We start from the raw sequence: 110413 nt of genomic DNA, 5'->3' as shown, positions 1-110413 counted from the left end.
AACTGGCAGCGGGGGTTAACCCTTGCTGGCCACGGCTCGGGGTCGCTGGGTGGTCCCATCAGGGTCAAGCCATAGCGGGACACCCCCGGCCCGAGCCCTGCTCGCCCAGCAGGGGTGGGTTTGGGGGGCCGCGGCGCCCGGGTGCTGCTGGCTGCACCCAGTGGGTGCCAGGGAACAGGGAGGGGACCCAGACAGGGCTCGGGGCGAGGGAGAGCCCGCGCCTGCCTGCGATGAGAAGGTGCTGAAAGACAAAACTCTTCCCTCCCTCCCTCCCTCCCTCCGTTCCTCAGGAATGATGGATCCGGAAGGGCTGGGACGGAGCTGGCAGCAGGGAGGGAGCCCAGGGAAGGGTCTGCAGCGTCCTGGCGTGCCCGGGTGGCTCTGGGGGTGCCCGGGGATGTCGGGAGTGTCACGAGGGAGGGGACAGGTGGGGACAGGGATGGACCACCGCGCTGGAAGCGCCAAGGGAGGTCCGTGGCAGCCGTTGTTGGGGCAAAAGGAGCAGGGGGATGATGGAGGGACAACAGGGAATTTCCCACCATGCACTGGGGCAGCATCCCTGGGCGCTGTCCCCTCCCCACGCCACGCTGCCCTCGGAGTTCCAGGGAGCCTGAGAGACTGGTGAAGCCTTCCCAGGGCCAGTGCAGTCCCCACGGGGTAGCCACGCTGTGAGACGCTCTGTTGGGGCTCAGCCACTGCCCCCTCCATCCCAGGAGCAGGATCCGTGAGTGTTCCCACAGCTCCAAAATCTGTCTGGGGTGCCTCCACTCCCTGCCTGTCCCCGCATGACCCACAGATGATCCCCAGGATGAACCGGGGGGGGGGGGGGGGAGGGTGGTCCAGGCTGGGATTGAACCCTGAGGGGTGTTCTGCCTCGGTGGTTTGGCACAGAAATCCAAAATCCCTGTTTTTCCCCCAAACCAGAGGGAGAGCAGAGGGACGGGAACACCCAGGAGCCAAGTGTTGGCCAGAACTCGGCAGCGGGAAGCCGGAAACCCCCGAATTAGAACCTTTGGCATCCCTGCCCTGCTCAAAGCAGGGGGGACGCTGTGAGGACGTGGGGCAGAGGGACACACTGTCCCCATGGTGTCCCCTGGGATCCTGGGGGACGTGTGCGGGACAGGGGATTCCCAGAATGATCCAGCACTGGGGGAGGGGATGGATGAGGGTCCTGACATCCCAGAACATCTCTGCTGATGTCCCAGGATCCTGCCAGCCCTATCCCGGTGTCCACATCACCTGCCTGGACCAGGGCACCTCCAGCCCTGCCAGGAGCGAGCTCTGCACCCCCAGACCCACCAGGAGAAAGAACCCAAAATCCGGCTTTTTCCTCATGCAAAATGGATCCCAACTCCAGCTTGCCCGGAGTGCATACACAGAACCCCAGCCCTTCCTCTTCCTCCTCCTCCTCCTTCCTCCTCCTCCCAGCCCCGGCACAGAGCCCGGCACGCACCTACCTGCCTTCACCGCGGCGCAGGTGAGGAAGCTGAGGGTGCAGGCAGAGGAAGAAACCCCGATCCACCCCCCCACACACACACCGTGCCCAGCACAGAGCGCGATGGCCGCGGGAGCGTTTGTTAATCTGCACCCGGCGCTTAAATAAAAAAAAAAAAGAAAAAGAAAAAAGAAAAAAAAGGGGAAAAAAAAACCCACGTCAAACCTTCAGGAGTCTGGAGGCTGCGGCGGAGCGGAGGGCACGGGAGGACACTCACTCCCACACGAGCAGCTTTCTGGGAATTAGGGCCACAGCCCAACTGCTCTGGCAGCCTGAGCTCCCCTCCAGCCCTGGCTGCCGGTACGGCGGGGCCTGGGCAACCTCCCCGGTGCCGGTCCCGATCCCGGACAGCCTCAGCGGTCCCGTCCGGCCCCGCCGCCGCAGGGTCGGACACTTCTCCCGACCCTAATCTCCCGCTTTTCCCCAGGGAGGTGAGTAAGCATCGCTAATCCCGCTCGCTTCTCTGCTGGGGACAGACGAGCAGCGCTCCCCCCGGACTGGGGCTGCTCCCCGACACCCCCAGCTCGCCCTGGCCAGTCCAGGTCGCCCCCTCCGCGGGTGACGCACGCCCTCAAGGCGAAGCTTGGGATGAACGGAGCGAGGAGAAGGAGCGAGGAGAAGGAGCGAGAAGGAGCCGCTGGTTCCCGTCAGAGGCCACCGCGGGATGTCGCAGCCAACCCACCTTTGCCTTTGGTGCCCCCCATGCCCCTGTGCCAGCCCCGCGCGAGGCCGGGGGATGCCGGGGAGGGGACGCAGGAGGATCCGGAGGTGATGGATGCTGCCGTCCCCGCATCCCTCCTTCCCTCCCCGGGGGGAGGACGAGCCGTCCCGGCAAGCCGCGGTGCGGGGGCACGGTGCCCGTCCTGTGCCACCCCCCTGACCCCCCCACCTCCACGTGCCCGGGACTCCTGTTTACCCAGAGCCAGGAACCGGCTTCAAATACCTTGATGTAATTAAAAGCTCACCCCGGGGGCAAGGGCTTAGGACGGCAGCCAGGGACACGGGCAGCCCGCTGCCACCTGCGTGCCGCGCAGGCAGGGCTGGCAGCTGTCCGTGCTCTTGGCAGCACCTACCTGGCAGCAGCCGGGGGCTCCTGCCCTCAGCCCGGACCCCTCCGGTGTCCCCGCCGCGCTCCCGGGGTGTCCCGGAGCCGGGAAGCCGCTGCCGGGGCGGGTGATGCGGTGACACGGATCCTGGTGCGGGGGGACACGGGACAGGAGGGATGGACAGCTCCTGCTCGCTGCCTCAGTTTCCCTTGGCGGCTGGAAATGTTCTGCCTCAGTTTCCCCTAGAGAGAGGTCCCCAGCACCCCCTGAAGGTGATGCCCAGCTCCCCGCGAGCTCGGGGGTTGCGGTCCCCAAAAATCCTCAGCCCAGAGCTCGTGGTGTCACGGCAGGGACACGGAGCCGGAACCTTCTCGGTGCCAGCGCGGGCTGGCTGGGGACAGACGGGTCCCCGGGGGGACAGGCGGCTGCGGGGAGGAGGGGGGGGGATGCAGCAGCGTTCCTTCAGCTGTGTCCTCCCACACTCCCGTCACCTCGAACGCCCTTTTCCCGACCCCTCCCGCTACCGCCGCGCTTCCCACCCATCATCCTCTTCCTCGCCATCCTCCTCCTCCTCATCATCATCATCCTCGCCAGCCGCTCACCGGCATGTCCGCGCTTCAGGACACGCTGTGGGGGCGCAGCAGGAGCCTCCCCAGAATGAAGAGGGGAGGTCTTACCTGCACGGCAGTGTCGGGGAGGGAAAGTGGGGGGGATCCCGTCCCAATCCCATTCCCCACCCGCCCGAGCCCCCCGCCCGCGGCTCCTCACGCCGCCCTCCCTGCCCTCTGCGGCGGGAGGCAGCTGAGAGCTCCCGGGGCTGCCAGAAAAGAGGCTGCGTTTAAACAACAGACATAATTATGCTTTTGATACCGTCTGCTAAAAATACAGCGCGGTGCCGCGCGGGGAGCCATGTGTGCACGGCCTCACATGGCTCCAGCCCGGAACAGCTGACTCAGGAAGGGGACAGCCATGGGGGGAGCCCCGTGGGGATCGGAGGGGGTGGTCACACCGCCCTGGTCACCTGGGACCCCCAAATAGTCGTTTTGAGGGTGATGAGGGCAGCCCAGGGATGGCCACAGCATCCCAAAGACGGCCAGAGCATCCCACCGCAAAAAGGCAGCGGACTGAAATGAGCTGGGAATGGGGCCGGGAAGAAGGAGGGGAGTGTGCTAGCGTGGATGTCATTCGGTGTCACCAGGGTGGGTTTTTTGGGGGGGCTCAGTCTGCTCCCAGCCCCGACAGCAGCACGGGAGAGTGGAGGAGAAGGGGAGGGAAGGATGAAGGGGGGCTCTGGGGGTGGCACCGGGAGCACCCAGCAGCTCCCTGGGGAGATAAATCCCTTTCAGGAGTAATGACTCCCTTCCCCTGACCCTGGGGACAGACAGAGTTGGGTGACACCCCCACAGTGCCCGGCCCTGGCACCCCCAGACACCGGCTGCTGCCCTCCAGGAATGGGCAGTGCCCGACCCGGGGGCACCGTGATCCGGGCTTGGCATCGCAGCATCAGCCAAGTCGTGCTCAGCTGCGACAGGGAGCAGCCCTGCGTCACCTGCTCCCCTGGCAGCTCCCAAGGATGCAGGCAGGGAGCCATTCCCTGTGTCCTGTCCCTCCATCCCTTGTCCCCAGTCCCTCTCCAGTTCTCCTGGAGCCCCTTTCGGCCCTGGCAGGGGCTCTGAGCTCTCCCTGCAGCCTTCCCGTTTCCAGGTGAGCACCCCCAGCTCTTCCAGCCTGGCTCCAGAAGTGCTCCAGTTTTGGCCTCCTCTGGACTTGTTTCAGCAGCTCCACGTCCCTCTGATCTTGGGGACCCCCGAGCTGCAAGTGAGGTCTCACCTGAGCAGAGCAGAGGGGGAGAATCCCCTCCCTGCTGAGGATGCAACCCTTGATTCCCGCCCCCACCCCCCCAATTATTCCACCTCCTACAATCCCCCAGCCCCACTGTCCCCCCCATTCCCACGACCCAAACCCTGCCCCGAGCTGGGACAGGAGGTCCCCACAGCGGTGCCAGCCGGGGCTCAGCCTGGCACCCCCTCCCCGGAGGGGAACCATGGCAGCGGGCGAGCTCAGGTCAGGCGCTTAAACTGCTGTGCTGGGGCGGTGCCAGGCGGGCCGGGGGGGATTAGGGCTTTGCTGATGCAGCCTGGCACTGGCCCGTGCGCTGACACAGCTGAGATCAGCGCTGGCACCGCCACAGCTGCCTCAGCCCCCAGGGGGGACGGGCTGTGCCACCCCGCCCGGCTCCTGTCCCCTCCTTGTGTTTCAGCCCCCGGGGGACCCACGGATTTACTTAAGCTAGACGTGGAAACTCCTTGTTCCTTCCCAAGACCCCACTTTGCCCCGCTTGGGAAGTCGCTGGTGTCGTGCCTCAGTTTCCCCAAGCTGGCAATCCCTGACCCCGCACTCCTGGGGATGTAACACTGAGGCTCCAACCCTCTCTTAGCACACCTGGGAGTACCCCAACACCAAAGAACCCCCCTTTGACCCCCAGCTCGCCTCAGCAGCAGTATCCTTGGAGGAACTGCGCTCCCTAAGCGGCTTTAGGGGGATTACAGGCAGCCCCCTGGCCCTCGCTGTCCCCACCCAGCTTTCCTTCTCCGCTGCTTTAAGTAATCGTCTCCCAGGCAGTTTTACAGGGCTAATCCAGCCACCTCCACCTAATCTGCTCCAACACCCCTGCCTGCCCCGGGCCGCCCCGCAGAGCCCGGCCTGGGCTGGGGCCGGACGCTCTCGCTGCCCTGGGAAGACCCCCGAAATCAGGCGGTAGCCAAGGGCTAAAAATACAGGGAGGATTGGGAGCGAGGGGATTGATGCCAGGGAACAGGGGCACGGCGGGACAGGGGAGGTGACAGACTCACCTTGTGCCACCCCCCTTTGCCCCCGTGTCGCCCAGACAGGGACGAGCCCCTCGGGAAGGAGAGGGGATTCCCGACGGGATGGGATGATCCAGGGATGTCCAGCTGCATCCCAGGTGTCCCAGCAAGGCCACGGCTGCTGCTGCCATGCCATGGGGGACACGGCTGCTGCAGGGACCCTCCAGCTTCCCAGGAAGTTTGGGAATGCCACTGACGGCCTCAGGGATATAAAGTGGGTGGTAAAAGACCCTTGGGAAATGCCCGTGAGGAGCGTGGGGTGGATTCCCAAGGATGGAGTTCTGTCCACATGAGAAAATCATCTCAGGAAGCTTCCCTGGAGGAGGCTGGGGGTGCTCTCCGGGATTCCGGAACATGGGTGAAGAGTCTGGGAGAGGCCCTCTGGAGGAGTCTCAGGTGGAGTCCAGAGCTTCCTCCAAGAGAAAAAACAAATCTCAGGAAGCTTCCTATGGAAGGGGACAGCACTGAGGACAACTCCTGCTTCCCAAAGTCTGAAATATTTATTTTTTCAAGCACAAAACCCTCTTTTTGGGAGAGGGGAATGTTAAAAGCCATGTGCTGCCTGGCACTCCGAGTTCAAGTATGGGGGTGTCAGTCTGTGTCTGGGACGGCCCTGGGCAGGGGCCATGGCTTTGGCTTCAGAGGGACGAGGCTCTTTGTCCACTCCTGGCTCCCAGGGGAACGGGAATGTTGGGAATAAGGCACCATGGCAGCAGGAGAGGAGGGGGAACGTGTAGTGTTCACAGGATGGGGGAAAAGGAGGGGACAGACCTCACACCAGAGGTGCCAGCACCGAGCTGGGGAGGTCTGGGAGGGGAGGATGAGCTGCTCCCCCCTCCTCGAGGCACCACATGGGTCATAGAAGGGATTTACAGTGTGAGGATCCCCAGGGGTGCAGGAGCCACCCCGGGAACGCAGGAGTCACTGCTCCCTCCTGACGCCACAGCAGCAAATTCCTCTCCAGCCTCCTGGCAGAGGTTTCCAAGGATTTTTTAGCTGTCCTGCTCCGTCAGAGCCATTTTCCTCCTGGTCCGGCTGCGCAGGAGCCGGGAAGAGCCCTGGGTAGGGAAAGCAACAGGGACAGGTCACAGGGACAAGTCAGGACCCCCTCAGGCAGCCCCACACCCCCACCGTGTGTCCCCTTCCCACAGCACCTCTTTTCCAGGGTTCTTCCTCAGGGATCTCAAGCTCTGGCTGCGGGACAGGGATTTGGGATCCCGGCGTGGGGACCGTGGTGGGGACACCTGCGAGTCCGACCACATCTCCTCATCATCCGAATCGCTCTCGTAGCGGCGGCCGGCGCCGTAGCCTGGGGACAGGGGGGACACGCCAGCTTCCAGCATGGCCACCGTGGGCTTTGCTGGGAGCCCCCTTCACCGTGACCACCCCAAGCTCCTCACCCAGAGGCTGCCGGAGGCTCTCCTGCTCCTCCAGGTACAGCGGGTCCTGGAAGTGCACGGGAGCCTGCTCGGGCAGCGAGCGCAGGTCCTGCATGCTGAAACTGCGGAGCCGCCCGGCCAGCGCGCCCTGGCCCTGAATTGGGGGACACAGAACGGACAGGGGTGGTCACACCCCAATCCAGGGGACATCACCGTCTCCTGTCAGCTCCCGGGGTACCTTGGTGGCCGCCTGGACGGCGGCGGTGGCCGCCAGGTTGAGGCCCCTCTTGCCGAAGCGCAGCATGGTCTCGTAGCCGCGCTCGCGGGCCCGGACCAGGAACGCGTCGATGTCCTGAGAGACAAGGAGGGTGGTGCTGGGAGTGCAGGGTGGTGGCCTGGGGCACTGTCACCTCTCAGGGCATCGCCACGTCCCGAGGCATCACCATATCCCTGAGCATTGTCACCTCCCAGGGCATTGCTATGTGCTGGGGAATTCCCTGAGCATTGTCACCTCCCAGGGAATCACCAGGTCCCTGGGCATTATTGTCACCTCCCAGGGCAACACCAGGACCTGGGGCAATGCCAGGTACCCAACTCAGGTGGGCTGAACCCCCCCAGGCTGGGCAAGGAGGAACCCCCAGAACCCGAGGAATTTGAATTTGTACCTTCTCCTTGCGGGCCAGCATGGGGTGCACGAAGCGGCGGTAGAGCAGGCTGGCACCCCGCGTGTACGGGGACAGCAGCCAGATGACAAATGCCATCTTCACCTCGTAGTAGAAGGGGAACCTGTGTGAGAGGGGCAGGAGATGAGTTGGGGTCCAAAGACACCTCCTGTACCCCCCCACACATCAGCTCTGGGGGGCTTCTGGGGACACCCAGAGTTCCTCCCCAGCCTCACCAGGAGATGAGGAGGTCGGTGAAGGTCTCTGTGGCCATGAAAAGAGCAAAGACAATCCAGTACATCATCCATCGCACCTGGGGGAACCGTGAGGAGCACATCAGAGGGGGCTGGAACCTGGGAAAAGGGGGGGGCTGAACCCCAGAAAGGGGGACTGGAGCCCCGGGAAAGGAGGAGGACTAGAGCCTCAGAACAGTAGGACTTGAGCCCCGGGAAAGGAGGGGGAACTGGAGCCCCGGGAAAGGGCTCCCCAGGTACTTGACTCACGTATTCCCGGATGTTTTTCGTCTTCACAGCCTTGTAGGAGGCGTAGGCCGGGTAGAGCATCCCGAAGAGCAGCCTGTAACACAGAGGGGGGGTGAGGCAGCGCGGCCACCCCGCGTAGAGCAGCAGGAACAGGGACCAGCAGAGCTGCCGGCCCCAGCGCCGGACCCTGCCCTTGACCCCCTCCAGCACCATCCCGAGCCAGGAGAGGCCGGGAGAACGGCCCGGGAGCGGGCGGGGAGGCTCAGCCATGATGAGCACAGTGTCACTCCCACCTCCACGGGACCGGCCCGACCTGTCGGGGCAGGGCAGGGGATGGGACAGGGGGAGGTGGCAGGGCATGGGCTCGGTCCCCGCAGGCTCCGTCCCGGGCGCAGCGTCGGTGCCAAGCTCCGTGCCGGGGCACTGGGTGAGGTGCCACCACTCCTAAACACCTACCTGGTGTCCCGGTGACCTCCTGTGAGCAGGGACCCCCGGGATGGGGCAGGGACCCCCTCCTGGGGGATGGGGCAGGGACCCCCGGGATGGGACAGGGACCCCCCCCGGGGGATGGGACAGGGACCCCCCCCCGGGAGATGGGACAGGGACCCCTCCTGGGGGATGGGACAGGGACCCCCCCCGGGGGATGATGCAGGAACAGGGGAACCCCCACCCATGGGTGATGCAGGGGGGACCCCCAGGCCGTGCTCAACCTCTCCAGGGAGGGCCAGCAGCAGCTCAGGGACGCATTTTCTTGGGGTGACATGTTTGGGGGAGGGGGGCTGCTGGTTACCCCCATAGAAGAAATTTGGGGTCGCCCCCGCCCAAATGCCGTCTGGGGCCTCTCCGAGGAGTCCCCGCTGCGGGCCCAGCACGGGGACCCCAATCAATGGAACAGCCAGAGGGGGGACAGGGAATCGGGGACCCTTGCGACTGCACCCCACCCTGCAGCCCCTCCCCCGTTACACCGCGCGGACCCCACTCACTCAATCACCCGGCTAAGGATCCAGGACACCATGGCGCGGCCGGGGCTGAAGGCCGGGGCAGTGCCGGGTGGGAGGGTGGGTGCTGTGCCCCCCTGGAATTCCCAAATCCCCCCAAATTTCGCCCCAAACCCCGAGGGAGCGAATCCAAGAACTTGAAAGTTGCAGCAATCGAGCCGCGCATGCGCGGTCCGCGCCCCACCGGCCGTTCTTAAAAGGGCAATGCTCTTAAAAGGGCAACGGAGTTTCTTAAAAGGGCAATGCCCTTAAAAGGGCAATAGCGTTCGACCCACATGCGGAGGGTTTATAAAATAAAAACATTATATAAATCACCTAAATATATTAAATATCAATATAGAATATCCTAAGCATATCTAAAGGCGTCGTGGTTAAAATTGCCCTAATATATTGAATATTACTGTATTCATAGATTGAATATTACTATATTGATACATAATATATTAATACAGAACATATATTAAATATTCCCTAATACATAAACATTCGTCCCATAATATACATCTTTTTATACATTAAAACATACAATTTTTAGAGCAATAAACTTGTAGGTGGAGGTCCACTCTGACTGACATTTAAAGCATTAGTTTTGGGTCTGGAAGGGATTTGATGCTTTTTTGGTGCTCTGATGGACGATTCAAATCACTCCACTGTACGAGTGGAGTCCTGAAAGATCCTCCTGAGAAAATAAACTCAGTTTGAATCATCTCTCTGGGCCACCTCCGCCATGGCCCCACAGCCCCAGGAGTGATCCAGGGTTTCCCAAATTCCCCATCCCAGTCACGGTACCAGAACCTTCGTGCATTGCTCCTTGTGCTTTCAAACCTGCTTTTTCCTGCCAGGGAAACTGAGGCAGGGACACGTGGCTATGCTCTGGGAGAAACCATCCTGCTCCCCAAACCCATCTGTGCCCCGGAGGTGCCGTTACCTGCGAGAGGATCTTCATTTGTGCGTTTAATTGGTGGTTTTCTATCTGCATATTTATACACCTGGGAGCCAGGGAAAGGCTCCCCTGGAAAACCAGTCCAGCAGGGACTCCCCTCCCTGAGGAAACACCTCCTGCTCCCCACCCGCACCGTGGGCCAAGGTTTCTGCTGGAAAAAAAACAACCTAAAAGGAGGAATTCCTGCTCCTTGGTGCCACGGAATGCTGGATAGAGCTGGCACCCCGTGGCTGCAAGGACACACGGGCAGGGCTGGGGGTCACAGTGTGTTTATTGGGGGGTTTTGGTGGGCATGAACACCTTGCTGGCACGCTGGGTCCTGCCTGCCAGCGGGGCAATGGGAGCAGGGAGTGCTGGAAGTGCATGGAGAGGGACAGGAGCTGCTGGCATCGAGTCCTCAGGGCATCGCATCTGTATCCACCTCAGAGCATCCTGAGCATCCCATGGTCCTCAGGGCATCCCACATCCCATTTGCATCCTCCTCAGAGAATCCTGCTGGCCTTGGAACATCCCATCATTACCCTCACCATCTCATCTGCATCCACCTCGGAGCATCCCATCCTCCTCAGGGCACGCCACCCCATCCCCTCCCCTCCACTTTGGAGCATCCAAAAATCCCTCAGCATCCTTAGAAGCCCCCACCCCTCCTGCCACATCCCCACCTGCTATCCCCCTTCCTTTCCTTTCCCACCAGCTCCCAGCCCATGGCCCGAGCCAGACAAAGACCCCTCCCCAAACCCTCTCCACCCCCCTAGGGACACAGCTCAGCAGGGCAAGGCGAGTCCCACCCTCCCTCGCTGCATCCCACAGGGTAAAACCAGGAGCACCATGGGGAAACCGAGGCACCGTGGGGCTGTGTGAAGGTGGAGGGCTGGGACAGGAGGTGTGCCCAGGGGGTGGTGGGCAAGGGGTGGTGGGCACATGCACGTCCGGTGGCTCTCCGGGTGCCAGCTACAGGCTGAGGTCCACCACCACGTGCCGGTACACCAGCGTGTTGGCCTTGAAGCTCGGCGCCAGCAGCAGCTGCACGTCGGCCGCCGGCACCGCCCGGAACGCCCGCGGCGCCTGCACCGACAGCTCCTGGAACTTGGCGAACTTCTGCTTCTCCTCTTCCCACAGGTACACGTGGGTGAAGGAGAAGTCGCTGCCCAGCGCCAGGTACTGCCGCTGCCCCACGGCAAAGGGCTGCATCACCATGGAGCCGCGCGACGGCAGCGTCTGCACCTCCACGAAGCGCTGCCCTTCCCAGCGCACCACCTTGGAGTCGCCGATGTAGCGGCTGAGGCACAGGAACTGGTCCCGCTTGGCCCTGAAGTGCTTGACCATCTGCACGTCCAGCATCTCGCCCACCTCGCCCTGCGGCACGAATTGCTTCTGTGCCCGGCTCCACTGGTAGATGACGGGGGCCTGGGAGCTGCTGGAGATGATCAGCCGGGGTTTCCCGTCGTTCTCCACGTATTCCACGTCGGTGTCGCGGTGCCAGGCGTGGAGGGCTTGGTGGGAGTAAAACCCGTTCTGGTTGAGGCGGTAGAGGCTGGTGGAGCCCGCCTTGGAGCTGTCGGCGATGACGAAGTACCAGTCGCCCTCGATCTGGAAGGCCTCGATGTCGTTGGGCTTGCGGATCTTCTGGCTGTCGATGTCCTGGATCTTGATGAACTTGTCCACGGCCGTGTCCCAGCGGTAAATGTAGGAGCCGCCAAAGAGCTGAGCCACCACCACGTAGAGCTGGTCCTGCGCCACGATGGGCTTGCAGTGCACCGCCGAGTGAGCTGACAACAAACCACGTCACGCCGGGGCTCTGCCCGTCCTGGGTCACCCCAAATAGGGTCCCAACCCAGGAGAGGACCCCCCCCAGCCCAAATCCTCACCGGGGATGCGGTCGAAGTCACGGAGTTTGCGCTCCACGTAGTCCCACTTGAGGATGGAGCAGCTGCTGGCACTGGGCTGTGCCAGGGCCACGTAGAGGTCACTGGCGTAGGTGAAGGGCTCAGCCGAAACTGCCTGGAAGGGCAGAACTTGGTGCATCACGAAATCTGGAGCAGGGAGAGGTGGCAGTGAGGGTCTGAACACCCAGGAGTGAGGTGACAGGTGACAGGTGACAGCGGTGCCTTACCCGTGGTGATGCACTGGAAGTCACCGAGAGCCAGGTCCCGGATCCGCTGTCCCTCAAACTGCCCGGGGCTGCTGCAGAACACGGCGGGGACCGTGGTGTTGGTGCTCTCCAGCCACTCCACCAGCCACTTGATCTTGCAGTCACAGGCCAGCGTGTTGCCACGGAGGTCCCTGCCAGGGATGGCACCGAGTCACTCCCAGCACCCACTGGGATGTCACCCTCTCCCCAGCTCAGTGTCCCAGAGTCCCTCACAGGGATGGCACCGAGTCACCCCCAGCACACAGCTCCCTGTGCAAACCCCACTCCTCGGGATGTCACCCTCTCCCCAGCCCGATGTCCCCAGCGGTCCCCAGTGCTGTGGCAGCCTCACAAGTCACTCAGGATGTCCAGCGGCTTGAAGAGATCCCGTGGTAGCGTCTGCAAGTTGTTGTTGGCCAAGGACCTGGGGATGAGAAGGTTTGTGGAGGTGACACCTCCCTGACAGTGATGAAGGGACAAGGCCACCCCCGCAGGGTCCCCCAGGTGCTCACAGGTGCGTCAGGGACTTGAGCCCACGGAAAGTGGCCTTGGAAAGCGCCTGGATGTCGTTGTTCTCAATGAACCTGGAATGGGAACAGACAGTGATGGGGCCATCCCAAGGATCCCCCTGCCATCCCTGTGCCCACCGTGTCCCCGTGTCCCCATCCCCATGTCACACACAGGTACTGCAGGTGCGAGAGCCCGGCGAAGGCGTTGTCCCCGATCAGCGTGAACTTGTTGGAGTTGAGGAGGCTGCAAAGAGACAGAGGGAGGCATCAGCACCTGGGCAGGGTGGGCACCGAGGGGGCACCGAGGCGAGCACCAGGATGCCCGGCCAGGGACACGGGACACCTACAGGAACTGCAGGGAGGGGATGTGGGCAAAAGCCGCCTCCCGGATCTCCGTGAAGGCCGCGTTCACCATGGTCCTGCGGGAGAGATGGAGCTTCAGCAGAGGAGGTGCCACCCCCGTGCTCCCCAGCACCAGCTCGGTGTCACCTGCCAGGGTGGCCCGTGAGAGGCGCTGGGATGTGGCAGAGGGACCCCAGCAGCCACCCTGCCCGGTGTGGGGACATGGAGGGGACGAGGTGCAGGGGGCTGGCACCCACCCCAGACTGCCCACACCCTGCGGCAAGCTCTGGCCCGAGGCCATGTGCACGCACACGTGTGTGAACACACACGAATGGGTGTGCAAACACATGCACACAGGTGTAACACATAGAAACAGGTGTGCAAACACACACAGGCAGGTGTAACACACACAAACGGGTGTAACACACACACTCACAGGTGTAAACACCCACATCTGCCACACATCCCCGTGCCAGGCTCGGGGCAACAGCCGTGCCCCCATCAAGACCCCACCCCAGTCGTGTCCCCTTGAGGCTACAGTCCCCAAGGTCACAGCCGTGTCCCCTCAGGGTTCTGGTCGCCAAGGTCACGGCAGGGACAGGCTGCAGCCCCGCTCTGTCTGGCTCTGATGGATGGCTGCCTGTGCCAGCACCGCAGCACACAGGGACAGGTCCCGGGCTGTCCCCAGCCTCCTCCTCCCCCCAGAGACCCTCGCACTGACCGTACCTCGCCCTGCTCCCCCATACAGCACAGCAGGAATGTCCCTGTCCCTCCAGGACAGCCAACAGCCCCTGCCAGCCCTGCACTCCTGAGCTGTGACGCTGTCCCCATCCCTGTCCCCACCCCAGGTACTCACAGCGAGATGACCTCGGGGGGCAGGTTCTTGGGCACAGCCTTGGAGTCCACGCAAAAAGCCGTGTCCCGGGTGCAAGAGCAGCTCGGGGGACAAGGGGGAGGCCGGGGGGACCGCCGCCCCTCCACCGGCAGCCAGAGCCAGGCCACGGCGAGGAGGAGGAGGAGGCGAGCGGGGAGCTGGTCCCTCGGCATCCTCCTCCCGCGCCGCAGCTCCATCACGCCCTGGCCTTATCCCTGTTTGATCCCTGGAGCTGCTCCCAGCGCCGCAATGCCCGGGAGTTGTGGAAAAGCCTGAAGAGCCTTTTTCCCTCTCTTTTTTTTTTTTTTTAATTTTTCCCCGGGGGTCTCAGCGTGGAGGAGAAGCGGCGGAGGCTGCGGGCGCCTGACCCGCGGCTCTGCAGCACACCATGCCCGGTGCTGCGGGAGGGAGGGAGGGAAGGAAGGAGGGAGGGAAGAAGGAAGGAGGGAGGGATGCCGCTGAGTGACAGCTCCAGCATCTCCGTGCACGCGTGTCCGTGCGCGCGTGTCCCCGGCAGCCACCAAACTCGGGGTTCCACGCCGGGCTGGCGGCCACCGGGTGCTCCTGGGGTCCGCAGAACTGCAGGGGGGGAAGGGGACAGGACAGGGGTGACACCCCCGCAGTGGCTCCCCCCACCTCGGTGCTGCAGCGCTGCCCTCACCAGCTCCCTGCCCGCGGTGGCCGCAGGACACTGGGCACCCATCCACGCCACCCCGTCCGTCCCAGGCACCCATCTCTCCCATGCCAGGCGTCCATCTGCGCCGTCCCTGGCACGGAGCCCGCGGGAACAATGAGTCCAGCCAGCTCCTTCCCCGCCCGGGGGGGGGGGGGGCACACGCAGCTGCCCGTGCAGAACCGGGGGTGCAGCCCCCCCCGGGTACGTGCTGGAGGTGCTGGGCCCCCTCCTGCCACAGCCCTGGGTTGGGTGTGGAAGGTGGGCACTGCCCGCTGTTTGCCTTGGCACACCCACAGCTGCCGGATAAATGCCAGGCAAAGGTCCTCGGAGGTTTTGTGGCCCCTCCCTGGCTCTTCTCCGGGCTCAGCAAACAGCACGAGTGGCACTCGGCAGCTGGAGTGACCCCAGCCTTCCCCGGCCAGCCGGGATCCCATAAATGCCCCCGAGGACCGGGCTGGCAAAGGGACAGGAGCACACGGAGAGATGGACGACAGCTCCAAAGAGGCGCTGATGGAGGAGGCACCTCCGGTAAGGAGCACCCACCACCCACCCTGGAAGAGGGGGCTGAGCCCCCTCTGCCACCCCCGGCGCTGGCGGCTCAGCCGGGCACTGCCCCGTGTCCCCAACAGAGGTACACGGAGTCCCCTCGCCTGCCCTGCATCCCCCATGAGCTCAAGAGCCTCCTGCTGATGGTGACGCTGGTGGTGGTGGCCCTCGTGGTGGTCAACATCACCTTCCTCCTGCTGGGGCTGCACCTCAGCGAGTCACACGCCGAGACGGTGAGGGCAGGGAGAGACCGAGGTGCCCCGGGCTCCGGGAGAGGGGCTGGGATGGCACCGCAGCTTTGTAGGGATGGAGTTGAGACCCCGCAGGGCTCCCTGACCCCTCTGCCCACCCGCGGCAGGTGTTGAGAATGACCATCCACGGGCTGGATGGCGAGGGGACCCCCCAGCAGCTCGCCATGAGCAAGAAGGAGAGGACCGGGACGTTCGCGGTGCGGGATGGGCTCAACGCCTCGGCCACGGTGGTGTACGACTACAGCAAGGTGCGTGGGGACCTGGGGACCCCCGCTACGGCCACAGGACGGTGCTGAGCTGAGCCGGCTCTGTCTGCAAACAGCTGATGGTCGGCTACAGGTCCTGGCGTCAGCGCGCCTGCTACATCACCCGAGTGGACAAGGACAACCTCCCGGGGCTGGACGCTGTCACCGAGACCTTCCAGAGCCGGCAGGTGAGCGGTGACCACCCTGCTGGGATGGGGAGGGAGCAGCACTGGGCTCAGCACAGCCCAACTCCTGCAGCGCTGGGAAATGTGGGGCTGGGGGTTTGTCACCTCTGGAGGGGACACTGTGGCTGCCGTGGGTGGCAGCTCCGTTCTCTGTCCTGCAGGATGAGAATGTTGGGGACAAGGCCGTGCCCTTGGCTGATCGCTCCATCCTGGGCACCACCATCAACATCCTCTGCAGCGCCGTCCCCGTGTTCTGGGTGTAGGAGCAGCTCCCGGTGGGATGGGACGGGACAGCGAGATGGGGATGGCACTGTCCCCCACGCTGCCCTTTGGAATGCCGGGGAATCTCTCATCTTCCTCCTCCTCCTCCTCCTCCCCATCCCGGGGACAGCCACCTCGCCACGGGGGTGCTCCATCCGCCGTCGCTTGGCACCGCGGATTTCTCACTGCTCTCGCCAAAAAAAAAAAAAAAAAAAAAGTGGGATTTGCTTCTGTCTACAAAGTAAAGCCTGTACGTGTCCCCAGCCTCCAAGTGTGTTCTTGCCCTTCCTGGGTACTGGGGACAGGGATGTCTCCTTGTGGGGTGAGGGGTGGGGAGGGGAATCCCTGGTGTTGGGGTGAGCAGAGCTCGGGAGGGATCAAACACGGGGGCAGCAGCACAACTGCACACCATGTCCTCTTCTGTGCCCTCCCAGTGTCCCCACCGGTGCTCCCCTCCAGTTTGGAGGGTGGAGGGTGAGGCTGAAGGAGCAAACTTTGCACTTCCAGACCTTCAGGAAGCGCTCCCAATCCTCGTGCAGGTGGGGACAGAGGGACTGTGCCACATCCCCAGCGGGAGCCAAGCCCTGGGTTATCCACAGACACCACAGTCCAATTGCTCCAGCTCCCCCCATCCCCATCCTGTCCCTTTTCCCATCCATTCCAGCTCCTCCTGCCCCACATCAGCTGGGAGCAACCCTTGGGACCACTTCCAAGTGCTACACAAAAAAAACAGGGGAGCACCGTGGCTGGGAGAGGGAAAAAGAGACCCCTGGAAGATGGTTTGATCTTTCCAGACCTGCAAACTCAGTGTTGTCCTCAAAATCACTGCCACAGGCAAAGAGGTGGGGGTCACAGCTCCAGTGGGGTGACACTTCGGGACACTGCATGGGCTGACTCGGAGCCAGCAGCTCTGCTTCCCAAAAATCCCTGACTGTGATAAGGAGCTGGGTCAAGAGGGTGCCATGGGCCAGGAAAGGTGATAAGGGCTCCCACGGCGACTGAACAAACAGCCAGGAGCCACTCCAGGGACTCTTGTGGCCCTTGACACCCTGGGAAAAGAGGCAGCATTCACCCCCCAATACCTGGCTGTGGGTGTTGGGGGTCCCAGGGGTGGCTGGAGGGGTCCCAATTGCAGGAGGGGATCGTGGATGGGCAAAACCAAGGCCCAGCCACCAGAGCGGCACATGCCAGAGCTGGGACCCCCTCACCCCCAAAAAATCCACACCGTGGGCACCTCTGCCAGCCCCAAAAGCCACCAGCAGTGGTGCCTGAGCAGCCTCAGGACCAAAAATGAGGGTCAGGGACATTTCCCTGTGCCACGGGGACCCTGTTCCCACCCCATCCCTGCAGATTACAGGAAATCTTTAATGTCCCCTTTGTTCCTTGCCACATCAAGCAGCTCCAGGTGCCGGAGCTGGCCAAGGGACATGAGCCAGCTCCCACCTCAGCTGTGACCACAGCCGGATGCTCCACCCTGAAGGGTTTGCTTTGGCCCTGCCACCTCGCCCCTGGGCAGCAGAGAAGTCCCCGTGCCTGAGGACAAGGATTCTTGACCCAGAGCCCTCGGAGACTTTGGAGCAGCAGGTTCCCAGGGGGATCCAGTTGGGAGTGGGTGCTCAGCAAACACGAGTGGAGTGGGTCACATTCCAGGGCCTGACTGCACCCTGGGGCCACCAAACCCTTCACAGGTGCCGCTTCGGTCCACACCCCAGTGGCCCAGTATAAAATTCCCAGTCCCGACGGCCAGACTGGGCTGGGAATGGGAGGAGGAGGAGGAGGCAGCAGCCATGGAGAGCAGCATGAAGCAGGTGGTGTTTGAAGAGGAGGTGAGTCCCTGCAGGGTGGCACTGCCACACCGCGGTGTCCCTGCAGCCAGCTCGGTGCCCAGTTTATCCCAGCAAGGCACCAGTGCCCGGGATGGGGGTTTGGACCACGGGATATTGATTTTCCAGTGCCCAGGAGCAGCGGGATGCTGGGGGACAGTGGGATGAGAGCTGCTCCCACCCCCAGCTTCCTGCATCCCCCAGCTCCCACCTCCACACCCCTGACCACATCTCCCCCCATTTCCCCGGACCCCCAGGACTCAGGGAACGGCTGCTGCTGCCCAGGCTGCTGCCTGCCCTGCGCCACGTGCTGCGCCAAATGCTGCACCAAATGCAGCTTGTGCTGTGCCAAATGCTGCTGCCTGCCCAAGTGCTGCGCGTGTCCCAAGTGTCCCGGCTGTGCCAGCTGCTCCGGCTGCCTCAAGAACTGCCTGTGCTTCGTCCCTCGGCTGCTCTGTTACCTGCCCCGCAAGCTCCTGAGCTGCTGCCACCTCCGCTGCCTGCTCATCGTGGTGGTCGTGGTGGTGCTGCTGGTGATCATCATCGCCGGCGCCCTGCTGATGTGGCTGAGCGCTGACCAGCGCCACGCCGACACCGTGAGTGGGGAGCCCCCCGGTGCCATCAGTAGGGACCCCCCGATGCCCAGGGGAAGAGGCTGTTGCAGCCTCTGAGATCCCCCCTCGCCCCCCTCCAGGCCCTGCGGAGCGGGTTGTGGACCGGACCGGCCTGGGAAGAGGACGTGGCCACTTTCTACCTGGACAGCGGGGACGGGAAGGCGGCCACGGTCATCTATGATTACAAGAATGTGAGTTGGGGGGCTCGGGGGGACAAGGGGAGGGGGAGATGGGACGGAGCTGACCCGGGTTTGGTTTCCAACAGCTGCTGGTGAGCTACAGACCCCGGCTGCACCGCGCCTGCTACGTGACCCGAGTGGACAAGGACAACATCCCCGGGCTGGACATTGTGGTCGGGACCTTCCAGCGTCGGCAGGTGAGGACCTGGCTGGGGCAGGGGGGGCGTGGGGGGGGCTCAGTGCTTCGTGCAGCCCCCCTCCCTCGATGAGGAATGATGAAGATGGTGATGAAGAATGTGCCTTGTCCCCCCCCCTCCAGGCTGAGGAAAAGATCTCCGAGCCCCTGTCTGACCGTTCCCTCCTGGGCACCACGGCGAGCATCCTCTGCAGCCTCCTCCCTGTTTACTGGGCTTAGAGCCCGCAGGGTGGGCAGGGGGGGCTGCGGGACCCCTGCGGCTTTGGGGGACCCCAGCCCACCCGGCAGCATCCTCACAGTGCCAGCTTTGCCTTGCAGCATCCCCGACAGCCCCAGCCCCGCTGGGAACACGGGCGACTCCTCCGTGCCGCCTACCCCAAATTTGGGGTTCGGGTGGTGAGGAGGGGTCGGGGGGTCGGCGCTGGAGGGGCCGCAGGTGCGGGACCGGGGGCGGGGCGGGGGTGTCAGCGCTGTGCCGGGGGACAGCTGGTTTGTCACTTAAGTCTTCTCAGCTTCGCCAAACCCAAGTGCAAAAATGAGCTTAAAAAAACATGACATTTAAAGAAAACACAATTCTCCGTTCCAGTTCTTCACTCCCGGCTCCCGCCAGCTCCCGCCTTCCCCCTGCCTTAAAAATGCCTTGAGGGGCTCCGAGCTTGGATTTTGGGGGAATTTCTGTCGCAGCCACGGGCTGGGGGCTCAAGGGAGGGACACCCCCTGTGACCTGAGCTGCCCTGTCCTGCTGCCAGAGCCAGGCTGGCCTGAGAAATGGGTCTGTCCTCTGCCAGGCTGGAATAAAGGAGCAGGGCAGGAATCAGGTCTGGGAGCTATTCCTGGACACAGCCTGTGCCGAAAGCAGCCGCGGCCACCAGACGCTGCCCGAGGACAGGGATCATTAGCACTGGGATGATTTAGGACAGGGATGCTGGTGCTGTTGGGATCAGGAGTTATCAGGATCAGACATGATATGAATTGGGAATTATTAAGATTTTTAGGAGCTGGTGTTGAGATCAAGCATTATTAAGCTCAGGAGTTATTAGGATGGGAATTCCAGTGCTATTAGGATCAGGAATTATTAGGATTGTGATGTTGGTGTTATTAGGATCAGGAGTTGTTGCAACTTGGATATTTGTGTTATTGGAATTAGACATCAACAGGACTGAGATGCTGGTACTATAAAGATCAGGATTTTGTTAGGATCAGGCTTTATTAGGATGGGATTCTGACATTATTAGGACCAGGAGTTATTGGGACCAGGACACTGGCCTGGGCCTGAGAGGAGGAACAGGGAGTAGCCCATCCAATCCCCCTGGGAATGGGAGCCCACCAGCCCCACAGCTGCCTCGTGCCAGCCCCAAAGTGGGGACCACCAGCCCCCCACTGCCCCCACACCTGGATCCAGCTCCCGTTCCAACTCCTGGCACCAGGGAAGCTGCTCCTGCCAGAAAAGCGCAGCTGCAACTGCCTGGGATGTGGGGCATCCATCCAGGACCTCCTGCAGCTCTGGGGTGACCCCTCTCAAACCCTCCTTGACCCTCAAAACCCCCTCAGCCTCCCCGCCAAGGCTGGAGCAGATGGAGGAGGTGACAGAAAGTTGGCAGAACCACCAGGTCCTTGTGCAATAATTCCAGTATCCCGATTTCCGGAGGTTTGCGGCACAGCGGGGACCTCAGAGGTCCTGGCAGGGGTAAGCAGAATAAAAGCCCCGAGTAGGTGCTGGGAGCGGGGGAACCCATCCCCGGGAAGAGGAGGTGCCACCCTCCAGCCCCTCTGGGTTGTGTCACTGTGGCCACAGGGAAAAATCCAGTGCTGGTCATTCACTGCACAGGGGTCTCCAAGGGGGTCGCTGGTCCTGGTTCCATGGGGGAAAAGGTCCTGGGAGCACCCCATGTTGCCTTTTGCTGTAGAGGTTTTGGGGATGGAATCCACAGAGAGCTGAGGATGGAATGCTCCTGGCAGCTCCTGGTGCCCCCACCCTCACGGCTGTGCCGGTGCCAGGCCTTGGCATCACCCACCTGCCATTCCAGGATGCCAAGGAAGCCCTGCAGGGTGGGCAGGCTGAGGTAGGAGCGCTGGAATCCGTGTGTCCGTGCCAGGTGACATCCACCCAGGCCTCCTGCCACGAGGACATTCCCATCCTGATGCTCAGGCCGGGTGTGATGCTCAGCTCATCTTCCAGGTAGGGCTCCAGGTTGGAATGCTGGCCCCTCTAGGGCCACCAGCACAGCTGCAAGGGCGCCAGATCCCAGGAGCCGAGCCCAGCGTGGGAAAGCCAGGCAGGGAAAAGCCTCCTTGGAGAGCCTCGGCTCCCCGGAGCGCTCCGTGAGAAAGGGGCGATCTCAGGGTGGAAACCAACGGCTGGATCCTGACATCATGGATTTACATCATCCAGGGACTCGGCCTGCAAACATCCTCCCCAGCCCCGGTGCAGGATGAAAACAAAAAGTATTCCAAAGCCTGGTTTGTTTGTTTTCTTGGGAGACCGGCTCGAGGCTGGAGTTGAGACCAGCAGTTGCTCCCCGAATTCCCGTCCCTGGGATGCGCTGCGTGACGTGAGGGCCGGGGGCAGAGCAGGGACATGGAGTCAGCTCGGTTTTCCAGGATTTATTTATCTGCTTTGAAGAGGAACGTTTTGCTGGATCTGGGTTTTGCAATAAGGGAGAATGAGGAAAACATCCTGGGATGATCCTGATGGGGGAGGAAAACAACAGCAGAGATAAGGGGTGAAGGAGACGTAGTCATTCCTGGTGGGAACGAGCCAGGCCCTGCATGCAGGGGAACCCCAAAAGAGGATTTGGGGGCTTGGTGGGCAGGGGAGGGAGCGGAGCTGGTGTCACCCAGAATGTCCCCGTGGAGATCATTGGACACAGGAAACATTAAAATCTTAAACAATGAAGTTAATGCAAGTTCTGGGAGCACTGTGAGAGGATGGGGATGGATTTATAGGAGCAGCAGAAACAGCATGGGATGAACCAGATCCACTCAGCCCCCCATTCCTCCTGCAGCATTCTCAGGCTGGAATGTCCCTGGCAGGGGACAGGGTTGTGCCCCTGTGCCTTGGTATCCAGACACCCTCGGATTGCCCTGGGGGGCTCATCCTGCTGCCCGAGTGCTCGCTGGGGGGCTCACCCAGCTCCTGGGGTGCTCATCCCTATCTCGGGGTGCTCACACACCCTCTCCAGGTGGCTCGCCCATCCTCCCCAAGGTGGTCATCCCACTTTTGGGATGTTTGGCCACCGTTCCTGGTGTGCTTGCTCAGCTTTTGGGGTGCTCACCCAACCTTCCTGGGCTGTTCATCCTGCTCCTGGGCTCCTTGTCCACCATTCCCGGGGAGTTTTCCAGTTCCTGGGGTGTGTATTCAGCCTTTGGGGTGCTAGCCAGGATGTGGGGTGCAGGATAAGGGGTAAAGGACCAGGGATGCAGGATTGGGAGCCCAGGAGATAGAGGACTGGAAAATGTGGGGAATTCAGGAGCTGGGATGTGGGGTACCAGACCAGGACATGGGGTGTGGGACTGGGTAATTGGGGGTGCAGGGTTGGTGCTGGGGGGACAGGGGATGGCACCAAAGGGGACAGATTGGTGTTGGGAGATGTGGAATTTTGTTTCCTGGGAATATCGGGGGGCCAGGATTGATCCAGGGCATGCGGGGGCAGGGAGGAGGACGGGGGTCCTGGATCGGTACTGAGGAATGGGACGGAGGGGTGGCACGAGCGGGGCTGGGGGGACACCGGATGGGAGCAGAGGGGGAACGAGGGTCGGACTGGGAGTACCGGACAGGACCGGAGTGTGGCAGGAGAAACATCGGGGGAGCAGAGGGTGAGGGATCGGTTCTGGGGATGGGGAGTGGGATTGGGACCTGGGAAAATGGGACAGGACTGGGGGAGACCAGGACCGGTACCGGGGAGCACGAGATGGGACCGGGCAAAATGGAACAGGACCAGAGTGAGCCAAGATCGGTACCGGGGATATGGGATAGAACAGGATCGGTACCCGGGGTATGGGACGGTACCAGAGTGAGCCAGGATCGGTACCGGGGATATGGGATAGAACAGGATCGGTACCGGGGATATGGGATGGTACCGGAGAGAGCAGGATCGGTACCGGGGATATGGGATAGAACAGGATCGGTACCGGGGATATGGGATGGTACCGGAGAGAGCAGGATCGGTACCGGGGATATGGGATAGAACAGGATCGGTACCGGGGATATGGGATGGTACCGGAGAGAACAGGATCGGTACCGGGGATATGGGACGGTGGCAGAGCGAGCCAGGATCGGTACCGGGGATATGGGATAGAACAGGATCGGTACCGGGGGATACCAGACGGGACTCGGAGGGTGCAGAACGGGACGGGGACGGGACAGCGCCGGCCCGGTGGGTGCAGGAGCGGGCCCGGGGGCGGCGGAGGGGCAGGAGCGGAGGCTGCGGACCGGGTCCCCGCAACAGCCCGTCCCCGCCGCCCCCCCCCCGGCGCTGGCCCCGCTCCCAGCCCTGCGCCCGGGGCTGCAGGGGCCGAGCTCCGCGCTTGAACCCGCCCCCGCCAGATCTCATTTCCCTAAAAAAAAAAAAAAAAAGAAAAAAAAAAAAGGGAAAAAAAAGAAAAAAAAAAAGAGGGAGAGAGAGCGAGGGAAAGAAAAAAAAAAAAAAAGCGAAGAAGGGAAGGAAAGAGGGAAGAGAGGAAGAAAAAAAGCCCGGCCGGAGCCATGGCCGGGCTGCGGAGCTGTGGACTGCTCCTCTGCCTGCTCCTGGCCCGGGCCCTGCGCTTCCCGGACTATTCCTACGTGCTGGAGGAAGAGGAGGAGGACGAGGAGCCCCTGGACTACAAGGACCCCTGCAAAGCCGGTAGGAGCGGGGGGATGCGCGGCGGGGCGGACAAAGGGGAGCGCGGGGGGGCCGCGGGACCGCGAGTGCGGGAGTGAATGCGGGAGTGAGTGTGAGTGTGCCCCGCACACATTTCGGGGCTCTGAACGGCAGAACTTGGCTCCACCGGCCCGGGGCCGGCGAGTCCCGGTGGCCCGGGATGGGGGGGACGGGAGGAGCAGCGGCCGGTCCCGCTCCGGGATGCATCTGGTTGTACTTAGGGTGAGGAGCAGGGGGGGCTGGCCCGGCGCCCCGATTTCTCTCCCCGATCTTGGCTGCACCGGCAGCTGTCAAAGGCGGTGGGGAGCCCCTAGCCCCCCCATCCCAGTCCCCCTGTCCATGCCATCCCAGCAGAGAGACGGACCCATCCTGCACCCCCATCCCTGAAGCCACACTCTGTACCCCTTGGCTTTCTCCCTGTCCCCCAGCCCGCAGCCAAAGCTCGTCCCACCCTGGGACAACCAGGACGTGCTACCACGGGCTGGGGTCCCTCTGTGCCGGGACAGGGGGCTCGGAGCTGCTCCCCAGGTTTTGGAAGAGCTGGAAACAAACTGGGAACAAATCCCTGTGTCCCAGTGTGAGCTAAAGCGGATGGAAGGGTTTGGGGAGGGGGGAAACTGAGGCACGGGAGGGCCGTGCTGGGCTGAGCCCGGTGCGAGGGCCGGGGTCTGGCGGGGGATCACGTTTCTCTGTACTGGCATTGTCTGCGCTGCGAGGCGGCTGTTGATATAACTCTGTCTACACGAGGGCTTTTTTCTGGCCAAAAATCCTTCCCTTCCTGCCCTCCCGGGCTGAAACAGCAAGGCTTGCAAAACCGTCCGGGCAGAGCCGGCTGGAGCCTTCCCTCCTCTCCCGCTTCCTCCAGCTGAGCGGCACAGACAAGGCTTCACCCGGATTAATTTTGGCTTTATCGCTGTCCCCTGCTCGCCCTGCTCCTGGGCACCCCAAAACCACCCTCACCTCCCGGGGCTGGCTACTTCCCCCTTCCCAATCCCGTCCTGCCTTTATGAGATCCTGATGAGATTAATTTAATTATGGGAGCTCTTCCTCGGAAGCCGGGGTTGGGGGTGGGGGGGGGATCAGGCCCTGCCACGCATCGAGCGAGCCGGGAATTCACACTCCACAGGACCGAGAGGATGAAATTCAGTTTTCCAGGGATCCGTTACCCCCTGGCATCCTCCTGACCCCCCATGGCTTCCCCTTGACCCCCCTCGGGCATCCAGTGCCAAGGTTTGATTCATTTTTTGGGGTGTTGAGACCCTCCCCGAGCTCCGGGCAGTCATAGAAACAACTGAGCACTGAAATTTTGCCACCACCGCGGCTCCGGGGAGGGAAAACACCAGGAGAGGGATTTGCGTTCCTCATGCCAGAGGTATCCTGAGGCCACCGGCTGCCCGCGGCTCGCCGGCCACCCCGGTGATGCCACCCGTCTGCAGCGGTGCCAGCAGAAGGGGAAGAGCCTCTCGTGCCTCTGCGTCGCTTCCAAGGATGCCAAAACAGGAGACTGAGCCCTTGGGGCAGCCAGCCCCCGGGTAGCCAGGCAGGAAGGAATCGGCCGTGGCCCCGGTTTCCCTTCACCCGGTCAGCACAGCCGGGTCTCGGTGCCCGGGAGCAGCCGCCGGGTCAGATCCGGGTCGGATCTCCGGTTGGGAAAGGAGCTGGAATCGCTCCCAGCGCCCCCAGCTGCGCTGGGACAGCGGCCCCAGGGTTTGCTCAGACTCATCCCGGGAGAGCTGGAGGGTTGCTGAGGAGTTTGGTGATGGGAGCTGGGACCCCTTGGCTGCCCCCGTCATGGTGGGACAGAGCTGATCTTGCACCCTGGCTCAGCTCCACATCCACACTTTGGGATGTTTGGCTAAACTGGGGGACTGAACCCTGCCCTGTGTGGCATTCCATCACCCTGGCCCACGGGGAGAGGGACATGGGGGTGCATCTGGGGGCTCACACAGCCCCCCAAAGTGGGTGTTTGAGGGGAATCTTCTCTCCCAAACTCCCATGGGGAGCTCAGCATCATCTGCATGGCAGAACCGCGGGACACACGGATGGGGCTGGGGGCTCTGAGCCCCCTTTCCCGACCGTAGGAGCTTCCCAGCCATGCCTGGAGTTCTCCAGCCGCCGGGACTTCACCTAGATTACACTTTCCAGGCGTAGCCAGCCCAGGCTACTGGTTGCAGTCACACTTGTCAAACTGCCCAAAAATATTTTTCCAGCCGTTATATGTCACTTATTCATGCAGGGTAAAAATCCACCCGCGGTGCCGGGGCCGGCGGGAGGCCTGCGGTTCAGGGCTCGGCAAACCTTGGAAATCTCAGGCCGATCCCGGGATCGGCTTTATCTTTGTGTAATCACCCGTTCGGCGCGGCGGCATCCTCCGGCGGGGGCCTGGGGTGCCACGGCGAGGCCGGGGGGCTCGCAGCTCGCTGTCCTCCCTTCCCTGGCTCCTGGGAAACGCCTCGGCTGCTGATTCACGCCGGCGGGTCGTGCCCAGGGGGGTGACGGCGCTTCCTGAGGCTTTATCCGCTGCCGGGACTGGGCTGGGAAACACATGGTCGGGAGGGACGGGGCGGCCCCGGGGAGACCCGGGGAGAACAAAGCAGCCGGGAGGGGATGCGGGGAGAGGAGGGAGAATGGCTCGCGGTGGGGTTTTCCCAATTTTTTTAATTTTTTTTTTTCGGGGGGAAGGGTGTTTTCCGGGCAGCTACGTGTCCTCATGATTGCCTGCGGCTTTTGCTGAGGATTATTGGAGGTCTCTGGGGACAAAATGGTTTCACACCGCATCCCTGCCCAGCCGTGGGAAGCGGAGATCCCGCTCATCACCTGGCCAAGGGCTGTGGGAGGTCACTCCTGGCAAAATCTGCGTGGCAAACCACGCTCCACACACGTGGGGAAGGCAGCGGGAACATCCCGAGCCGCAGGAGGGAACATCAAGGAGCCGGGAGCAGCCTCTGGAAGGGGTTAAGGTGTGCAGGGAGGGAGGACTGTGGGGACAGGAAGCACAACAGGGGGGATGTTGGCAGTCAGAGCCCTGGGGAGGATGCCCAGAAGTCTGGGAGCCCTTGGGTGTCTTTTTGGCAGAGCCAGAGGCAGGGACAGCAGAGCCCGGGATGCCCCACGTGTGTGAAGTTGGGTGTCAGGGCCCCGTCTCCATTCCCTGCTCCTGCTGCCACCAGGCTCCTCTCCAAAGTGACAACAACCCCCCCGCGACATCCCCTTGGCAGTGCAATTTCCAAATATTTTCCTTTCCAGCAGCTCTCCCTTTCACAGGGACTGGTGCTGTTGGCCCGGGGTGTGTTTTCCTCGGTGACCTGGCTTTGGAGAGGGATGTGGGGAGACCTCTCTCCCTGCACACGGATCCTTCCACCCCAGAGCTCCTGCATGCCTCAGGTCTGGCACCCTCCACCACGCCGAGCCCTGGAGGAGGCTTTTTCCTCCGTTTGCTGTCAAGGAAGAGGAGCAGAAGGAAAAACGCTCCCCTGGAGTGATCCAACCATCCCTCCCACTCCCAACCTGCCCCCGATGGACGTTTCCTGCCCTTGGAATTTGTTTGTTGTCCGGGATGTTTATTAGAGGATCCACGGTGCTTATTTCATTGCCTGGGGCAGGCAAAGATCTTTGGAGCCTGAATGGTGATGCCCAGGGCTGGGGAGGGAATTTGGCCATGGGTGCTCAGGAAGGGTTGGCAGAGAGAGGATGTGCCTTGCACCAGGGGGAATTTGGGATAGGGATCATCCCTCCACCTTGGATATCGTGCTCTCTGCCTTCCCCAGCTGCTGGATGCCCCTTGCCGGGTGCTGGCACAGCCCTGGGCCTCCCAAAACCACAAGCTGGGATAAGGATGCTCCAGCCAGGAAGCAGGAGGTGGGGGATGGCAGTGACCGATATCTGAGCTCAGGGTTGGCTCTTGGGGGGTGCCCCGTGCTCCTGACCGGATCTATCCCCCCCGTGCCTCAGTTTCCCCACTGGCTGCACAGGGGCCATGATCTGGCCTGGCTCCCAGCCTGGCCTCCGAGGTTTGAATTCCTGCTTTGTGCCTGCCGTGCTGCTCGGAAGGTGCTCTGGGAAAGCAAATATTCCTCTCCCCGGCGTTTACAGGCTGGCTGCTCCCTCTCTCCCACCGCCGGCGAGGGGCACCGGGAGAGGGGCTGCACCGGTGCCGGGGTACGGGAGAGGGGTTGCTTCCCCTCCGTCCTGTCCCCGCTGTCCTGGGGCTCTCCCAGGGCCACGGCGGCTGCTCCCCCCACCCCAAAACCGCGGGATGCTCCGCATCCTTCCACCTTCACACCCCGCCCCCGGCCCGAGCTCTGTGGGCAGGGCAGACCCCCGGGCTCGGGGGGACCCCCCCAGTGCAGAGGGGTCCCCTCTCGTCCCGCCGCGGCCCCGGCGTGTTTTGCCGCGCAGCTGGGCTGGCGTGCGGGGGCGAGGGGCGGTGCGAAGAGCATTCCTCGCATATTTAAGGGCTCTGAGAGCCAGTGGGATGCTGCTCCGGTGGCTCCGTGGCTTTTCACGACACTGAGGCCAGGGTGCACCTATTTAAAATCTCGTTTCCGTCCCGTTCCAGGCTGGGCAGAGCAGTTCAATCCCTGCTTCCTTCTACATCCCAAATCCTGCCTGAGACAGGAGGGATGCTCGGGACTCGCAGGAGGATTTGGGATGATCGGGATGGAGCTGCTGAGCCACGGAGGGGATGCTGGGCTGGGCGGATGATTCCAATCCTGTACAGTGACCTTTGAGGGTTCCTGGGAGCCACTCAGGGATGATAATCCCGCCTGCTCAGGACCCTCCAAGCATTTTTGGGACCTGCACAAGGGTGAGGGTCTTTCCCACCTGGTGCCCTTTGGTGGGACCTTCACAGGGATGAGGGCTCCCCTTCTGCCCAAAATCCTTCAAGGGCTGGTGAGACCCATGTGAGGATGAGGATCTTTCCCATCCTTTGGTGGGATCTTTGCAGGGATGAGAATCCCTCCTGCCCTGCACCACACAAGGGGAGCCTCCTGTGCCCCAGACTGACCTGGAATCTGATCCCGTCCTGTTTATCTGCCCTGCCAAGGCTTCCCCGCGGCTCTGTTTGCTTTTCCCGGCTCACCAGAACATCGAGTCTGCACCCTGGCCTCTTCCCACCGCTCATTTTATCGCATTTTTCCTGTAACATGGTTCCCAGCCTTGGTGGGGCTTGAGGTCAGGCTCATCCCAAAATCCCAGCGAGGCCTGAGAGGTCAGGCCCATGGGTACCCCCTGCACTGCTCACCTCACCCAGGGGTGAGGGATGCTGAGCTCCTGCATCCCAGGAAGGGAGGACAGGAACGCTACAGGGGGATCCACAGAGCTGTGAGCGGGCAGGAGGTGCCTGTAGGATGAGGATGGGGTGCTGAGGGGTTTGGCCCGGGTCCGAATGAAAAACCTTGTTTGTCTAAAACTTCAGCCCCGGGGTTACGTCACCGTTCCAAGAACCCGAAAGAAAACACAGCACAAAAAGTCAAACAACAGAGGAGGGCTGAGCTATCTCCCGGCTGCGGAGGGGGAAGAGCTCCATGGGAGCAGCTCCTGAAGGGCTGGCTGTGTTCTGGGGGGTGGGAGGGGTGTGCAGGGATGGAGCTGGGATCATCACCCTCTCCACTTCTTCACTCCTGACTGCTCCATACCCCACGCCTGGCCTTGGAGCTGGTGTCCCGCTGGCATCGCATCCTCCCCGCTGGCCCGGACCTTGCCCCCAGGGCCTCTGCGACCGAGCAGAGAGCAGCCCTGGGGCACAGCCCATGGTATCCCGGGCTGGGAACAGCTCAGGGACACCAGGACACCTGTCTGGAGACCTGTGTCTCGTGGTTTGGGGTCTCTTGGGTGGGGTGAGGGGATGTGCTGCAGGGGATGGGTGCTGGAGGTGTGAGACCCCCTTGCAGGGGGGTTTCACCCTGTTCCAACTTGTGCTGTGCCCAGCAAAGGGCTGGGACCTCTCCACCTTGTTTGCAGAGGGTACCCCTCACTTGCAGGGTGTCTCCTTTTCTTGCAGGGGGTCCCCTCCACCTCTCTCACAAGAACAGGGAAGGGACAAGTGGCAGCAGCGTGGCAATGTTCCCAGGGAATCCCCTCAGGGAGTTTAACAGTGTCTGGGGGCTTCTGGTGAGCAGAGACCCACCCCAAAACTACCCCCACGTGTCACCTCATTCCACGGGTTCACAGGGAGCGAGTGGGAGGAGGACGTGACCGGAGCCCAAACCAACCTGGAAGTTTCTCAATCTGACACTCTGGGCTTGGCCCCGACGTGTCCGTACAGGGATCTCTGCTGGGACACCCCCATGGCCCCACTGGCCCCTCTGGTAGCCACCAGCCACCATCCCCCGTGGGCTGGGGGGTTCTGGGGGAGCCCAGCTGTCTCAAACCCAGAGGCAAGGCAGCCCCCCCATCCCCGGGCTGGCCTGCCCGGCTCTCTCACATGTCCCAAATCCCTCACATATGGTTTCTATATCACTTGGCTCCGCCGGCGCTTGCTCGGCTGTAAGCGAGCTTACTTTCCCTTGTCTTTCCATGCAGCTCTTGGCACGGGATGCTCGTCCTTCTTCCCGGCCCTGGTCCTCCCCCGCGCTGCCCGTTCGGACACGTCTCTGCCGGCCCCGGGGAGGGTGTGGGGAAAGGCCAGAGCCGGCTGCTGCCTCTACTCTGCCCTCAAATTGCAGCCTGGCCGTGCCAGCCGCAGGTCGCTGCCAGGGGAGGTGCCGGCCCCGGCTTGTTTGCTCTTCCCTCGGCGCTGCCATAGGTCTGCTCTCCACCCTGGAGATTCCCCCTATGGGATTCACCCATGGTCAGGGCTGGGGGCAGCCCCAAAATGTGGCTCTTTCACCCCAAAGCGCTCCACACCGCCGCTGCAGCGAGGTTTGGGCTCGGTGCCATGGGAAGGGATGGGATCCAGTCTGCTCCTCTGGTCCCATGGCTGTTCCTCTCAGCCCGTGCCGGCTTCCTGGACCTCTCAGGGTTATCCTAATTGTCCCGCCTTGCATTCATAATTAGTGGCTCTTTTGGGATCCATTTGCTGAGTGCTTGGAGCGTGACCTTGGCTCCGCTCACCTTCATCCCCTGAGCTGCTCCGGGCACCCCATTCCCAACTGCTGCCCTTCTAAGGGATGGCGAGGCCAGGGGCTTCCTCTGCTCTCCCCAGGTACCCCTAAAACTGGTGAGGAACCCCAACCCCACTGCGGCCACCTCCAGAGCCATGGCCTGACCTCAGCCAACCCTGGCGTTTCCACAGGAGCAGCCGCGTCCCCGGGGCTCGGGGCCGGCCAAGCGCCGGGAGCCGCGCGTGTCCCGCGGCCCTGAGTCACGGAGGGGCTGTGGAACGGAGGACAGCGAGGAGGAGGAAGGGTTATGTGCAGGGTTATGTCCTCCAGCCCCGTGATGCTGAAGCGTCTCTGCCCCCGCTGTGCTGGAAGGGGGGTCCCGGCCCTGGCCAGCTCCGTTCCTGCGGGCACAGCGGGAGCTTCCCGGCCCATATGGCCCCACTCTGAGCTGGCAGATGACTCAGAGGTCGCTGCTTGGAGCATCCTGGGGCTGTCGGAGCTCGCACAGAGCTGGGGGGCAGTAAGAGGGTCCTAAAGCCAGCAAAAGTGGGGATAAAAAAAATGGCAGTTTTGTAACACAAATAATAATAGAAATCCTAAAAAGTGATGGATGGGGTTTATGCGATCCAGATGTGAGAGCAGGGCTGTTTCCAGCTGCTGGGGAGTGGGGGGAGCCCAGCCAGCACCACGCTCAGCTGAAGGAGAGAGACAGGAGGAGGAGGAGGAGGAGACAGGAGGAGGAGGAGGAGGAGGGGAGGAAGGGTTTGGCTTCATCTTCGGGGCTTGCCAGGTGTGGGGGACCTGGAGATTTGGGACCCACAAAGGAGCGTTCACACCTCCTCTTCCCCTCCCAGCCGCCTTCCTGGGCGACATCGCCCTGGACCAGGAGGACCTGCAGCTCTTCCAGGTGGACCGGGTGGTGGACCTGGCACGTCACACCATCACCCTCCTGCCCTCCAACTCCTCAGGTACCGCCGTGCCCCCAATGTCCCCTGTCTGCCTCCATCCCTGGGGGCTTCCCCTGCTGATCCCCCAAATCCCCACAGCCAGCAACGCCACCAACCCCCGGCCGGGTCACCCTGGGCGCAGCCGGGGCCGGCAGAGGGCACGGAGCCGCCGCGCCGCCACGTCCCGGCCGGAGCGAGTGTGGCCGGACGGGGTCATCCCTTATGTCATCAGTGGCAACTTCAGCGGTGAGTGACAGCCAGCCCGGGGGTGTCCTGCCCCACCGTGCCTCAGTTTCCCCGCCGGGCTGACCGCCCCCCGCCCCTCCGCAGGCAGCCAGCGAGCCATCTTCCGGCAGGCCATGCGGCACTGGGAAAAGCACACCTGCGTCACCTTCCTGGAGCGCAACGACGAGGACAGCTACATCGTGTTCACCTACCGCCCCTGTGGGTACGTCCAGGGCTGCTCCAGGGGTTTGGGGTTTGGTTTTTGGGGGGGGGGAATCTGTCTGTTTGGTGTCCAGGAGGTGCCAGAGCTCGGCGCTCGCCGCCGGGGGCTGAGGTCGGTGGCGCGGCACCAGCCCGGGCTTGCAGCAGGGCTGATGCCAAAGGAAACAGGGGTTTGGACGAGCTCAGCGTCTTCACGCGTCAGGGCACTGCCCTGGCCAAGCAGATGGTGGTTAGGAGAAGGATTTCCCCTGGAATGGGAGCCCCTGCGTGGGTGCAAACCCCGAGCCTGGGTGCAGAGCACAAGGCTGGGGCAGCTCAGCTGCAGGGCAGAGGGAAGGATGGATCCAGGGAGCTGGATGGGCACCCATGGGAGCAGAACCATGGGATTTGGGGCCTGTGCAGTGTGGCATGCTGTGCTGTGCCATCCCATGCCAGCAGCTGAGCTCTCCCAGCTTCCAGGCAGAGCTGAAGCTCAAGTTCTACACCTGAAGTTTGTGTACCAGGGATGATTCCCACATTTTGTGGGACCTTCACCCTGATACTCCTGGCTGGGGAACACCGGGATGTCCACAGAGAGCTGGGAATCACCTGGTTCCTCCCCTCCAGGTGCTGTTCCTACGTGGGCCGCCGAGGAGGGGGACCCCAGGCCATCTCCATCGGCAAAAACTGCGACAAATTTGGCATCGTGGTGCATGAGCTGGGCCACGTCATCGGCTTCTGGCACGAGCACACACGCCCCGACCGGGATGACCACGTCTCCATCATCCGGGAGAACATCCAGCCAGGTGGGGATGAGCTTCCCTCTTCCTCCTCCTCCTCCTCCTCTTCATCCCTATGGTGCTGTGCTGCCAAAGTTGGGGTCCCCCTGACAATGTCCCCACCCTGCTCTCCACAGGGCAGGAATACAACTTCCTGAAGATGGAGCCGGAGGAGGTGGAGTCGCTGGGTGAGACCTACGACTTCGACAGCATCATGCACTACGCCAGGAACACCTTCTCCAGGTATGGCCCTGGGGGTTCCCTTGTGTCCCCTCACATCCTGGGGACAATGGCACGATGTCCCCCAACCCCTGAGGACGGTTACCAGCTGTGGACAGAATTAATTCCCTCAAATAAAAGTTTCCACTGATATTCTGGGTGGGATGAAACCCCTCAGCGTCCCTTCCCAGAGCAGGGAATTGCTGTCCCCGCGGTCACCTCCACTGGGGACACATCCCCGCTGACTCACCAGCCCGCAGGCTTTAATTAGCCGGGCTGCTTTTAATTAGCCACGCTGTTTTTAGCATCTTTCCCCTGGTGGCAGCCGTGGGGAGAGGCTGCAGGGCCGGTGATTCCCACCCAGCTCATCCCTTTCCTGTCCCAGGGGCATCTTCCTCGACACCATCCTGCCCAAATACGACGTGAACGGCGTCCGTCCTGCCATCGGCCAGAGGACACGGCTCAGCAAAGGGGACATCGCCCAGGCCCGCAAGCTCTACCGCTGCCCAGGTCAGTGCCACCACCCTGAGGACACCGACAGAGCACCCCCGGGGTTGTATTTCCCAGGAAATGCTCGGTTTCACTCAAATTTTGGTGTGAAAGTGGAGCTGTCAGGGATGGATTTGCTGTTTCCTGTGGTTTTGGGGTCCTCACTGCTGTGGAGTTCCCTAAAGGTGCCTTTCTCCATCCATGACTCTTTGGGGAGATGTGAGCAGAATCTGCCCCTGTGTCCGTGTTCTTGGCTGACCTCTCTTCCCAATCCTCTGAGAAAAGAGCATCCCCCAGACCGCTGTCCCAAAATATCCTCTCTAGAGCATCCTCTAGGAGCAGCCCTCAAAAGAGAATCCTCCAAAAGCACCCCCAAAAATAATCCCCCAAAATAATCCCTCAAAGAGCATCCACCAAAGAGCATCTCCCAATCAACATCCCAAAAAGAGCATCATCCAAGAACATGCCCCAAGAGCATTCCCAAAAAAAATCCCCCAAAAACATCCTCCAAAGAGCATCTTCTAAAGAGCATCTCCCAGAAAAATCTCCCATAAAAATCCTTCAAAGAGCATGTCCCCCCAGAGCCTCCTGCAATAGCATCCCTTAAAAAAATCTTACAAAGAGCATCTCCCCAGAGGATTGCTACAAAAGAATCCTTCAAGAGAAGAGCATCCCCCCAAGAGGATCTTCCAAGATCATCCCCCTGAAAAATCCTCCAAAGAAAATTCCCCCAAGAGCATCCTCTGAGAGCAGAGCATCCCCTGAGAGCATCCTCTGACCCCACAAGCACACTTGGAGAGCGAAGCCTCCTCGGAGCATCCTCCAAGAGCCTCCTCCATCCCACCCCTGTACCCAGAAGGGGTTTGGATGAAGTGGGACGGGACCTCCCGATCCCATCAGAGCCCACAGATCCCTCCTTGGGGTTGGAGCAGATCATGTCCAGCTGGCTGCTGTCACCTTGAAGGGCTCTTGGGACGGTGACCATGAGTGGTGGCATCGTCCCAGGGCACGGGGAGGGGGTGGCTGGCACGGGTCCCCCCTCCCCGGCAGCAGGCACGTGCTCCGGGGCTGTGCTGGCAACATCTGCAAGGAGTTTGGCTCCCGCACGCTCCCGCTTAATTCCAGCAACTAATTAGCAGCCTGGAAGAGGGACTCCTTTGTGAGGGGCCCCACGGCCGTGTGGCCTTCAGGGGAGCAGGAAAAGTGATTAGTTTGGAGCAAAGAAAAGAAAAAAAAAAAAAAAAGAAGCCACCCCCCCCCCACCCAATTGAAAAATCCTCTCTGGATCACAATTTTCCCTTTCTTTTGTTTCCACTCCGAAGCAAAGAGGGAAAAAAGGCAGCGAGCCCAGGTTTCAAAGAGCCTTTTTTTTTGCACCGTTTCACCTTTCCTTTCGTCTCGGTCTGAGTGGGACGGTGGGGAGGGGAGGGGGGCGGCCGCCTTGGCCCCCCCCGACAGCCGCAGAGGAGCTCCGTGTGCCGTGGCCACAGCGTCATGTGGCTTCCAGATGGCAGCGCTGGGCCAGCTCCAGGCGCGGCTGCGGAAACCTGCCCGGAGCGCGGGCGGCGTGGCACGGCACGGGGGGGGCCAGCAGCGCTCCTGCCCCCCGGCCCGGCTCTTGGAGGGGTGCCACGGAGCCGGGAGATGCTCCAGGGAGGATTTGGGATGGTGGTGATGTGCTTTTCTATTTTGTCCTCAGAGTTGGGGATTTGGGTGGGAAAAGGTTACTGGGGATGGGGGTGAAGGTGGTGGGGGTTTTGTTGAGGGGTCTGTACACCAATTTTCTCCCTTCGCAGCCTGTGGGGAGACACTCCAGGATAGCCAGGGGAACTTTTCCTCCCCGGAATTCCCCAATGGATACTCTGCCCACATGCACTGCGTCTGGAGGATCTCCGTCACTCCTGGAGAGAAGGTACTGCCTGCTGGGACCAAGGCTCCCACCCTCTCCCAAACCTCCTCTCTCTCTTCCCACCCTTGTTTTGGGGTGTCCCGAATCCAAACATCCCGTTCTGGGGTGGGATGCTCCTGAGTTCCTCCAGGTTCCCCCTGGCTCCCTGTAGATGGGGTGTAGGGGGAGCTCACCCCACACTCTCCCTGCTCCTTCCCAACTTTAGATCATCCTGAATTTCACCACCCTGGACCTGTACCGAAGCCGGCTGTGCTGGTACGACTACGTGGAGGTGAGAGACGGGTTCTGGAGAAAGGCCACGCTGCGAGGTAACAACCCCGGGCCTCCTGCCCGCTCCTCCTGCCCGCTGGGACTGCCCTGGGGCCAGCGGCGGGGCTGGGGGATTCCCTCTGCCTCTCTCCCTGCCTGCCCGGTATTCCAAAGTCTTGGGGAGTGGGGAATTACCTTCCAGAGGGATTATTGGGGTGAACGGAGCTTCCAGTTTGTCCCCCACCAGTCTGGGTGATCCAGCTGGCTGGCACATCTCTCCACAGGGAGTGCCAGTGTCCCGGTCCCACCCCAAGGAGCTGGATATTCCCCAGGGGGATTCCGGGATCCCAGTCCCTTTCCCATGAACTGGATGCTCCCCAAATCCCAGCTGGCCCTGAAATCACCAGTTTGAGTGAAAAAGCCAGAGGGCAGTGGGGGGAGAAGTGGAGGGAGAAGCAGCCTTTGGGCACTGGGGGAACCAGAAAGAAGTGGTGGTGAGGAAGAGGAGGCGGCAGTGAGGAAGAGGAGGCAGTGAGGAGGAGGAGGAGGAGGTGATGGTGAGGAAGAGGAGGGTTCCGGCACGGCAGCCCAGCACGCCTTCCTCCCCAGGCAGGTTCTGCGGGAACAAGCTGCCCGAGCCCATCATCTCCACCGACAGCCGCCTCTGGGTGGAGTTCCGGAGCAGCAGCAACTGGGTGGGCAAAGGTTTCTTTGCCGTCTACGAAGGTACGGGGGAAGCAGTGGGGTCCGAGGGTCAGTGTGGGGCCTGGGGAGGGGGCTCGGGGCTCAGGGCTCAGGCTGCTGCTTCTCCCTTCCAGCCATCTGCGGGGGGGACGTGAAGAAGGACAACGGCCACATCCAGTCCCCCAACTACCCCGATGACTATCGGCCCAGCAAGGTGTGCGTCTGGAAAATCACCGTGTCCGAGGGCTACCACGTGGGATTGACCTTCCAGTCCTTCGAGGTGGGCAGGGCTCATCTCCTCATCCCAGCGCTCCCTCGGGATGGCCTTGGGGCTGCTGGATCCCTCGGCACAGCCTCCGGGCCTCGGTTTCCCCACACAACAAGGGCAAGGAAGGGTTAAGGAGTTCTGGGATTAAAACACCCCCGTTCTACCATCCCCCCCACACCAGATCGAGCGTCACGACAGCTGTGCCTACGACTACCTGGAGATCCGGGATGGGAGCAGCGACTCGAGCAGCCTCATCGGCCGCTACTGCGGCTACGACAAACCCGACGACATCAAGAGCACTTCCAACAAGCTCTGGATGAAATTTGTCTCCGACGGCTCCATCAACAAGGCCGGGTTCGCCGTCAACTTCTTCAAAGGTTTGGGGGGGTGCTCCAGGGGGTGCTGGGGGTGGTCACGGCCCCCCCCGGCCGCTCACCCCCCCTGCCCTGCCCAGAGATGGACGAGTGCTCCCGCCCCAACAACGGCGGCTGCGAGCAGCGCTGCGTCAACACCCTGGGCAGCTACAAGTGTGCCTGTGACCCCGGCTACGAGCTGGCGTCCGACAAGCGCCGCTGCGAGGGTGAGTGTCCCCTGAGATCCCCCAAAATCCCCCCAGTGGCCCTTGCGGCGTCCCCGGCCCCGTGAAGGTGACGGGCGCTGGGTGGTCCCGCCCTGCAGCCGCCTGTGGAGGTTTCCTGACCAAGCTCAACGGCTCCATCACCAGCCCGGGGTGGCCCAAGGAGTATCCCCCCAACAAGAACTGCATCTGGCAGCTGGTGGCCCCCACCCAGTACCGCATCTCCCTCCAGTTCGATTTCTTCGAGACCGAGGGCAACGATGTGAGTCGGGGGGAGACGCCCCTCTCTGTGCCGTGTGCCACCCCTAGCACTGCTGCTGGTGCCCAGGGTGGCACTGCTGCGTCCCCAGCCCCGTGTCACCCCCCCAGGTGTGCAAATATGACTTCGTGGAGGTGCGCAGCGGGCTCACAGCCGACTCCAAGCTGCACGGGAAGTTCTGCGGTGCCGAGAAGCCCGATGTCATCACCTCCCAGTACAACAACATGAGGATCGAGTTCAAGTCCGACAACACCGTCTCCAAAAAGGGTTTCAAAGCCCATTTCTTCTCAGGTAGAGCTGCCCGAGCCCAGCACGGGCATCCCCTGCTCTCCCTCACTCAGCCAGCCCCCCCCACCCGCACCCCCAAATCGCCGCTAACGCTCCCCTTGCGCACACTGGGGGTGCAGCCCCCCGGTCCCAAAACCCTCCAGCCACAGGCAGCCTGGCTGGCAGCACATTTTGGGAGGTTTTCTCCCCTTTTGGGGGACAATTGGCTCCTACTTCAGAGGTGGGGCTTCACTCAGTAATGGCTAGAGGATGCTGGGGTCCAGCTGTGGTCAGGGATGTGCTTGGTCCAGGGTGCTGCATCCCTCGGGTGGCATTGCCAGGGCGGGGGGACGGTGACACCCTGCTCTGCTGCTGCTGCTGCTGCTGCTGCTGCTGCTGCTGCTCCCTGCTCTGCTGCACGGCCCCGGCTCCCTCCTCATCCCAGCATCAGCATCCGGCCACGTCTGAGCTCCCCTGAGCGATCCCTCCTCCCAAAAACCATCACCTGCCTCTCCCTGTCTCCCCACTGCTCTCCTCTCCCGGGCCATCCCTCCAGGAGATGGTGTCACCCTCGGAGGGCTCCTGTGGGTCGGGATGGGGACACGGAGAGAAATGCTGGATGCAGCCAGGGCTGGGCCCTGGGCTGGGGCTGCCACGGGACCATCGTGCACGAGGTGGTCCCCTCGGTGTGGCACAGTGCCCTGGACACCATCCCGGCTTTGAGAGACCTGCAGCATCTCCCGGACCCCACCGTGAGCCTCACGCTGCGTTTTGTCTCTGTCGAGACCATTTTTGAGGGGCAGCTCGGCTGCAGGAGCAGCAGGACCAGCATCCCCCGGAGCCCCCCGGGGATTTCCCAGAGCAGCACAGCCCCGAGGGCCGGGGGTCGAGTGTCTTTGCTTTATTTGTTTAATTAAAACCAAGGCGAGTAGGGCGGCCCAAGGGGGCCCAGCCGTCGGGAGCCGGCACCCTCCACAAAGTGATTCCTCGGGGAAGCCCGGAGGCCGAGCGGGACCACGGGGCAGCCGGGTGAGTCTCTCCCCACCCCCTGAGGCATTTCGGGCTCCTTCCCTCTCCCCTTTTCCCTCTTTTTCCTCATCCCGCTGGGATGTGCGGTCATAACAGACCACCAAACCCTCTCCCCCACCTTCCCCTGCTCAGGTCTCGGGTTTTCCCGGCAGCAGGACCACCCTGGAGGACTTGGCCACAGCGGGGTCCCTCCTCTGGTCCCCCCAGGGTCGCTCCCTGGGCAAAACCTCTCCCGTGCGGCCCTTTTTTGGCCGCGGAGGGTCCCCGTGCTCCGGACGAGCCCCGTCCCTCGGTGCCGCGGGCAGCCTGGCCGTCCGGGCGCCCGTTTTCCCCCGGTGAAGACGTGACCCCTTCCTCCTCCTCTTCCTCCTTCTCTTCCTTCTCCTCTTCCTCGCGGGCCGGGGGCTCCGTCGTCTCGCGCGTAAGGATGCGCATTCCTCCCGGGAATCCGCCACGGTGTCGGCATCCAGGTACGTCCCCCCGGCTCTGCCCCGGCGCTGGGGGGGTCCGCAGCGGGGGGAGAGGCGCTGCCAGGGGGCTGCCAGGGGGCGGTGAGCAGCCCGGAGCCGTCGGATGCCCGCGGGGGAGAGCGGTGAGCGCACGGCGATGCCGGGTGGCGGCGAGCAAAGCTGGTTGGAATAAAGGATTGCTAAAGACACCGACCCGGTGGGCTTCTTTCCGCTGCCAACTCTCTCCTGCTCTTGTCTCGCCCGCCCAGGCTCCCTCCGTCCCGCCAGCTCCCCCCGCGGTGCTGGAGCTGCTCTGAGCCCAGAAGCCCCTTCCCAAACCCAAAAGGGCCTTTCCGCCTCGCTTCCTCCTCCCTCACACCGAGGAGACGTCAGGTTACAGCCTCCGCTTGAGAGGCGGCCGCGGGGCCGGGGAGGCCGGGGCAGGACCCCCCTCGCCGCTGGCTCCAGGAGGGATCCCGGCTCCTCTCCGGCATCGCTGTGAGCTCGGAGCGGGATGCTGGGGGAGGCTGGTGCCCGCTTGCTGTTGGCTTCCCCCCCGCCGCCGCCCACTCCCCAAAACAACACCCCGTGGGCAGGGGGAGCCATAGGATGTGGAGGGGTCTTTGGGGAGGGGGCTCGGGCGGGGGCTGGCGAGCCCTGACACCTCCAATAGGGAGTTCGGGCAGGTGGTGGGAGGTAAACCCAGCTCGGGGCCATCCCAAACCCCTCCACTGCTACTCCTAGCTTGGACGCCCCTAGTAACCCACCCAAAGCCCATCCTCATCCTTCCGGAGCTAGCCCCGTGCCTCCTCCTCCTCCTCCTCTTCCTCCCCGCAGAGCCGCTCGCCCCGGCCGCAGAGGGGGTTCCCGGGGGTCCCCTCGCTGCTGCTTCCCCCGGCTGCCGCTCCGCATGCCCCCGCCGCCCCCCGCCGCCCCCCGTCCCCCCATCGCTCCCCCCCTTCTCTCCCTCTCTCTTTGCAGAGAAGAAGCAGCAGCTGCAGCCCCCGAAATCTCGCCCGCCCGGCCTCAAGTTCCGCATGCAGAAGCGGCCGCGGGGCCCCTCCTGAGCCTCTCCATCCTCTCCGTCTTTCTCAGGAACTCCGTGGCCCCAGAGCCGTGTGGGAGCACGGTGGGACCGAGCCGAGCCGTGCTGCCGGCCCTGGCAGCCTTTTGCTTGACAGAACTGGTTGTTGACCTTATTTTTAATTTTTTTAAACTTTTTTTAAAACTTTTTTTTTTTACTTTTTTTTTTGTTTGTTTGTTTTCTAAGCACCCACCCCCTTGGTTTTGTCATTGACCAGCTGACCTTTTTTTTTTTCTCCCCCCCCCCCCCCCCCCCCATTTTTACCGTGTCTGTGACATTTCCTATCGATGAGTAAAGAGGGACTCCAGCGTCCTGGTCTTTCTTGTGCATCTTTGGTTGTCACTGTGTGTTTTTCTGCCTCCCCCCCACCCCGTCCGTCCCAGCAGCAGGTAATGGTGGCACCCATGGGTGAGCCCACGGGAGAGGAGGAGCCTTCCCGTCCCCCCGTGGGGGCTGGAGCTGGAATTGGGATGCTGGAGCTGCTTGCTGCTGGCCGGGGACGCTTGCTTGGCTGGAGGGCAGCGGCGTGGGGCTGGGGGCTGGGAGGGGTTCGTGTTGGGATGGAAATGCAGCATTCCAGGCTTTCCCAGCCCTCTCAGCCATCCCTCTGCTCTCTCCCAGACAAGGATGAGTGCTCCAAGAACAACGGGGGCTGCCAGCACGAGTGCCTCAACTCCTTCGGCAGCTACGAGTGCCAGTGCCGCAGCGGCTTCGTGCTGCACGACAACAAGCACGACTGCAAGGAAGGTGGGTCCATCCCATCCCCAGTTCCCAAGGGAATCCCCCATCCATGCATCCGTGACCCTCCTCGCTGTCCCCACAGCTGGCTGTGACCACAAGGTGACATCTGTGTCAGGGACGATCACCAGCCCCAACTGGCCCGATAAATACCCCAGTAAGAAGGAGTGCACCTGGGCCATCAGCACCACGCCAGGGCACCGCATTAAGCTGGTAGGGGTTGGGGGAGTGGGTGGCACTGGGGTCCTCTCTGCCATGCCTTGACCTCACCCAGAACCTCCACAGACCTTCTCGGAGCTGGATGTGGAGGCACAGCAGGAATGTACCTATGATCACCTGGAGATCTTCGATGGGAAGGATGCCAAGGCCCCGGCACTCGGTCGCTTCTGCGGGGCCAAGGAGCCCGAGCCCATGATCTCCACAGGCAACAAGATGTTCCTCAAGTTTGTGTCTGATAACTCCATCCAGAAGAAGGGATTCAAGGCCACCCACACCACAGGTACCTCTCCGTGGGGCTTGGAAATGGGGTCATGGGGTGGGGGGACAGCCTGGGTGCCCCTAAACCCCGGCCTCTCCCACAGTGTGCGGGGGCCAGGTGCGCGCTGAGGTGAAGACCAAGGACTTGTATTCCCACGCACAATTTGGGGACAACAACTACCCGGGGGGCTCGGACTGCGAGTGGGTGATCATGGCAGAGGAGGGCTTCGGCGTGGAGCTCATCTTCCAGACCTTTGAGATCGAGGAGGAGGCCGACTGTGGATACGACTACATGGAGCTCTTTGACGGCTACGATGGGACGGCCCCACGCCTCGGCCGCTTCTGCGGGTCTGGGGTGAGCTTGGGATGGAGTGGGACATGGTGTGGGTTGGGGTGGGGGGTGAGAAGTGACATTGTGGGGTAATGGATGAGGCTGTGCCATAGCAGTGCGGAGAAATCCCCATGGGAATTTGGTCTGGTGTGATGATTCCCTCCACGCTGCAAATATTCCCACTCACCCCAGATCTGAGCATCTGATCTGCTCGTGGTTCTAAGCACCCCCTCCCTCACCCCCGCAGCCCCCCGAGGAGGTTTACTCGGCCGGAGACTCGGTGATGATCCGCTTCCACTCAGACGACACCATCAACAAGAAGGGTTTCCACCTTCGCTACACCAGCACCAAGTTCCAGGACACGCTGCACACGAGGAAATGAGAGCCGGGGGTCCCGGCCCCCGCCGCGGGCAGGGAAGGAGGAGAAAGAGGAAGAGAAAGAGGAGGAGGAGGGCAGGGAGGACGGCGGGGAACGCTGCCCCGCACAGACTGCACGGAGGAAGAGCACACAGCCAACCTCAGCACTCAAGACACGCTCGCACGGGGCCCCGGGGCTCGGGTGCCCACGGCACGGGGGCACGGGGGGGGTTCCCCGCTGGCAGCCGCCCACCCCGGTGCTGGGGGGGCCGAGCAGGACCCGCTGCCCTCCCCTGCCCCGGCCAAAGCTCTGAATGTACAAACCAGTAACCGGGAAGAGCCCACAACACACACAAGGTGCTGTCCCTCTCTTGTACCTATGAAATAAATACCCTTGTACTTGGAGCGGGGGCAGCCCCGGCCTTTTTGCTTCCAGCCCAGCAAAACAGAATCCAAAATGGGGCTGGACTGGGGGGGAAGCAGTCAGAACCCTGCATGGAGCCCAGTCCTAAGGGAGGACTGCCATCCTTTGGGTTCTGATGGCGCAGAACCAGGAATTCCAACAAAGGAGCAGCCAGACCATCTCCTGGTGACAGCGGCTCCTGCCATGGGCGGTGGGCTCGGAGCTCTGTGCCCGAAGGTCTCTGCAGGTGGGTTCTCTCCTCACACCTTTATTTTGAGGTGTTTCTGAGCCAGAAGAGCACCCGCTGTGGGGTGGGTGGGTGCCACGTGCTGCTCCCACCGCGTGCTCCAGCCCGTCCCCGCGCCGGCGGTGGCAGATGGCGGGTGGGCTGTGACACGGCCCCCGCGCCCACCGCGTGCTCCCACGTGCCTCGACCCCTCCTGCATCCCGTGCTCACTGCTGGTGCCGTAGGGAGGATCCTTTTCCCTGTTTGCACCAGGGCTGGGATGCTCCGAAGGGGCTGTGCCCAGACTGAACCGCGATGAACTCTGGGGATTTTCATCCAGAAGGGTTTTCAGTCTCCGTGGTGGAAAGGGATGTGGAGTTCAGGGAACTTTTCAGTGACAGGGCGAGGAGCGATGGCCATAACAAAAACAAAAAGTTCCACCTCAGCATGAGGAAGAACTTCTTTCCATGAAGGGTGGCAGAGCACTGGGACAGCCCCAGGGAAGGGTGGAGTCTCTCTCTGGCGACATTCCAAACCCACTTGGATGTGCTCCTATGTCACCTGATCCAGGTGACCCCTGCCTGGGCAGGTGGGATGGACCTGGTGAACTCCAGGAAGGCCCAACCAACCTGAACCTTCCTGAGAGCTGTCGAGGGCCACCCGGTCCCCTCCCAGTCGTATCCCCCATTCCCCTGATCCTGGGGGAGGTGGGGGAAATCCGAGCCACTTTTTTGGGGTTTCATGGGGGAAAAAGTCGCATGACACGGCCGGTGGCGACCGCACAGAGTTTATTGAAACACCTCCAGCACAGCACAGGGATGCTCGGGGACGGGGAGCCGGTTGTTGTACAGCGTGCAGGGGGGACACAGAGACGGGGGGCGGGCACCCCGGGGGGGGCCGCACGCAAGCGCCATGCTGCCGACGGCTCATGCGGGGGGCGGCGGGTTGGGGGGCACGGGGAGGGAGGGGGGTTCAGATCCGTTCTCCCCTTCCCCGGCTCCTCCGGCTGCCTCCGGGGCCGCGGGGCCGGGGATTTGGGAGGTGCAGGATTGCAGAGCAGAGAGGGACAGGACACCGGGGCACTCCCAGGGTCCCCCACGTCACTGCAACCCCGCGCTGGTGGGAGCGGAGGTCCCTGTGTGAGCACCACCCGTCCCCGGGAGCAGCTCAAAAACCGAGGGGTGCTTCCAAAATCTCTCTGAACCCCCTGGAGTAACCGGGGAGCCCCAGTCCCAGCTGGCAGGGCCGGAGTTCCCTGGGAGCTGCGTGAACCTGGGGTGGGGGGGATGCGGGGGACACCAGAGGGGAAGGGGGTCCCGCAGCGGCTGCGCGGAGCAGGGCAGAGCGCGGGGCTCACGCCAGCGAGGATGCTGCTGGTCGGCCAGTCCAGGAGATGAAGGCTTCCTCCTTCGGGGCGCACAGCGGCGCGGGCTCTGCCTCTTCACTGGCCCACCATCCCGCCGGCTCCTTCCTCGGGGCACCGCCCGGATCCCCCAAGCCCACCCACGTCCTCCACCCACCAGCGTCCGTGGGAGAAGCCCCCGTGGCGAGCACCCATCCCCCTGCCCGGCCCTGCCCGCTTTCACCCCTTAACGCCCCACGCTGATGTTGCACGTCTTGCAGCTGGGGTCCTTTTTGGCGTTGGCGGTGGAGAGGCTCATGAGCTGGTGGCCGCTGATCTCCCCCAGCACGCCGAGGCTCAGGTCCACCGGCTCCGTGTAAATGACCTCCAGGATGCTGTCCTGGGCGTGGCGGTACACCAGCTCGCCCTCCTCCACGCAGCACGTCAGGAACTTGTTGGAGGAAATGTCCAGCTGGGGAAGGCGCTCCCGGCAGAAGAGATCCCCGGAGGAACCCTTGGGTGCCAGGACCAGCACGACGTAGTGGTAGGCGGTGTACATGCAGTAGAAGTCCGCGAAGTAGAGGTTGGTGTTGGGGTTGAAGAGGCGCTGGGCCGGGATTTGGAAGCGGTACCGGCCGTAGGGCGAGTCCTGGGGGGGCTGCCCGGTGTTGAACTCGGTGTTGCAGCTGAAGAAGATGCCGTGCAGCATCCCGCTGGTGGGCGAGCCGTGGCTCCCGCTGTTGTCCTTCAGCGACGGCTTCATCACGTTCCCGCAGTGCATCCTGCCACGAGGAGGAGGAGGAAGAGGAGGAAGAGGAGGAGGGACACACAGACAGGCAGAGGCAGGGTCAGGGAATGCGCTCTGGGAGCGGGGAGCGTGGGGAATGGGGCTGGGGGTACCTGACGTGCTGGAAATACTCTTTGTGCTGGTTGCGGTAGAAGACGGAGAAGCGCAGCATGCGGCCGGCGATCAGCTCCGCTTTCTCCTGCAGCTGGGCCAGGTGCTCCTTGGCGTAGTCTGGGGACAGGCACGGGGACATCAGGGCGTCTCCATCCCCCTGCAGCAGCTCATCCCTGCCCACAGCTCCCCGCACCTCCTGCCTCCCACTCATCAGCTGCCGCTCCAACCGGCCCGGCTTGTGCCAGCTCCCGGCATCGCCCCCATCCACCTCCGGGCTCCCACCTCCCAGCATTTCCCCCATCCTCCCGGAGCCGGCCCCTCGTGGGTCCCAACATCACCCCCGATCTCCCTCGTGGCTCCCAGCACTGAGGCCCTCTTGCTCCCAGCTCCAGGCATTGCTTTCTTCCCCCTTCCATCTCCCAGCTCCAAGCGTCTGCTCCCTCTTCGCTCCTTCCTCCCGACTCTGGGCTTTGCCCCTGTCCTCCTCATCCTCCCAGCATTGCCTCCATCCTCCTCCCAGCTGCCGGGATCATCCCCATCCCCCGTCCCACCTCCTGACTCCAGGCATTCATTCCGTCCTCCCTCCTGGCTCCCAGCATCGCCCCCATCCTCCTCCCAGCTCCCGACTCTTGGGATCGCCCCCATTCTCTCTCCGGGCTCCCGGGAACGCCCCCATCGTCCCTCCCGGCTCCGGGCCGCCCCGGTCCCGCTCACCCCCGGTGCAGAACTCCACGGTCTCGCTCCAGCCGGACACCAGGTACTCGCCGTCGCTCTGTTTGACCGCTGTTTGCACGGCCACGCTGTACTCGGTGCGGGGGCTCAGGAACCAGTGGCCCCGCACCGTCATAGGCAGCGGCACCGCCTTGGCCACCAGCTTGGTGGGGACATCCTGTGCCGAGTGCTGAGGGTCAGGTGGGACAGCATCCCCCCGCCCCGCACCCCTGCCCCGCACCCCCGCCTCGTGTCGCGGGGATGCTGCTGGGTACCACACACCCCAAAATATCCAGAGACCCTCCCCAAAAACACCGTGGTGACACGTCTCGGGCCTGCCCCCCAGCTCTGTCCCCACAGTGCTCCCCCGCCCCTGTCCCCAAACATGTCCCTGCTGCGATGGGGACGCAGGGTCCCCAAGGTGGGGGTGGTCTCGGGGACCCCCGCTCCCGGTGGCATCTCGCGGTGTCAATAGGCCACGGAACAGCTCCGCAGTGCAGAGCCGTTTCTGTGGCAACGGCGGATGCTGAAGTCGGGAGATAGAGGGGGAAAAAATATCCCACCCCCCACCCCCCCCACCCCTTATTATTGGGGAGGAGAGAAAAAAATAATGTTAAACATTAAATAGCATCACCGTGGCAACGGCGCTGCTAAAAACGGCCCGAATTAGTGACTCGCAGCACGGGGAGGGGGAGCAGGAGCAGCTCAGCTCCCCCGCGGGGGTTCAGCAGGGTCCGTCACCCCCCGATCCCCATCCCAGTCCCCTCTGCCAGCGTGTCCCGTGAGGGGAATGACCCAAATTCAGCACTAGAGAGGGCTAAAAGCCAGTTCCTCCCTCCCAACCTCTCCTCTCCCTGGGCAGGGGGTCCCGCGTCCTCCCCCGGCTCACCCGGTGCTTGAACTTGTTGGAATTCTTGTTCTCCTTCTTGTTGAGGTCGATGAAGTAGTGGGTGACCCTCTCCAGGTCCCCCTTCTCCATAGCCCAGGAGATGCGGAAGGAATCGCAGGTGATGTTGTTGATCTCGATGTTTTTGGGGGTGGAGAGCAGCTCCATGGCCGGAGGGGCTGAGCTCCTGCGGGCACAGCGCGGGGGTTTTGGGGGTGCTGAGCCCCCTCTCGCTGCCCACGTCGGCAGCTGCCAAGGCCGCCCGCGGCGGAGCAGATGGCACCGGGGTGGAAAAGCGGCCGGGAGCCAGGAATAGGCAGCGCAGGCAGGAGCAGGCAGCGGGACGCCGGGAACAAGCCCGGTCGGGTGCGGGGGCCCCGGCCGCTCCCCCGGGTGCCGCGGGGCCCCGGCGCGACGCCAGCGGGCGTTTCGGGGTTTGCTCAACACCGGGTGGGGAAAGAAAAACAAGGGGAGAGCCGAGGGAGTTGCTGGGAGAGAGGGGAGGGTTGGACGCAGGCACTGGAAAAGCTGGATCCGCCTTTGCCCCGGCCCGTGCCTCAGTTTCCCTGCGCCCCAGGAAGGCGCTCTGGGGGTGGGCGATGCACTCGGAGGGGGGGACACGGAGTCACATTCATGCCACGGGAATAGGGGAGTGCTCCGAGGTGGGCTAGAGGAGAGGGTGACCCCCCACAATTCGGCCCCGGTTTGTACGGAGGCCAGCCGTGGCGCCTCGGGGCTGCTAACGTGCCACCACCCCCCTCCCGTGTGCCCACGGCCACCCACGCCGGGCTCAGCCGTGTGTGTGTCCCCGTCACTCGGCACCCACGGCCACCCACGGCCACGTGTCCCCCCATTTGCGCAGAACCCCCAGCACCCCTCCCCCTGCACCCCCAGCCACCCCAAAGCTGCTGTCACTCCGTGCGTCCCCCCCCTCCAAAGCCCTCGGGCACGGCAGAAGGTCACCGCGCTGGGGACAAGGTGCCACCTCACAGCCCCATTCCCGTGCCCGGCGGTGGCGCAGGAATTCTGCACCGGGATTGTTCCAGCTGGATCGTGTCACCGTGTCCGCGCGTCCCCAACACCTCATGTCCCCTAACAGCCCTCAGTGATGCCGCGCTCCCCACCGTGTCCCCCTGCCCCCTTCAGCATCCTTCAGCGATGCCATCGGGATGTCACCCCAATGCCACCGGGATTTGGTGGCTGCTCCGGTGTCACGGTGCCGGTGAGGCCCTTACCTGGCCGTGCCGGGGGGCTGCCGGGAGGTGCGGGGATGCCGGTGGAGCGGCAGGGCAGGAGAAGGGAAGGGAGGGCAGGACAGAGAGCCCCGGCGGGGCTGATCCAAGCGGGAAGGACGGAGGATGCCGGAGGGATCGCAGTGGTACCCGGCGATGCCGCGTCGCTGCCTGCGGCTGATGCGACTGGGATCCTCCCAGCCAGCTCGGAAATAGCAAACACCCTCCAGAGGAGGGAGAGAAAAAGAAAAAAAAAAAAAAAAGGGAAAAATAGATATCCAAGGAGCTGGGAGAGAAGGGGGAGGAAGGAAAAACCTCCCGGTTCTGCCAATGGGATGGAGGGATGCGTGCGGCGTCAGGTGATGGAGGCAGAGTGGGATGTGGGTGCAGATTGGGGGTGGGTGGTGGGCAGGTTCTGCCTGTTCCCCCCCTTTCTGGGACCGAGAGGGGCTGTCCCGCTTGTGCTGCTTGCGGGACAACAGGGACACCCACCTCCCGGCCCCAAAAATGGGATGGATGAGGGGCGTGGGAATGCTGGTACCCACACAGGACCCCCGCGGGAATAGGGGTGCAGAGCCCGGGGGGGCCGGACGGATGGACTTTTTGTTTTGCACGTAGTGAACACCATTCTTGGAAGGAAAAAGCTTTTTTTCGGATGGGCGGGTGGGAGAACACCCCAAAAACCTCCTTGCCCCCCAATTGCTACAAGGGGGTGCCCACGCATGAACCCCTTCTGTGAGGGTGCCCGGCTGGCTGTGCGGCTGCAAAAGAGCTTGAGGGAGTGGTTGCACTGCAGGAATCCCGTGAGGGTGTTAAATGAAGGGCTGAGCGACCCCCTAAAAATATATCCCCCAGCGCTGCCCCCGGTGCCCAATTCTGAGAACCGGGCACTGCCCGTCACAAAGATGGCGCCGCCGCTTTCACATAGCGTTGGGCAATGCCAACCACAAAGATGGCAATTCATTACCAAACCCGCCGTGCCCTCAGTAAAGATGGCAGCGGCAGCGTCGCCTCAGGAAGGGCGCGCAGTGCGTGACGCATGCGCAGTGGGGGCAGCGAGCCCGTGGCTGCCCGGGCAGGGTAAGGGGCGGCGTGGCGGGTGGGGGGGGGAGGGTTTTTGGGTGGTCGAGGGTGTCCTGAGGGGTTCGAGGAGGGTAATGAGACCCCTGGGGAGCGGGGGAGAGTGGGTCCTGTTTGGGGGTGTACAAGAGGGTGGGAATGCTGCGGAGATGGGTGAGAGTGGGTAAAGGGGGACAAGGAGGGAGCTGAGACCCCTGGGAGGGGGCGCAGGGGGGTCTTGGGGATCTGAGGCCTGTGAGGAGGGGGCTGTGAGTGGGTAACGGGGGTGTGGCGGCAAGAGAGTCCTGAGGGGAATGGGGGGGAACAGAGACACTTTAGGGTAGTGGAGCAGGGGGATCGTGGGGGCTGAGACCCCTGGGGAGGGGGACACAAATGGATCCTGGGGGTGCAGGGGGGTACACGACTCCCCTGGGGAGGGTGCTACACGTGGACCCTATTTGGGGGTGAAGGGGGTTGATTATGGGGGTGTGTGTATGGCTGAGCCCTATTTGGGGGTGCAGTAACCACCACCGAGCCCCCCCAGGTGTCCCTGAGCGTACCCCCTCCCCACAGGATGGCCGAGGGGGGCTCTGGCAGCTCCGGCTCCCCGGGCAGCCTCCGGCCGGGGCTCCCGGGGGCTCGAGGGGTGCTGGGCAGACGCCCCGCAGCCCCCCCCCTCAGCCCAGGTCGCCTGCCCTCCATCCGCTCCCGAGACCTCACCCTGGGCGGTGTCAAGAAGGTGAGTTCCTTCCCCCACTGTCCCCAAATTGGGGTCACCCAATGTCCTGCCTCAGAGAGGCTTTCGGGACCCCGGGCTGGGGGTGGGTGGTGAGAGACCCTGTGTCGGGGGGGGGTATTGGGAATGACTTTTTCTCTCTGTTCTTGCCCATAGAAAACCTTCACCCCCAACATCATCAGCAGGAAGATCAAGGAGGAGTGAGTGGCTTTGAGATTGTTTCCAGAGGGGGCAGGAGGGGATTTGCCAGCATGGGGGTCCCCGTGTGTGAAAACTGGGGCACAGGGATGATTTGAGATCTGGAGCATCTCTGAGGGGGAGAGAGTGTGGGAACTGGGCTGAGCTGGTCTGGAGAAGGGAGGAGTGAGAGGGGATCCCATTGATCCATACAAATATCCTGAATATCCATGGAAATGTGTTAAATATCCACACAAATATCCCTGGGTGATGTCCAGAGGTTCCTTCCAAAAAACCCATGTTTTGGGAGGGGCTTGGGGTAGGGCTGGGGGTGATGTGCCCCCTGCCTGCCCCGCAGGCCCCGGGAGGACGTGTCGGTCAAGAAGGAGAAGAAGGAACGGGAGCGGCAGCGGGATGGGCACGGCCGGGGCCGGGGCCGGCCCGAGGTCATCCAGTCCCACTCCATCTTTGAGCAGGGGCCTGCTGAAATGATGAAGAAGAAAGGTAATGGGAGCTTCCCTCTGTTATTTTTTGGGGGGGAGTCCCTATCTGGGGTGACCCTGGGCTGCTCCTGTGTCCCCTAGCAGGCTCCTGGGACAAGACCGTGGACATGTCCGACTTTGGCCCTTCCCACATCATCAACATCAAGAAGGAGAAGCGGGAGACGGACGAGGAGACGAAGCAGATCCTGCGGATGCTGCAGAAGGACGATGTCAGTGGGCATGGAAGGAGGGTGGCTTTGGTGTCACTGGGACAATGCTGAGTGTCCCCTGCCTGTCCCCACAGTTCCTGGATGACCCGGGGCTGAAGAATGACATCCGGAACAAGCCAGTGCAGCTGCCCCTGGCCCATTCGGGGTGGCTGTTCAAGGAGGAGATGGCAGAGCAGGAGGACACCCAGCCATGGCTCCCTGGATCCAAGGAGGAGAAGATGGAGCTGGATCCACCAGCAGTGAAAGGTGGGCTGGGCTGGGCTGGGGACACAGCGGGGACAAGCTGGGGGTGTCCCCCTTTTCTCTGTGCTCACTCAACACCTCTGCAGTGAAGGAAGAGCCGTGTGAGGAGGATCCCAAGCCAGCACAGCCCAAGGGCCCCCCTGGATTCCCACAGGATGTGTCGGCGGCCGAGCTGTTGCAGAGACTGAGCTTGGCTGGCGAGGAGGAGCTGGTGTTCCTGCAGCTCCCCGACACCCTGCCCGGCCAGCCCCCCACCCACGACTCCAAACCCATCAAATCTGAGCTGCACAACGAGGATGGGCAGGTGGTGGTGGTGAAGCAGGAGAAGAGCCAGGTAGGAGCTCTCAGGTGGGGGTCTCTCCTCATCCCAGGGTGGGATCACTCCCCTTCTGTGGTGGCATCTCCCCTAAGCCCATAAGATTGTTCCCCCTCCCTGTGATGTCCCTCCATCCCATGGTGTCTCCCCCCTCATCCCATGGTGTTTCCACCAGTCCCATGGTGACTTCCCTGCTATCCCATGATGTACCCCTATCCCATGGTGTCATCCCCCTATTCTATGGTGTCCTTTCTCCTCCAATCCTGTGCTGTCCCCCCCATCCCATGGGATGACCCCAATCCTGTGGGGTGACCCCAATCCAAATCCCACTGTGTGATCCCAGTCCTGTGCTGTGATTCCAGTCCCTTGGTGTCATCCCAATCCCTCTGTGCCATGGCAGGAGGCGAAGCAGGCAGAGAACATCTGCACCCTGGCTGACCTCCCCGAGGGACAGGTGGGGAAGCTGCTCATCCGAAAATCGGGCAAAGTGCAACTGGTGCTGGGCAAGGTGACCCTGGATGTGACCATGGGGACCCCCTGCTCCTTCCTACAGGTATGGAAGGGACACTGAGATCCCATTTGAGGGGTTTCACCCCAAAATAACCCCCAGAGGGTCATGCTGGCTCTTGAGCATCCCTTCCCTGTGATAACGGTGGGGAAGGATCCTGCTGGACCCCTCTGGGGACATCTCCAGGCTCAGCATTGGAATCTCCCAGGGATTCCTGTGCCGTTGGGCTGCTCATGGGTGTTTCTCTCCCATGGAACAGGAGCTGGTGTCCGTCGGCATCGGGGACAACCGGACGGGCGAGATGATTGTGCTGGGCCACGTGCGGCACAAGCTCGTCTGCTCCCCGGATTTTGAGGCTCTCCTGGAGCACCGGCACCGGTAGCCGAGGGGGTCCCGCCCCCCCAGCCCCCAGGGATGGACCCTCAGCCCATCCAGATGTGCCTTTGGGATGTGGGGAGGGGGCTCGTGCAGGTGTGGGCGCAGAGCGAGCTCCCACCTCCTTCCAGCCCTGCACGGTGTCCAGCTGTGTCCCCCAAACCGGCGGCTTCCCCCCAGTGCCAAACGGGGATCTCGGGATGTATGGGACCGTGGTGTGTCCCCCAGCTCTTGTGGACACGCTGGTGGGAGCAGGACACATGTCCTGGGGAAAAAACCTGGAATAAAACCTCTTTTCTGCCCTGTGTGGGGCTGCTCAGTCTTGTGCTGTCACCTCTTCTGAGCCCTGCAAGGCCTTGGGGTCCCTGGGCATGGCTGCAGTGGGTGACCCCCCCCACCCTGTCCTGGGGGGTGACAGGGCTGTCATCGTGGAGCCAGAGCTCCCTGAGTGCCACCAGCCCCTGGGCAGGGAGCAGGGATGAGGGGCAACAACCACCTGGGCAGGGCTGGGCCTGCACTTGCCCCTCTTGCGCTGACCTCCCCATCTCCCCATCCCATCTTAAACCCCACTGTTTCCACCTCATCTTAAACCCCCCCATATCTAACTTTACCCTCCCAAGTCCATATTATTCCCCACTCCTGCCCCATCACACCCCAATCTCCCCATCCCATATTACCCCTGCTTCCCAACCCCATCCCATCCTACCCCACCTTCCTGTCCCATTTTACCCATCCAGTTCCGTCTAACCCCTCCCCCTGCCCCATCCCATCCCATCCCATCCCATCCCATCCCATCCCATCCCATCCCATCCCATCCCATTTTACCCCCCTGAATTCCATTTTAACCCAACCCTGCCCATCCCATTTTGCCCCCAAACCTCTATTATCCCCCACCCCTTCTCGCCCCCCATCGCAGCTTCCTTTCCTCCCGTCATGCCCACGCCCTAATTTACATAACCACGCCCGCTCCATATTTAACCACGCCCCTTCCCCTCGCGTGCTGTCCTCCTCGCCGACGCCTCCTCCGCCAGGGGGAGCCGCGGGGTGGGCGTGGCCTCAGGGGACGCCCAATCAGCGCCGCGTCCGCTCGTGGGCGGGGCCGCGCTTGCGCTCGGGGCGGCAGCGCCGGCGTGGCCGCGGCTCCCAGGGCGCGCGCCTCGACGGGGCGGCCATGGATCCGCTGCGGCCCTTCTTCCAGCCCAGGCCCCGGCCCGGCCCCGGGCCCGGCACCGCCATCCCCATGGCGCGGGGGCTCCGTGGGATCGCGGCTTTCTCCCCTCGTTTATCTTCACCCGGTCCCACCCAGCCCCGACCCGCCTCGTCGCCGTTCCCCGCGCTGTTCCGCGGGCTGGGCCTGGATGAGCGGCCTCTGGAGAGGCCTCTCGGTAGGTGCCGGTGGTGAGGGGGTGGAAGGGGTCAGCCCAGCCCCGTTCCCCGGCTCACGGTGCCTCTGCTCCCACAGGCCGGGGCGGTGCTGGTGATGGGAAGGCTCCGGCTGCGGTTCCGCCCGGCCCGGTGCAGCAGCAGGAGGAGGAGGACAAGGGGGCAGCGCTGGTGGCACTCCCCACACGCGGGCAGTGAGTCCCCCACACCTCTAAGCCCTCAGTGCCCACCTTCCTCTGGGTCCTTCTGGCCCCTTCCATCTTCCCTGTCCCTTCTATTTTCTGCCCCAATTCCTTCTCGCTTTCCATCCACTCTGTTCCCCCCCTGCTGCCCTGTTCCCTCTGTCTTCCCTGTCTTCTCTGTCTCTCCTATGCCTTTATCCCAAAAAATTTAGGGTTTTGAGCCTGCTGTGGGGCAGGAATAGAGGGAATTTTGGGGCTGTTTGGGTCATCGCTGGGTGTTTGCAGCCAGGCCGTCCCCAGTGTGTGCCAGGGCTCACCCCAGCCCTCCCTTGGGATGCAGGATCCTGTGGAAAAGCAAAGGGGATGCGCTGCCCACCCAGCCTGGAAGAGTCACCTCTGCACCCACCCTGTGCCCACCCAGTCCCCAGCCCTGCCTGACACCTGTGCCCACCTCAGCGGCCCCCCCAGCTGCTGCCAAGCTGTAAGTGATGCCCCCAGCCCCTCATTTTGGGGTCCAGGTGCAGCTGCTGGGTCAGTGCTGAGCCCCTGTCCCTTGCAGGACACAGGGGACGAAGCCGGTGGTGAAGGGAACTGCCGTCCCCGTGGGGCTGAACTTTGTAAAGATCCACTGCCAGAACGAAGCTGTGTACCAGTACCACGTGACCTTCAGGTGATAATGGGGGGCCAGGGTCCCCCACAGCCCCTCGAGGGTCCCCCACAGCCTCTTGAGGTTGGGGTGTCCCCAGGCAGAGCCTTCTGTGTCCTTCCTGTTGTCCAGGCCTGCCATGAAGTGGAGCGGTCCCGGCACAACAAAAAGCTCTGTGTTTTCACCTTCGGGGAGGATTTTTGGGGGGCTGATGAGGTGTAGGGTGGTCAGTGGAGGGAGAAAACCCCTGTGTACCTCCAGCCCTGAGGTGGAGTGCAGGAGTGCCCGCTTTGCCATGCTGAAGGAGCAGCGTGCCGTGACCGGGGACGTGATGGCTTTTGATGGGTCCATCCTCTTCCTGCCCATCCAGATCCCCAAGGTAAGGGGTGGGGGGGTCTCACCCAGTTTGGGGGTACAGGGGTACCCCTGTTTTAGGTGGGAGAACTCCCTCTGGCCCTGCAAAGGTCAGCCTGAAGGCTCAGAGGAAGTGCAGTGGGGAGGAGATTACCATCAACATCCAGATGACCAAAATCCTGGAACCCAGCTCGGATCTGTGCATCCCCTTCTACAGCGTGGTGTTCCGCAGGTGAGAGACCAAAGAGACCCTTCCCGAGCTCCAGGGAGGAGCTTTCCTCATTCCTCCTGCCAATCCTCATCCAGTCCTACTTTTCCTGCTTTTTCCTTCCTTAGGGTGATGAAAATCTTAAACATGAGCCTGGTTGGGAGACATTTCTTTGAGCCTGCCCAGGCCACCACTCTCCAGAAATACAGGTGGGTGCTGGCACCTTCCTTCCCACAGGATCATCCCTGTTTCCCTGGAAACTGGGAAGTTTTCCCAGGTCAGCTCTGGTTTTGAAACGGCTGTTCCGAGGAGTTGAAATCAGTCCCTGAGTTTTGGGTGTTCCTTGGCTGCTCTGGGTTAACTCAGGCCTCTTTCCCTCTGGACACAGCCTCCATATCTGGCCAGGATATGCCGTCAGCATCCGGAGGAAGGACAGGGGGCTCTTCCTCATGGTGGACGCCACCCACAAGATCATCCGCAGCGAGTCCATCCTGAGTGTGATGTGAGAAAGGCAGCAAAAAAAAAAAAAAAAAAAAAACACCCCAAAAGCTTTGGGGACTAGGGTGCTAAAATTTTTTTTTTTTTTGCCAATTTTACTGTTGGGCTAGCACAGGAAGGGAGCATTCCATGCCTCTCCTCTTTTCCCCAGGCAAACCATCCACTCGCAGAACCAGAGAACATTCCAAGAGGAGTGCCTCAAGCAGCTGGTGGGGAGCGTGGTCATGACCCGCTACAACAACCGCACCTACCGTGTGGATGACATCGACTGGGACAAGACCCCCAAGGACACTTTCACCTTGGCCAGTGGCCAGGAGACCACCTTTGTGGAGTACTACAGGTGAGGAGGAGCTGCTGGATCATCCCCTGGGAATGGGAGGGGCTCCACGCCTGGTGTTGATCCGAGGTGTGGGAGCAGGAGCGGGGAGGTTTCGCTGCCCGCAGCAAGAGTTTGGGACTGGGTGTTTTGCAAGATCTGTTCCAAACTGAAATTCCAGGGTTGTGTGACGATGGTGTTTTTCCAGCAAGACCTATGGAATCACCATCAGGGAACTGGACCAACCACTGCTCGTTCACAGGCCCAAGGAGAAACAGATGCTGAAGGGGAGGGTGAGCCAAGCATGGAGATCCACGGGCTGCTCTGGGCTCCTCCAGCCCCTGGAGGGACAGAGCAGGGATTCCCAGCCTCTAGGAGGAGGGCAGGGATTCCCAATCCCTGGAATGCTGACAGTGCCTGTCCCTCCTTGCAGCACCAGCTGGAGATGGTGCTGCTCGTGCCAGAGCTCACCTTCCTCACCGGGCTCTCCGACCTCCGCAAGAACAGCCGAATACTGAAGGTCAGAGCCTGTCTCATCCCCTGATTCCCAGCATTCCCAAGGGTTTGGAAGGAGCCCCAAGCCCTCCCTCACTGCTGGGTGTTCCTGGTGCAGGAGGTGATGTGGGAGATGATCCAGAGCCCCCAGCAGCACTACCAGCGCCTCACCAGCCTCCTGTGCCGTATCCGGGACACTCCAGAAGCTTCCCAGGAACTGGAGCGCTGGGGGCTGTGCCTGGACACGGATATCTACAGGGTAAGGGCTGCAGGGCTGCCAGCCTTCCCCCTGGCCATGGAGGCAGTGGAGGCAGCTCTGAAAAATCCCACCTGCCCAGACCCAGGGTCACATCCTGCCCGTGGAGCGCATCAACCTCCGGCACCGCTCCTTCCTTCCCGCCGAGGACCTGAGCTGGCACCGGGAGGTGACGAAGGAGGTGCCCATCACCGTGGTGAGCATCAGCCTCCCCTTGGTGGGAAAGCTGGGATGGGTTTTCCTGAGCGCTGGCATTCTGGCTGAGCAGCTTCCAGCACAAACCCTTCCCTTGTTTATGTTGGATTTGCGCTCCAGCCTGTTTTTCCGAAGGAGTTGGAGGTATGTGGCTGTGGTGTCTGCTTTCCCACCTCATCCCAGGGTGGAGGGAGCCTTTCACATGCAGCTATTGGATGGAATTTGATCCAAATTTCTCTTGGGCCACTTTCCCTCTCCTGGATTCTCCTCTGTGCTGCAGATTCCTCTTGGCCTGAATTCCTTCTCCCAGTTCTCCCTCTCCCAAAGCTCCCTGCTGTACTCTAGATTCCTTTAGGCCCAGTTTTCCTCTCCCAAATTTCCCTCTGTGCTCCGTAGGTTTCTCCTCTCCCGAACAGGAATGTGCTGCGTGGATTGGGAGCAGAACACTCCCAAACCGTGGCCTATCCTGACTTTTCTCCCAGATCTCCATCAGTTCCTGGCTCATGATCTATCCCAAGCGGCTGCAGCACCTGGCCAAGGACCTGGTGGCAGCCATGAGGAGCAGCTGTGGGGCCATGGGGATGCAGGTGGGACACCCCACGGTGCAGGAGCTGCGGGATGACCGCATCGAGACCTACGTCAGGACCATCCAGAGTTCTCTGGGAAGTCAGGTGAGGAGTGGGGGACATCCTTGAGGGATCATTGGGAAGGTGGGATGAGAGCACCTGGAAAAGAGGAGGTTCTGGGGGAATCTTACTTTTCCCTAAAAAATCCATGACGGGAGGGTGAAGACAGGTGGGGGTTGGAAACAAAGGATGGGATCAGAGGGAACGGCCTCAAGCTATGTGAGGGGAGGCTCAGGTTAGACACCAGGAGGAATTTTTTCATGGAAAGGGTTGTTAGATACAGGAATGGGCTGCCCTGAGAGGTGGTGGAGTCCCCATCCCTGGAAGTGTGGATGTGGCACTTTGGAGACGTGGGTTCTTGGTGACCTTAGGTTTGACTCAGTGATCCAGGAGGGCTTTTTCAACCTGAACAATTCCATGATTCCCCTCAGGACAAGGTGCAGCTGCTCCTGTGCATCATCCCCAGCAGCCGGGAGGACATCTACGGGGCCATCAAGAAACTCTGCTGTGTGCAGACCCCAGTGCCCTCACAGGTGGGCTGGAGCTCCCATTTCCCCCATTCCTGGGAATCCTTGGCCGTCTCCAGCCTCACTTTTCCCTGTGTTTTCCCTCTCTGCAGGTCATCAATGCCCAATCCCTCACAGGCCATCCTGGCAAGATCAGGAGCGTGGTACAGAAAGTTCTGCTGCAGATCAACTGCAAGCTGGGCGGGCAGCTCTGGGGGGTTGATATCCCACTGGTAAGGCACGAAAACACTGGGAAAAGGCCTGGGATGAGCCTGGAAGCTCTGGAAGTGGGGTGAATTATTGTGGACACAAGCTGGATGAACCAGCTGGAGAATCGGGATTGGCTTCTCTTGGGTGTGTGTGAATCCCTTGGAGCTGTAGGGATCTGAGCTTGGAGGTGTCTGACTTATCCCTGAATCCCACCTGGCTGTTTTTCCCTCTTCCAGAAGCAGCTGAGGGTTGTTGGCATGGATGTTATCCCTAAATCCCACCTGCCTTTCCCTGCTCCATTATCCCAAAATCCCACTTGTTTTCCCCCTTTCTGGGATGAGCTGACGATTGTGGGCATAGATATTCTCATTAAATGCCACTTGCCTTCCCCTGCTCCATTATCCCTAAATCCCAGCTCTTTCCCCCCTCTCCAGAAGCAGCTGATGGTTGTGGGCATGGACATTTACCACAGCAGGAGCCAAGGGATGCGCTCTGTCATCGGCTTCGTGGCCAGCATGAACCAGTACGTGGCTTCCTGGGAAAGGGGGGAGGGCGTTTTCCTGCTCTGCCCTGGGGATTTGCAGGATATCCCATCCCAAAATCCCCTTCCTTGGCCGGGATGGGGTGAGGATGCTGCTCTACCCCAGCTGCTGTGCTCAGTGAGGCGTGTTTGTGTTGGGAATCTCTGGGGAAAGGGCTGGGAATGCTGAGCCAGGGCTGGTTTGGGGTTGCACAAGACCTTGGTGGACTTTGCCTGGTTCTGGAGAGGGAGGGTTCCTGATGCTCATTCCCATTCCATCCCCAGCATCCTCACCAAGTGGTACTCCAAGGTGGTTTTCCAGATGCCCCACCAGGAAATCGCCGACAGCCTCCGCCTCTGCCTCTCCCAAGCCCTCAAGCGCTTCTACGAGGTGAGGCTGACTAAAAACCACCCTCCTGTGGTTCCACATTCCCTCCAAACAAAGGGAAAGCCTCCCAGACTTCCAGCCTGGATACGTGCAGGGGAGCAAACCTCCCTGGCAGCCTTTGGACTGGATGTGGAGCCGGGACAGCTCATCCTTATCTCGGGAACGTGCCTCGGGAGCAGTTTGCTCAGAGGGAAGTGCCACGTTACAGCTCCCAAAGGCCTGTCCCTTGTCCCCAGTGTGAGAAAAGCAGCCTGTGACAGGGCAGGGGCCAGGAAAAATCCCAGCTCTTGGGATATTCCCAGAGAAGCTGTGGCTGCTTCATCCCTGGAAGTGCCCAAGTCCAGCTTGGAACACCCAGGGACAGGGGGAGGTGTCTGTGCCCATGGCAGGGGATGGAATGGGATGGGTTTTAAGTCACTTCCAACCCAAACCATTCCAGGATTCTTTGGTTTTATTTTCTCATCCCTCTGTGGGTGCTGCAAGATCAGCCCTGGGCTCTGGGAATGTGCTGGGCAGGAGGGACTGGAGGGACAGGACACAGGGAATGGCTCCAAAGTGACAAAGGGCAGGGATGGGTGGGATATTGGGAAGGAATTCCTGGCTGGGATGGAATTCCCAGAGAAGCTGTGGCTGCCCCTGGATCCCTGGAAGTGCCCAAGGCCAGGTTGGGATAACCTGGGATAGCAGGAGGTGTCCTTGCCCATGGCAGGGGGTGGATTGAGATGATCTTAAAGCTCCTTCCCACCCAAATCAATCTGGAATTCTGTGATTAATGCAAACAGAGCCCTCCCCAAACCCACCCCGAGCTGCATTTTTTTTGGGGGGGGTGGGGGGGTGGACTCAGTGTGGCTTAAATTCCCAGCTCCATCCCTGAACACCCAAATTTCTCCTGACCAGGGAATATTTTCCCCACCTCCCTCAGCTAATCCTGTGCATGGCAGGGAGTTAAGAATGACCTGATTTTCACCATTTTCCCCCCCACCCCCTCAGCTGAACCACTCCCTGCCCATGAAGATTGTGGTGTACAGGGACGGGGTGTCTGACTCCCAGCTGGACACAGTGCTCAAATATGAGGTGCCCCAGCTCCAGAAGAGCTTCCACACCTTCCAAAATTACCAGCCCAGCCTCGTGGTGGTGGTGGTGCAGAAGCAGCTGAGCACCAACTTCTACTGCCTGACAGGAGAGGAGATGGTGTCCCCTCCCCTGGGCACTGTTATCGACCACAGCATCACCAGTTCAGGCTGGTGAGAGGCACAGCTGGGGCTGGGGGAACTGGGATGGGGTAAAAAACACCCTGGGGAGGGATAAAAAACACCCCTGGGGAAAAAAAATAACCTGGGTGTAAAAAAAAAAAAAAAAACAGAGGGGAAAATCCACCCTGGTGGAAAAAATCCACCCTGGGTGTGAAAAAAAGGGTTGTAAAACCACCCCAGGGTGCAAAAAACATGGTTGTAAAAATAGCCCATGGTGCAAAAGGAGCCTCAGGGTGCAAAAAAATTCCCTGGGTGCCAAAGAAATTGTTGTAAAAAATAGCCCAGGTTGTTGGAAAAAATCCATGCCAAGGTGTAAAAAATGGTGTGTAAAAGCCCCCCAAGGTGCAAAAGAGTGGTTGTAAAAATACTTCATTGTTTTTACAAAATAAGACACTCTGGGGTGTAAAAACACCTTGAATACAAAAAAAACAACAACAAAAAGTGGTTACAAAACCATCCCAGGGTGCAAAAAAATCCCTGTGGTGTGCAAAAATGAAACCCTTGGGGTTCAAACCTATCAGTCTGGGGTGTAAAAAAAAAAAGCCCAGTCTGGGGTTCAGGGCACCTTGAGGTGCAAAAATGTTTATTTTGGGGTGGGGAAAAAAAATCAGACTGGGGTTTATTTTTCCCTCCCAGGCAGGATTTCTTCCTGCTGGCCCATCACTCCCGGCAGGGCTGCAGCGTTCCCACACGTTACATCTGCATGTGGAACACGGCCAACCTCAGCTCTGAGCACCTCCAGAGGTAAGGGGGGGTCCTGAGCACCCCAAAATCCTCCCTGGAGGAGGAGAGAGACCCCCAGAATCATCCAGGGGAAGGGCAGGAGTTCCTGAGATCCTGCAGCTCCCCAAAATCTTCCAGAGGGAAGGGCAGGGATTGCTGCAGCTGCCCAAGATTTCAGAGCCCCCCCAGTTCCCTGAAGGGATAAGGGTAGGGCTCCTACAGCCCCCCCCCAAATCCTCCCTGGAGGAGGGGAGAGACCCCCAGAATAATCCAGGGGAAGGGCAGGAATCACAGATTTCCTGAGATCCTGCAGCCTCCCAAAATCCTCCAGAGGGAAGGGGAGAGACCCCCAGGATCATTCAGGGGAAAGGGCAGGAATCCCAGAGCCCCCCAATATCCCACAGAAGGAAGAGCAGCCTCGTGTCGGGGTGAGGACCCAAACAGTACCCCCCAAATTTGGGGTTTTTGAGTAAATCTGCAGTTAGGGGGGACAGGTCCTTGTGCAGGCACTGGGCTGAGCCTGCTGCTCATACTGGCTAAACTGGGAGGACATGGATCCCACACCTGGTTTACCCCATTCCCAACCTTTGAAAGAAACAGACCTGGCAGCAGGTTCTGGAAGGGATTTGAACCTGGATCCATTCCCAGGAATCCCAAATCCCATTTCTCTCTGTCCCAAGGGCAGAAACACCTGGGAGCAGGTTCTGGGAGGGACGTGGATCCATCCCCATTCCCAGGAATCCCAAATCCCAATTCCCTCTGTGCCAAGAACCTGGGAGCAGGTTCTGGAAGGGATTTGAACCTGGATCGATTCCTGGGTATCCCAAATCCCAGTTCCCTCTGTCCTAAGGGCAGGAACACCTGGGAGCAGGTTCTGGGAGGGACCTGGATCCATCCCCATTCCCAGGAATCCCAAATCCCAATTCCCTCCCTGTCCCCAGGTTGACTTTCAAGCTCTGTCACCTGTACTGGAACTGGCCAGGCACCATCCGTGTCCCTGCTCCCTGCAAATACGCCCACAAGTTGGCATTCCTGGTGGGACAGGTCCTGCACCACGAGCCCAGTGCCCACTTCAGCGAGCAGCTCTTCTTCCTTTAACCTGCCAGGACCTGGAGAACTGGGATTGAATGGGGAAAACTGGGTTTGCACCTGGAATTCCGCTCCCCACCCGCTGCTGTTTGTCCCCCCCCTCCCTGCCAAGGGGGATCTTCCTGAATTCCCTGTTTGGGTGTTAATTTATTCTTTGTTTGTTGGTTTAGAGGATGCTGGGGATTGCAGCATCCCAGGGCTGTGGGTTTTTTGGGAATTATCACCATGGGGATGACACCAAAGGAACATCCTGCTGGTTTCCAGCCTTCCCAGTAAAAGGGGTTGAATTAATGAACCCCAAAAGTGCTGCTGCTCTCACAGCTCGTCCCTATGCAGGTGCTGGATGTAAATCCCAAAGATTTTGGGGGCTTTTTTCCCCCCAGTTTCTTGCATTTCCATAGGTTATAAAGTTGTTTTTTTGTTTTTTCCCCCTGGGCTTTTTCAAACTGCTGTTGAACAAACCAGCTTCAGTTTGGCTGGTTCTCCTGTCCTTGAGGAGTCACTGGTTTTCCAAGGAGAATTCTTTATGGATTCAGGTCGTTACCCCAGGGAGATGTTTGAGTTTTCACCTATTTTAGCTGCTTTTTTTTTGCCTTAGTCAGGAGAAGTTGGAATTCCCTGACTTTTTGCTGTAACCAGTTTTTTTTTTTTTTTGTTCATTCCAATAAAATCGTTGCTGGCAGCTGCTCCCTGGTGAATTTGGGGGGGGTGGGGGGGCAGTTTTTCTGGCCACATCCTGCCTCTCATTCCTGGGGTGTCCCAGGGTGGAGCAGGGGACACTGAGGGGGGGGGTCACAGCAGCAGTGCCACCAGAGCTGTCACCTTGTGCCCTGGGTTAATCATTTATTCCTGTTTATTTGCCAGTCCTGGTGGACTTTGGCAGCCGTGGCTGAGATGGGATTTAGGAACAAATCTTGGCCCTGGGGGTGCTGAGCTGGGGGTTTTGGGGGTCCCCCAGCTCTGCCTCACCACCTCCAGCAGTTTTTTCTGTCCCAGCTCAGCCTTTTCCTTATCCCTGGCAGCTCCTTGGCACAGGCAGAGGAGCCGGGATGGGTCTGGCTGCCAGGATTTGTCCCCCCTGAGCCACCCCCAGGCTTTTCCAGGGGGTCCCTGGGGTCCCCCAGCCCCACCCCAGGGGATTTTTGGTGTTGTGACCCCTTGGGATGGGGTTGATGGGTGGTCACTGCTCCCAGGGAGTGTTTGGGGTGCCCTTAAAGGGTACTTGGGGAGGTCTGTGTGGTGCCCCTATGGGGGTCTGTGGGGTCCCTGTGGTCCTTGGAGGGGTCCTCGGGGTCTTGGTGCCCCCAGGGTGGATGTTCAGTGGGTTCCATGGGGTCCCAATACCCCCGGGGTGGATTTCTGGGGAGTCTGGGGGTGTGTGGTTGGGGTTGGTTGGGAGTCCACTGCCCCGGGGGGGGCATTGGGGCAGCTTGGGGTGATCCCAGGGGATGTTTTGGGGCAGTTTGGGGATGCTGGGTGGGATTTTTGGGGGTTCCCGGATGGGACTTTTTAGGGGGTTCCCAGTTGGGATGTTTTAGGGGGTCCTGGACGAGGTTTTGGGGCTTGGATTTTTTTGGGGGGGTCCCGTATGAGATTTTTTTTTTGGGGGGGGGGGGTGCCCAGCTATGCCCAGCGGAGGGGGCGTGGTCTGGGGGCGTGGCCTGAGGCGGGGGCAGCCAATGGGTGCGCTCCCCGTGCCCGTGGTCGCGCATGCGCCCTGCGCGGCCCCGAGCGGCGGCGGCGGGAGCGGGAGCGGAGGTAGGACCGGGATGGACCGGGATAGACCGGGATGGACCGGGACAGGCACGGCAGCCCTGCCGTGCGACGGGGAACCGGCTGCGGGGACGGGCCGCTCGGGGAGAGAGGCAGCAGAGCGAGGGGAGCGGGCTAGGGCCGGCCCCGAGCCCCGGATGGGGATGGGGGATGCAGGGATGGATGTAGGATGCAGGGAGCGGCTGTGTGGGGTTTGGGACTGGTCCTGGGGGCAGCAATGGGGGCTCGTTTTGGGACAGCCCCTGAGGTCTGGAGCAGGTGAGGGTGCAGGTAGAAGTGGGGTCTGAGGTGTAGGATCCCGTTATGAGGTGCAGGACTCAGTTTGGGGGTACAGGGCCCACTTATGGGGTCTGGCCCCACCAGTGGAAACTCTGGGACCAGGCAGCGGCGGTGGGGTGGAGAGTGGGGCGGGATGGGGCAGGGATCGGGGGGCAGTAGCAGCTCCGGTCCAGGGGGGCACTGGGCAGGACTCGGGGGGGTCCATGTGGGGTGGGATGCCCGGGATATCTCCTGGTTTCTCTGCCCATCTGCCCGGGCCTGCGGGCTGGGATCACGGGAAAGGAAAGGACAAGACACTGTCCGAAACCTCCAGGGTGTCCCTGACCCAGCACCGCGCCGGCTGCCTGCCCCGGGACCAGTCGCAGGGCATGGAAAAAACCTCCGTGCTCCTGGAATCCCTCCTTGCCGCAGGACACGTGCAGGGAGCGGCGTTTGCTCCGGAAGGAGCTCGGCCCCGCTGGCTCCCGACAGGAGCGGGGTGGCTCCCGACAGGAGCGGGGAGTGGGGGGGGGGGGCTGGAATTTTGGGAGCCCCCGCTGCCCCCCCTTCCCCTCCAGGTTTGCGCCAGCGAGCCGTCCCTGCGCGGGATTTCGGGAAGCGGCTGGCGCGGGGCTGACGTCGCCGGGGTCATGCTCGGCTGTGCCAGCGGTTCTTATTCCCGGCGTCACCTTCCCGCTTGGAGCGGGGGGGGGGGGGGAGGGAGCGATGTGTGGATTGCGGCCGGGATCGATGATCTCTGGTGGGAAGTGAAGCCCAGGGAGATGCGAAGAGATCGCCTGGCCTTGGGAGCCGCGTTGTGCTGTCGTGGCTACCGGGCGTCGCTCCCGGGCACATCCCTCCCCGGGCAGCGGTTTGTCCCCGTGCCCCATCCCGAGGAGCGATAAAGTAGGTCAGGCGCTGGCTCCGGGCTCCGGGAGCGCATCCCGGTGGAAAGACGCCCTTGAAGGTAGCGGTCATGGAGCGGAGGGGCTCCGGGGGGTCGCAGCTGGCGCTGGGGATGACGAAGGTCGATGTTCTTTGGTGTTTGTCGCATCCCATTTGTCCCGAGATGCTGGGCTGGGTATGCTCGGCACCTTCCTGCCCTTGCCCTGGGATTTCAGCAGGTCGGAGCCCCCCGGGATGTCTCTTTTTGGGCCCTTCTCTTCCTCAGGGGCGGCTCCTTCACCTCGTTTTGCCCTAAAACGGAGCGAGCCTGAGCAGCTCCGGCTGCTGCCCGGCTCTGCCCGCTCAGAGGTTCCTGCCTTTCCTTTGGCAGCAGGAGGAAAGCTGAGGTCCGGTTTTCCACCCTGGGTGTATCCGGCTAAGCCCGGCTTTGGGAGAAACCCCCAGGAGGGCTTTTGGCAGCAGAGAGAGCTGCGTGCCTTGGCACGGGCCGGGTGCAGGGAGCAGGACGGCTCCCGGCAGGACTGGGGAGATGGGGAGCACTGGGCTGGGAAGGGCAGCGGGACAAACCTTTGGCAGGGTGGGCTGTGTGCCAGCACCTGTGGGAGTCACGGTGGCCTGGATGTTGCGTGTAGCTCAAGAGGACCCAGCTGGAAAGGTGGATTGGGATAGGGAGGCAGGGGAAGGGTCTAGGGATGCTGAAGAGGCAGAGATCCCTCTGGTCCCCTCCACCCAACAGGGTGTTCCCAGCACCAGCACCGCTCTGGATGGGTTCCCTCCCTCGTTTTGGGAGGAGAGGGGTTAAGTCAAAGCATCCGAGGTAAGCCCTGGCAGGAGGAGGCTAAAACCTCCCGGAGAACAAAGCTCACAAAGTGGTGGTAAGCTGGTAAAACCTGTGGGAATGTGGGAGCCTTCAGGGAGAGTGGGGTCCTGGACGGTTCCCTGGCAGCCCCTCGGCATGGAAATCCTGGCCTCAGGTTATTTTTGGAACAATTGCTTGGCCAGGCTTCAAAAACGTCCTGGTTTTTGGAAGAGACTGGAGCCTGTGAGCTGTCAGCGCAGGCCAGGCACTGCAGGGTGTCCAGGACTGGGTCGGGAGCACCAGGAGCCCCTGGGAATTGGGAGCCAGGGGGATCAGGAGGAGTGCTTGGACCCCCACTCTGCCATCGGGATGGCTGCTGCATTGATGGAGACAGCAGACTTTTGTTTTCTCCTTGTGAATCCCAAATTTGCCATCCACCTTTCAGGGAAGCTTTCCCAGGAAGGCAGCCTGAGCTCCAGGCTCTTGGGTACCTCCCAAGGTGGACGTGCAGATCGTGCCTGGCATCCCCTCCTCTCCCTGAGCCCCTTCCTTTGCACCCCGGGGCTGTGCCACCCCTCTTTTATCAATTCTCAGCACATACGAAAGGGGTAGAGAGGGCAAGGATTAATTCTGGGCAAACACTATAAAGGCACCTACAGTTAGAGCAGGGAAGCACTCGGTTCATGGTAATTATCCTGGTTAAATTATAACCTAATGAACAGGCCACCTCTGTCCTCGGGGCTCCCGTGTTCCTCCGAGTGCTGGCATTGAGGTCCTGGAGGTGTTTGTGTCCCAGTCCTGGTGACGCTGAGGGGGACCCCACGTGTGGCCAAGAGCTGGAGCGTGACTCCTCACCCCCCAGAGAGCTGGATTTGGGGCTGGCACAGCTGGGTTTTGGCACAGCCTTGCCTGCTTCCCGACCATCCTGCTCTTCCCAGGGTCCCCGAGGTGCTGAGGAGCTGGAGAAACCCTGGGAGCCGTGTTCTGGCAGCTCCCCACGGTGAGTGAGGGGCTCAGGGTGGAGGAGGAGGGGGCGATTTTGCACAGAAAGATTGTGGAAAAATGCTGAGTCCTCTCAGGATCTGTGTGCTTCCAGCACTGCTTCCAGGACCGTTCCCCCTTTCCCTGGGGATAAATCCATCCGGTGGGGCAGAGGAGCCGTGGTTGGAGCGCTGGGAATGCCAAAGCCAACAGCAGTGTGGTTTCTCTGCCAGCATCCCAGAGTCACCATGATCCCCAGCGCGGGCCCCCGGAGCTGCTGCCTGCTCCTGCTGCTCTGCCTCCTCCCCTGCCCGCGGGTCCGGGCGGGCAGGGACAGCCCCGCAGTCTCCGCAGCCTCCTTCCTGCAGGATCTGCTCCAGCGCTACGGGGAGAGCCAGACCTTGAGCCTGAAGCAGCTCAAGGCCCTCCTGAACCGCCTGGATGTGGGAGTGGGACACGCCAATGTCTCCCAAACACCTCAGCAGCGCCTCAACCTCTCCCGGGTAAGGAGGGGACCCCCAGAAACCTCCCTGTGAACCCCTAAAACTTCCCTGGAATCTCCCTGCGGAGCTATGGGGTTCTCAAGGTTCTTTTCTATCCCTTCCCTCCCCCAGTGCTTCAGCTCCGTGGAGCTTTTTGCCATCCACAACCTGAGCGAGGGCTCCCCTGTGGGGCACAGCGAGTTCAAGGAGTTCTGCCCCACCATCCTGCAGCAGCTGGAGTCGGGGGCCTGCGCCTCCGAAAACCTGGAAAATGAGGAGAATGAGCAGACAGAGGAGAGCAGGCCCAGCTCAGCTGAAGGTAATTGGGGTGCTGGCGGGGGGCTACAGGCACTGCCTGGGCCTGGGCATGGAGCCTGGGGACACGAGGAACAGCCAGTTCCCGCTCCTGGGAATTCCCTGCCTCCAGCAGCTGGGAATCCTGACCGAGCTTTCCTCGCTGTGGATTGTGCCGTGGTTTTGCTGGGATAACCTCTGTGCCTCCGGGATAGCTGGATGAGGAGGGGACTCTGCTGTGAGTTCCTGTGGGTGGGAGGGGGTGACCTGGCCCCTGAGCTGCTGGATGCTCAACCAGCTCCTCCCTATCCCAGTCCCAGCCATGCCCAAGGTCTTGGATCAGCTGCCCTGAGCACAGCTTAGCATCTCCCACGCTGGGGCTGGCTCAGGAAAACCTTTTCCAAGAAACCCAGTGGCTTCATTCCCACCTTCCCTGCACCAAACACGATGGTTTTGTTGCAGCTGGAGCATCTGGAGCACGGGGAGCAACCCCGGAGCCAGCCTTTCCCACCTGCCCGTGTCCGGGCTCTCCAAGAGCCTCGGTAATGTCTGGCCCTCGTTTCTTCTCGTTCCGCAGTGTGGGGCTTTGGTTTTCTCAGTGTGTCCATGATTAACGTGGCCTCCCTGCTCGGAGTCCTCATCGTCCCGTGCTCCCAGAAGGCCTTTTTCAGCCGGGTGCTCCTGTTTTTCATCGCGCTCTCCATCGGCACGCTGCTCTCTAACGCGCTCTTCCAGCTCATCCCAGAGGTGCGGTAGAACGTCCCTGCCTCTCTCCCATCTCTGGGGGCAGCTCCCTGGACGCCCTCTCTGCCTCCACCCCGCCGAATCGATCCGATCCCTCGTCACCCGAGGCTCAGGGCTTGGCTCAAGGGGCTCCGCAGGGCTTTTCTCACCCCTCTGAGCGCCAGGAAACCCGCAGTGTCCTCCATCCCTGAGGATTGGGAATGTGCTGGGAGAAGCTGTTTGCTCCTGTTTTGTGCGTCCAGGAGTTTGTCCCGTGGAGGGATGTGCTCAGCCACGCTTGTGGGGTGAGCCAGAGGGAGAAAAATGTGAAATATCCATGAAAATATAATCAAATATCCATATAAAAGCAAGGAGAACAGCCTGGAGGAGCACCGGCTTCCTCTGCAATCAGCCAACTTTTACAAATCCTTTAATTGCTTTTTTTTTTTTTTTCTCCCCCGTACCTGATTTCTCAGCCTGATGTTCCCACAAGGCTTCTGGCTTCCTTGAGGTTTCCTGGTGCTCTGATGGGACCGACAGAAATATCGCAAATTAATTGTGTTGTAATTGCACAGTTCTGGAGCTGAATAAGTCCACCTGGATTGGAAACCTTTGGAACAGTGGTCCAGGTGCCTCCTCAGAGGATGAGCTGGATTTGGTACATCCAGCCTTAAAATTCCAGTGGGTTTTTCCCCCTGGTGTTGCCTGTTTTACTGCCAGGCAGCAAACTCCTCATCCGTGCTGTGAAATGTTTTTCTAAGACTCCTTTTCAGCTCCAGAATTGCAACTTTTATTTGCTGGACATAGAAATCAAGCACCTCTAATTCCTGATCTGCCAGGAATTGAAATGTTGGAGGTACGCTCCAGCCCCGCCAGCACCCGGAGCATCCCAGCAGGATCCGGCTGCAGGACAGGGATGGAGCGTACGAGGTGCTCGGGGGACCCAGGTGCTCTGTGGCTTGGGAATGACCCACAGAGCAGAGCTGGTGGCTGGCTGGGGCATGGCCTGGCTGCCAAAAACTCAGCTGAGATCACCAAACTTTCCCAAAGCCGCTCAGCGCCGGGTTCGCCCTTTGGAGGCGGCGCCAGATGAACAACAATCACTAATGAATGTCCTCTTCTCTCCCTCCCTCCTCTCTCTGTGCTGTCGGTGTGGATTCCTTCCCTGCCCATCCCCACGTTGATCTCGTCCCTTCCCATCTTCCATCTCCCGGGGTGGGTTTGGCTCTGCCAGTCTGGGGTTACGGTTTCCTCTGCGTCTCCGTCATCTCCCTGTGCTCGCTGGTGGGAGCCAGCGTGGTGCCCTTCATGAAGAAGACCTTTTACAAGCGGCTGCTCCTCTACTTCATAGCTCTGGCGATTGGAACTCTCTACTCCAACGCCCTCTTCCAGCTCATTCCCGAGGTAGGGAGAGGATTGGTGGGTCTGTGATTTTCTCTCTCTCTCTCTCTGGGGCTGTTTCTGGCTGGAGAAAGGGAAGGCGGCATCGGAGGGGAGCCCAGAGTGAGGTATGGAGGGCTGGAAGTCCCTCGGAGCTGGAGTTTGGAAAGGAATTGCTTCAGGGCGATCCCCAGTCTGCTTCAAGCAGAGAATTGTTGTTTTATTGCCTTTTCTGGCTTTTTCTAGCCCTGGAGGCAGGTCCCCTGTGCAGAGCAGAACCTGGTTTTGACATCCCTGCCCCAGTGCAGGTGCTGCATCCAATGCCTTGGGGCACAGCCAGGATGAGGGAATGAGGGAGATTAAAGGTGCACAAAGGTGTTCTCTGAGCTTGTCCCCAAAGCAGCTGCTCCTCAGAGAGAGCTCAGAGCTGTGTCACCCCTCCAGTGTCACCCCAGGGGCAAAGGCAGTTGAAGGACACTGCCAGGGCCTGCTCCTCATCCTTTCCTGTGTCCCCTCCTGCCTGCAGGCATTTGGATTCAACCCTCAGGAAGATTATTATGTTTCCAAATCTGCTGTGGTGTTTGGGGGCTTCTACCTCTTCTTCTTCACTGAGAAGATCCTGAAGATGCTCCTGAAGCAGAAGGACCAGGTGAGGCAGAGCAGGGGATGGTGTGGTGGGAAAGAGCAGGAATATTGGGATGGTGGGGTGGAAACCAGCAGGAATATCAGGATGACTGACAGCCCTGATCCCACAGCACCACCACGGGCACAGCCACTACGGCCCCGAGGCTCTGCCCTCCAAGAAGGACCGGGAGGAGGGGGTCACAGAGAAGCTGCAGAATGGGGACCTGGACCACATGATCCCACACATCACCAGTGACCTGGAGTGCAAGCCCCCCTCCGGGGATGAGAAGGCTGTGGTGGGCTCCCTCTCTGTCCAGGTGAGACTGGGACAAAATCCCACCTGTCAATTAAAAGCAGTTCTGCAGTCCAAATCCTCTCTGTGTGATGGGAACAAACAGCTCTGCTGCGTGGATTTAATCAGTAGTGGGGTGGTTTTCCCATCTGGAGGAGGGATCAGTGACCCCACTGGGGTGCTGATGGCTGTTTTGGGGTGCCGTGGCAGGACCTGCAGGCCTCCCAGAGCGCGTGCTACTGGCTGAAGGAGGTGAGGTATTCGGACATCGGGACGCTGGCCTGGATGATCACCCTCAGTGATGGCCTCCACAACTTCATTGATGGCCTGGCCATCGGTGCCTCCTTCACCGTGTCCGTGTTCCAGGGGATCAGCACCTCCGTGGCCATACTCTGTGAGGAGTTCCCACACGAGCTGGGTATGTGACTCCTTGGATTTGTCTTTTTTCCATCCAGAAAGGCAAATTTGGGGTGGGATAAACAGTGATGCTCTTGGAAAGGGAGGGCTGTAAACTGCTCGCTGAGTAATTGCCGCTCTAAAAATAACGAGGTAATATGATGTCTGAGGTTTAAATTTAGATGGAGGCATCTGAAGACAAAAAAAAAAAAAGCCTCAACACCTCGGTTTGGGAGGGGGGACGCAGGTTTGGGTGGGAATGTGTGGTTTTGGGGACAGTGCTGTGGTCAGTGAGTGGGAGACAAGTTTGGGTGTGAATATCCCAATTTAGGGGTAGTTGAGGGGGGAGGTGAGTTTGGGTATGAATGTCTGAATTTAGGAGTAGTGGAATGGTCAGTGAAGGAGAAGCAGGTTTAGGTGTGAATGTCCAAATTTAGGGGCAGTGTGATGGTCAGTGCCCAGCACCAGCAGCCACAAGGAGCCCACGCTTGAGCTGGCACATGCTGTGATTTTGGGGGTGTCGTGTTGGACTCTGATCCTTCCAACTTGAGATATTCCAGAATTCTGTGAATTCAAGTTGTTGCTATCCCAATGCTGCTGACAGGCCTTCCCTCCTCATCCTCCCATCTTCTTTTACCACAGGGGACTTTGTGATCCTGCTGAATGCTGGCATGACCATTCGCCAGGCACTCTTCTTCAACTTCATCTCTGCCTGCTGCTGCTACGTGGGCCTGGCCTTTGGCATCGTGGCCGGCAGCCACTTCTCTGCCAACTGGATCTTTGCTCTGGCTGGAGGGATGTTCCTGTACATAGCACTGGCTGACATGGTAAATCCTGAGCCCTAAATCCTGAGCCCCTGGGATTTCTTCCTAGGAAAAGCTCTGCTTGTCCTCAGCCTGCAGGCATGCCGGGGTTTGCTCTATCCCCTTGGCACATGCAGATATCTCTGTTTTGCTTTGCCTGGCTGAAATCCCTGGGATGGGAAGGGGGTGAATGTTTGCTGAGGAAGGATGGAGCTGTCACTGAGCCCTGCCATCCCAATTTTTCCCCCTCAGTTCCCTGAGATGAACGAGGTGAGCCGGGAGGACGAGCAGAACGGCAGCGCCCTGATCACCTTCGCCATCCAGAATGCAGGGCTGCTCACAGGCTTCACCATCATGGTGCTGCTCACCATGTACTCGGGACAGATCCAGATAGGGTAGGACCAGCCTGAGCTGCAGCCCTGATCCAATTTTTCACTGGGGTTTTTTTGTGGGGAAGGTTTTTTTCCTTTTTTTTTTTTTTTTTTTGTTTTTTTCTTTCCTGCTGCAAACATACGACGGTACCTGTGCGGGCACTGACGTCACACTACAGGAGAGACATTGCTTTGAAAGCTGTTCCATGGATTTTTTTTTTTTTTCTGGTTTAAGGTTGAGGAGAGTGGAATTCCCCTTCTCATAGGACTGACCTGACTTTTTCCAGTGTCATATTCCTTCTCTCCTCACCTCTCCCAGGAAGGATGGAATCGGGAGACAGGAGCTGCTCCAGCCATGCTGCTCCTCTCATTGTGCTCGGAGCATTCCCATGGGACATGATGCTGTCCTGACCCCTCTGGGTCAGGGGACAGATGGGGACAGACCCTTCCCAGAGCATTCCCCACCAGCCAGCCCTCAGAGCTGTGCTCTCCGAGGATGAGGAGGTTCACAATGGCACCATCATCCAACTGCTTCTGTTCCCTTTCAGCCTGGACAGTGCCCTGGCAAGAGCGGGGTGAAGAGGGCAGGGGTTTTAAAGCACATTTTGGGTGTCAGTGCTCAGAGCAGAGGACACTAAACTGGGTTGGAGTGACACTTGGGCTGCTGGGAGAAGCCTGCCAGAATGCCCTGACCCTCCTTCAGTCCATGCTGTGGGAATTGGGAGCAAATCCCAACTCCTCCATGAGGTCTGGTGAGAAGGGGATGAGAGCTGAACCCTGCCCAGCCACAGGCTCCATCCCAGGGAGTTTTCCTCAGGTTCTGTCCGAACTCATGGTGACACCTGGGAGCAGCCACCAGTTTTTAAACAGTGCTGAGATTCAGGGTGGGGTGGGGGGTGTTTTTAAAAGCGAAACTCAGACTGTGAACCTCTTTAGGTTGTGTGTTCCCAGCCTTAGGGAGGAGCCAGAGAAGGGTGTTCCAGACACTTCCCAGCTCTGCCTCCAGGCTGGCGTTCCCCAGATTCACTAGGTGAATTACTTATTATCATATTGATAAGGTTGCCCACCCCACCCGTGTTGCTTGAGGTTTCCTTGCACCCCTTTTGCCCCCAGACCCCTCGTCCTGTAGCTGGTGTGAGCTCGTGGCCACGTGGATTCAGGGGAGTCACTCGTGGTTTGGCCCTGGGTTGAGATGGAGCAGAGCTGCAGGTGCTTTGGAAGTGTTTGTGAAGTGTCTTCCTTCACTCACCACCTGTGCAGGTGTGTGGGGTGTGACAGGGTGGTGGCCCGTGGTGGCACTGTGCTGGAGCTGAGGCTCCCACACCTTCCCTTCCCCCCCTGAGGAGAGCAAACCTGAGGCTGTGCCAGGTTTGCCATTCCTGCTCATCGCAGGACAGAGGGACCTCAGCCCTCCTGGCAGTGTTGTACCCTGGCTGGATTGCTGTACTCCCTGAATTCCTGTAGTTCCCAGCTGGGTGATGTTCTTCCTAAGCTCCCAACAGCTGTCACGGAGCCCATGGCCTCTGGCACTGCCAGGATCCTCGTGGATCATCACCTGCACTCGCTGGCTTTTCTAGTCTGGGCATTTGTCCCCTCAGCAGCCCCTGGCTCTTGGTTTTGTCCTGCACCCCAAACCTAAATATCAACTTCTAGAGGAGCCTTTTTTGGGATCACCCTTCACCTGAAGGTGCCACATGGTCCTTGGGTGATTCCCTCAAGGAGAGACGGGCTCCACTTTGTCCCGTGTGGTGTCTCTTGTGGATTGTCACCGTAAGTCACCTTTCCCTGTGGGACAGAGCAGTGTGGCCTGTGCTGGCTCAAGCTATCATTCAGCACCTCGCAGGCATTCCCTGTGCTGCTGATTCCAGGATGAAAGCAGCATTGGAAACATTTTCCTTGCTTGAGAGAGCCACAGCCCCAGCTGACTGACTCGATGTGGAAAATCTGAGTCCTTTCACTGGCACAGGTGCCCTCTCCTCTCTCTCTCAAGGAATCACTTGGAAAGCACAGAGCACTGGAGCTGCATCCCCGCTGGAAAAGCCTCCATGGGGAGGACAGGGGGAAATGGAGGGATTTGTCCCCTCTGGAGGTCCCCAAGAGCTGGGGAGTGGCAGAGAGCAGGGCTTGGCTTCCTCAGAACCAGCAAGGATTCACTGTGGGAATCACGAGTCCACCGTCCTCTCGTTTCGAGTTCATCCCTGATTCCTGAGAAATCTGCAACCTGGAGATTTGGGATGAGGGGGTTGAGAAACAAAGCTGCCCTGCCACCGAGGAGAGCTCCTGTTCCCGGCTGGGCAGGCTGGCACCTGCCAGTGGGAAAGGGATGGAAACCCACCCAAAACGAGCTCCTTGTGGATTTTCATCCGTGTCTCCTTCTCCTCATCCGGTTGGAAGCTCAAGTTCCATCTCAGTATTTCAATTATAACTCAGGTGTTGTAGGAGAGGGTGCGCCGAAGCAAAAGAGCGTTAACTTAAAATGTCACGTGCGTTGTACAGATATTTGTAAAATTCCATAAATAAAATATATTCTGTAATGATGGAGGGTCCCAGGCGTGCTCCGGCAGCAAATTCCTCCCTACTGGTGGGGGATGGAGGGGTGGGAGCGCTGCTGGCTCAGGATTTTTCCGAGGGGAAGGGTTGGAGCAGGGCTGGGTGATGCAATCCCGGTTTTCCAGCTGGATTTCCGTGGCTGTGCAGTGCGGCGCGGCTGACGGGAGGTGGCACTGACAACCCCCAGCCTGCCCGCATGGCACGGCCTTTGCGGCTCCAAAAACCCTTCCTTAATTACATATATTTTTTTTTAATTTTTTTTTTTAATTTATCTAAAATATAAATTAGGCTGGCAGGTGTAGGATGCTGGATTCCTCTCCAGCTCACACGAGTCAGGCTTCTGGCAGTGTTTGTGTCCTTGTTTTCCTACCCTCCATTAGGGGAAGAAAAAAAAAAGCAAACTTTGCTTTTCTCCTTACCATTTTTACCCTTATTCTACTTCCCCTTTTTTGCCCTTTTCTACACCGTTCCCCCCCCCCCCATCTGATCTGAGCAGCAAACGCAATTTTTAAAAACCCTGTTGCAGCTAAAGAAACCAGATCTTGACATTCTGAGGTGTTTTATTAAAAATATATATATTGCTTTATTAAGCAAGGAAGGTCACAGTGAGCATCAGACTTGCTCCTGTTCATCAGCACTTCCAGGGGAGCTTTGGGTGGGATTTTTTCTGCTGCAAAATCCTTATGTTTTGCTAAATGCCTGAAACTTGATTTACCTCAGCAAACAATGCTGGATCCGGTCGTGGAATTCCTGGAAAGGTTTGGTTTAAATAAAGCCCATCCACCATCCCAGGGTGCTCCAGCCTGGCCTTGGACACTTCCAGGGATCCAGGGGCAGCCACAGCTCCTCTGGGAATTCCAGCCCAGCCCCTCATTGCCCTCACAGTGAGGAATTTCTTCCCAATATCCCATCTAAACCTATCTTCCTCCATCTTCAAGTGATAAAAAGATTGGTTTTCCTTTCCCTCAAAAATTTTCTAAGGAATATCAGCTCTGGAGCCATGCTGGGAGAGCTGTGGGTGCTGACCTGGAGAAAGGAAGGATCCAGGGAGAGCTCAGAGCCCCTTCCAGGGCCTAGAGGGGCTCCAGGAGAGCTGGGGAGGGACTGGGGACAAGGGATGCAGGGACAGGACACAGGGAATGGCTTCCACTGCCGGAGGGCAGGGATGGATGGGATAGTGGGAAGGAATTCCTGCCTGGAAGGGTGAGGAGAAGCCGGGATGGATTTCCCGGAGGAGCTGTGGCTGCCCCGTGATCCCTGAAAGTGCCCAAGCCCATCTTGGAGCACTCCGGGACAGTGGGAGGTGTCCCTGCCCACGGCAGGGGTGGCACTGGCTGATCCTTACAGTCCCTCCCAAGGCAGTGTGGGGGTCCCACCACACTCCTCCAGCACGAGCAAAGCTGTTCCCGAGGCCCGCTCCAACACTCCCACCGCCATCCCCGCACTACCCCCTCAGCGCCGCCGCCATGTTGCCCCCCCCGTTGCTTAGCAACGCCCCCTTCCCCTCCAAGATGGCGGGCGGGGCGGGGCGGGCGTGGCGCAGGCGCGGGCGGGGTGGGGGGGGGCAGAGGGCGGTGTGGCGGCGGCGGCGGGGGCGGGACGGGGGGAGCGCAGCGCCGCGGAGCCGCCGCCGGGGCAGCCCAGCGGGTCCGCCGGGAGCGGCTCCCCGCTCCGGGTGAGGGGAGCGGCGGAGCGGGGCACGGCGGGGGAGCGGTGCCGGTGCTGCCGCCGCCGCCACCATGTCCGGGCGCGGCCACAACAAGCTGCCGACCACCGAGCGCATCGTCAAGGGTGAGGGGGCGGCGAGGGCGCCCCCTGCCTGCGCGGGGGGCGCGGGGAGGGGGGGGCATAAAAAAATGGGGGGGGGGGCGAGCGAGATTTTGTGGGGGGTCGCCAAATTGGGAAATCCCCGAGAAAGGGGAGGGGAATATGCCTTGTTTGTGGGGGGGCAACCTGGTTTGGGGGAGGCCGGAGAAAGGGGGGGGGTAAGTGTGATTTTAGAAAGGGGGGGGTGATACCAGGTTGGGGGGAGCCCCGAGAATGGAGGGGGCAGTGTGGTTAAAGGAGAGTGTTTCCAAATTGGGGGAAGCCGAAGAAAGAGGGGGAGGCTCATTTTGGGGGGGGGGGGGGTGTTCCCCAGGTTGGAGGAGCCAGGAGAAAGGAGAGGGTGGGGAGTCTGGTTTAGGGGACATTCCCGAGAAATATGGGGGGGTATGCGTGGTTTGAGGGGGGGGGTCCCAGGTTAGCGGAGTCCTCCCCCCCCCCGGGCTGGGGAAATCCGGAGAAAGGGAGGGGGATGCCTGGTTTGGGTGGGGGGAACCTGTTCTGGAAGGGGAGTCTGGTTTGAGGGGGGGGATCCCCAGGTTGGAGGAGCCCCGAGAAAGGGCGAGGACAGCGTGATTTTGGGGAGGGGGGGTTGTTCTGGCAGGGCACCCCCGTTAAAGGAGGGGGCTGGGGGTGGCAGGGATGCCTGGAGTGGTGAGGAGGGGGTGTTCTGATGGGTGACCCCCCCTTTATGGAGGACTGTGGTTAAGGGGGGGTCATCCCCTGAGTGAGGGGAGATTGATTGGGGCACCCCCAGCTTTGGGGGAGGCTGGAAAATCAGGGGGAGAGCGTGGTTTGGGGGGGTCATCCCCGAGAGAGAGGTGGGGGGGGGGGAAGGAGAGGCCTGGAGCTGCTGGAGGAGGGGGTGGGGGTTCCAGTGGGACACCCCCGTTTAGGGAGAGGGGGTTTAGCTGCGGGGACACCCCCTGTTCTGTCAGAAACCTCTGCAGAGGAGCTGACGGGCCTTTGGTTTGGGGAGCATCTCTTGTTTGGTGGGGGGGTACCTGCACTAAGGGGTGAGGTTGGGGTTGATTTTCAGCTTTTTAGCCCCTCTGGTCCCAAGAGGATGCAGCCCCCTCCCTCTGTTCTGGGCACAGCGGTGCTGCCTGGCCGGGGGTGACAAGGAGGGGTGACAGCAGGGGGACATCCCTGTTGGGGCAGGGAGAGGGGGATCCCCCATCCTGCCATGGGCCTCATCACACCCCCAAAATCCTCACCTCCAGATCAGGCTGCTGAGCCCTGATTTGGGGGTTCCGCTGAGGATTTGGAGGGGAAGGGGTGATGAGAGCCCTCCCTTCCCCTCATCCCGCCAGCCCCCCATGTCTTTTCCTCCCCTAAATCCCTGCTCCGTGTCTGGATGCCCCGCGGCGAGTGCCAGCTGGCCCCCTGTGCGGCCCCGTTATAGTAGGTACTATTTTGGAAAGAGCAGAAGACACCGAAGCAGTTAATGAGGAGAGAAATACGTTAGCGGAGAAACTCCTGGATCGAGAGGAGGAGGAGGAGGCTTGGGGTGGGGGATGCACATTTCGCTGCCCTAATTGATCCGGTGCCATCCTCGTCCCCACGCACCGGGAACATCCACTGGGTGCCTCAACTTTCGCCGGGAGGCTCCAAGTTACACAATCACCCCGTTATTAAATCTCCTCCTGCCATGGCTTCCATCATTCCGGGCCGCTGGAAAAGCAGCGATTTCCCAGGAATGGTTGTAATCCACGGACATGGAGGTGTACCCACCACGCTGCCATCATCTCTCCCTTCCCCTCTGGATGTATCCAAGGATTTTGTTTTTTTTCTCCCTCGATTTTTTTTTTTTTTTTCCTTTTTAGCCTTTAGCCTGTCATGTGGCCGATCACATGTTTGATGTTAATAACCTCAAACCCAGGGAAAGGGGATCCGGGTGGCAGCCGGAGCGTGGAGGCCCCTCAGGCTCGGAGAAGCTTGATGGGAGGGTTTTTTATTTTTTTGTTTTTTTTTTTTCAGGAATAATCCCGGTTCATTCACAGATTTAGGGGGGATCTGGGGTGTTCCGGGGCCGTACATGTGGCATGGTGATTTGTAGGTCTCCAGGCGGTCGGTGCTGTCTGTAAATCTCCTGCTAAATCCCAGGCAGCTGCCTGTGTTTAGGTTGGCCTTGTTCAGGAAAGGTAATGTCAATGCAGCCATTATGATTCAGCTGAGTTGGCCGGATCCAGGCACTCTCCTTTTTCCTGGAGTTTCCAGATCCCAGGAATCCTTGTCAGAGATCCTGCTGGTCCCTCTCAGGGGTTTGGCAACCCCACCAAAAACCCTGCTAATTGTTGTCATTAATCCCTATCCAGGTGAAGTGGATAGCTCACTCCAAAATCGCCCCAAAATCCACATGAACTTCCCAGAGATTGTTTTTTAATCCCTCAGATGTGCTGTGGAAATTTGGGGAGAATTATCTCCTTCTGAGGTCAGGGTTATTGTTTAAAGGTGGTGGCATTGTTCATGGTTATTAATAATTAAAAGCTGAATATAAAAGCTCATTTTGTTCTGTGGAAAATGCCTGCAATTAAGTAGGATGTGGAATTTTAACTATGTTTAACCTATATATTTACGTCCCCAGGGCCTTGCAGAAGGCCTTAACTGTAATTATGTTTAGTCAGAGGAAATGCAGTTTTGGGCTAAAACTTGTAATGGGGGAGCTTCATTATTAAAATTGCAAATTTTGGGGTGTGTCAAGAATTGATTTTTATTAAAATCTTGAATTTTGAGGTGGGTCATGAATTGTTTGGCTTTTTAACCTCCAGTTTGTGGGTGCTTCAAGGAATTATTTTTACTAAAATCTTGGCTTTTGAGGTAGGTCAGGAGCTGCTTTTTTTTAGATCTCGCATTTTGGGATTTGTCAGTTCGTTTTTATTAATGTCTCAAATTTGGAGGTAAGAACTGCTCTTTGTAGCTTAGTTTTAACAGGATGCTGATGGTTGATGGTGGCAGAGACCACTAATGTCCAAATTTTGGTCTCCAAAGAGCACTTGGGAAGGTTCTGCTGGAAATCTGGGGGTTTAGGGAGTCTGGTAGTCTGCATTAGCCCAAAATTAGGCTTGAATTACCTGGTGGATCCATGGGATTGACTGATGGATCCACATCCTACAAAATCCACATTATTCAGGTGGGAATGATGCTTTGGGCTGCTGCAGTGGATGGACCCTGGAGCTTGGGGTGTTCGTGCCCCTTTAAAACAAACCTGCAGAGCTTTTTTTTTTTTTTTTTTTTTTTTTTTTGCTTGAATTTTTTGGTCATTTTCGGGTTGAATTTTGTGATCCTGCTCCGTTCTTCCTGCTGGAAGGTGTAAAATCCTCAGGGAAGCAGAGCTGTGTCCAGTTGCATGCATGACAAATCCTTTAAAAAACCAGGATGTTGGTATTTAGACACCAGAGCAAATAATCCACTGGAATTTCTCTCTACCCTTGTGTTATTTTGTGTGTCATGGACAAAATGTTGGGAAGCTGCTGAGTGGCCAGGATGCAGTGCCTTCTTTTTGGAAGCTGATGTTGGAAGTCAGAGACATCCCAAATTCCCATCCTGTTACAGGCTGTGATTCCTGGAGTGGAATTCCTGCTTTTCTGAGAAAGGCTGAATCCCAGGAATTGTGGTGTAAAGCTGGGGCTGGTGCTGTAGCCAGGTGTCCTGGAAGTGCCTGGGATTTTCCCAATTTGTGCTTTGCTGTCCTTCCTTAAGGACTTTCAGGCACCTTTCTCCATGTCCAGTGTGTTTTTTGTTTTTTTTTCCCAAATGGAAAACATTTAAAGTGTGTGTGGGAATTTTAAAACCCCCTGGTGTGACGCTCTCTGAAATTTCAGTGTCCAGTTTGTGTGGGAACCTCCTGGATGTGTTTCAGGTAGGGAGAGGGTCTTGGATAGAGGGACAGGACAAGGGGAGAATGGATTCCCACTGCCAGAGGGCAGGGATAGGTGGGGTATTTGGAAGGAATTCCTGGCTAGGAGGGTGGGGAGGGGCTGGGCTGGAATTCCCAGAGGAGCTGTGGCTGCCCCTGGATCCCTGGAAATGTCCAAGACCAGGTTGGAGCACCCTGTGACAGTGGGAGGTGTCCCTGCCCATGGCAGGGGTGGATTGAGGTGATTTGGTTGGAATGAGGTGATTTCAAGGCCCCTTATTCCCCCAACCCATTCCATAATCCACAGTTCCGTGCTGTCACTGACCCGTTTCACACCCAGCCAAGATTTTTGGGAGCACTGGGACACCGGGAGCTCCCGTAGCCTCAGTGACACCTCCAGCACCTGCCTCAGCCCAGGTGGAATCACACCCAAGGAGCTTCTCCCTCCTCTCTGTGTGCCTCCAGAGCTGCTGGAGAGCAATCCCACAGGATTTGTTCCACGAGGCTCCCACAGCCTCTGGGGAGCCCAAACCCAGCCTCAGATCAATCACTGCCTCCTCGGGAGAGTTCAGAGGCTGTTCCAGTTCATCTCGCTGCCTGAAGAGGCTTTTGGGGGATGAAAAATGTGCAGCTTTCTTCCCACCTTGTTTTTTAATATCATCTACAACTCTGGGAGCTCGAGCGTTGGATTTTCTCCAGGTTGGGAGGTGTTGGGAATTTTCATCACGGAGCAAGCACCGATACGAAAGTCAAAGTAGGTTTTTAATTGAGGGAAATCTTAAATATAAAGGAGATTGTGGGGGGTTTAAATTCGCTGGTTGGTTTGGTTTGTTTAGTGTTGATGTTCTGCAGGAATTAGGGAATACCTAGGGGGAAAAAGGAGCTCTGGAAGTGGCTAAAAATGGAATAAAGGCCAAGGTCCATGTGCTCGGACCTTGGGATGCCAAGGGAAAAGTGCGAATGCCACCAGGGTCAAGACATGGAGGGGGATCCCTAAAAAGCAAGTTGTGTCATAATGCAGCAACTTGGCTGGACAGAGCTCAAGGAGGTGTGGGGTGAGGCAGTCCTTAAAGCAGGAACCCCGTGGGATCCCATGGAATTACTTGGGAACGTTGTATTTTGGGGGCATTTCCAGGAAAAACCCCAAAACATGACAAAGTATATCTGATATTATTGTTGCATATAAACAGGAAAGATGCTTTGTTATCCATAAATGGGATGTGCTGGGAAAAGGGGCCAAGTTTGGGGCTGATTTTGCTGGATCTTGTGGCATTTCATCCCAAAAACAAATCCAAAGGCAAATGTCTTGGGATAACACAAGCTGTTCCTCTCCGGAGTGTTCCTGGGATGCCCCAATCAGAGCCAGAGGTGCCTCATTTTGGGCTCAAAGTTCCAGATCCTGGGATACAGGGATGCTCTGCTGGCTAATAAACATGCTAATGAACAGAAATGCTGGTGGCGAACCCCAAACCCAGCCTTGGGCACAAAACACCACTGGGGAACAGCAATAAAGCATCAGGGCCCATGGATTGGGCTGGGATTTATCCCTTCCCTCTGGGAATAGCAGCAGCTGCTTCAGGTGGGCAGGGCAGGAGGGAAGGTCGTGTTCCTCAGGATCCCACTGTTTAATGTTACTTTTCTGGCTATCAAGCTGGGAAAGGTTAATCCCATTTTCCCCACTCGAGGCCGTGAAGGGCCTCGTAGCAATAAACGAGCCCGGATTAATTAGATACCGTGCCAAAAGGGTGGTTCTTATTTAATGAAAGGTGTCAGAGTGGAGAGAGGAGTGGGTTTGGGGCTGCTCTGGCTGCACAGGCAGGAGAAGGGAAGGCTGTTCCTTAGGAAGTAGGGCAGGGTGCTGGCTTAAAATAGCTCTGAGCGCTGGGCTGTGCTGAAGGAGCTATTTAGGTAAATCCTGGGGTCTCAGTGGGGGCAGAGCCGCCTGCTAATCTAAAGATACTCCTTGGAGATCTATATTTGTCTGGGATCCTTCCCAGCTTGGCCGGTTTTCCAGGTATTCCCTGCCCGATCCCGCCCGGGGACGGCGGGCGTGTTTATGGGATGGGGATGGCTCTGATCCTAATGGAACCTGACATCATTAAGCAGCAGGAAGGAGGGAAGGTTGCTACGTTAGAGGCATCAGCGTTATCCCATAATGCAGGACTTGGCTCCCAGAGGTTCCTGGAGCTCCTGGGATCTCCGTGCCAAAGGGGCACATTCCGGTGGCACCCGAGAGCCAAGGCAGGTGTGGAATCCTGGAATTGGAAAAGGATCTTAAAGCTTGTCTCATTCCACCTTCTACTATGCCAGGTTGCTCTAAGCCCTGTCCAGCCTGGCCTTGGACACTTCCAGGGATAGAGAATCTGCAGATACCCTGGGAAAACCTCTCGGGACAGCAGGCGTGGGGCAGAGGTGAGGTGGAAGATGCAGGGTGGATGCTGCTGTGTCAGAGGGTGCTTTAAAGAAAAAGGACTCTCAGTGCAGATTTAAAGGATTTTCCTGGCAGGAGGAGGCATGTTGGGCTGTCCAGGCTGTTCTCCTGATTTTCCAGCCTCTCAGACTGCTGCCTGGTGAGAGCATCAGGGCAGGGGTGGAACAAGGTGATCCTTAAGGTCCCTTCCAACCCAAACTATTCTGGGATTCTGTGATCTCCCTGTTCCCACTGAGGAGCAGAGCTGGATGTGAGCACGTGGAGCAGTGGGATCTCCTTGGACTGGGAGCCTCCCTGAGGAGCTCAGGGGGGGAGTTGTTTCTCCAAAATTCTCCACCAGCCTTTCATCTGAGGGTTCCTTTGGCCATGGTGGGCCTGGAAAATAAGAGTTTAAAGCATCTCCCTGCTCCAAAATGGATATGGGGAGAATTTCCCAGGATGAATTTCAGCAGAACAGGAAGAAGTGGTGTCGACCTAGATTGCTCCAGAAGATACTCCCCTTTTATCAGCTGCTGAGCCTAGCAAAAACATGGTAAAATGGCTTCTCAAACAGAATATTATCCCAAAGGTGATGTTTTGGAAAAATACCACGAGGGTTTCCTGGAGGAAGAGTGACCAGGACACAGAGGCTGGAATTGCTGCTTCAGCAGTAGCTGGAGGCTCCTCTCACCCTGCTCCATCCCTGACATGTGCAGGTCTGGGAAGCTGCTCTGGAAGCAGCACTGGGACTGATTTATCCCAATTTCTTTTTTTTTTTTTTTTTTTGTTATTTTGGTTTGCAAGAGAACTGTTCTGGCTGATTCCCAGAGTGGCCACTGGGAAGATTTGAATTTGTTTGCAGCTCCCTTTGGCCCATCAGCACCTCAGTGTGGTCTGAGGTGACATGTGGGTAAAGATATTCCCAAACCTGGGAGTAAGCACCTTACAAGGAATGTTTTACCCAGAGCAGTTTATCCCAGTCAGGGTGAGACTTCAAGGCCTGAGACGGGAAGAGAAACCAAGTCCCTGATTATGTCAAAATTCATCATTTTGTGCTCACGTTCCCCATTTAGCCATGCTGTGACCACCTTTTGCTGGATGCATCCAAACATTGGCTGCTCCAGAATATTTCTGGGGGTTGTTTAGTGCAGGATTCCCACGTGGATCAGCCCATTCCCCAGAGTGAGATCTTGGAAGGACACAGAGCCGTGTTTGCTTTGAGCAGGTTTGAAATGGGATCCAGAAGCCCCTCGGGAGCCGGCAGCAGGGTCGGGTTCACATTCCCGGGATTTGCCTTTTCCACAAAGCCCCTGCTGTGCCTCCATTAATGATCTATTAGTGGCCGTGCTGGAACCTTGGGAAACAGGTGGTGAATTTCCCTGCCTGCTGACATCTAGGAATCCCCTCCTGGCTCCTTTGGGGAGCTCACTTTTTTTTTTTTTAAGTAGTTGCAGCTGTTTGCTCTAAACTTCTTCCTTTTCTCTTCCTTTTTCCCCCCCTCCTCCTTTTTTCCCACCCCCTCCTTTTTTTCCCCCCCTCTCCTTTTTTGACCCCTCCCCTATCCTTTTTTTCCCCAGGCTTTGCAACAACTCCCTGAAATCCCACCAATGAAAGGGAGACACCGGGTTTGTTGAGTGATGATTTTGTGGGAATACACTGATTTTTAACCTCTGGAAAGTTTGTAGAGCTGGAGGGTCTCAAAGACAGAGGTTTTCCAGGCTGGAATTGCAGGTTTTTGGGCTCTCCTTGGTGAGCTGGCACTCAGTGATGTCCAGAGCCCACATCCCTGGCAGAGGACTCAGCTCTGGCCTGATTAGCTCAATGACAATCCCAGGAAAATCCGCATCAGTGCTGGTCATTAGGAGCCAAATCTGAGCTGCAAACTTGATGGACCTTGCAAGCAAACATGGATTTTATCACTTCAGGGAGGCTGAAGACCCTCAATGCCCACTGAGAATGTGTGTGAGGTCTCTGATCCACAGAGAGCTTTGGCAGGAGCAAGGCCAGCACCACGGATCCTGCTCTGGGTTCAGCTTCGTTCCAGAGTCAGGGCAGGATGTGGGGTGTGAAGAGCCCCGGCTGCCATGCCAGGAAAGCTTTGTGAGCAGCTCTGCTGGCTGGGAGCTGGTGCCTGGTGTGGCTTAAATCGCCCCTGTTCTAATTAAATACTCCTGGGTTTAATCCTGGGAGCAGACTTCCAGCTCCACCTCGTGGGACCGTCACCGCCGCCTCTGGAATTGGCAGCCGTGGCAAAAGCTCAGCCCTCAGCTCTGCTGGGGAATCCTCTTCGGGAAAGGCACCTTGGTTTGTCCTGGCCTCACTGTTCACTGGCCAAATTCCCAGCAGAACCAGGATAATCACCTGTTACCCCAAAGATTTTAGGGAGCCGGGAGCACTGTTCAGGGAGCTGTAAGGTTTCAGTGTTTTATTTCTTCCCTTTGAGGGTGGTGAGGCACTGGAATGGTTTTCCCAGAAAATCTGTGCCTGCCTCATCCCTCAAAGTGGCCAAATCCATGTTGGACCAACCTAGTGGAAGGTGTGCTGAAATGAGATCATCTTGAAGGTCCCTTCTCACCCAAACCATTCTGGAATTCTGTGCTGTTTCCTTGGAAATTCATGGCTGGGCTTGGGTCTGTGTGGTTTTTTTGGCTCTCCATGCCGTGTTTCCGTGGGAGCCGTGAGCACGGCCGGGGCTGTGCTGTTTGTGTTTGCATTTCCATACACAGAGCTGTCACCTGCTTTTTTTAGCCTTAAATGCACCTGGCTCCTGCTCAACCCCAAGACCTGCCAGCTTCTCCCAACGTGGCCTCAAATTTTGGGTGTTACTTCTGGGATGACTGGGAGGGAGTTGATGAAGCAGGGATAGATTTTTGCTGTTGAGAACGGCTCTTTTGCTTCATCCCAGCTCTGTTTTGGGCTGACTCTGTCCCCTTCGAAGAAATCATTCATTCAGCTCGTACAATGCAGATATTTTTAGGGTTTATTGTGAGGAGATAATTCTGGTTGTCCTACAAAAAAGGAATCCGTGGCTCCAGGTGAGGATCAGAGCCAGCTCTCCAAACCAGTAGCACACTGGGAGGTCGGATTCAGTTCTGGGGAGTTCTGGATAAAACTGGGACATTTTTCAACTCCATCCTTTCAAAGGAGCTGCTGTTCTGGAGGAATTCAGATAACCCCAAATCTCGTGGTCTTCCTGCAGCTCTTCCAAGCCTGAGAAGCAGAACTCTGGAATTTTTTTTGTTTCCCCTTTATTTGTGAGTCTCTGGAGCTTCTGAAATCTGGAGGTTCCTTACCCAAAGCAAAAAAGGAGGATTGGAACATGCAAAAATTTGGGGTGAAACAGATGGAAATGGCAATAATAATAATAACAATAATTATAATAATTCACAGCTCTTGCTATTTTTATACAAGAAGGTGTTTGCTTTATTTGGTGATTTTTTCTTTGATATTAATGTTGTTTATTTTAACAAGGGAAATAAGAAACATCTCAGGTAGGAAGTGATGGAACTCCACTTTTTTTTATTTTCCCCACAGAGCTCCTGCAGCTGGAACAAGCAGTTCTGTGCCATGGCAGGGTCAAGCTGCCTGTGCCAACCCTGGAAAATGACACAGACTATTTGTCAGGGCTTGATCCAAGGAAAAATCAGGATATCAAACACACATACACACACATACCTGATTTTGCAGGTTCTCACATCAGGGCACCTCAGGGGAGGAAAAAAAACCTCCCAGAAAGCAGGGTGGGGATTCTTAAAGCAAAGACATTTTGTGTTTAACGACCAGAAATTCATGTGGCTTAATCATTTTGGGAAGAATAAAGATTGTTCTCAAAAAATTACCATATAAAACAGTTCCTAAAATACAAAAAATAGTTTATAAAAAGAGTTTGAAAATATATAATAGATCTATAAATACACAACAGGCTAATACATGTTAAAAGTGTCTGCAAAACTTAATACCAAACACCCAGCCATTATAACCTTTTACTTTATTATTTGTCTCCTATTATCTTTTATTAAACCTTTTTAAATCTACCCAAAAAAATAAACCTCATTTTTCACAGGAAGCAAGGGAAGGGGCTGTGTTTGGATTCACTCCTAGATGTGCATGGGGAGCTCCAGGGAAACCTCTCTGGAGTTTGTTTTTGAGGATTTTGAATCCTGTGGGATTATTTTGGGGGGGGGGTTGAGGGGACCCCTTTTCCCTGCTGTGTTGGGCCAGGGCTGCCACTCCTGGCACGGAGCTCTTGCTCCTTTTTCAGTAATGAATGCTGAGGTCCAGCCCTCCAAGAGTCTCTGGGATTTATAAACAATCATTTGTGGATCACTTTGTTTTCTCTGTCTGGAGGTGGGGATGGGGCAGCCCTGATGAAGCTGAATTTTAAGGACAGATGTAGGGAAGAATGGGATTTTTTTTTTTTTTCCTGTGGGATTTTCAGCTGGTACTGAGGGATGAGTGATGGTGGTGGAAAAGCAGCTTTTCCCCAAATTCTCCCATCCTTAACTATCCATGTCCTCTCAGAATGTTACAAATACTCCTTTGCTCGTGGCCTGGCAAATAAAATCTGTGTTAATTTGGCGGGAAATGAAATCTTGCCCTGGAGTCCAGCAAAGAGATCCCTTTGATTTTCCTTTTAATTTCCCTCTCATTTTCCCTTGGGCACACCTGACCTTTTAATCCATTTCACACCTCAAACTTTGCTTGCTTTTGTGTCCTTTTGTTTGTGGATTGGCCCTCAGCATGTGTCCTGTTGGTGGAGCAGGAATTGCCTTTTCCTGGGAGTGGGTTTGGATGCCCTTGGTGGAATTATAAACTCCAGACCTTCAGATTTCACTGTTCAAACAAGACTGGGTACAACACTCGGGTTTGTGTGCGGAGGGAGGGTGGCACAGAGGTCACAGGGTTTAATTCTTGGAATGTTGTGAGTGTTTTATGCATCATTTTCATGAATTATTTGGGAGCTGGCTCTGAGGATGAGCTCAGCCTGCTGTGTCTGCACTGCCTGGGCATTCCAGGACCAGCCAAGGAATGGCAGGGACAGGAGCAACAGGGTTTGAGCTGAAAGAGGGGAAATTCAGGAGAAGGAATTCTTCCCTGTGAGGGTAAGGAGAGGCTGGGATGGAAATCCCAGAGAAGCTGTGGCTGCCCCTGGATCCCTGGAAATGTCCCTGGAAGCAACCCGGGCTAGTGGAAGGTTCTTCCATCCCAAGGCACTCCACAAGTCTGATTTTCTTTTTTTTTTTTTCTTTTTTTTTTTTTTTTGTGAGATAAGGAGTTACCTCCTCATTTTTCAGATAGGAGCAGGAGCTGGGTGAGTCTCTCCACCCTTCTCAGTGCCCTGGAGGCACAAAATTCTAGGTCAGTTTGTTCTGAGGGCTGTTCCTGCTATTGCAGAGCCCAGCCTGGCTGCAGGAGCATCCTCTTCCTCCTGTCCCAAAAGAATGGAGCATGGATAAGGATAAAATCGATCTTTAATTCAAATGGGGTGACTGAAGCCCTGGCAAAGCCAAGGAGGAGCCAGTTCCTGGTCGTGCCCAGCTCCTTGTGGGAGTGGAGCTGTGCAAAGCCAAGGAGGGAACTTACATAAAAGTTCTTGGCTGAAGCCTCAGATTTGATCTTGCATAACTTTGCTCTCTGGGGCTACCAGGAAAAGGCAAAGCCAGGAGCTTCCCATGGATCTCTGGATGGGCAGTGCTGTCCTGGGCCCACATCCCATCTTTGCTGAGCTCTCCAACCCCACTTCTGGGGCTTTTCACTTCCTTAGGCTGGTTCCAGAGGTGTTGGCCATGCTGGAGGGCCTGGATTGATGGGCAATATGGAGATGAACAGTTTCTATTTCTCTGTTCTCTTCCTTGTAAATCGTTTGCCCTCCAAGAAAATCCCTTGTTCCAAGTCCTGGACCCACATTTCTACCCAGATCCTTTTTGCTCTCCCTCATCCCAGCTGATTCTCTTTGTGTCAGCCCCACATCTTCCCTCATTTCCTGCCTCACTGCCAACCTTACAGTGATCCAGAGGGGAAAAATCCTGCACAATGATTGTTTCATCCACCTCCAGAGGGGGCTTTTTTTTTTTCATTTTGGAGCAGAGCTGGGCTGTGGATGCAGTAAAAACCCTGCTCCAGCCCGTGTTGGTTTTAGCAGGTCTGGTTTAACCCTCTTTAATTGGCAGGGAAGGCTCTGGAGCGTTCCAGGCACGTGGGACACCAGAGCACAACTTCCAAAGGGATCCATGAAAGTGGGGCCACCTCGTTGCAGGCACCAGCTCCCCTTTCATTAGAGCCACTCCTGCAGTTCCTGTGATTTGAAAATTGATGTTCAGCTGGAAAGAATCTCTGGTTTCCTTTTGGGATTTTCAGGGTAAATTGCTGCTGGATTTGCATTTAAAAGGAAGCAGTGGCACCACTGTTCTCACTATTATTTGACCAGCTCTATCCTGGAAAATTCAACATATTTTGGCTATCACAGGGTGGTTCAGGTTGGAATAGAGCTCCAGAATCACCAGGTCCAAGCTGTGCCCCATCCCCACCTTGTCACCAGCCCAGAGCGCTGAGTGCCACGTCCAGGTGTTCCCTTGGACACCCCCAGGGATGGGGATTCCAAACCTCACTGGGCAATCCCTTCCTATATTTAACAGCCTTTTCCAGGAAGAAATTCCTGCTGGTGTCCAACCTGTCCTCCCCTGGCCCAGCCTGAGGCCATTCCCTCTGCTCCTGTCCCTGTTTCCTGGAGCAGGTCCCAAATCCCCCCCGGCTGTCCCCTCCTGTCAGGGAGTTGTGCAGAGCCACAAGGTCCCTCCTGAGCCTCCTTTTCTCCAGGCTGAGCCCCTTTCCCAGTTCCCTCATCCTCTCCTGCTGCTCCAGCCTCTTTTACATGTTGATCCTCCTACCTGGCTCGCTGGCTTCTGCTTTTCCTGGTTTTGCTGATATCTCCATGGAATCTGTTCTAGGTTCGAACACCAACCGTCCCCTTGGGATTGGGAAGCAGCTCTGGCACAGGTACAGGTGACATTTAGGCTGCACCAAGTGGGATTTTAAGCAAGCTGAGAGGTGAATCCAGCAGCTCGGGATATTTGAGAGCATCATTTCAGTGGAAATTCCTTTTCTGGGTGTCAGCTCAAGGCTCGGAAGCAAATCCTGTCATTCCCTCTCCCCGAAAAGCGCCGCGTTGCTGACTCCCCTTCCCTTCCCTTGCCTTTCCAGCTGTCCCATTCCCTCCCACGCAGCGGCTCACTCTGAAGGAGGTGTTTGAGGATGGGAAGCCGAGGCTCGACGTCCTCAAGAGCCACTTGGTGAAGGAAGGGAGGCTGGAGGAGGACGCGGCGCTGAAAATCATCAACGACGGCGCCGCCATCCTGAGGCACGAGAAGACCATGATCGAGGTGGAGGCTCCAATCACAGGTCAGAGCTCAGGGCTGGAGTCCTGAATAGCAACCAGGATAACCCCAGCAGGGTTTTTTTTGTTTTGTTTTGGTTTTTTTTTTGTTTTTTTTTTTGTTTTCCTTCTACCCACAAGGATTTTTTAACTCTGCTGAGCTCTCAGAAGAGAGGATTTTGATTCTCTCCTCTCTTGCCTCTGCTCACTCAGAGCGTGGCCGCGCTCTGCTCCTCGCTGCTGTTGTGACCTTGCTTTTCTTAGCGTGGTAATTCTGTCCCTCTTTTGTGCTCTTCTTCCTCCCCCAGTGTGTGGTGACATCCATGGGCAGTTCTTTGACCTGATGAAGCTGTTTGAAGTGGGAGGATCACCCAATAACACCCGCTACCTCTTCCTGGGGGACTACGTGGACAGAGGCTACTTCAGTATAGAGGTGACCAAGGAAGTGGAGCTTGGGGGTGCTGGGGATAAAGGAACCCAAAGTGTTGAACCTCAGCTAAAATCCAGCTCAGAATCAATTAAATACAACTCAGGAGGATTTCAAATGCAGCTCAGAATCAGAAAAACACAGCTCAGAATCAGTAAAAGACAGCTCAGGATTAGTAAAATGCAGCTCAGAATCAGTAAAATTCAACTCAGAAACAGTTCAAATGCAGCTCAGTAAAATACAGCTCAGAACCAGTTAAATACAGCCCCAAATCAGTTTAATACCTCTCAGAATAGTTAAAATGCAACTCACAATCTATTAGGTACAGCTCAGAATCAGTAAAATACAGCTAAAAATCAGTAAAATTCAAGTCAGAATCAGTTCAAATGCAGCTCAATAAAATACAGCTCAGAATGAGTTCAAATCCAGCTCAGAATGAGTCCAAACACCAAACTCAGATTTCTCATGCTGGATTTACCCTCCAGTGGAGTTCTGCATGGGATGAAAGCAGTGCTGCTAACTCACTGTGTGATTTTTGGGCAGGAAAATGATGTCCCAATCTTTGGATCCTCACACAGTGGCAGTGAAGTGGCAGTGATGGGGTTAATGGCTAACCTCAGTCTTCTGGAGTGGTTTTAATGTCACTTGGAGCTGTCACTCAGGGACAGAAGAGGGACAGGCAACAGGATCCCACCAGGCAGTGGGAAGCAAATGTTGGAATAGCTGCAGGATTCAGGATTGAACAGGAGGAGAAAGGGCCACGTGCCTGAGTCACTGCTTCCCTCTGAAAACCCTGGAATGGGATCAGGAGAAAGGAGCAGGATTCACCTGGGCTGTGACAGGGCTGTGCAGCTCTCTGGGATTCCATGGGCAAGAAGTTGGGAGTTCTTGGTCTGGAGGATAAAGGATTCAGTGGATTCCCTGTGGCTGCTGCTGGCTCAATGGAGAGCTGGGATGGGACAGGAAGGGACAGCTCTTAGCAAATGCCACAAATCCCAAGGGATTGCAGCCATCTGGATTCACAGAGGCAGGGCCAAGTGGAAGTGGAGCACTTAGCCCAGTTAGAAGCAATGTAAGAAAGGGCTTTTGGGGAAACAGGGGCCTGAAGTGTGGCAGAAATCAGCTGGAATAACACAGGGAGTGATTTCTTTTGGAAAAAAAAAAAAGAGGCTGCAGGAGCAACTGAGCATCTGGCTCTGCAGAGGAATCTTCCCCAGTGAAAATTTTTGGGGAGGAACTGTCAGGGATGAGTGCAAGGGGTTCTTTGAAGGATTCTGCAGAGGATTTAGGGAGAGCAGGGCTGACATCTTGAGCTCCAGCAGCCCCTGGCTCTCTTCCAGCCCCAAGCTCTGGAATCCTGACAGGGAGCCAAGGTGTGAGGAGGAGCAGCTTCCAGGGGAGCTGGGACGGATGAGGCAGAGGTGGGGCTGGGGCTGGTGGGATTTGGGGTGGTTCTGGCAGGAGGAGACCCCCAGGGAGGAAGGGCAAGGACACATCCCACTGCTCTTCTGGATTGCTGGGTTTGCAATGGGAATGGGTTCACTTGGAAGAGGGATTATATTCCAGAACAGCAGCTTCTTCTGAGAGAAAAGAATTTTTTTTTTGTGATGACCCTGTGTGTGTGTGTGTGTGTGGATTGTGTAGGACCAGGGTGGGAAAGTGTTGCTCCCACTCTGCTCTTAGCCCAGGATTGGTCTGACATGGAGATTTTACTCTCAGATCTCCAGAAGTGCTGGGGATCTGTTTCCTGGTCACTCCATGCTGGGATCATCACAGAATCATGGAATGGTGTGGGTTGGAAAGAACCTTTAATCCCATCCTATTCCACCCCCTGCCCTGGGCAGGGACACTTTCTACTATCCCAGGTTGCTCCAAGCCCTGTCTAGCCTGGCCTTGGACACTTCCAGGGATGAGGAAATCTTTCCCATCTTCTCTGGGCAACCTCTGCCAGGGCCTCCCCACCCTCACAGGGAAGAAATTCTTCCCAAATTCCCTTTTTGGTTCAAATCCATTCCCCCTTACCCTCTCTGCCTGTGATAATATGGAAGAATTCCCAGATGGTGTCTCTCCTTGGAGAACTGAGATGGTAGGACCAAAAAAAAAAGATGTTTTATCTTTTATTTCCTGCTGCTTTTTCCTCTCCTCCTTCCCTTTCCCCCTGTGCTGCAGCAGGAATTCTACAGATTCCTTCTGGAGAATCCCTTTGATCCCACAGCTCAGGGTGGGCTTTGATGGGCACAGTCAGGGGCTGCTCCAAACATCAGGATAAGGCAGAACCCCAAAGTTTTCATCCCCAGTTGCCTCTCCCACCTACTGTGCTGTGCTGGAAGAGATTTCCACCTGGATGCACAAAATCTGCTTTCTTTAGTAAAACAACAGCAGGTTTGGAGTATCCCAAATGGAAAAACACCCAGGTTTTCCCTGTGATGTGACCCTGGGAAGGTGAGGAGCAGCAGCAGCAGCAGCTTCGTGTGTCACCACACAAAGTTGGGCATCCATGGGGAGATGATCAGAGCCTGCCCTGAGCAGCTGGGGGTGTCCTGAGCAGAGCCAGGCCTTGGAATATCCCTGTGGATTCCTTCCAGCTCAGGATATTCCACAATTCCAGAACCGTGACCTTTTAATGGAATGAAATAGGAGGGGATGGTTTAATTGCATCCTGCTGCAGGCAGGCAGGAAATGATGCCAGACTAGGGGCCAAGGAGGTGTAAGGGCCAGATATCCCTTCCAGGTGTTCCCTGTGGCTCCAGGTGTTTGGTTGTCCAGGTAAAAGGAGGAATCTGGGGCTGTGAAAAAACTTTCAAACCCCTCCAACCCCCCCTTGAAGCCTCTCAGTTCATCAGCTCAGCTGGATGTCAGCAACAAATCATTCAACAAATTCTTGCTGGGCCTCTGGCTTAGGGAAATTCTCATTTAAAAACATGAATTCCCAGTATAATGAGGCCGAGGAGAGTGGATTGGTCGATGGTTTTGTGTGTTGTTCTTGCTTTTTTTTTTTAAAGAGAAGAATTGTGAGGGGAGAGGGGAGGGGAAGAACCGTGTGAAAGCTGGAATGCTGCTGGAAGGGACTTTGGGAAGGGTTTGCTGTCCCACACCCGCTGTGACAGCGAGGCTGACTGGTCACAGATCCCAGCTCCAGGGTGACAGGCAGCACTTAATTCAGGATGAACTCCTCCATTGGGAGATGCTGATGAGGCAGGGCCACGCTGAAGGATTCCCAGTGGGAAAAAATGCTCCTTTCATGAAGCTTATAGTCCCAAATCCCACAATGGCACAAGAGAGGTCTGTGGTTGTGGTAGGGAAGGAACATCCTGGTCCATGAAGCTGGAAAATAATGAATAGAATGATTTTGTTAAATTAGAAAGTAAAACAATTGTTATGACCAGGAACAGAATCCATGGAAAGAGGAAATTTATCAGGAAAAGTGGTGTGATAATGGATGCACCTTTCCCAGGCCAGTTTTTCCAATCTAGTTATGACAGGACACTTGATTACTGTCTAAGTATGGAATTACGTGTTAAGCTTGATTTAATGCACTTTTTATCCAGAATAATATTATAGAGATCCAGAGTAATATTAAAGAGATCCAGAGTAATATTAAGTAGATCCAGTCAGCCATGTAAAGTGGGAGTGAAGGTGGATTTGCGGGCTGGGTTTGGGAGTTTTGTTTCTGTTCCCACTCTGGCAGGCTCCATGTGTGGCATTCCTTACAAATGCCAGGTTTTGGGAATGGTGAGGGAGGTCATGGTGAGGGCAGATTTGGCACCAACCCCCTCTTTCATTTTTGGGGTGGCAAGTCCCAATTCCTCTTGGAATTCCCTCCCTGTGTCCTGCTGAGCTTTCTCTTTCCAAGTGGATCAAACCCGTGGCTTCAGCCTTCACACCGAGAGGCAGAATAAGGAGAGAAGGAGATTATTTAACATTATTTAAGCCCAAAAAGCTTTGACTGCCTGGATTTGCTCCTTGGCTATTGCAAACAGGCAGTAATCAATCCCTGGGTACAGCACTGGGAAAGGGATCTGTGCAAAACACCAGGAAACATCCAAGGCATGTGAGTGTAGAAACCCTCATTCCTCATTTCTCATTCCAGCCCCTCTGGAGCCCTCAAGGGTTCTTCAGTGACCTCTACTCCATGTCCTGGTACCTGGCAGTCCCCACATCCTTGGGAAGTGGCCTCCAGCCCCAGGGAATGGTCACTCTCCACATCCCTGGCATGTCCAGGAAGAATTGTGGTACCAAATTCAACCCCGTTTCACTTTAAACCCCTTCAGATGTGGTTTAAAACCTCTCTTCTGCAAGCTGCTAACCTTCCATACATCCCAAACCCTCCCCTGTTGATGCTGTATCTCTGCCTTGCTTTGATGCCAGGGCTGCTGCTTCCTCCAAGTCATTTGGTTCATTTATAGCAACTTCCAAGTTCTGCCAGCCCAGAAAAGTGACATTTCGCTTGCAAACACAGGGAGGTTAAAGCTTTAAATCCCAGAATAATTATAAATGGTTTTGTTGGGAGCATTCCTCCTGGTAACAGATGCAATAAAACATCATTCTGCTACTGGCCTTGGCCCTGTTCTCTTTTGGAATTCCCAATTAATCAAGTTGTTAATGTGGGATTGAATTCCAAGTGAGACACAGGCAGTGCTTTACAGCTCCTCAGGGTTTTTGGGATCAGCTGAGATGATTCATGTAGAGCTCACCTTGCAGGTTCAGTGCTTAAACACCACCAGATCTAAGCTGGCTGTGCTGGGAACCCACTGGGACCTGGCTCATTTGGGTTCTGGAGGTTGTTTCCAGCTGGTTCCTGGGGATGTGAGCCCCAGATTGGGAATGTTGGAGGGTGTAAAACAGACTTGGTGGTGGTTCCTGTTCCCCAGGCATGTCCTGCAGCCTGTCAGTCTCCAGGGTAAGCTCCTATTAGAGACTTGAATCCAGATCCTGGAGCTTGCTGTCGTTATGGATTGTCCTTCCAGCACTCCACAGCAAGGAGGGAAATGTGATAACATTTCCCTATGGGAGATAAGAGCCTGATACAGAGGGTGACTGAGCCCTCCCTGCCTCCCAGCCCTTCCATCAGGCTTTTTTTGGGGAAGCCAGCATGAAATATTTTTGTTAAAACCCCCATTCCAGGCTGGCTTTGGTCTGTGCCTCATCAAAGGCACGGGCTTTGCAGGTGTTGCTGCACGCTGAGGGGATGTGGAAAGCCCTTTTCAAAGCCAGAGAGCTTTGCTAAGCTAAGCTTGTTTTTTGGGCACAGCTTTTCCTGTTTTGAGCTTGAACTTCACATGACTTTAGTGCAAGCAGAAAAAACAGGCAGGGGGGAAATCAGCGAGGAAGGTGAAGTTGAATTTTCCGGGTGTTTTGTGGACAAATGTCTGCCTGCTCTTCTCTCTGCTCTCCATCCCCGTGGAACATCTGGAGCCAACAGCTGGTTCTGCTTTGCTGCTCTGCAAAAGGTTTTTTTTTCCTTTGGTTTGTGCTGGAAGCAGAGCTGCTCCCACCCAGCCCTGAGCTGCTTTCTGTTGGCTCTGACCTCATTTGTCACTTCTCCAAGTCAGCCCTAATATAGAGAAATCCTGGTGGCTTTTCCCCACTTGGCCAGGAGAAGATCCACTGCCCATTATGGAGCTGGGTTCCACTTTGGGTGTCTTCCCAGAACCTCTTAGTGCAGTCTCAGGCTGATGAGTGCCTGGGAAAGGATTTTCTGACATCCCCTGCTTGCCTCTCTTGCAGTGCGTGCTGTATTTATGGAGTTTAAAGATAAATCATCCCAAAACGTTGTTCCTCCTTCGAGGGAACCACGAGTGCAGGCACCTCACAGAATACTTCACCTTCAAGCAGGAATGTAAGTATCATCAGTGGGAGAAGGATTTGAATGCATTTAAATAATACATTTTAAAATATATTTTTTAAAAAAGGTGTTGTGAGAAGGCGTGGGCTTCAATTTTTGTGCCATCAGAGCTGTAAAAACCTGTTGTCTTGTTCTCCTGCTCTTCTCTTTCAACCCCTGCTATAAAAAATAACCCAAAACCTAAATCTTTAAATTCTGCTAAGCCCCAAATGTGGCCTTTTGCTTTTAAAAGACTTGAGTGTGGATGGAAGAAATGGGAACACTTCTCCCCTGATGAGCCAGGCACACACATCCTCCCCTCCCTGACTTCCAGGCCCAGCAACATGTAATCAGTGCCAAAAGACTTCCAGCTCCAGATTGTGCAGCTGGGATCAGTGACTGCAGTTGGGAATAGGGGAAGGATTTGCTCCTCCCTGTTTGCACTGGGGAGGATCATTTACCTTTCAGATTTTTTTTTTTCCAGTTAGAAGATGGGTTTGTGCACAGTGTTTGGATATTTTTAAAGCAGTGATGAGGAAAGGTCAGGGAATGATGGGTGACAATAAAAGAGGTAGAGAGCTCAGTGCAAAGCTCCTTTAGGGAATTCTTGCTCAAGGACCCAGCCTCAAGAGATAATTCTGGGCAAGGCACAAATCCAGTCTTTACCCCATCAGCTCTGGGTGGTGTTGGATGGAGGAAGTCTCAAAGGGGATGAGTTCCTGTTCTGTTTGCTCAGGAATGACCTGGAAAACACCTCCCAGCTCTGTGCTGGGTGCTGTGTCCATCACCTGCACACAGGTGAGCTCCTGGTGAGCTGGGCCCGGTCTGAACCAGGTGATGGGGGTTGGGATTTTCCCTTTGGAAAACAGGAGGTGCTGCTTTTCCCCTTCCCTGAGAACCCCTGTTAGTATCTCTGAAAAAAAAAAAATATTTCTGAGCATATTTGAGGCTTGGTTTAAGAGCCAAACTGCTTTAGAAAGGCCAAGATGAATGTATGGGACCATCCTCTTCCTCGGGTGAGGCATCACTGGGATTGCCATCCCTGAAAGATCCAGTAGGAAATTCCATTTTTGTGGATTCAAATCCTACCTTGCAGGACCTGTGTCCAGCTGGAAAGGTAATTCCTGCCCTCCATGGCTGTGGGATGCTGCTGTGCCAAATTCAACAGTCAAGATGAGTCTAGAGGTGCAGCAGGGCTGTGGGGAAGTGACGGGGTGGCTTTATCAGCATCCCAAATTTATTCCATGATCCCAGTTTTCGTTATGTGGAAATGCCTCATCTCTTTTGTGCTGATCTCAGTGCAGGTGATTTAAAAAACCACTTGAAGGGAGATGAATATTGTCCAATTCCGGATTAAAAAAAACCTTTTCTTTTACACATCCAACAATTATTTTCCAAGTCAGTATTTGCACAAATACACAAGTGCAGAGTTTGGTTCCAAATCAGTATTTTCACAAATGCACAGGTGCAAGCTTTGATTCTAAATCAGAATTTTCACGGATATACAGGTGCAAAGTTTGATTCCGAGTCAGCATTTTCACCACCACCCTGATGCAAAGCTTGATTTGTGGGCCATTTTGGTTTTAAGCTTCCATATTTCCTTTATGAACTGGGTTCCTTGAATTTATTGATCAGCCCTTTATCCCATCAGAGTTTGATTGAATTCCTCCCTCCCAGGTCGAATCAAGTACTCGGAGCGAGTGTACGACGCGTGCATGGATACCTTTGACTGTCTTCCTCTTGCTGCCCTCCTCAACCAGCAATTCCTGTGTGTCCACGGGGGCCTGTCTCCAGAAATCACATGTCTAGATGACATTAGGAAAGTAAGTCAGCTCCATGAACTTCTCCCTTCACCCCCAGTTCTCTGACAGAACAATTCCTTCCCAGCTGGAGAATCAAGGGCAGCCGGTACCCAAAAAGCAGAAATAACAGTGAGGGAAAGAGGGCAGGGCAGGGGGCTGAGACTTCATAGCCTGGGGCTGTGGTTGGGTAATTGACCCCAATATTTAGATGAACCAAAACTTATAAAAGTGTAGAAGTCAGGATCCATCTTAGTTTTGATTTGGGTGTAGCCCCAGCCAGGCTCTTGCACTGCCCAAGGTGAATCCTTTCAATAAATATCAATTTTATTCCTTTTGCTCTGCCTAGTCTCTGTCCCAGCTCAGCCTTTTCAGGCATCAGTGGGGTACACTCAATGGGTGGATTTGGGGCTGGAATCCTGCCACAGCTCCTCCTGATGTTGTGTCCCCTCTCCAGTTAGACAGGTTTAAGGAGCCTCCAGCCTTTGGTCCGATGTGTGACCTGCTGTGGTCGGATCCCTCGGAGGATTACGGCAACGAGAAAACCCTGGAGCACTTTGCCCACAACACTGTCCGAGGCTGCTCCTATTTCTACAGGTGAGGGGTGTTTTAGGGGGCATTTCTCTCCCCTCACGCTAAAATCACTGTTCAGGCCACTCTGTGTGTACGTGAAATTCTCCTCACAGGGCTCTAATGCACAAATTCTTGTTTGTTTTTTTCTTCTCCTGTAATACTGAGCTGTCTTTGGATAAGTTACTTGATAGAATTGGGGTGTCAAACAGCAGAGATGCTTCTTTGGACTGGCCCTGTGAGTGGCTTTCAGCACCTGGATCTCCAGGAAATAATCTTTCCTTGTTAAGAAAGAAGGATTTGTGCTGACAGTCCCTTATAAACAGCACCATTTGCAATTAATTTTTGAATGATAAAACATATTTTGGGGTGCTGGACAGAAACTGGAGGTTTTCTGCAAGTGGTTGTTCCCTGAAACCAAGACCACCCGAGCTCTGTGCTCTCCTTTGCTCCCTGCTGAGTTCTCCTCCCTTTTTGTTTTCCAGTTATCCTGCAGTGTGTGAATTTTTGCAGAACAATAGTTTGTTATCCGTAATCCGAGCTCACGAAGCCCAGGATGCTGGGTAAGTGCTGCAGCCCAAGGGCTGGGCAGGGTTTGGGCTGGGCTGGGCAGGGTTTGGACTGTGCTGGGCCAGGTTTAACTCGTGCCGTGGTTTGCAGGTACCGAATGTACAGGAAGAGCCAGACCACGGGCTTTCCCTCGTTAATCACAATCTTCTCTGCACCAAATTACTTAGATGTCTATAACAACAAGGGTAAGGCTGGGCCTCTGCTGCCCTTGGAGGGGTCAGGAAATCCCTCTCCCACTCTGCACTCCCAAAATCCAGGATAATTTAAGTTGGAAAAGAGCTCCAAGGCCATTGAGTCCAAGCTGTGCCTGATCCCCACCTTGTCACTGAGTGCCACATCCAGGAGTTCCTTGGACCTCCAGGGATGGGGTTCCAAACCCCCCTGGGCAGTTCCAATCCCTGAGCTCCCTTTGCATGGAGAAATTCCTGCTGCTGTCCACCCTGACCTCCCCTGGCCCAGCCTGAGGCCGTTCCCTCTGCTCCTGTCCCTGTTCCCTGGAGCAGATCCCAAATCCCCCCGGCTGTTCCCTCCTGTCCGGGAGTTGTGCAGAGCCACAAGGTCCCTCCTGATCCCCCTTTTCTCCAGGCTCAGCCCCTTCCCAGCTCCCTCAGCCTCTCCTGCTGCTCCAGACCCTTCCCCAGCTCTGTTCCCTTCCCTGGATTCCCTCCAGCCTCTCCATGTCTCAGTGAGGGGACCAGAACTGGGCACAGCCCTGGAGGTACCTCCCCAGTGCCCAGCACAAAGAGACAATCCCTGCCCTGCTCCAGCTGCTACCACACTGGTTTTGATACAAAAAATACATTATTTTTGATACAAAGCCCTCTCCTCCAGTCACATTCTTGAGCCTGGAATGAAAGAGAGCTTTGTGTGCTGAGCTGAAGTGGTTGACTTAATGTGTTAGTGGTAATTAACTGTGGAGTCACAAGGCCTGGAATAAAGCTTTCATTCCCAGCCATGGGAGAACGGAGCCCTTCTGATGGATGCTGCCATCCCACAGAAGCTGATAGTGTAGCAAAGCTTTCCACTTCCCTCTGCCCCTAAACCATGGGGATCATGGGGAAATTTTCTCCAGCTGTGGGGTTTTTCACCCCTCCCTTTGGATCTTGGCTCTGAGCTTCACTGTTTAAGCTGAGAGCCAACCTGAGTAAACAAAAAAAAATATGGCTTAGATCTTCTCATTTTGGAGAGTTGGTAGCTTGATTCTACACGAGTGTAACCTGGTGTTGATAAAAGGAAGGTTTTTTAATACTGGTAAAACTTCCAGAGGGAGCCAGGCTGGGAGAGCTGGGAGTAAAAGAGGAGAAGGATCCAAGGAGAGCTCAGAGCCCCTGCCAGAGCCTAGAGGGGCTCCAGGAGAGCTGGAGAAGGACTGGGGTCAAAGGATGGAGGGACAGGACACAGGGAATGGCTTCCAGTGCCAGAGGGCAGGGATGGGTGGGATAGTGGGAAGGAATTCATGGCTGGGAGGGTGAGGAGGGGCTGGGATGGAATTCCCAGAGCAGCTGTGGCTGCTCCTGGATCCCTGGAAGTGCCCAAGCCCATCTTGGAGCACTCCGGGACAGTGGGAGGTGTCCCTGGCCACGGCAGGGGTGGCACTGGCTGATCCTTAAGATCCCTTCAAATCCAACCCATTCCTGGATTCTGTAAGTGGAAAGTGGCCATGGACATTTCTTCTCTTTCCCTTTTCTCTCCCAGCTGCTGTACTGAAATACGAAAACAACGTCATGAACATCAGGCAGTTCAACTGTTCCCCTCACCCCTACTGGCTTCCAAACTTCATGGATGTCTTCACATGGTCCTTGCCTTTTGTAGGGGAAAAGGGTAAGAGAGATTTGGGTTTCTGTTCCAAATTCCCAGGGACTGCTCCTCATATCCTGAGTGTCACAAACTTGTCCCACAGTGCTGGCAGAGTGTTGCAGCTCCAGGTAGCACAGGAGAGCAGTTCATGCTCAAGGAGATCTGCATTACTGGGTTAAATTCTTGTAAAAACAGCTGTTGATACCCATCTGAAAAAGCTTTCACCAGTAAAACCTTCCTTTCTTGCTCTTTCTGCATTGCTGGTGGAGCTGATCTTGGGTGCTGTAGCCCCACCTCAGATTTTGGAGATGTTTGCAACAGAGGAATTTTAAATTCCTGTTGGCTCATGGCCCACCAAGAAGAAGCATTCTCTTCAATCCAAGGTTTATTTCGTTCTGAAGAAGGCGAGGCAGCTTAAAATATGACCAAGACTTTGCCTCAGCTTTTCACCAAAAGGATTTTTACCTCTCCTGATGAGCTTAAAATCCACCCCAGTCTCGTACCTTCCGAGTGCTGCTTCACCCCCATAATTCCCAAAGGGTTTTTTTGACTTTGAGGCACCAAAGGTCAAATCCCCCCCCTCCCCAAATTTGGCCCTTCTCAGAGCCAGGTGGCTGTGGCGTGGGTGGGGACGAGGAGGGGGGACCTTGTGGGAGCTCAGGCTGTTCTTCAAGAATGTTGGCACCTCCTTCCCCGCGTCTGGTTCCTCTGTGATGTGCCTGGCCTGCATCCACCTCCTTGGCAGAAGATGCAACGTGTGTCGTCTGCTCCGGCGCCGCCGCGGGTACCAGCAGGCTGTGCCTAAAAGTGTCTTTAGGCTCCCACTTGCAGGGGACAGACGACCTTGAAATCCTTCCCTCATCCTCCAAATCCTTTCTGAGTGTCCCTGGTCTCTCTGACCTCGCTGTCTGTGCCTCTTGCAGTCACCGAGATGCTCGTGAACATCCTCAACATCTGCTCCGACGACGAGCTGATCTCGGATGGCGACGAAACGTTGGAAGGTAAAATATCCCTGCTGGCACCTGAGAACAGCAGGGGGAAAGGCTGGGGAAGCTCTTGGATGCCTGAGCAGCACTTGATTTATAGCTGGATGCCCAGCCAGGCTCTCCAGTTCCTTTTTGCCCAACCTTTGCAGTTTTGGGTAGCGAACGTTATTTTTTCTTTTCTCCTTTGCTGTTCAGTCACAGAGAAATTAAATGACATTCACTGTGACAGACACTTCTTGCCAGCTACTCTGGGAATGGTTTCCTGTTCCTTACACAGGCTGCTGGTTATTTTTTCCCCCCAATTCAAAATTTTCTGCACCAAAATATCCACCCAATCTTCTCATCTGTTGCAGTGAACTCCTCTGTAAAGTGGCTTCTCATGTCACCGCCTTCCCCAAAAATGCATGGTTTAAGCCATGAATGAAGGGGACAAATCAGTGGCTGAGCTGATGAGCAGTTTGGATTTTGGGGGGACTCAGGAGCGAGGTGGTGATCTGTGGAAGCTGAGGGGGGCAGCAAGAAGTGGGGCCTGAGCTGCTTCGGCCCCAGGTGGAGACTCTAACCCGCTTCTCCCATTGCATTTCCGTTTTGGTTTTTGTTTTTTTTGTTTGGTTTTTTTTCTTTCCTCCCTCCCATGAAAATTAAATTTGTTTCTTCTATCTCTGTCTTCATCTACTTGTTTCTTGGTGTCTCCTCTCCCTGAAGATCACTACATTTCAAGCTATCCGAAAGGTACCCAGCTAGAATTTGCTACGAGCTTAATTATCACTGCCTGTGCCACCAGATCCTTGAAGCGGATTTCCAGAGCTGACTAGTGGGGCAGTCTCTTCATCCCCTTTCAGTTTTAACATAAGCTCCATGTGTTTTTTAACCCTTCTGCGTTCCTCCAGGAACTCTGAGAAACGGGGGTCACGTTTCTACCTGATTCTGAATGCAGCCACGTAGTGCATGGCTGAGCCATGGTGCATGTTAGCCCTGGGTTTGGCTTCCCTGTCCTGATGTGTACTGGGCCATGTGAGGAATCTCAGCTGAGAGGAGATGGATTTGTTCCCTCTTTTGACTTGAATTTTCCATTTGGTTTCAGCTCCCTCCGTGTTTTTTATTTTGTTTCTTTCTCCCTTTGGGTCCGTAGAGCGGAAGGGGAGTTCCCCCCGTCCCGTTGTGTCCGTGTGGGGTCAGAGCAGAGCTGCCAGGCTCGGGCCAGCCCTTGGCTGTGCTCCTTGGTTGCCAAAGCTGATGCCTGTGTGCCCCTTGGGTGCCCATCAGCCATCAGATCCCTCCGTGCTCTGCCTTGCAAACCGTGTCCTCATGGCTGAGTCATTTGTGTCACATCCTGTGCAGTGTGAGCCCACCTGGTGAGCTGCCAGCAAGACCTCCCCGAATCCGTGTCCTGTGCTGGTTCTACTCTCTTTAGCCCTCTCGAGTTCCGTGTGTCATCTCGTTGGTGTTGCCCTCCTCACCACCATCCTGGTGCCATCCTGATGCCATCCTGATGCCATCCTTCCAGCACCGTTCTCTCTCCGGTGTAGCTGTGAATCTGTAAAAACCATGATTTTCTTTTCCTGGAGTCAGGCAGGTGCTTCATGCTGGCGTTCCCTGGAGAGCAGGAAAAACCTCCAACGTGCTGCTCTTTGCTCTTTTCTCTCCCTAAGGTGGGACAACGGTGCGGAAGGAGATCATCAGGAATAAGATCAGAGCCATTGGGAAGATGGCACGGGTGTTCTCAGTTCTTCGGTGAGGATGGGCTGGGACTGGGCTTAATTTGGGCACTGAGTTTAATTTGGGCTTAATTTGGGGACTGGATTTAATTTGGGGACTGGACTAAATTTCGGGACTGGGCTTCATTTGGGGACTGAGTTTAATTTGTGGACTGGGTTTAATTCAGGGACTGAGTTTAATCTGGGGACTGGGTTTAATTTGGGAACTGGACTAAATTTGAGGACTGGGTTTAATTCGGGGGCTGGGCTAAATTTGGGGACTGGACTTAAATTGGGGACTGAGTTTAATTTGGGCTTAATTTGGGGACTGAATTTAATTTGGGGACTGGGCTTAATTCAGGAACTGGTCTTAATTTGGAGACTGGATTTAATTTCTGGTCTTTAATTTGGAGACTGGGTGATGGGGGAACACGGGTTAGGAAAAAAAGAAGGGAAAAACTTCATAAGACAGGTGGTTTTTCCTGGCTGTTTCAGCACACATTTGCCTGAAAGAAAGTTGTAGCCAAGTAGGGGTTGGTGTTTTCTCCCAAATAGCAAGTGACAGATGGGAGGAAACGGCCTCAAGCTGCACCAGGGGAGGTTCAGGTTGGATATTAGGGAAAAGTTTGGCATGGAAAGAGTTACCAAATATTGGAATGAGCTGCCCAGGTGGAGTCCCCATCCCTGAGGGCTTTCACAGATGTGTGGATGTGGCACTTGGGGACCTGGGTAGTGTTGAACAGGGTGGTGGTGCTGGGCTGACGGTTGGACTTGGTGACCTTAGAAGACCTTTCCAGCCTTAATGACCCCATGGCTCCATGATTCCCATGTTCCATGACTCCCACAACATCCACCAGGACCAATAGAAGCACTGCACTGCTCAGTGTGTAACTGGTGCTGCTGTTCCCTGCAGGGAGGAGAGCGAGAGCGTGCTGACCCTCAAAGGCCTGACCCCCACAGGTACCCTGCCCCTGGGAGTGCTCTCGGGGGGGAGGCAGACCCTGCAGACCGGTGAGTATCCCTGAGCCCCTGCGCTGCCCCTGCCCCAAACACCCCTGGAGCAGCTCCCACAGGCAGCCTGGAGGGTGCCAGGGGACCCCCAGCCAGGGTTCAGGCCCTTGGGGAGGAAGGATTCCCAAGCAGGAGGAAGCAGAAGTGTAGGTGGGGATGTGGAGAGATGCCAAGATGTCCCCGTGTACCCTCGAGGAAGAAAACCCGCAGCACCCTGCCTTAAAGCATGTTTAGTGCTTAATTGTTTGTTTCTGCAACGAGTTCTTTTATCCTTTATTTCCCTTCTAACGCTGCATGGTGCACATCCTCTGCCTCACCTCGCTGTGCTGCTGCTGTGTGACAGCCTCTGTGTGAATGTGACAGTGACACAGCCTCTGTGTGAATGTGACAGTGACACAGCTGCTTGTTTGTTCTTCGTTCAACCAAACCCCTCCCAATCTGCCCCTGTCAAGTCACGAATCCCAAACAAGAGGAAGGTTCAGCCGAAGGAACGAGGTTCCTCCAGGTCTGGATGGTTCAGAAAAGTCTTTCAGGTTTTGAGGTAGTTGTGGAGGTTTATTCCCAAATTTGCTGCTTCCCTTAGAAGCTCTGGGAGCTCTGGAAGGATCCAATCCTTCCCTCTCACAGGGCTGGTGTTCAGGGAATGAACTATCCCAGAGGGAATTTTATAATCCAGGGTTTTAATCCTTCCCTGCCATCAGCCTTTGAAGCCTGGCATCTCCCCAGCTTCCCCCTTCCCATGGGCACCAGGGATTTCCTGCAGCTCTCCCTGAGCTGGGGCTGGGGTTTGCCTGGATTAAATAGTTCACGAGTCACAAACGTGGAAATATCCCTGTCTGCTCCCAGGGAGGATGCAGCATCACTCCCCAGCTCATGGATTTCTCTGCCCACAGAAGAGGATGGATATTTTTTCCCTTCTTTTTATAGAAACCATCACAGCCCCATCGTCCCAGTTCTGGGAACAGAGCCTGAGTGGGAAGGCGGCTGTTGCAGCAGCTCTGTCCCTGTATCCCGACAGCACAGGGTCATGCTGTGATGTTCTCCATCACCTTCCCCTCTCAGGGGGTTCTCTGAGGGGTACCAGGGATCTCCATTTCCCCAAAATAAGCCTCTCCCTAGGACAGAACAAACAAGCTGGGCCTTTGCTGCTGCCTTACCTGCCCTGCCCGCCGCCTGCAGGCTCCCCCTGCTCCCCTCGGCACCTCCCGGCTTCTCCTGCCCTCCTTCCCCTCCTTTCCCTGTCCTTCCCCCTTCTCCACCCTCTTTTCCCTGTCCTGACCCTCTCCCACCCCCCTTTCCCTATCCTCCCACCCTTCCCCATTTTGCATATCCTGGTAAATTTATGGGAGCCCCATCTGCTGGGGGAGGAGGAGAGGGGGCTGCCCCCCTTTTGGGGTACCTGTGCACCCTAAAAAAGAAGGGAAACAGGGCTGCAGTGAGGCGGCCCCTGCCCTCCTGAACCTCTCCCCAGCCTTTCACAGCAGGGCTTGGCAAAATCAGCTGAATTAAGTCACAGAATCTGGGGCAGAGCTGTGCAGCCACAGCTCCATCCTTCCTCCGTGGCCTCCCGAGGACCACGTGGCCTCTGTATTGTGTCCAAAGAAAAAATTCCTGCTGTTTCGAGGCTCAAATCCAGGGAATCTGCTCAAGGGAAGGGCCTCCTCCCAGATGTTGAGGCAGGGCCTACCAAACCTTGGACGTTGCTGCAGCAGATTTAGGAATGGGGCATTGCTCAGCTCTGTGGTGCCTTGTTGCTTGGTAACACTTTCAGGAGGTGGAGCTGAAGCCAAACTGGATTTGGAGCCTGATTTTACAACTCAAGGCACCGGGAGCAGAACAGCCCAGTACCTGCTGCTTGTCCTTCCCTGGAAAACAGGCTGCCCCTCTCTTTCCTTCCCACTGCTCCAAAACATCCTCTGGAATGTGGGAATGTGAGGGAACCCTTCCCTCACACAGCTGTGCTGGTGGAGGGTGAATTCCACATAATTCACCATCTGAAGATGGCGTGGAGCCACCCATCTGGGGGCAGAGCCCGAGGCTGTCCCTGTGCAGTGCACACAGCAGGAAGCCCTCACTCTCTGCTCCTCTGTTCTTCCATCAGATCAATCCAGAGGAAAGGAGACTCCCCCTGAGCCCTTGGGAGTCCCCTTCCCCCCTTCCTCTCCACCTCCTGTCACCTCTTTCTCCCCTCTCACCACTCGTTTGGCACACCGGGGCTGGGGGACCGCGGGCTCTGCGTCGCAGCCATGATGTCGGATCACTCACCGTCACTCTGTTTTTGTTTTTTTTTTTTTTTTCTTGTTTTTTTTTGTTCTGTTTTGTTTTTTTTTTCTCCCTGTCTTCATTTTTGCATGCCACTGTTCTTCTGTATTGCAGCCACAGTAGAAGCAGTAGAGGCACGGGAAGGTATGGCTAGAACCCGGCGAGAGACTCAAATCATCTCCGTGTGTGCGTGCGCTCATTTTAAAGAGCTTTACCAGCCCTTAACGGAAGCTTTTTACTCTTGCATCACCAGAAGTGGGGGAGGACAAGGCCCTGCTGGGAAGGAGAAAAAAAAAAATACACCCAGGGTCTTGGTTCAAGGCTGTTTCAGTTTGAACAGTTTATTCCTTTGTGGAACATCTTTTATTTGGAGTTGCCGGAGCGGTTCCTGCTCCGGTGGCTCAAGACCTTGAGGTTGAGGTTCTGCAATCTGTCAGCACCATCAAAACCCTTAGAAAAGAAGGATTTTGTGGTGCTGCTGTAATCCCTGACTTCCCTACAGGTAGGCCAAGGTGGAGAGGCATTTCTCTGCCTGTAGAGTGTAGGAGTAACAGATCCATGAGGATTTTTCCTCAATACCGAGTGGGGCCACGCAGCTCTACAGAGGCTTTGCTTACCAAGGGAAGTTGTTTGTAAGCCAGCCAAGTCCTTGTAAAAGATTTGGCACAGCCTCCTTTTCCTTAAATTCTCCATAGCACAAAGGAGTTTCACATTTGGTCCGTGTCATCAGGGCGAGGGTGACGTGCTTGTCCCCTCAGGGACATGAAATTCCTCAGTGGGATTCATCCCTCCCAAGTCTGCCCGTGTGTCTCCTGGTCATGCAAGAATTTTGCCTTTGTGATCCAAGGACTAGCTGTTCCCTCTCCTGGTGTTGCAGTGTGTGGTTTGTGTTGGAGTTCAGAGCCTTGTGGTGGTGTCTTTGTTCTGTCGTTCTGGGTTTTGCCTTTTTTTTTTTAATTTTATTTTTATTTTCTTTTTAATTGTTGTTTTTTAGTGTCGTGTTTTTCAGCTTTGAAATTTTCCTGAGATTTCACTCTCTGGGGACGGCAAGCACTTGTCTGGTTTATCAAGTTTCTCCTGTTGTATTAAAAGAGGGGAAGGTTTGGGATATTGGGAGGAAATTCTTCCCTGTAAGGGTGGCGGGATGGAATTCCCAGAAAAGCTGTGACTGCCTCTTCCCTGGAAGTGTCCAAGGTTGGAGGGGGTTGAACCTGAGATAGTGGAACCCTGCCCATGGCAGGGGTTGGAACTGGATGGTTTTAATCTCCCAACACAAAACTCTTAGGGAGCAGTGCAAATCCTAAAGCTCTCTAAAAAAATAAAACCAAAAATTCCTAATGCTAATTTTGGGGAGCAGATCAAATCCTAAACCTCTCTTAAAAAAAAAAAAAAAAATCCTAATTTTAGAGACCTGAGCAAATCCTAAACCTCTCTAAAAGAGAATCAAAACCTCCTAATGTTAATTTTGGGGAGCAGAGCAAATCCTGAATGTCCCTAAAAAAGAATTGAAACCTCTTAATCCTAATTTTGGGGAGGAGTGCAAATCCTAAACTTCCCCTAAAAGAGAATTAAAACCTCCTAATCCTCATTTTGGGGAGCAGAGCAAATCCTAAACCTCCCTAAAATGAACCAAAACCACCTAATGTTAATTTTGGAGAGCAGCACAAATCCTAAACCTCTCTAAAATGAACCAAAACTTCCTAATCCTCACTTTTGGGAGCAGAGCAAATCCTAAACCCCTCCCTAAGATGAACCAAAACCTCCTAATCCTAATTTTGGGGAGTGGAGCAAATCCTAAACCTCTCTACAAAAGCCGAAACAACCTCCTAATCCTAATTTTAGGGAGCAGCACAAATCCTAAACCTCCCTAAAAGAGAATCAAAACCTCCTAAATCCTCATTTTAGGGAGCAGAGCAAATCCTAAACCTCTATAAAAGAGAATCAAAACCTCCTAATCCTCACTTTGGGGAGCAGAGCAAATCCTAAACCTCCCTAAAATGAACCGAAACCTCTTAATTTTAGGGAGCAGAGCAAATCCTAAACCTCTCTAAAAAAAACCCCCAAAACAACCTCCTAATCTTAATTTTAAGGATCAAAACAAACCTTAAACATCACCACCAGCTGCTCCCAAAAACTTCCCCGAAAAAACCCCGCCCCAAAATCCAGCCGGGTGCTTCCCGTCCCCGCCTCTTGTTCCCCGTTGATGTCTGACGTGTGCTGGAGGGATCCTCCGGGATAAATCCAAGATTATTTTTTTTTTTTTTTTTTTTTTTTTTTCCTGACGCTTCCTCCCTGTGTGCTCCCTTTTTTTTTCCCTCCGCAGCCATCCGTGGCTTCTCCCCGCAGCACAAGATCCGCAGTTTCGAGGAGGCGCGGGGGCTGGACCGCATCAACGAGCGGATGCCCCCGCGCAAGGATTCGCTGCACTCGGACGGCCCCGTGAACTTGGTAACCTCGAACTCTGCGGACAAGAACGGCACGGGGAAGAAATCCCAGTAATGCCCAAAGCTGCGCCGCCAGAGGATCCAAAACTTAATGAATTTTATTTATTTATTATTATTATTATTATTAATTATTATTATTATTATTATTATTATTATCGGGGTGGGGGTGGGGGCAGGGGGAGAAATTTCAACTTCAGCTGGAGGCACGTCCATAAATCCAGTCCACATCCGTTCTGTAAGAAAGCGACCATTTTGTAATTTTATTTTTTATGTTCAATATATATAAAAATGTCTTTTTTTTTTTTTTTTTTTTAATTTAGAAACCAATCCAACTGCTAGCACATCCCGGGAATATTGTGCTGTCCAGCTGCCCCTCCCCTAGAGGACAAACCTCTGCTGGGGAAGGGTTGGATTAAAAAACAAAAATCAGTCAAACCAGGCAACTTGGGTCGTTGGCTTTGGCACAATTTGGAATTAGCCTGAGCTTTCCAAAGCAGGTTCTTCCCTTCAGGATACGGTTGGGTTGGTTTTCCTTTTCACACCTGTTTTCTTCCAAGTTTTTTCCTGTTGTTTTCTTCCACCTCTTGCCTACCTGCAGCTGCTTGCTTTAGCAACCAATTCCCTGGAAAGGCAGATTTCTGGGGATCCATCCCCCTTTTCCAAGGTGACAGCCAGGGGTAGCTGTGAAGGACTCCAGGGTTGTTTAACACCAGTCACAGCACCTTTTCCTTCAGGAATTCAGCTTTATCCCAGCGGAGTCCCAAAGGAAAACAGGGACAAGGTGGGGGAAGTGCTGCCCCTTGCTGTGGCTCTTCCTCTTGGAGCAGCCAGTTTGTGCAGCAGAATTCCCTTGGGAATCCTTCTGATTCAGAGCGGAGGAATTATCTCTGCTGTCTGATGATCCTTGGGAAAGCTGCAGGGCCTGAATTTTAAAGGAAAAGGGGGTGATTTATACCCTGGAGACTGCAGCTCCCCCATTACCCCACCATCACAGGCTGCCCAGCCCACGGCACATTCCCTGTTCCCAGCTCTGGAATCAGCCCTTGCTGGGCAGTTTGGGGGGTGGGGGACAGGGTGATCCCCCCAGAGTCACCTCCCTGTACC

The 110413-nt window shown here is 57.4% G+C and overlaps 9 protein-coding genes across 14 annotated transcripts; 6 read left to right on the top strand and 3 right to left on the bottom strand.

The window, feature by feature from the left end:
• Window positions 1–5975: 5975 nt before the first annotated feature.
• REEP4 (receptor accessory protein 4) lies at window positions 5976–8946 on the bottom strand. Its single transcript, XM_062510600.1, has 8 exons — window positions 8915–8946; window positions 7953–8025; window positions 7686–7762; window positions 7453–7573; window positions 7026–7139; window positions 6809–6941; window positions 6563–6717; window positions 5976–6466 (listed from the first exon to the last, which is right to left on the bottom strand). Exons 1-8 carry the CDS (start codon window positions 8944–8946, stop codon window positions 6401–6403), a joined length of 771 nt encoding a protein of 256 aa, XP_062366584.1. The 3' UTR covers window positions 5976–6400.
• A 1877-nt stretch (window positions 8947–10823) lies between these two features.
• Window positions 10824–14022, bottom strand: LGI3 (leucine rich repeat LGI family member 3). Its single transcript, XM_062510637.1, has 8 exons — window positions 13711–14022; window positions 12860–12931; window positions 12685–12756; window positions 12516–12587; window positions 12356–12427; window positions 11986–12155; window positions 11741–11905; window positions 10824–11641 (listed from the first exon to the last, which is right to left on the bottom strand). Exons 1-8 carry the CDS (start codon window positions 13923–13925, stop codon window positions 10824–10826), a joined length of 1656 nt encoding a protein of 551 aa, XP_062366621.1. The 5' UTR covers window positions 13926–14022.
• An 865-nt stretch (window positions 14023–14887) lies between these two features.
• SFTPC (surfactant protein C) lies at window positions 14888–18923 on the top strand. Its single transcript, XM_062510466.1, has 11 exons — window positions 14888–14932; window positions 15034–15183; window positions 15309–15449; window positions 15524–15634; window positions 15793–15890; window positions 16327–16431; window positions 17028–17188; window positions 17920–18311; window positions 18410–18520; window positions 18595–18705; window positions 18828–18923. The coding sequence occupies exons 1-11, from the start codon at window positions 14888–14890 to the stop codon at window positions 18921–18923; spliced, it is 1521 nt and encodes a 506-aa protein (XP_062366450.1).
• A 4486-nt stretch (window positions 18924–23409) lies between these two features.
• Window positions 23410–42175, top strand: BMP1 (bone morphogenetic protein 1). Its single transcript, XM_062510550.1, has 20 exons — window positions 23410–23548; window positions 31467–31580; window positions 31659–31805; window positions 31890–32007; window positions 32613–32791; window positions 32902–33007; window positions 33369–33493; window positions 35269–35384; window positions 35587–35689; window positions 36240–36356; window positions 36449–36594; window positions 36764–36959; window positions 37037–37162; window positions 37261–37421; window positions 37529–37709; window positions 40869–40994; window positions 41071–41198; window positions 41271–41484; window positions 41567–41817; window positions 42041–42175. Exons 1-20 carry the CDS (start codon window positions 23410–23412, stop codon window positions 42173–42175), a joined length of 2928 nt encoding a protein of 975 aa, XP_062366534.1.
• A 2193-nt stretch (window positions 42176–44368) lies between these two features.
• Window positions 44369–46787, bottom strand: PHYHIP (phytanoyl-CoA 2-hydroxylase interacting protein). The gene is made up of 4 exons (XM_062510735.1): window positions 46623–46787; window positions 45737–45911; window positions 45022–45139; window positions 44369–44903 (listed from the first exon to the last, which is right to left on the bottom strand). Exons 1-4 carry the CDS (start codon window positions 46785–46787, stop codon window positions 44369–44371), a joined length of 993 nt encoding a protein of 330 aa, XP_062366719.1.
• A 2123-nt stretch (window positions 46788–48910) lies between these two features.
• On the top strand, window positions 48911–52282 carry POLR3D (RNA polymerase III subunit D). Of its 3 annotated transcripts, none has more exons than XM_062510627.1 (9): window positions 48911–48931; window positions 49484–49649; window positions 49803–49846; window positions 50182–50327; window positions 50411–50535; window positions 50610–50781; window positions 50865–51112; window positions 51495–51647; window positions 51862–52282. In XM_062510627.1, exons 2-9 carry the CDS (start codon window positions 49485–49487, stop codon window positions 51982–51984), a joined length of 1176 nt encoding a protein of 391 aa, XP_062366611.1. In that variant the 5' UTR covers window positions 48911–48931; window position 49484; the 3' UTR covers window positions 51985–52282. The 3 variants fall into 3 exon arrangements, with proteins under 3 accessions (XP_062366611.1, XP_062366610.1, XP_062366612.1); XM_062510626.1 differs by having other exon boundaries at window positions 50408–50535; XM_062510628.1 differs by having other exon boundaries at window positions 50408–50535; window positions 51457–51647; window positions 51862–51989.
• An 866-nt stretch (window positions 52283–53148) lies between these two features.
• On the top strand, window positions 53149–62458 carry PIWIL2 (piwi like RNA-mediated gene silencing 2). Its single transcript, XM_062510552.1, has 21 exons — window positions 53149–53362; window positions 53440–53554; window positions 53883–54023; window positions 54102–54212; window positions 54450–54567; window positions 54653–54774; window positions 54879–54959; window positions 55139–55252; window positions 55400–55588; window positions 55773–55857; window positions 55998–56084; window positions 56178–56318; window positions 56398–56511; window positions 56993–57181; window positions 57568–57669; window positions 57756–57875; window positions 58287–58375; window positions 58658–58763; window positions 59751–60004; window positions 60650–60757; window positions 61678–62458. The coding sequence occupies exons 1-21, from the start codon at window positions 53149–53151 to the stop codon at window positions 61832–61834; spliced, it is 2757 nt and encodes a 918-aa protein (XP_062366536.1). The 3' UTR covers window positions 61835–62458.
• Window positions 62459–66781: 4323 nt separating this feature from the next.
• On the top strand, window positions 66782–72631 carry SLC39A14 (solute carrier family 39 member 14). Its single transcript, XM_062510625.1, has 8 exons — window positions 66782–67045; window positions 67157–67343; window positions 69276–69445; window positions 69948–70070; window positions 70177–70362; window positions 70548–70755; window positions 71376–71560; window positions 71789–72631. The coding sequence occupies exons 1-8, from the start codon at window positions 66791–66793 to the stop codon at window positions 71933–71935; spliced, it is 1461 nt and encodes a 486-aa protein (XP_062366609.1). The 5' UTR covers window positions 66782–66790; the 3' UTR covers window positions 71936–72631.
• Window positions 72632–89581: 16950 nt separating this feature from the next.
• Window positions 89582–110189, top strand: PPP3CC (protein phosphatase 3 catalytic subunit gamma). Of its 4 annotated transcripts, none has more exons than XM_062510787.1 (13): window positions 89582–89948; window positions 90231–90355; window positions 96077–96188; window positions 97851–97996; window positions 98430–98569; window positions 99028–99105; window positions 99203–99297; window positions 100808–100933; window positions 101833–101910; window positions 103548–103629; window positions 104506–104603; window positions 106980–107009; window positions 109189–110189. In XM_062510787.1, the coding sequence occupies exons 1-13, from the start codon at window positions 89921–89923 to the stop codon at window positions 109362–109364; spliced, it is 1314 nt and encodes a 437-aa protein (XP_062366771.1). In that variant the 5' UTR covers window positions 89582–89920; the 3' UTR covers window positions 109365–110189. The 4 variants fall into 4 exon arrangements, with proteins under 4 accessions (XP_062366771.1, XP_062366770.1, XP_062366769.1 ...); XM_062510786.1 differs by having other exon boundaries at window positions 106980–107051; XM_062510785.1 differs by lacking the exon at window positions 109189–110189 and having other exon boundaries at window positions 106980–108196.
• The last annotated feature ends 224 nt before the right edge of the window (window positions 110190–110413 follow it).

This window comes from Cinclus cinclus, chromosome 29 (assembly GCF_963662255.1).
Source record: "Cinclus cinclus chromosome 29, bCinCin1.1, whole genome shotgun sequence".
Lineage (NCBI taxonomy): Eukaryota > Metazoa > Chordata > Aves > Passeriformes > Cinclidae > Cinclus > Cinclus cinclus.
This window is presented reverse-complemented; position numbering and strand designations above follow the sequence as displayed.

What these genes read in the sequence shown, in the direction of transcription:
- POLR3D (XM_062510626.1), top strand. Translation starts at nt 49,485, where the DNA reads ATGGCCGAGGGGGGCTCTGGCAGCTCCGGCTCCCCGGGCAGCCTCCGG. An exon ending in AGCAGGAAGATCAAGGAGGA is followed by an intron (nt 49,847 to 50,181) that starts GTGAGTGGCTTT and finishes CCTGCCCCGCAG; the next exon opens with GCCCCGGGAGGACGTGTCGG. An exon ending in TGAAATGATGAAGAAGAAAG is followed by an intron (nt 50,328 to 50,407) that starts GTAATGGGAGCT and finishes TGTGTCCCCTAG; the next exon opens with CAGGCTCCTGGGACAAGACC.
- BMP1 (XM_062510550.1), top strand. Translation starts at nt 23,410, where the DNA reads ATGGCCGGGCTGCGGAGCTGTGGACTGCTCCTCTGCCTGCTCCTGGCC. An exon ending in TTCACCTACCGCCCCTGTGG is followed by an intron (nt 32,008 to 32,612) that starts GTACGTCCAGGG and finishes CCTCCCCTCCAG; the next exon opens with GTGCTGTTCCTACGTGGGCC. An exon ending in GCCGCTTCTGCGGGTCTGGG is followed by an intron (nt 41,818 to 42,040) that starts GTGAGCTTGGGA and finishes TCACCCCCGCAG; the next exon opens with CCCCCCGAGGAGGTTTACTC.
- REEP4 (XM_062510600.1), bottom strand. Translation starts at nt 8,946, where the DNA reads ATGGTGTCCTGGATCCTTAGCCGGGTGATTGA. An exon ending in ACCGACCTCCTCATCTCCTG is followed by an intron (nt 7,574 to 7,685) that starts GTGAGGCTGGGG and finishes CCTCTCACACAG; the next exon opens with GTTCCCCTTCTACTACGAGG. An exon ending in GGAAGAACCCTGGAAAAGAG is followed by an intron (nt 6,467 to 6,562) that starts GTGCTGTGGGAA and finishes TTCCCTACCCAG; the next exon opens with GGCTCTTCCCGGCTCCTGCG.
- SFTPC (XM_062510466.1), top strand. Translation starts at nt 14,888, where the DNA reads ATGGACGACAGCTCCAAAGAGGCGCTGATGGAGGAGGCACCTCCG. An exon ending in TGATGGAGGAGGCACCTCCG is followed by an intron (nt 14,933 to 15,033) that starts GTAAGGAGCACC and finishes TGTCCCCAACAG; the next exon opens with AGGTACACGGAGTCCCCTCG. An exon ending in GCGAGTCACACGCCGAGACG is followed by an intron (nt 15,184 to 15,308) that starts GTGAGGGCAGGG and finishes CACCCGCGGCAG; the next exon opens with GTGTTGAGAATGACCATCCA.
- PHYHIP (XM_062510735.1), bottom strand. Translation starts at nt 46,787, where the DNA reads ATGGAGCTGCTCTCCACCCCCAAAAACATCGAGATCAACAACATCACC. An exon ending in CGTGGAGTTCTGCACCGGGG is followed by an intron (nt 45,140 to 45,736) that starts GTGAGCGGGACC and finishes GCCTGTCCCCAG; the next exon opens with ACTACGCCAAGGAGCACCTG. An exon ending in GAGTATTTCCAGCACGTCAG is followed by an intron (nt 44,904 to 45,021) that starts GTACCCCCAGCC and finishes TCCTCGTGGCAG; the next exon opens with GATGCACTGCGGGAACGTGA.
- LGI3 (XM_062510637.1), bottom strand. Translation starts at nt 13,925, where the DNA reads ATGGAGCTGCGGCGCGGGAGGAGGATGCCGAGGGACCAGCTCCCCGCT. An exon ending in ATCCCCTCCCTGCAGTTCCT is followed by an intron (nt 12,757 to 12,859) that starts GTAGGTGTCCCG and finishes GTCTCTTTGCAG; the next exon opens with CCTCCTCAACTCCAACAAGT. An exon ending in CTCTCGCACCTGCAGTACCT is followed by an intron (nt 12,588 to 12,684) that starts GTGTGTGACATG and finishes TTCCCATTCCAG; the next exon opens with GTTCATTGAGAACAACGACA.
- PPP3CC (XM_062510785.1), top strand. Translation starts at nt 89,921, where the DNA reads ATGATCGAGGTGGAGGCTCCAATCACAG. An exon ending in GAGGCTACTTCAGTATAGAG is followed by an intron (nt 90,356 to 96,076) that starts GTGACCAAGGAA and finishes CCTCTCTTGCAG; the next exon opens with TGCGTGCTGTATTTATGGAG. An exon ending in AGATGTCTATAACAACAAGG is followed by an intron (nt 99,298 to 100,807) that starts GTAAGGCTGGGC and finishes TTTCTCTCCCAG; the next exon opens with CTGCTGTACTGAAATACGAA.
- SLC39A14 (XM_062510625.1), top strand. Translation starts at nt 66,791, where the DNA reads ATGATCCCCAGCGCGGGCCCCCGGAGCTGCTGCCTGCTCCTGCTGCTC. An exon ending in CAGGCCCAGCTCAGCTGAAG is followed by an intron (nt 67,344 to 69,275) that starts GTAATTGGGGTG and finishes TGGCTCTGCCAG; the next exon opens with TCTGGGGTTACGGTTTCCTC. An exon ending in GGAGTTCCCACACGAGCTGG is followed by an intron (nt 70,756 to 71,375) that starts GTATGTGACTCC and finishes CTTTTACCACAG; the next exon opens with GGGACTTTGTGATCCTGCTG.
- PIWIL2 (XM_062510552.1), top strand. Translation starts at nt 53,149, where the DNA reads ATGGATCCGCTGCGGCCCTTCTTCCAGCCCAGGCCCCGGCCCGGCCCC. An exon ending in AGACCCCAGTGCCCTCACAG is followed by an intron (nt 57,670 to 57,755) that starts GTGGGCTGGAGC and finishes CCCTCTCTGCAG; the next exon opens with GTCATCAATGCCCAATCCCT. An exon ending in GGGGGGTTGATATCCCACTG is followed by an intron (nt 57,876 to 58,286) that starts GTAAGGCACGAA and finishes CCCCCTCTCCAG; the next exon opens with AAGCAGCTGATGGTTGTGGG.